Source organism: Anoplopoma fimbria, chromosome 1, assembly GCF_027596085.1.
Source record: "Anoplopoma fimbria isolate UVic2021 breed Golden Eagle Sablefish chromosome 1, Afim_UVic_2022, whole genome shotgun sequence".
In the NCBI taxonomy this organism is placed as follows: Eukaryota; Metazoa; Chordata; class Actinopteri; order Perciformes; family Anoplopomatidae; genus Anoplopoma; species Anoplopoma fimbria.
The window spans coordinates 19563948-19675520 of record NC_072449.1 but is presented as its reverse complement, the minus strand read 5'-3'; the positions used below and the strand labels follow the sequence as shown (position 1 = coordinate 19675520).

Sequence of the window (111573 nt, the reverse complement as noted above, 5' to 3'; positions counted from 1 at the left end):
AGGAAATAAATGTTTTCCTTTAAAACTTACGCCAGGAAATATGATGATATGTAAAATATGAAACAATATAAAGTACTTCAAATTACAATATTGCTTCTTACAATTTTTTATGATATAACATTTGGTTAATCTGCATTCTGAGTACTTTAATTTGTTTACAATTTAGCTATACGTATATGTTTGATAACTGTACTGCACGTCTAGGTAGGGTAAAATGTTTATTGTGTTTACTAATTGAGAATTATTTTTATATTCTTGCATCTCTATGTTTGATTTACTAAAGGATCCAAATACATCTTTCCCCGAAGCGTCATTGTTGTTGCATGTTCTGTGCTATGTTTATAGGCACCTTTGTCAAGCAATGAAGTTGCTCAAATATTTGACAGCATATTCACGAGTATTCTTAACCCTAAGGGCTATATATCAAATCGTGCACACACACTTTTGGAAGATTTCCCTCTTTATTCAGGTATCTCACCAAAAGCTGTGTCCACAAACAGGGTCTAGAAATGAAGAATGAACCAGCAGAAACAAGCAGGGAAATCTTGCTGTGATTTAGATTCAGCTGAAGCACTGATACTTTGTCGGTTGAGTTGCACCAAAGGCTGCATGAAATGTAAACTAGAAGAGAATAAGGCTAATCAAAACAGCGTCTAGAAAACACTGCCAAACCAAATACTTGCACAAAAGACTAATTGGATGACATTTTTTTTCTGAGCTCTTTTTTCAAACAAGCCAATACTAACCAAATCGTCTTTCTCAGTTCAGCTGGCACCCTGAAACTTAACCCTTTCATTGGTGTCTGTGTTTTGTTATTTATTTCGTTATTTATATAGCTTATACTGCTCCTATACTCTGATAGTTCACTTTTAAAGTCATATGTTTAGGCTTTGTCTAAACTTGAAAAATAAAAACATATTTTTGGTTATTAATGGCCAGTGTGCTCATGTAATGCATCTGCTTCTATTTCTGGACACAAACATGCACAATACCTTGAAATAAGGAAGGAAATAACTCCACCAACAGTTCATTCTGATTGAAATTCCGGAGAAACAAGTGAATTTTTTAAAAGATCTTCCCACTGTATTGCTCTTAAATGGCCGTTTGAATACAGTCTGTCAGCGTCTTTCGATGCACCAGCACAGTGGGTGGGACTCTACATCGACCCGAAACAGACTGGGAGGTGCAGAAAGAGAGACAGAAGGGGAAAGTCAGCGGAAGGAAAGCGGATCTTCTTCAGTCTCTCTCGCTCTCTCTTCGCTGTGAGTTCAGTAATGCCGACACGTTACCGGCAGCGGTAGTTTTAAACTCCGTATGTAAATATTTGATAAAGTAGGAGCTGAATCCGCAGAAGAAGAAGGAAGCAGATTAGTAATAATTGAAATGATCCAGTATTGCTTCTCTCCGGATGAGCCAGTGAAAGGTGAGTGATTATTTGTCACTAAAACAATGATAAGAACATTGTTAAGACGTATTCAGCTGTATATATATATATATATTTTTTTTTTAACATGATGCCCCAATGGTGGAATGAAAGAAAGCAACTTTTTTTTCTTGTGTTATTTGTTTCACAGAAAGATTTCAAAACTGTTAAAAGAGAGAGAGAGAAAACAGAGAACCATCGGTCGACGCATCATTATGGGACTTACCACACACCCCTGCCTTCTGTGTTGCCAAATGGTGTCAAGAGCACAGGATCTCCATTTGTTGTTTGGGAATTCCTTATTTATTCCACACTGAGCAGGCATATTTCTTTGCTGGGATTTAAACATGAACAAAAGCATGGTTTCAAACGAATCATGTACCAATACCACCTGCAATGACACTCTCATGGTGAATGAAGATGGCAAGCCAGTGACAAGCATCATCATGTTTTTGTCTGCCGTGGTGGGAAACCTGCTGGCTCTCTTCATCCTCGGGGTGCACCAGAAGGAGCACCGCTCCAGGTCTTCTGTCTTCTGCATCCTGGTTACCGGCCTGGCCCTCACCGACCTGCTGGGCACCTGCCTCCTCAGCCCACCTGTGTTCATCTGCTACGCCCGCAACATGTCCCTGATAAGTATGGGCGGTGCGAGCCTGTGCAAGCTCTTTGGCTTTGCCATGAGTTTCTTCGGCCTGGCGCCCACGCTCATCCTGTGTGCAATGGCCGTGGAGCGCTGCCTGGCCATCAGCCACCCTTACTTTTACTCAGTACACATCCGCCACAGGTTTGCCAAATTCACTCTTTTCTTTATTTACCTCTTTTCTTTGGCCTTCTGTCTGCTGCCATTCAGCGGCTACGGCAAATTCAGACAGTACTGTCCTGGGACGTGGTGCTTTATCGACATGGATGCAACAGGGGATGACCAGGCCAGCTTGGTGCTGGCCTTCTCTCTGTCCTACTCCTCACTCATGGCACTGCTGATCTTTGCTGTGTTTGTGTGCAACGGCTCAGTGATTGTCAGCCTGGTTCAGATGCACCGGAGTCAGATGATGCGGCGCGGCTCGGTCGGGTCGACGGGGAGGAGGAGGAGGCTGAGCCTGGCCTGGTTCGCACAGGGAGAAGAGGAGGTGGACCACCTGGTGCTGCTGGCGCTCATCACCGTCATCTTTGTGGTCTGCTCGCTGCCACTCACTGTGAGTTCCCATTTCACCCTCCCTAAGGGTTTTTGTGTGTCACACAGATCGATACCCACTACCTGTCACTCAGAACCCATTTTGTGGGTTTCAGCTTTTTTTGGAAGAATATATCTATAAATCATGACATATCAGCATGTTACATTTTACAGTTGAAAAGGAAGACAGAGCTGACACCTTGATGTGTAATTATCAACCTTGATGTAGTTATCAAAACATGAACCAAAACTCCTTAGCCAAATCCAAAATAAAAAAGATATATCCTAAAATATAAATAGAGCATAAACACTATTCCCTGACTGGATTTACATCTGCACACTGACGGTAAAGGGTTTCCCACATAAAGAGATTCTCTTAAAACAAATTCCTTCCCATCATTATGTAATCATTATGTACATAGAAAGCTCAGCAGGCATGGCTACCGTTAATGTTTTTGTTGCAGTTGTATGTGTTTACATGCCCTGTTGGTGTCTCCCAAATGGTTGTGCTTTGCTCTGCTGGCGTGCCTGAGGTGTGCCTGAGAGTGCAGCCTTAGCCACATAAGGCATGTGTGTCTACTTAGCTCCATATCTGTCCCTGTTTGAGAGGCATGTGCCAAACCTGACAACCCTGGAGGACTGGTCGGGCCCTGCCTTTCCCAGAGGGCAAAGCTCCTCTGGGAGGAGTCCAAGGTTAACAAGCCTCCCCTCTGTGGGTGCCCTAGAGCATTAGTCAGAGGTACTTAGGAGAGTCAAGTTTGGGAGATAAAAAACAGCTGGAGGATGTGATTAATGTGGGTTTTATTATAAAGGTATCCCTGCTTTCATATATTCATGTTAGCCCTGTTGACAGCGGTGGTCCGATGATCAGATAGTTTACAGGAAGCAGTAAAAAGTGTTCGCCAACTACTCATTGTCTGCAGCTGGATGGTTTGTGGTAACACTTGGCCTGAAAGCTTGACTAACCCACAGTGCATGCAGTCGCATTTGCCCAGAGTTGTGGAAGAGAACGCCCTGGGGAAAGAACAGTGATGACGACACACTTGTCTACACTTTTGAGTCAGACTTTAGGTAACCGAAACCTCAACTTGCACTTTTGGTACATGTTCACCAAGACCTGTGTTTCCTAAATAGTCATCCATTGTTCCACTTTTCTCATCTAAAATTAACCTTTGTTTTCTTAATTGATTTGATTAGTTTACAAACCTATTTTTAGAAGTCAAACGTCTCAACTTAAGACCCTGTTATTAAGTAATTAGTGATTCACGCATCATCTCAGCAGACCTGGGTGTGTGTGCTTGTTTGCTCTTGTGCATGTACATCTTGTGGTGGAGACGAGGGCAATGATGTGCGAGTGCACCTCAGCAGACTTAGCTTGTTTCCAGACGGATGCAGCTTCATGATTAATACCAGTTAGTTTGCCTGAAGCACATGAGATGTTGGCAAAAACGTTTACTGGCCTGAAAATATAGTAAAGTGCATACTTACTACTCTCAGTACTGACACAGTTCAAAAGTTTTATTCCTTCGCATACAGAGTATATAAGCTGCTCTCAGTCACTATTCTCGCATGTGTTAAATTAGTTTTAGTATTCTTTCATGTAACTGAAAATACCTTGGAGGAAGATGATTTCAAGCTCTGAAGAATGGGCTCTGTTTGCATTTTGCCTTCATCAGCAGGGACTGCACAAAGGTAGTTGTGGGTGAGATGGACAACAATTGCTTGAAAATGAATGCTTCTTTTCTAAATGTAAGTTTAGCAGAGGAGGTGAGACATGTTAGAGTCAGAGAACTGAATTATGTTGCAGACTTTGCATTTACAGATCAGGTTGTGAGATCTTGTATTTGCTGAGTTGGACAAAAACTGAGGAGGACCAGCAAGATTTTTCATTATTCAGGAGGCAAGAGTGCACTTGTTCTGGTTGTGATCAGGGAAGTTGTGAAGCCCAGATGTGTGTGAGTATCTCAGAAATTTGTGTTTGGGAGGTGTTGTGTTGGGCTGTCGTCATTCTTAAGAATTTTCTGTTGGCTGTGAATGTTTGTCCCGTTCACTGTTACCTGAATCACACCAGCTTCCCAGGCTTGTCAGTCCACAGACCTGACCTTATGTCGTATATCACTATCACTAATGTAATTGCAGTAGACAGCAGAAAAAGATAAGGTGCCATTAACCAGTAGAACGTGATGAACGTTATCACTGCCACTGTTCTGTGAAAGAACATTTTATTTGTTTGATGTAGTGTGAAACATGAGGTCCGTCATAGTTTGTTCGAGGAAATACTATTGACACACTTAGTGTAATGTAATGCCATATAAAAACATCCATCTCCAGCTGTAGGACGGGATTCAAAGCTTCCCCTCCCAGTGTAGTCAAACACTGTTAGAGCTACATTATGTAAGGTTACACCACCAAATTGACATTAAAATCAACACACATGGAAGCAAAATATAACCTAGTTTGGACGATCCAATGTTCGTGAGATACGCCTTTATTTTGAAATTCCCAAGGCATGTCCATCACTATTTACATCATAGCACCACCTTCCTAAAGGCCCTGTTAAAAAAATAGTAAAATATTGTATTGTATTGTATTGTAGTTGCTTATGTGAGTTGATATAGGTGTAACTGATTGTGTTAAATGGGAACACGATATTGTGAATCTTCTATGATTGCAGGCCCTTAAATGGAATTGAGTCAAACCAATGAAACTTACGATTTAAACCCCAAGTTAATAGTGCTGAAATGGTAAATTTACTAAAAGAAAGTTAGTAATTTATATAGCAAGCACAAATACATAACATTTGCTGGTTTCAGCTTTTCAAATGTGAGAATTTGCAGCTGAATATTGTAAATTAAATATATTTGTGTTTTGGACTGTTAATTTGACAATTCCCGGATGTCTTCTTTTGCTCCTACAGTTTGTGATGGAAATCGTATAGAATTTTTACTGAAAATGTATAGACTAAAACAATGATCAATTAAGGAAAAATAAGGTAATAAAAATGGATTAGCGTTAAAGCTGATCATGCTTAGTTGCTGCTCTATGTTGAATAACTACCCTGTCGATTCATGTGATCCATGTTGGTATTTTGGGTCAGTATTTCATGAGTCTTGTCAGAAGGTTTCCCTCTGAAGGCAAAATCAACTCTCCTCCATTAGGCCTTTCTTTCCTCCTCTTTGTCTTGTCAACTTCAGTTTATAAATGATCAAAGCTGTATCCTGCAGGCGACAGGTACAGACTGATAGCATGACACTCACCAATATCTCCTCCTCCCTGCTGTTTCCATGGGAACTAAAGAGGCTTTCCTGCGTCCATATGCTGCGAGTCAATAACTGGATCAATAGATCGCTGCACTGTGGGGAAATAACAGATCATGAAAAGTCTTTCTAATAAATTGATGTTTGAGGTCCTTTTTATTGTTCAGACCTACAATGAACATATATTTTAACCAAATGGTGAATCAGAAAACAAATCAAATATAAAACTGGAGGCTGCTCTCGTGTATCCTCGCTCATGGCTCCTCGTGGAACCCTCCTCACTCCTCAGAGCAGAAATATTTGCTTCGGGACGGCTGTCAATATTGCGGCGCAGAACAACTTCCGGTTTAAACGAGGAGCGAGGAAATTACAAATAAGATACTTGGGATGAACCCCTTAGTCAGCAGTTTCATATTGAATTGTGGGTGAGGTTTAGATAGAGAGTGCAATAAAGACCTAAACTAAATTTTTACCTCAACGGCTGTTGAAAGTATTCTAAGTAGATCAGGGGAAGAGCCTGAAACCTTCAGCATGAAAATGTATTGCATCAACCATGTGTACATGCATGGACTTTACATTCAAGTCAAAATCAAAAAGACTGTTTTTGATTTAATAACTGGGACTTGCTACTGTGTTAAGTTAACAAATGACTCTCACATTAATCTGAGAATTTCGAGTTGTCCTTCTTAGTCCCAATCCCTCTTTCTCACCCATGTGGTTAACAAATAAAGATTGAACTGTAAAGGAAAAATAAGTCTTGGCAGGTTCACAAGATCACAGTACATTCTGGGATTTGGATAATAAAAAATGGAAATACCAAACCACTTCTCATAGCTCTGAGCAAACTGTACAAGAGGGCTGATTGTCAGGAAGAACATAAACAGCTGCTCTGACACATGTACAGTCACAGGGCATCATACCTCCAGGAATTAGTGTAGCACCTCATAAATCTGGATTGTCTGGCAGACTGGGATGAAGGAAAAGTTTAAAGAGAAAAAAACGTTTTGAAGCAAAATATTTGGTCGTGTTTACCTATTAAAGCACCCTGAGACTAAAGAAGGATTGAGAAACCAGTTAACAGAGCCAGATACAAACTAAATCTGGATGTGAGTCTGCCTTAAAACAACTTAAACATTAGACACATGTTTCGGTTTATTTGCCCGCAGGACTTTAACAATAAACCGTTAGCTAAATCAACCATAGAATAGTTTCAAAACAGCTAGGAGCTCAAAGCCCCAGGTAGGCCCAGTCAAGTCCCAGACTGGAATGTACTCTGAAATATGAAGATTGATATGCTATTGACTCACAACATAAAAACTGGATCCATATTGAGGAAATCAGTGTGGACGGAGAGGGGGAAGTCCCCACATCGAGACTCAAAACTAAAATCCCTGTAATACTTTCCAGAGGTAGTATTGGGTGAGTCTGCTTGTGCATCAGCCCAACATGTGGAAATAATGGGTGAACTATTTGTGACTGCAACATAGTGAACTGTGACCTTTGCATGAGTTTGAGAAATGGGAGTGGTACAGTCAGAGATGTAGAGACACACATGCTGTGACAGAGTCAAGATAAGAGCCAGCTTTGTTTCCCCAAATGTTATTGTGCTTGAGGTGCTCCAGGTGCTGCTGGGAGATGAATCTCATTGTGAGCTGTTCTATAAGGAAAGATGATGCTCTGCAATCAGCAGCTGGCTTTGTGGGCTGAACAATGAGGATTCCCTTTCCTAGTAGATGTAGGCTTAAACCTCCATTCAACATGTACACAACATATGCACACTTCATATACGAGCACACATGTGCTCCTATTACAGCAGTCACAAAGAGGCAGGCTAGCTAATCCTGCCCTTCATATTTCATCCTGGTTTCTTGCTAGTTGTCACGTTTTACTCAGTTTGAGCCACACAGGAGAAAGTGGACAACAAATATAATAAATATCCCAGAGGTAATTAGGTTAAACCCCTTTTCTAATGTGCAGAAGTGTGTGGTTGCTGAAGAACATGGCCTTAGGCTTCAGTTGGATGATAAGAGGTGAGTAAAGACAGATGTGGAGAGTTGATCAGAGATTTTAGTTATAGTTATGAAAAAATATTCATGAGTCACTTCACAAGTTATTTGCTTGACTGACCATGGCGGAATATTTTGCACTGTGATATCTTTAGTGGATATTTTGACTCATTTTCTCCACTTTGACGTCAGTGAAAACAAGCTGTTAGTACTTACATATCGTCCCGTTTTTTAAGTTGACATAGCAAACGTGTTTGCAGACAGTTGCTTGTCTACCCATCCAGCAGTTGCTGCTATAGTTAGCGACATTAGCATTCATTTGAAGTTGTGTTTCTTGCCACCTGGTGAATGTAAGTGTAATATTCACTCTTTTTTTCTAGCTCTGTCCGCAAAGTCAGGTGATAATTCTCTGTTGGTTCGTTACTGTGAGCGACCCCTTTCACATAAAATTAGTAATGTGATTTTATGGTTAATATGAAATATTGATTAAAAGCACTTCAAAGTGTTGATACTACTTTCCTTTTCACAACACAACCTTACTTAACACAATGTTAAAATGAATACTGATACTGTAACCATGAAAAATATCCTGTTTGTGGCTTCATGTGTTCATGCATAAAGCCTTCTTACTCCCTGTCCCTTGAATGATCTCTGTCTACTTCCAGTCAGACTGCTTGCCACATATTTTCATTACTGTGGTACCAAAAGCAGGGGGATATAGAGCTAGAAACTACCATCAAATGCAGCTGTTCCCTCGTCCCGCTGAACTCTCAGTATCCCTTTAAATAATAGGCCCTTGATAGAAAGAAATATGCTGTTTCTAACAGCCCTTAATAAATCCATTCTGTGTTTGTGAATAAATTACATTGTCATTGCATTGAGACTGATTTTTTGATAAATACATGACTGGCCCCAAATATTTCTTTAAACAAAAGCCAATAAATGTTGGCAACAAATGTGAAATTTGCAACAGTGTGGAAACATGTTTTCATAGTTTCTGCTTTGCAGAAGTGTGCGGACGTTCTGCTAATAATAATACCCATTTTTACCCGGTCATGAATGCATTATCATTGGACTTTTTTAACAGTGAGCTGCCACTTTAGCAGTGCCTGTATGTCATGGGGGTCAGTGGAGTGCTGCAAGATGTCTCGGTTAGTCAATTAACAATGCAAGATCTCTTTGAATAAACAGTGCAAAAATACACATTTTCACTAAGTTGTGCGCATCTGTGCAATCTAGTTTTAGGGAATTGAAGAAGACAGATGTAAACACATCCAGATAAGCTAAAAGGGGAATCTGCTCACTTTGTTACCTTGGCTGTGGACACATGTTTTTGATCGTCGTCCTTGATCTTTGAGTATTTCATTAGGTTTTTTTTATCTTTCTGTGCACGATAATGATCCTTGGTCGGTCCAGGTTCTAAAACAGATGGTTTAAATTGTTATGGGAGCACAAAAACACATGAACACATTTTACCATTTCCTGGAGGATGTACTTCTCCAATAGTTTTAGTGCTTTTTAATGCTTAGTTTTAGCAAATGTTCTTAGTTGTGAGCCTAGTTTGCTTCTTCAGGAGAAATATAGTGGTGGGCCCAGAGGAAACCTTCTCCAATCAATAGCTGCCTCCAGACTTAATGTTAATTTAATCATGCTCTACCTGAATAGTGGCCAGGCAGCCGTGGTTGGGGAGTAGGTGTTATTGGAGGGACACATAGGTCTTCCTTTTAAGTTTTAGTTATTTGCTCGACCAAGCTCTTCTTTAATGTCAGGATTAAGATTATTTCTGTACCACAATTCAAGCAAACATAATTTATTAGTTGTGTCATTTTGTAAGCATGAGAGGGAACATTATAGCCTCCAGTTTTCACTCTGATATGACAATGCTGTCAATATTACAGATTAAAAATGGTGAGTGAACACTGAGATGAAATGAAGATGGATGAAAGTACATAAGCTCTGTCTCATTACTTATGTGAAAACAAGAGCAGCATCAATCAGCGAGATTCTTCCTTTGTTATTTTTGGTCTATTTGTCATCATCGTCATAATCTTTGTTATTTTTAAATTTTATGTTTATATGCAGTGTATATATACCACTAAAACCACAATTTCTTTCATATCATTAGCCTCACAGATGAGCTCCTCTTCTGATTTTTTATTTCCCTACTGCCACTGGTTGAGGAAGTCCAAGCTAGAAATGTGTTTTCCTAGAGATTCTGCTCTTGTTTGGATTTTTTGTGCATCAGAAACTTCAATGAAAATGTAGTGTCAAGCATTTACTCAATGGTAGTTGTCTTTGAGAGAGATGGCAACAGAGGGATGACTTCCCTTTGATGCACTAATGAGCAAAGTAGTAGTTTGGTAGGTTAGGAGGTTGCGTGCATCTGTATGTCTTGGCAAAGTTGTTGCCAAGACATACAGAAATTATCAGTAGATCTTTCTCACGCAGCCATTTCCCGTATGTACATACACATTATTTGGTGACCTCCATATTTGCATAAATAGGTTCTTGCCATGCCATGTGTGGCCACGCTTATTTGTCCATCCATCTACACTTTCATTGTTCACACAGCATCGCGTGAAATGTGCTCCACACCCAGGTTTAGAGTTTCTCAACCTCAGGGTTGAGACCTCTTGATGGGTCATTTGATATGCAGGGACTTTTAAATATTGATATGTATCTCTTCCCAGTATATCTGTTATACATATATACATACTATAATTCAACATGGAAACTTCAGAGATATATTTCAGGAGGTGCAGACACATTGAAACAGGAGTTGTGCTTAAAACCCTAGAACACTAACGTCGGGTGATTTTCACCCACGCGATTGTGGTCACGTGATTGTCATTGTGTTGCTGCTGTCTGAGTTGTCCTTGGGTAGCTTCAGGCCATGTCCACATTAACAGATCTTGTCACATTAACAGATCTTAAAACCCCGTTTTCTAATGAAAATGTGTGGATCTCCGTCCAAATGATGTTTTCGCGTCCAGACTTGCTCCCTGAAAACGAATATCACGTGACTATTCACGTACACTGGGCATGCGCGCGCCGGTGTAAACAGGAAGTACATTGGTTGCTTGGTTACAGATAATATGATTACACTACTCTTGATACTCGTCGTGCTTGATACTTAAGAACTTCCTCTAAAATCTTCCTCCATGAACTCAAACAGACACATTTCGTGGAACATTTTTATTTTTCAAGCTTAGTTACAACACTGTAGGTCTAACTCTATCTCTCCCACACAGACAGCAAATTTACTTTAAATGAACAGTTATTAAACGAAGTTTACTAGATTATGGATCCATACATTTGGTCAACACAAGTCCATCAGAAGTCCGTTCCGTAGGCCTGATAAGGCCGCTGGACACGCCGCTAGCTAATCGCTCCAATAACAGCTGATTCCAGCTGAAGTCAAAGAACCGCTAATCACCTCCGGGTTGCCATGGATCACCTGTGTTCTTTTAGAGCCTTTTTATAGGGTCCCCCCATGATAACCTAATTATTGTTAATTAGGTACAGCTGATCTAATCTGCCATTGGTGATGTTTAACAAAATTAAAGCCGGCTTTCATATTTTATTTTTTTGTTCTTAACAAATAAAAAAAAGGTGAGGCGAGATTAAGGGTTTGATGACAAAATTTGTTAACGTGTGGTACAAATCCAGGTCTTTTGTCAACTGCGAAACGGATCCAGATTGGAACCGGCAAACCAAAACCACCCCTGGTGTTAATTTAATAATTACGTCTTTCAGAATGTTAGTACACAGAGAACAATAGGATTCTTGTTTCATACTCAGCCTTGCCGGCAGTTTCAGGAGATGTATTGCCTAATAAAACTTGGCTGAGCCGCAGCAGTGAAATACAACACCCTCACATCCAACAAACCCTAAGTGAGCCGGAATGTGATGATCTTCTGTTGTTGTGCCGAGGGACGTGTGAATTTGGGAAAATGGCGGATATACACTTAAAAAAAAGCCTGATATAACACACTGGAGAATAAGCTTGATTAAGATGACATGAGGTCTCTCATGTCAAGAGAGAAAACACATAAGAATTCACATTTGTGATTTCATGCATACAATTAGATCTTTTTAGTCTATTGGAGACACTGATTAAAGGAAGTATGGAAGTTATTGGGGTTTTCAGTCCAGCCATTAAATATATCAGTCAGTCAGTTTTTTTTTTCAAACAGCGGTCATTTTCTTCGGGGCCGTCTTCCCAAAATGTTGTTGTGTTCCGCAGATAAAACAATTTCTCCCTTCAAAGAGCGTCTGAGCCCTTGGACAACTTGGACAAAACAAATTCAAGATAATTGCAACCAGGAAGCCAGTGGAGATTCTGTGGTTTGTGATTTTAGGTCTCAGTGAACTCTACATGAAATATAGTTGATGGGAATAACCCCCCACCCACTCACCTCTGCTCCCAGAGACTCCCTTGTTGTCCTAAAAATATCTTCAATGAAATTTTTAAATCAAATGTGGAGAAAAAACTTGATGATTAAAGTCAATTTCTATTTGTTTAAACAAACAAAGTTTGATGATGTTGTGTCTTGTAATCTGATGTGGGAATAGTTAAATGTTTGGAAGGATGATGCCATACCACTGTTCCTGCTGCCCATAATTTAGAAACACCAGTACCCCAAAAACAAATGCCCATTGCTTTGAAAATTCAAACTCTCCCTGCAACAAACAGATGCATGTGGCCGATTATAATGTAGAATGATGTCATCGGACCGTCCAAGGTCACATTATTTTTGTATATAATTGAAGTAAGCCTTCATGGCTTTCTTCCAGAAAGGGTCTATTTAAACCCAACAATGATCTTTTCCCAAACCTAACCAAGTAGTTTTGTTTCCCATACCTAACAGGATTTCTGGTAAAAGAAAAAGAAGGTAAAATGACGTCATTCTGTATAATAATGAGACATGTTTTTGTGTTTGTTGAAGGGAGGGTTTTTATTTTCGGAGCAAAGGGCCTTGGAACAACGAGCGCTTGTTTCTGGATAACGTGCTGTTGGACAAATTGGCTTTCCGTCCGATGGGCCAGTTTTTGGACTATTGGGGGTCCTAGAATAAAGGGCGGTCTGAACAATAGGCAGTCCCTGAGAGGACATGGCAATAAAACACATTGTATTTTTATTTATATATATTATATATTATAATCTATTTTTGGTGTCAACCAACCGGTGTAGGAAGTCTGATATGCTCTGATGAATGCCATAATCCAGGCATCCATCATTTCAACTGATACCCAAACCAACAGCCACCCAGCACACAGATGTATGGTTCCCGCTGACTCGTAGAAAAATCTCACTGTTGGATGTTGACAGGGAGGAATGCTGGATACCAACCATCCTGACAGTGAGATCATTTAGAAAAAACAAGCTTTCCCAGGATAATTGCAGACAATAAAAAAAAGCATGCAATAACAGCCTGAGTTTACATGAGCTTACTTACATGTTTCAGCATTTACTTATACATATACTTGTCATTACGGAAGTACTTTGGGGTTGTCCTTAATTCACATTAGAAGCATAAAAGAGGAAACAGAAAATCTGTGGTATACAATATGAGTTGTGAAAGGCTTACACAGTGACTGCAGAACAAAATAAGTTTGTTAGATGTGTATGTATAGTAACATTCAAATCTACACCATTATGCAGCAGGTGGTGTAGCTAAACATTGGCATTGGTGCTGCACACAGCAAGGTCGGTAGTTTAATGCGCAATCTTCCTGTGTTTAACCAGAAACAATGTTGTAATATTGCTGTCATGTCAACTCACATTAGTTAAATTAATCATATCATGTTGTGTTTGTTTTTTGAATCCCAAAACAAAACAAACTTACAGACTGTGTTTGACACATGACCGATTGTTTTGCTGTGGTTTGTTGTCAGTCAGTCTTGGGAAAGTCATAAAACAGCAGGCCGGCAGTACATGTCAAGACTTGTATTTCCTTTTTGTGGTTAATGTGCTGCTGATTATTTGTCCTGTTACAGTCTGTATTCAGTTAGCTTTGCCAAAATGCCAAAGAAAATGATCTGAAATAGAATAATACTGAATAGCAAACAGCGAGTACAGCCACAGTAAAAGTACCAGTCTTATCTTCTAACAACATGTTTATTTTGAATATTAAGTCAATATATTTTACTTATCTATATTTACCAACTGGCCCAACGGATAATGTTATCACATCTCCCAGAACTCTGTAATAAAGCTGTTGTCATAACCAACAGGGATGGATAAACTTACAAAAATAGGATTTCTGTCTTTGAGGAACTGCAGTGAACGCCTGTTGAGTCTCTCGCCTGTTGCAACAGCGACAAGGTTTGGCACATTTTCACTTGAAAATCACATGAAAATCACATGAAATCAGCCACCTCATATTTAAAATCACTTTGTCAAATGTTTTGTTGGATTTTCACAGTTGCTTCCACTTCCTCTTTGGTGTTTCTACTGTGTGTGTGTGTGTTTTTTTTCTTTTTTTGTCAGCAGTTTTGCAACTCCTATAGCTTCTCACTTGTGTATGACAGTTTACTCATCAGAGAGCTCACTTTGACTCTTTTAGTTTAAATTCTTTTTACATTACTTAGACAAAAGAAAGGGTGATACATGTAGATTCTGTAGTAATAAAGGCTGTATCATATATTCATCCTACTTTTTTTTTTACAAACTGAGGAAGAGAAAGATTCATAGAACAACATGCATGATTTATGGCAGAATGAAACTGTGTGCAGGTAAAGCGTTTTGTTATCTTGCACTGTAGTCGCTTTTCCCCCAGATATTTCAGTGTATTGAGTGTCAGGATGGCGCCTGTCCTCTGGAATAGTTTTCTTACTGAAGCCTATTTTACACAATGCTAGTGTAAGGCCTAATGGCTCCAGGTAACTCAATACAGCGTCGGGCACTTTTTAAAGAGGAAACTGACTAATGGATGTTCAGACAGCATAATTCCCCTGATGAAACTCGTCTGAAGACAAACAAAAGCTGACTTTACTGCCTTACATTGCAGCCATTCATTTTTAATTTGATGTTTACTTGCACATTTACATTTATATGACTCCTGTGATTCTTCCTAAGTGAACAGCTTGATACTGAAAACCTTCAATGAGTTTGGGCAGTTAGAGATTAGTTTTCTGTGTTGTAAAAGTAATTAAACAAAGCCTGAGGAGACATTGACATAATGGACAAATTGATTACAAGCACTAGATGCATGTTGAAGCTCTTGCCGGCATACACCCACTCTACCTTCCACTCTGTATCTTTTTCTGCATCTTAGACGACACAAGCCACCTCATCACTAACTTCCTAGCTGTAGATTGTGAAGCAGTGGAATTCCCCTGGTGTAAAAACACCAACGCTGCGTTCAAGATAACTAACGCAGTCAGAATTTCAAACTTCTGACCTTGAGGCGTTCCAGGTGCACAACGCCAAACGTAAACAAAAACCATGGCTGACCGTGACAAATTGTGTGTCTTTGGCAAGTGCACATACTGTTGGACTCTCAGCAGTGTAGTCTCCACATTTGTTGGCATTTTAAATGTTTTCCTGAATGACTTGTGCACAGAGAAGATAGAGTTTTTTTTTAATGTGACCAGCTCCTTATTAACACCGGTGACATATTTTATCACTTTATCAATTTCCATGCAGAACAGGTTTTACAAGGAAAGTATGTATTATTTTGATTAAATACAGACAAATATAGTTTACGTTGCCTTTGAGTTGACGTTTTACCATCTACAATGTCCGCTTTGTTGTGTGCTGTTGTAAGAAACGAAGGCCGTGGGCGGAAATCGAATCAATACCAGTGTTATTGTGAAACCTGGATCGATGCACTTCATTAGACCTCTCTACGTCACAGCATCAAGCAGGAACAAAATTACAAACAGATGAACAGTCAGTGTGTGTTTAATGTTTTTTCAATTTCTGTTGAATTTCTCTGATCTGAACTACTACTTTCACCTCCCTGATAACTAGGCTCAATACTGAAACACTGGTTAGTTTTACACATCTCTTGTAAACTACTGCTGTTTCATACTTATTTGCCTTTTTCCCAGGAATGAGATGAAAACATTGATATAATTTATGCTATGTGTTAAGAACAGGATGTGTGAAGCCTTGTTAAGGCTTTCAGCAAAGGAAAAAACAGTTAGTACGCCTCCCACTGCGGTTCAAGCTTAATAGTTAACATGCTGTACTTTGTTTGTTCAAGCCACACATAAAACAGAAATGTAAATACATCATTATGTGGTTTTAGAACAAGTTACATTCTGTGAAATATTTCCTACGCAACCTCTTGAAGTCTTGTTGCCATGGCAAGGGCGTAGAATTGGTTTAGGAAGACAATTATGCATTGTGAATGCCCTAACTCTAATCGCCTATATTTCCTTGGTAGGTACACAAAATAAAAAAATTTTTTGTGAATGAATCAACCTGAAACAGTTAAAGTGAGGGGGACACATTTAGCTGGTAAAGAGTTGACAAGTTAACCATTAATTAACCTAATAGATAATATGTCAGTGTTGTGATACCAGCGTGTTTCCACGCGCTCCAGGTGGACGAACAAGAAGGCAATGAAGCATGTTCCCCAAAATGTTGAACTACTCTTTTAAAGACTAGTGTAGCACTGTAGCATTTCGCACTTTCTCTGCTGGATCGATGCTGTAAACATGTCCGCTCTTAAAGGCCTGTAATCTCTGCGCTGTCTACTCTCTCATGCCTGTGTAATGATCCTGCAGTGAAACAGGATCAGGAAGAAAGGAGTTGTGAAGAGTCCTCCAGGACCATGAGATGGAAACTAATGGGTCATAGAGTGTAGACATCCATTACGTGGTCTTGTTTCATGAAATAAAAAGCAATCATCAGCCCCAAATAGGATCTTACTATGTGTCTCTGCCAGGATCTTACTATGTACCCATTAACACCAACTGGCTCCAGGTGCTTGAAGATTCTAGGTCATCAAAATATCAGAATACGAAGTAAAAGGAAATATATATTCGGGACAGAAATAGCACTCCATTTCTTTGACATAGAACTTATTAGATTTATAAGTTCAGGAACAAATTGCAAATGAGTTGATAGTGGTGATAGATGAATCTGTTTGCGCATGTACAAAATCCAGTGTACAGGCAACTGTCTGCAAATGTACTGTATGCATCTATATACAGTACATCTGCGAATGTATTTGCTTTTGCTGGATTTATAGGTCTACGAGCACGCTTACAGTATGTTCCTTTCTCATCGACATGATTCACAGACTGATACATTAATATGCTCCTGTTTAAGGAGAGCCTGACACCTCATTAGTTTTGGCCCCACATCTTGTAGTGCTCGGAGAGGACAGCTTGTGATTTGTGGCCCTCTCTGCAGGGCTTCAGGTTCGTCGGGAGGACCATAAGAGGCAGGGTGTCATGCAGCAACAGAAGCAAGGGTGAGGGTGGTCATGTGGAACAGGGAAGATGGCAGAGAGTATGAGGAAGCAGGTCTGTTTGAAATGTTACTGGCAACACCGCATGATGAATAAAGTGTACGATAACTGCGGTTGAGAACGAGAGCCATTTGTCTTTGTGTTGTTAGTGTGTTTTATGCCAGTAGGCCTAAGATTTACTTTTACTTCAACGATTAATTCAAATAACAAATTGTTGCCAACATGACTTCTGTTTTCATGGTCATGCGCCAAGAGAGTTAATGGTGTTGTGATTATTGTGGTAAAAGAGGTTAAGGTCCAATAAGGACATATTTCACTATTATTTCTAAGGCATTTTAAACATGTGTTTGTATCCACTGCCTCCGATATTCTGCCGATATCCTGGCAAATAGATCTGGTTTAGTAAATCACTCGTAGTTACTTAGAACTAAACGCACACACTTAGTTATGGATTCATGAAAAGATAGTGCAACCCAAACCTGGATATATTCATATTCACAGTGATTTTTTTAATTTAATGCTATCATTAATCAGATGAATGCAGTAACTGATGATGAAGGAAAAATTTACTGAAAAAGTGTCTCATTGTGAATTTTTTTTTGTTGGTCTCCAGCAAACGTTAACCTGTGAAAGGAAACGGTGCCACACTGTCTTAACCTGTGTTCATATCAATTCTGACTGACTTCAACTTTTTCCCTTATTTATTAAGTCTTTGCAATCAATGAATTCGCCAGTAACCGGTTGTGCAATTGAAGAAATTTCTCGGAACCTCAAATACTTCTTAAAAAAGTTAAGAACATCTGGTTGTTGTTGTTATGTTCTACGTTGGACCTTTTACATGTACCATTTCTGACACATCTGTTGACGGCACTGTTTTAGGGTGTTGGTTTTAAGTTATTATGTCTTTGAGCTCAATATCTTCTCAGAGGCATCTTGAAATGATTGCTGCTTTTTTGGGGTTTGCAGTCAGCCTCTTCCTCCCTATCTGTATTTCTCAAGGGTGTATCTGTAGATCAATATGTGAGCGACCACATCCGTGTGAGTTTAGCCAGTTAACGAGTGTTGAGAGGGCATAGACAGCCTAGTGTCTGGCCCCTCTGGTTGTCTGGTTTGGCCTCTGCTTCCTCTGGGCCCTCTCACTCTGTCTCTATCATATTAGTTTTCAGTCCAGGCCCTAGCAACCGGGAAACATTAACACCAATGCATACAAACACTCAATCAGCACAGGCCATTAATTAGGCTACTGTTTGTTGGATATTTCATGGAGGAAATGGAGAATTGTTGATAGAGAAGAGGAGTGAGGTGACAAAGATGCTGCCTGGGCCAGCTGCTGCTTCTCTCTCTACCTTTCTGCTGCCTGCTCTTCCCTAAAGGTCAATACAGTTGTGGTTTTGTCATGTAGCATTTTCTGGATCTGTATTTAGGACATTGTGTTTAATTGGTATAAAGAGGGGGATGTTGACGTTTGGTAAAGCCCAGCATAACAAGATGAACCACAGCCCCAACTGACACTGATACTAAACACACAGTCATGTGCTCTCATCTGGGTTTAACAAGTGCCGACAACTCCATTGTGTAATTATGTATTGTCCTGGTGATCTTTAAATGGCAGCTGCATAAACCAAACACACCCAAGACACCAAAGAAAACCTGCTCTGACAAAACCAAGATATGATGCTCATCTTGTCTCGTAATATACAAATACCATTTTACTTAGTACCAAACATGTCAGCTTCTTATTCCTAGTAATAAATCACCAAAATGACTAGCACAAAAAGTGTCAAAGCTACTGTCAAGACAATATTTCTTAGAACACAAATTAATCAGTTACTGGAGAAACACACCAGCAAAATCACAAATGGAGCAATGCAGAAAGGAGACAAATATATATTTTTCAAAGATAGCAGCTGGCTGGTGTTTAACGGAGTTGGAGACCTTTCCTCACCCTCACTGTTGGTGAGGAGAGAGAGCAAGAATGTTGAGACTAAACTACGGATAAAACTGCATGCTGAGTAGCTCCTAGGGAGTGAAGCAGGTCCTTTTTCCCGTAAGGTTTGAGCTCTGCATCGCCAAAATGTGGCTGCAACATAATTGACCGATTGCCCTGCTGGTTTTCATTCTGGTTATCTAATCTGGGACAGAAAACCAGCAGTGGTCTGTATCCTGAGACCTAGACTGACGTCTTGTAGATGATGCAACTCTCTTGTATTTTCTAGGCTTTATATTTGTAACCTATGATCAGTAAAGACTTTGTCTAACTTTTCTCTCTCTTCAGATTGCAGGCTTTATCAACGCCATTCATCCTTTTTGTGGCGATACGGAGAACCTGACAGCCTTCCGCTTCTACGCACTGAACCCCATTGTGGATCCCTGGGTCTTCATCATCTGCCGCAAGTCCGTGTTTCAACACCTTTGCTCTCTGTTGACCTGCCGCTTCAGCAGAAAAGCTGTGAAGACGACGGCACACTGCGCACTGTCTTTACCCCTTGACAATCACATACAGCGCAACCCCCCAGACGTGTCTGTTTCACAGACAAACATGTACTCCAGTATACCTCTGTGACCCAACAGAGCCCCTTTGTAGGGTCGGGTGACTGGAAGCTAGGAGGATTCCATATCTGATAAAAACCTTTGTGGTATTATATTTTAACATTTGCATACAGGATTCCTGCACTCACCATTTTTAAGCACAAAGACTTTGTCAAAAATGTTGGGAAAAAACAATTGCACTAGGTCTTAAACTTCAAAAAACTTCCATTAAACTATTTCAAAGTTGCAGGAAGACTTGTGCCATAAAACAAACAGCACTGTAACTTATTATTAAGGAACACATCAAATTATATCATGACAATGAAAAATATACTGTATAATAAGAATATGTGCACTCGGGTAAAAGCTATTTGGTGTAAACAATATGCATGTGTTTACTCTCTTCTTTTTATCTCAGCCTTTTCTTTCAAACACATCCAGGTAACTCTACAAATGGATGGACCACAGCTACAGATCTATGATGTCCTGCAGGTTGCACTAAACATGAAGATGGCGGTTTATTTCCATGTCATCGCTAATTTACATGTTAATCCATTTCCCCCGACCACAACTGTAATGTATCTGTCATCAGTGACAGGTTAAGTGTGATCCAAAAGAGAGAGAGACCTAATTTATTCAAGTGAGGAGACGTTGCCATTTGGTTTCCGAGGCCAGGTGCCATATAAATATGGATACAAACCATTAGCAGACTTTAATCTTGGGTATCATGTCACAAGAGTAAAATGCTACAGTAATGCTAATGGTTTTTAAGGGTTCACTTTGGCATATATGTCCTTTGAGCTTAATGCATGTTGATGTTTAGCAGGTATCATGCTCAACATCTTGTAGCATGTTTCCTTGTTAGCATTAGATAATTTGAACAACACACAAAGTACAGCTTGGGTTGATGGGAATGTCATCACATTTGCGGGTATTTTGTCATAAACCAAAGTATTGAGTGTGGTTCATGAGTATTTGTTTAGTACCTTTTAAACAAACTTCGACCCACATGCACACCATCCTCTCTTTTCCCCGGCACTAATGCAACTATATCACTTATTATCATATAAATTAAGTCTAAATCTGAAAATGAGTCAGTTCCTTACAAATGTATGTTATATCTTTAGTGAGAGTCACTAATGGTTGTAAAAATTCAAACTGAAAATGTAAAAAATACAACTATAGTACAGTCTATTTACATGTTATTTTATCGAAACATATTTTTCAACAAACTGTTTCATCAAAAGTCTGTCATCACTGAAAATGTGAATAATTCAGTCTTCCCTGACTATAGCCTGCATATATAGTACATACTATAGTCTGTGTTCCACCTGTGTGACATTGTACCTGTGATGGTTTTGGAAATGTGTCTTGCTCCTACCAGAGAGTACTCTGAATCACAGTGCAGCAGCACCTGCACAGACAGCTAGTACTCTGAATATGAACATGTGGTATATGTATTAATATTACAGAATCATACATTTCCGTTTTTTGTGAGGACCCATTATACAAAAATAATCAAATGACCCTATCATTCCTAAAATGCAATGTATTCAAAGTAAAGATGCTAAAATCTGCCCATTTTTGAAGTTTAACTCCAAACTTCTGTCAAGAAATCAGATTGGTTTATAGAATAAAATAAAAGCCTGGACAAAATGTTAGTCTATTCCAAACCACACCTGAGAGCTGAGTTACAAGGGTTAAGAAGGCCACTTTAGTATCGAACTATGAATAATTGCTCCTTCGCTAAAACCAGCCATCTGTTTCTAGTCTGTCAAGCTGTCAGAGCTACGATGGAGCCCACACTGTCACTAACTGCACTCCCTGAATAAATCTTATATATTTTTTGGAAAAAGAAAAAGAGATTTCACTGAAAATCAGAAATGTCTACATTATGGGTTTGAAGGTTATATCCAGGATGCCAAACTGGTTCAGCAGCTGAAGACCGGTTAAAAAGATAAAGATAGAAGCTAAAACCTTTCCAGCTGATAATGTCACTTTATTGCATGAACTCTGCTTCCCTCCTTATCATTCTCAGTGATTTACAAACTACCTATGATGCTTGTCTGTGAATGTCAAACTCTGCTGCAAAATAAAAAGCTCTGTGAAATTTAGTTTAGGTTGTTGTGACTTTAACTGCATTTTAAATGGAGTGTATTTATGCCTTTTCACCATGTTCAATGGTGTGTGTCCTTACAGTTGTGCTGGTTTGGTTTTCTGCAGTGAATTGCAGAGATGGTAATTTGAGTTACTTTATGTTTTATTTTTATTTTTTGGCTGTGTTGCACATAAACTTTTTGCTGTATAATCTTTAAATACTCAGGCATGCATGACCCGAGGCAAGACAGACACGTTGCGTTGTACATTCATCGAAATGAATGAAAAAATACATAAAAGAAAGAAGATATTCTTCATTATATGGTACACATTTTGTTCATGTTAAATAAAATATTGATATAAGAAGATAAAAACACACAACATATGTCTGTGTATGTTCCCAATGAGAAATGTTTATGCTGATTTTAGATGTTTAACAATCCTACTGTTCTTTTTCTCAGTCCTAGTTTTTTGACTGCCATGCCTGTGCATGTTTACTCTGCGTTTACAGTATATGAAATGGATGTAGTGAACAGATAAACAGAAGAAGATTGTGTATAAGTGTAGACAATCATTTGTTTTTGTCTTGTTACGACCCTTAACATCAACTACGGGGGAACATTTATTTGAGATGCACAAGACTGTGGCCATTTGGAGAGATTCTTTTACTGTATGCAACAACTCTAAACGGAGCATCATTAAGTTACATGACAATAAAATGTTCCAGTATATCAAGTTTCAGATGAAAGTAATATTGTCAGAATGAAAGAAAGTCAGTAGGTTATGTAATTGATTGCTGATTTTGGAAAATGCATTTTTAGTCGTATATGTGAAAGTGATATTCAGATGGTTGAGAAAGTTTTTTTTTTTTTAACTGTTATGATTTAACCCGTTAGCAATCAGAGTTCATGACACAGCCTAAGGTTTTGAATTTCAATCTGATTTTGGATTGCTCAAAACTGTAAAATGATGCAAACCACGTGTTCATTTCTAAAATGTGAGCGGTTTACTGATAGTCAGACATGTAACTCAGTGTAACATAAAGCTTTAGTGTTAATACTGATATAAATATTCACATTAGTAACTGCTGGTTTGTGTTGGAAATAAGGATTGCTCCTAACATAAACAATCCTGGAAGAACTGAATGATGACTGATTTAAACAGTCTCATTTTATGTATTAATATAGGTATTCCATATAGCCATCTTCAGAAAATCATGATTTAGTTAAACACTGACCTGAAGTGTCATGTAAAAGTTATAGTTGGAAGAGCAGCAGAGCAGTGGCTGGTGCTGTAGCACCACAGTGTGGTTAATGAGTACACATTTCCAAAACTGGATATGCATTGCTAATAGTTCCTCATCAGGCAACCACTTGTCAGTGACATTATAGTGTCAAAAATATTAATATGAAGTAAATTAAAGCAGTTGCAAAACTTAATTTGCTTTGTAACCACACTTGAGTTGCTCAATAAAAGATCACCCATGGGTTTGAGAGAATAAGAATTCACAAACAAGAGTAATTAGGATGTGGCTCACAATGTGGTTTGTTTTATCGGCAGTTAAGACAGTTGGCTGACTTTTTGCAACACCAATGTAGCGTGGGTTACTTTCCCAGTCTCAGGAAGAATTAACCTCTGGAGTTCATTTTAGTCTTTGTTTAGTACCTTTTAAACAAACTTCGACCCACATGCACACCATCCTCTCTTTTCCCCGGCACTAATGCAACTATATCACTTATTATCATATAAATTAAGTCTAAATCTGTTATATCTTTAGTGAGTCACTAATGGTTTCACCATTTATACACAAAAAAAATACAACTATAGTACAGTCTATTTACATGTTATTTTATCCCAACATGTTTTTCAACAAACTGTTTCATCAAAAGTCTGTCATCACTGAAAATGTGAATAATTCAGTTTTTTTTATTATGGTATACAAACATAAGATACTGCTTAAAGCCCCACTTCAACGGTTTCTCACAGCTTGTCTCTACATGATGACCCCGAGCCAATACAATCACCCCTTTAAAAATAAACGATTGTGTCAGACTTTTGTCACTCTGTGAGAGGAAAACTCAAATCCAGATAGCTAAATCTCATCACAATTGACTGCTCTAAGCTCTACGAGTAGCTCCCTGCCTCAAACAGTTTGATGACGATGGCTTCGTGGGGCCGCAGTTCCAATGTGTCCAGATTTGTCGACCCCAAGCGGTCCAGTCCCGTGTTGGTCACAAAGACTCCAGCTTTGGGCAGGCTCGGGGCCCAGGCGGGATCCAGGGCATGAGGCTCGGGCCCGACGTTGAGCAGAATGAGGAAGTGGACGCAACCCCAGGAGCGCAAGAAGGCCAGGATCGGGGGGGATGAAGGAGAGGGAAGAGTGGAGTTAGAGGAGGAAGAGGAGGAGTTGGTGGAAGAATTGAAGGGGAGGAAAGTGAAACTGCCAAACTGAAGAGCTTCTTCTCTGGCTCTGGAGTGACTGAGGGTGGAGAAGAGAGCTGCAGCTGAACGCTTCTTCTCCTTGTCCTGAGGAAGGGATTGTAGAGAGAAGAGTCAGACAGTAACCTACCAAACTAAGGCGTTGTGCCTTTAACATTATATTAGTTGAATGGACTATGGAAATACTAAAGTATTTCTAGAGGGCGATCCGGTTTTATTGCTCACAGTATAGGTGTCTGATGATTTGTTTGTGTGTCCATGTAACGAGTTGACTTTCAGAGGCACATTCTGTGAGACAGAAAAGCTTTATTTGGTTATGTGAACTTATTGAATAATTTATGGATTCAAAGTCTCTGGCGGGACTTCACCTGTGTTTGGTCGATGTCTTCGTCATACTGGACTGCAGGTGACCCTGGCAGAGTCATCACCAACACCAGGAGTAATTTCTTCAGGTCAACGGATGCTTTACCTTGAACCTGCAGAAAACAGTAAATTATTTCTTACAGTTAATACTGAAACGATAAGTTGATCAACCGAAAATGAATCTGCAACTATTTTAAACATTGGTAGCCCATGCATCTTACTGTCCAGCTGGGCCATATGTCTTCTTCTCCTGTTTGCAGGTGTGTCTCTATGGCATCAGCGACTTCCTTAGCAGACAGGAGGTGTTGTGAAGATGGCAGAATTGACCTCATGACCATATCTACCAGCGTAACATTGTCTTGGCTGAAGGACTTTAGAGGAGGCAGAAAGTCTCTCGTCTGTTTTACCACCACAATCCTGAAGAGACGGGCAAATTTTGAGCTTCATTTTATATTAAAAAATAAACAAAACATCTCTGCACTGCATGTATAACGATACCTTTCCTTGCCCTCACTGCTGAATTCTTTGAAGACACCTTTCCACTCCAGGAGAGTCTGAAATATGTATTAATAGTTTTGAGTTTGTGGGAACTCTGCTTGTTAGAAATCAAAACATGCGTGAGCATCATGTTACCTTTTCTGAATATGCTGCATCTGTGTCGCAGATTGCAAAGCCTGTGGCACCTTGCTCCAGCCAGAACCGAAGTGCATGCTGTGGAAAAGCATCGTCACGTTTTAAGAAGTCCAGCATCACTGAGAACTTAACATGTTTAAGTAGCATGCCCAGAGAATATTTTTTTTTACATGTACTGTGGCTGAGAAGTTTGATGTCTTGTCTGTGTTTCCCGTTACATCCTGAGGTCCCAATAGATCCACTTCACAGACGTCCAACACCACTTTGAGATCTGCAGGCCCAATAAAAAGTCTCATTAAGTCCACCTATGCAGGCTGTTTGGAAAAAAGAAGACCATCACTCACCTGCTTTGATGCTCTCTGCAAGCAGATGCTGGATCTGCGGCAAGGTCCCAAATCTTTCACCAGTTGCATTGAGGTTTAAAGGAGAGGCCTTCCTGTCGAACAGACCCTCCAGGATTAGGGCTCCTATACCCAGGGACCTGAGGTAGGGCAGCTGCTCACACAGCGCTTGAGAGAGATTCAACATTAGTCTTATTCATTTTTCTTTTTTTACTTTTTTTGTCTCAATACATTATGTAGTTGCAATTCATGTTTTGTTCAAATAGTATTTAGTACCTACTTATGTCTAGTTTTTCATGTTTCAAGTTGTATGTAACAGATATATGTAGTTTTCCAAGATTACTTATCAAAGCACAATTGTACTGTAACATCTTTTAGTTGGTGAATTTCCCTGCAGAGGATCAAAACAACAAAATACCAGTTCTCTCTGAATCTCTTCTCTAAAGTTAGTTGCAAGCATGTGGTAGCCAAAAATATTACGCTGCCTACCACAGTGTTGTGAAAGATAAAGTAGCTTTCCGCCCAGAGGAAGGAGTTATCAACTCCTCAATGCGAAGTATGACACACATTGGCATCAGATAAGTATTCTTGGTAATCAAGAAAAGTTAAAAAATGTCTACTATGGTCGGACTGAATGTTAACATACAGTGTCAGCATAGCTCTCTGATTAATATCAGCCAGCTGGTATTCACTGGAAGAACTGGATCTCCACCAATAAACAATCTTTGAGCAAGGCTATGTTACTAACCAGACAACTCAGTGGGCAACTTATCTGGGAGGCCCAGACAGCTCAAAGTGTGTCAACCAGATTGCGCTGTCTAAATTGTAATGTGTTTGAGAAAAGGCATAATTAAATCCGCAGTGTCATCGGACATGATAAGGGCCTTAACATGTCTCAGGATGCGCCTGTGTCAAACACTAACGTTTCAGTTTTGTTCTTACATTTTGCATATTTCTTTAACCAATGCATGTAATCAAATTGCAACACTAAGTCTGGAACTAGTTTGTATTCGAGCATAGAAAACTGCATATATTACATAGATGAGTGGAAAGAGCTGATTAATAGGGGCCCAGTAGCTCATATTTTTGCATTTGTCTCAAAACATTAAGGATCATAAAAGGTCACCATAAAAACTCTTGGCAGCACCATGACGCTTTTCTTTTGATTTTACAAAATGTAAAAAAGTAAACCTTAAGTGGGCCACCAGGAGGAGGAGGAGGAGGGTCACATTTGTATGTTCCTAATAATACCGGTATTCACTCACCATCGATGCCCCCTGACCCGTCGGCTTGCTCCTCCGTGAGCAGTTCAGGCTCCAGCTGGTAGAACAGAGACTTCTGCCACCACTTGAGCGGCGTTTCGACCGGCTTGGGGCTCATGACTATGATGGCGATGGAGATGGCGAGCATGGCCAGCCAGGCCAGCCAGAACAGCACCACCAGGTAACAGCGCGCCTTCCTCCACCCGGGACCCCCGCTGCGACCTCCAGCTCCTCCCTGGTCAGGGGCTGCCACCGCTGGACGGGCTCCGGGTCAGGTTCAGGCTCCGGGATGAGCAGCGGGGCCGCCTCCGAGCCGCCCAGGTTGGCCGCCAGCCCGGGGCCCGCCACGCTGCCGTACCTGGTGTCTCCTGAGTTCAGAGGCATCGTGCCGGGCTGCAGGTGGGTGACATATATTAAGATTAAAAGGGCATCATTTCATTGTGGATAGGCATGCTTACACGGAAGTTTTGTCGGAAGAGTTGGCCAACTGTTGCTGTGCTTAAGTTTTTGATCTATCCATACCTCCTCGGTTTGCTCCATGTTAAACACAGGGGGAAGAAGGGGGTTAAACACAGGGGAGGGTGCCTGTATCAATTCAATTAACTGCTTTGACATGTTAAGATCAGGTGACACGCAGACTTCTGATTGGCCAATAAAAGGACTATCATTTTACAAGCAACCCTGTCACTCGGACTGGTTTGTTTTAGTTTAATCTTATTAGTTTCAGCCAAACATTACAATGCATCAACGGGTCTATCACAGGAATAATAAAAACTTTTCACACACAAAGGGAATTTAAATTACACCAGAAGCCAACCAAAGCATTTTTGTGTCCCAAAGCAAAGCACATACATATATCAAAGAAATAATTTAAAGGCATCAAATGGACCCCTTTACTTCTTATGACACTGTAAAAAACGTTTAATTTTACGTTTAATTTTACTTATATATATATATATATATATATATATATATATATATATATATATATATATAGTAAGTGAACACAGAAAATCATTATATCTCTTATTCTCGCGCTTAATTTGATGGATAATTTATGATTTTTTTCTATATTTATCACATATTCACTGTTATATTTAGCTATACTGTCCTGATCAATAAAAAATATTGCATTGAGACCCTTTAATAGCTATTAGGCTCATGAAACCATCTGAAAACTCAATGCAATGACATTTCTGTTAGTTCCTATGAAAAGCGGACATCTTGAAGATACAAGCTTTACCTGATTTGCTGGTGTAGGAGCCCTCTGGTGGCCATTATATTGTAAAGAGCTGCTTCTAGTATGTCTTTAGAACATAGAAACCGGCCAGGTCAGGTTCAAACCCAGCACCATCCCTTTGTGGGGCAACACAAAGCTCTCTGTCCCACTGTTGCTTATCTAAATATCACCCAAACACAGTCACAGTTTAACTCACATTGTCTGTCTCAGCTTTCCCGACTTTTTCTTCTTATCCACCTCTTCTTCCTCTTATCTTTGTCCACGAGTGTTCCCAGCTGAACAGTGCCGTCCTGAGTTGAATATTTTAGAGTTTCTGACTTGTCAGGAGTTAGGAGGTGAGAAGGACTCTGTCCAATAAAAGCTCTGCTAAGTCAATTCATACAGAGGTGCTGAGCCTCGCCACACCTTCACAACATATTGTGAAGAACACATGACTGCCGAAGAGAGCCCATTAAAGTCCCTCATAGGTAGTCTTGACTTTGACTTTAACCTTTTTATTTTAATTGTTATTTCTTAAGATGGGCTAAGGGAGGAATGGTGGTACGATATATTTGTCTCTTCTATAGTTTTCCATCTGTGTGCTGAATGTCCTACACACTTTTATTTGGGTTTGTATGTTTGAATGGAATGCAGGATTGTTAATTCAAAGCAAGCATCTTCATGTCAAGACATTGCTATAAAATGAGCGAACCAAACTTTATTCTGATATTAGGTTTTCAGACAGGTTTTCAGTGTGTGTGTGTGTGTGTGTGTGCGTGTGTGTGTGTGCGTGTGCGTGTGTGTGTGTGTGTGTGTGTGTGTGTGTGTGTGTGTGTGTGTGTGTGTGTGGCAACTATCTTGATAACCAATTAATCATTGGACTAATTTTTCAAACAGAAAAATTACAAAAAAGCATGGTTCCAAACTACTTAGATTTGAAAATTGGGATTTTCTTTCTTTTTCTATGGTCTAATATCTCAGCGTCTTTGTAAATTGGACCGTTGGTTAGACAAAGCAAACAATTAAAGGACACAACAATGGGCTGTCAAACATTGTGACAGACATTTTCCACTAGTTAGTTGAGAAATTATTAAATATCAAATTGGAGTGCTAAACTACTGTAAATGACCAGAATAAGTGGGACAGATGACTCAAATGTAAAGTGGTAAAATGAAAAATGTATCAAAAACACAGCTCACAGCATAAGCAAATTAAGTTTCCCCTTCATTTTATAGTATCTATCTCTAATTTTAAATGTATAATACTGGGACACACTATACTATTTTTGTGTTCTGTGCAAATAAGTTTCCTGCAAGAGAACAATTATTAAATCACACAGTGACACATCACACATCCTCTCTAAAGAGCCACGTTTAATGAGGTATGTGTGCTAATTCCTGGTAACATCTCATCCTCTTTACCCTTCTATGGCCCTCCACTCCTCCATCTCTTTCTCTAGCTCTCTCCTGCGTTCCTTCTCCTTTTGTGTCTCTCCCTCTGGCTTTCTTCTCTCGTGGCATATATTTATGTTCTTGCTATGACAAGTCATTGCTATCCATATCACCCTTGCTCCTTGACAGCATTGTGCAAACAAATTATTTACTGAGAGATACTGCGTTCCATTGTGAAACTCTCTGATACACATGTGGTCCACGTGTGGAGCACGTACATTAAATACATTCAAGTTGTTTTTTAGAATAGCGCAACATTATTTTAGTTTTTGTGTGATTTGTTTCATTAGAATAGGTCAGATAATTAAATCAACAAAATATAGTTTGTTTACAATATCAGACAATCATTTAAAAATAGCTGCCTTAACCAGAATCTTGTGCAGATAGATCAGTGTCTTCCCAGGCACTATGTGGTTACATATTGATAAATACTACCTCAATAAATTAAAGTATTGTGCATATATTACAAAAAAACAGCTAACACATTGGTTGTTTGATTTAAATTCCACTTTAACTGGCCTGAAAGAAAATGCTCAAAGATAAATATATTACACACAAAGAACTGGTTAGTTTAGTGCACATCTTAAATGTGAAGTTGAGCTGGTCTACATGGAGATGGGGATGCAGGTGATATTTTGTTTCCATGGAAACGGCTTAGTTTGAGTCCTCCTCCGATCCTTCCATGTCCTGAAACGTCACAAGACAGTAAAGTCACCAACATTAAATATCTGCATTGTAGACATTACTTGGTTACTTACAAAGAGCAGAAAGTGCTTTTAAAAATCCAAGTTCATGACTTGCGGTTCATTTTGTTTCAAGAGAAATCATTGAATAAGTTCTTTAGTTTTTACCATTATTGTCATTATTCCTAACAATTATTTTAATTACCAATAATCAGTCAATTATTTTTGCAATAACTCAAAAGACTTGGGCTCATAACAGTTTTAATTAGTTTTTAGTTGTTGTTTACTAGTTTTATGGACAAAATGATTAAACAGTTAACTGAAAAAGCAATAGACAAAATCAATAATGAAAAACTTATTTGGAGCAGCCTTAGAAAATTGGAAATTAGGCACATTATTGGGAGATAACGGCTGATATTGTTTAAATTACCTTCATCTAATTACGTCCAAATGTAACGTCATGTGACTGGTATGTCTTACCATAGGCTCCTGAGATTTGACAGTCATGATGTGTTTCTGATATGAAGAGATTATACAGTCTCGCCTGCAAAGAGGAAAACAGCGTCATTATGTTAGAAAGATTTGTGTTTTGAGTCTCTAAAAAAATTGAATGTGTTCAGTTTGGGGTGGGCGGCACTGACTTGCTGGTGATGCCTCCTCCTGGTGGGAGCCCTGGCATCTCTTCAGCAGCCAGGAATTTGATTACATACAAAAGGTCCGGGTCCTCATCTCTGGACCTCATCAGCTGTATAATTTCTGTGAAGGGAGATTGTCAAAACAGTAGAGTTATAAATAAAGGAGCTAACAGCAGTTTAAAGTGTAGAGGGTTTTGTTTTAGGGGGTTTGATTGACTCACCTTCCACTTTCAAATCAATCTGTTTCTCCAGCTCTGCCTCCTGCTGCAGTGCCTCTTGTGACACCTGGGGGGCACCGGGGAAGCAGACGATGATGATGCTCATGTTATCCAAGCTCCCCTACAGAGGGAGACAGAAATAGCAGAGAAGTTTAATATGAAGCACTACAACTTGAGTTTTAATTAATTAAGTAGTGGTAGTGGTGGAAGGGAACTACAATTTGAAGGAATTTAACAACCATTGGCACTGATTTACTAATTATGATTTTAAATTAACTATAATGAGCATATGAATTACACATTGGGCCTTGTTATACAATATATTTAACTGTGTAAAAAATATACAGAGTTTAGATATGCTCCACCTCAACTAAGTGTTGAATTATGTAACTGCTTCATATTTGTTAAATCAGCTATTTTAATCCAACAATATTACATATAATTATCTTGTACAGGGCCTCTTGCTTGCACAGCGGTTTCTTTTACTTTTGCAAGTCAATTATACTGATAATGCTCTGCAAAAGTTTGAATGCAGTACAGTCCTCCACCACTTGAAATAACTTGAAATAGACCTGTTGACAGGTGAAATAGCAGGTGACAGATTTATGGAGATATATTTTGGGTTTTGCTAACGATATCAATTGCCTATGATGTTACAGTTATGTATTTATAGAGGATAATGATATTGCTGAGTTGCAATCACATAACTTTGGTCTGTGGTGTTAAAAAAAAAATGTACCTGTTTATATGAAGGCCAATTAATAACTGAAAATTGCAGGTCAGAAATGCCAAACTACTACGAATTTACTATGCTGCAGAGTTTTATAACCACCAGCCTGTTGTTAAGACGTCAGAGATACGAGGTGTTAGGCTCAGCGTCTACTGGATCATGCACTGTGCTGTAAGCCTTTTTAGGTGTAAAAAGCAGCAGCCTGTTACGGCCAGGATAAAACCTCTGAGCCGGCGTGTATAAAGACGTAACACTGAGCTGCAACACACTCACATTCAGTCCTAATCCGAGCCATGTGTAGCATCTCTTCCCTCCTATCCCATGTCCCAGAATGCCTTAATACAGCTATTTATAGGGCAGGCTAAGAGCTCATCAGTGTTCGTACATGCAGTTATTAAGAGGTATTAAGAAGACCTTCAGGAGAAGTCTACTTACATAACAAGATCTCCTCATAGAGACCCTGTCCTCAGTGAATTCCAATGAGTTTATACTTCTAGTGTATATGTACATAAGTGTTGGGTAATTTAGTAGATTCAGTTTATTTTCAATTCTATTTTGCAGTCTAATCTCTGACAGATGAGACCCACATGTAGAAAATAAGATTTTATGGTTAATAAGACACTTTGTGGAAACACAATTTATATATATGTCCAAAAAATAATCACAGGGAATTGTATCAATTCAAAAGTAGAGCAGATTGACACAGAGCGTATAATTCACATGAACGTTTGAGACATAAATTGAATGGCTTCGTTCACCCTGCCACCAGCTGTGTCAAAGTTAGGGCTGGTTATTGAACCTCAATACTTGTGATAGTGAGCTTTACCTTTCTTCTTTACAGTTCTTGATTTTAATCCAATTTCAAACCATTTTATTTTAAATTCAGGCAATGTTTATATTGACTCTGGCTTCTTCTATGGCATTTTAATAAGGATATTTGTTCCAAACAGGTGTTTACTTCAACAATCCCACCACAAAATCCATTTAGTTGCTGCTCTGGAGCTTTTCATTATATCATGATTGTAATGGGTTTTGTCAAAATACTGTTTCCCTGATCAATAATGAGCTTGCTTTCTCATATGCGTATACTTGTCAGTAAAGTAAAAAAAAAAGTTTAGTTGCGCTGTTGGCACTGAACCCAGGTATCAAATCCTAAAATGTATTAAAAAGCAACATATAATACCTAACCCTAGTCATGGCCGTGGCAGATCAACTTCTTCCTCTCTTTTTTTTTCATTTCATTTTTTCTTTAAACTCTAACATAATATTCCAATCTGATTACCATTCCGGCTATTCTTCTTTCCTGGAATCTAAATCTGAAGTTTTCATTTTGCCTTTCCTTTTGTGTCATGCACCTTGTTTGTTTACTGTTGTGATGTTGACGTCTCACCTTATACAGACAGAGGTCAATGACTTGGGTGCAAATCTCCCTCAGGTCATCACACACCTGCAGACGGCTGCGCACAAAGGCACACAGTTCCTCATTACCAATGGCGTCCCACACACCGTCACATGCTAGAATTAGGAACTCGTCTGCGGGCGTCCTCTCCAGCTCATACACTTCTGGCTCCGGCGACACTAGCTGCTCTGTCTGCGGCCTCCAGTCCACCTGCTTGAAGTCAAAGTCCCCCAGTGCTCTGGAAACGGCCAGGGAGCCGTTGACTCTCTGCAGGGTCACAGAGCCTCCAGCGTTCTGGATGCGCTCCTTTTCTCTGGGGTTGAACGGCTTGTGGTCCTCCGTGTAGAAGACGACCTGGCCGTTATGGCAGAGCAGGGTGCGCGAGTCCCCACAGTTGATAAAGTAAATGTAGCGTGGTGACATCATGATAGCTGCTGCAGTGGTGCCACTGTGGTCCCAGTTGTCCTGGCAGGCCAGTTTGTGCATGTGGCGATCAATGTCCAAGAAGCCTTCACGGATCCCCTCCTTCACCTGCTCGGGGTCCTCGGTTGCTTTGACCCCACCTGTGGGAAATGAGGGGGAAACATCTGGTTTCAAGATACATTCACACCATACTAGCTCTGCCATGTTGTTTGTTTAGAGGCCAACACACAGCAGAGGAGACATCATCTGTGTGGTTGTGCAATAACATGGGTGACACAACGGTGTAAGCTAAAATTGGCTTTGCTTCAAGAGTGTCCCGGGCCATCATAGTTAACAGTATCAAGAGCTATAGAGCATTTAATGTAATGATGATTTTTGATTTTCTCTCATATGGCTAACTAATCACTTCACAGCGCTAAAAGTATAAATTAACATCTGAATGAAAGTGAAAGCTTTGTTTTGTTTTGATCCCTGAACCTGCTTCTATGAAAAGAAAAATACCACAATATCCAGAATATTGACACCCATTTTTTTGTATGGGATTTTTATTAGCTTTGAGTACTGTTGATAAATTGTAATGTGTTTGATTTATAAATCTGCTGTTCTTATTTAGCTATTTTAATGAAGTTTGTGTTCCTAAAATATGTATATTTATATGCTTAAAACAGTGTCCTCGAAGGATTTGTTTGTGCAAATGTTTTAGGTATCCAGTATAGTTCTTCATTTTGAGTGCAATACATATAAGTCTTGTTTGCAAATTCAGTGTGTTTTCAGTCTATTAGACTTCATTCAAACGTTTGACATGCCAAACTGGTTCTACCTCACGTGACATTTGTTTGGCAGATTCTGAGGTGTAAAGCGCCAACAGTAAGAGCATTAAAACTGTGTGTGAGCAAGAGCTAGATGTCATATTGGAAGTGCATCCCTCCTAAATTAATCAATTGAACTAATGGAATTATGAGATTCATCCAATTAGTCACTAATTGTTCTGTACCTGTTGCCAGGATGTGATCCAGCAGGTTTCTGGAGCAGTACTGTGCCACTGTGGTGCCTGCATGTCCATCAAAAACAGCAAAGTATCCCCAGTCCGTCAGCTCATCTTTCAGCTGGGGCATGCAGGTGTGGGCATCCTCCATCTGAGACCTCCAGCCCTGCATGCTCGCCACAGCGTAGTTCACCCCGGACTGAGAACCCCCCTCTAACACGTGCTTCTCCAAGATGGGACGATCCAGGTAGGGGCTCGGCATTGAGTCGTCGTCATCCAAACTGTCCTCCTCCCCACATTCGGTTTCCTTGGGGCCCCCTTTAAAAAAGAAGGTGACCATCTTTTCTGTCTCTTTGGCCAGCTGGCGGAGGAAGGAGGGTACCTCCACGTTGCTGGCCCGCCTGGCTGTCTTCATCACTCCTCGGAGCCTGTGCTCAAGCTTCTTGCTCGACCTGACAGCAGCCCGGGTCCTCCTGGTGCCCCTCCTCCGGCCCTGTGTTTTCCGCAGCAGGTCCAGCGCAAAGGTTTAGCTGTGGCTCCCCAAGCAGGTAAACAAAAGGTGATTTCAAATAAGAATAATTGTTAAATGAGAAACTTAAAAAACATCCCTTAGCCTGCTGGTAGATAATCCTTCTTCTGTACTTTTATTATTTGACAATAGGACCATCAGATGCCTTCCTCTCTCTGTCTCACTGTTTCTATTTCTATGTCTTCCCTCCTTCTCCTTTTTACCCATCCTGTATCAGCCCTGCTCTTCTATTGGTCTATCTATTTCTGTTGATTTATCCCTCTGCTCTGCCCCCACCTACTGCTTCTTTCCCTCCCTCTGTCTCTGTACTGCTGCTGTGTAATCACCTGGCCTTCAAGGCAACCCAGGTGACCTGTTTCTGTACACAGTATTACATGGATCACTCTATGAGCAAGACATTTTACAACAGTACAGAGGGAACCCATGATCGGTTGCATGTCTGTATTGAGATTTTTATGTCCTGATCCAAGAACTTATCAATCAAAATAACTATATATTTATAATGTGTCTTAGTGAGGGACAATCACAGTAGATTGACTGAACAATACCACACATGTGATTCTGTTTCAGAGGTTTGGATTTTTTTTACTTTATGGCAGAACTCAGGGTATATTGAGTTAAAATATGCACTAATACTTTAATTTCATCTTAATTCTTAATTTTGACCAGTGTTTCCAATGTCAGGAGAACACTTTGAAATGCAACTTTTAAGCCAACGTGGACAAGAATTCCATAAATTGATCAGAATTTTTTTAATATTTGAACACTTTTCCATGATGCTGGGCTATCACTTAGTGAGATTAGTGGGTTTAACCAACTTTTATATATCTTTGGGCTCAACTTCAGTGATTCAAAGATCTTTCAAAATGAGTAAACACAAGGCAATATTAAAAAAATATATTGAAATAGGACTTAAGTTAGTAGATAAAAACATGTCAATATTGAAGAAATAGAATAAAAACAGAATAAAAGGTTACATTGCAGCTAATTCTCCATGTTAAATGATAATCTTTCTATAATTTGAGCCCTACCCTGTCCTGTATGTGACTTGCTGATTCCATTTTGTCACTGCATGACAGCTATGTGTCTTAATCTCATTATCTGCTGTTTATTTGGAGCTCCTGACCTGGTTTACATGAAGGAACGCTTGAGGTTTACCAGCGTTAAGGACTATATGTGATACTTTGTTCTTTACAGCTTTAAGTAGGACTATGTGATTACTATGAGACTATGAGATGTTGGTCTCTACTGGCAATGTTCCAGGTGACGGGCATTTGTTTACCTTTACTTAAACGGGAAGCAGAGTTCCCTGTGAGTGTCTTCATTCAACATGATTCACACAGCAGTTTTGAACATGGTAATACCTCACATCAGTGTCTATCTCACATCACTGGCATGGGTAGGGAAATCTTGCTTCTCAAAAGTCAAACCATGTCTTCCATGAACCTACTAAGTCAATCCACTTTAATTAATTTTTATTTTTCATATAAATGACTTAATAATGTCAGTAATAGAGCAATATCTATCTTAAGCTTGCAAACATTAGCTAACATCAGCTAGGGTTGGTTATCATGAGAAACTAGCAAGATTTTAAAATTAGCAAACCGAAAAACACAGCCCTGTGTTGCCAAGTCTTTTCCAATGAAAATAGTTTTCAGAACTAGCTCCAAAACTTGCTAAATCTAGTAAGAAAGTTGCCAAGTCTACAACACTGAGAATCAGTTCCATCAGAACTTCACTCGGGCGGAATTCAATTATTGGACAGGCTTATTACAGTGTTCAGCCGATTGTTTTTTAATTTATGTCAGAGCATTTGATACATTTTTTGCTGTCAGGATGCATTTAGAATTTCAACCAAACTCTGAAAAATGTTTTTGAAGAATATTACTAACCCTGCCTTTAGCCATATAAAGCTACAGGTCCTACACGATCAAGTAAAGCTTTAGCAGCAAAACCTCTGAATGTATTGAACTGAGCGAAGATGCATGTTAATGATTTGTCTTGCTTTAACCATCTTGTGCTGAATTTGTTATTAATGTCTTTAACGCCAAACCAAAATGAAATGATGTATAAATTATAATTAAAATTCCACACATACACATTTTCCTGCAACTCTTTAATTTGCCACTCTAACCACTCTTTCCATTAATAATGATCAAAACAGTCTGCAGCAGCTTCAGTCACAGCCACACACTGCTGCCCCCTACTGTTCACTATTGCACATGCCTCACTTCCCATTGTAAAAAAAGCTTTTACTGTAATTGAGTCTGTACATTATTTATACTCCAGCTTGTATGATATAATTTAGCTGTGGTTAGCCATTTATTTGTGAAACGCTAATATTTCTTGCATGTGAAATTGGAATATGATATATCTTAATAAAACCTAGTAAAGCTGATAAACCTTACATGCTGGTAAGCTATGAACCTGTCTGGGGCTTTAGCATGTCCTGCCCAATCTTCAAATGATTCCTTCCCTGTGTATGATTTGTATGCTCATGTTATACATTATTAATGACTTGTTACTCCTTCTCTTGCAGCCTGCCCCTATAAGATGCTGAGATGAAATCACATGACCAGGAACAGAGGCACAGATAAGCTATGAATGGGTGAGGACAGCAGACTCGGACAGACGGAGGGACACACTCTTGCTTCTCCTCCTTTTTGCTGTAGCACACATTACTACAGCTGCAGTCCTAAAGATGCAAGAGGAGACGAAGAGAGGATGGTGGAGGGAGGCAGGCAGGCAGGCAGGGCGGGGCTGCTGAGTGACAGCGGGAGGAAAGGAGAGTGAGGAAGCTGCTCAACAGAAGACCAAGAAACAGAGGGAGGAGGAGGAGGAGGAGGAAGAGAGGGAGAGTATATCCACAGGACGTGAGTGCCGGCAGCAGAGGAAGGGGCGGGGGGGGGGGGGGGGGGGCTTCCAGACTGGATGGGCCCAGCGATGCCTTGATGGAGTATGGGCCAGGTTTTAGGATTCTCCCACTGCCGTGAGTCTGCTTTTGTTCTGCTGTTTCCTTCTGTGTGTCCGTGTGGGAGGTCTGCTTATGTTCATCCCACTATGTCATCGTTATATAAATATATATTCCAGTGCAGCATCTTTTCCTGCTAACTGCTGTAAGCATCGTGTTAGCTCAGCTCCCCCTCCCCTCCCTGCCCACTCTCCATTCCTCTCTCCTGCTTTTGATAAACACATGGCTGAATGGATGGATGCAGTGCAGAGGGTGACCAATTCTGTTGTCGTTGCCTCCCATTGATTTGCAGATGTTTAGGTGATTGTGTACGAGAAGGCTATGCAGGCAGGAAGAATAAAATAATTCAAAGTTATTTCTCCCCTTAAAGCCTCTGTTGTTTTTTCATATCTGCTTTTTATTTGTATCTTTTTGTCCCAATATTCACCTGATATTCTCTACAAATACATTCAAGTTGTTTATGATTATTTGCATGTTTTTTTACAGGTGCAAAGAGAATATGCTGCATTCTTTGCTCAGCCTCGGTTGATATTTTAGCTAATGGCATGCTGGCTATCTAATGTAGTGAAGGCCTACATACTGACCTACAGAATGCTACAGTATGAGGAGTGTACGGTTGTCTTCTTCAATCACATAAAGGACAGTTTTCTGCTATAACATAACAAATTTATTTAAAACAAGGTACCGCAGTGTATATCAGGGCCCAAATGTTATTTATCATTTACCGTCAGTACTCCTGCTTTAAATGTTTTGAGATGCATACTAGTAAGATGAATGTGATGTGATGGTGAAGAAATAGGTTTAGAGCTTGTAAAAGCAGCAACAACACATTCATTTTTCTGACATTTTTTTTGCTAGCAGATTTATGCAAAATTATGTCTGTTTTCTTCCAGAGGAATATGGCTCTGTGGCGTCCACACCAGACTCAACGCCTCCATGCACGGATGGTACGAAGCAAACATGTGACACAAATTCTGTCTCACAATACTTACAAAACAAAGAGATCCCTGCTTCCTGAAGCCTTTCTTTTGAACTTAACATAAGAGGAATACATCTCTCACCTCTAAAACACTCACTTGGGTAAACACAGAAGTATTTTTAGAGCATTGTTAAGTTTTGAAAGGAGGGATTTCTATTTTCTTATCAAAGAGGGTTTCATTCACTTTAGATGTCACACATTTTTCCCTGGCTGCTTTCATCTGACATATCTATTTATTAAAAGTTAAATCTCTCTCCTTGTATGCCACTGTACCACACAGTGTTAGCAGCAGCATCTACAATTGATTAAACAGGTGTGACCACATATATATATTACATTTTTGTCTCCATTCAGGCGGAAATGAGGAGTCTGAGACGTGCGAGCTGCAAACAGCCAGGGAGTGGTCTGACGATGAGGAGGAGGGCGATGGAGATCCAGATGATGATGAGTTACTGGCTTCATCCCCGTCCATCTGGGGCACGCCTCGACAGAGCTCCTTAGAGCTGACCTTCTCATACATCGCCATCGCTGAGGCCGAAGCAGTCGGATCCTCAAGACACCTCCGGGACAGACGCAGGGGCAGCTCTCGGGGGAGTCGCACTACTTTTATCCGCACGGACACCCTGGAAACATTATTGGACTCGGCCGATGTAGACTGGGACCCTCAAGCCTTCCTCAGCCGAGAGGACGAATCAGAAAGCAGAGAGCAGGAGAGGGTGGAGGAGAGGACGGCAACCGCAGCTGTGAGCAGTGAGCAGCACAGACCTACTGAGACTATTACAATCCAACCCTTGCCCCAAAGTCTGGATCCAGAAACTCAGGGTGGAGACGCAGAAATGCAAAGTCAGGAGTCTCTGAGAAGTCTGACCCAGATTGCCCAGGATACCCTGTCTTCCCAACATCAGAGCCCCTCACAGATACTTCATGGTGAGAAACAGGAGGAATGTGTGAAGAGGTTGTTTTATTCTGTATGGTGGAATACTTGAAGATGCAGTATCTGGGAATGCTCATGATGGCCCAACACAAAGATGCATTTTTATCATCCACTATAACAAGTGGCAGGTATTCACCTTGTGAATCTTTGTGTGGTCATCATGGCAACATGTGGTCCTGGAAAAAACAACATAGAGGTGGTTTTGAGTAAATTTCCGGGTGTTTATAGTATATGTGAGTCTGTCTGTCTGAAGTCAGATTTTGTCAACGCGATAGTTTTACAACTGTGCAAATCATTCACAGAACTTTACAGGTGTGTAGTTGAGATCAAAATGAAGGCTTAATTGTGAAGATGGGTATGGTCCAGGCACCGGAAGTAGGGCATAGGAAGTGAGGAAGGCAACATTGGCACCCCTACTTTTTGGGCCTGTGCAAAATTGGCGTCACAGCTGGTGTCATCCCATTGCTAGATGGTCTATAGTTGTTCCAAATTTTGCCTAATGTCAAGCCATGATATGCCAGAAGCTGATTATATAGGTTGACTTATGATGATTGTAAATGTCCTTTCTTAAGGGGGACTTGATGTGATGTGGCATGATGACACATGACTACATGGTGAATGGTGGTCTCCATTTGGCAAAGGACCTTGATGCATTTTATGATTTTTCATTGACAAATGCTGTAAATATTTAGGTCTCAAGTCATCAGTATTTTCCTATTCTTAAGTAGCCTGTTCTACACCAGGCAGAACAGACAATGAAACTGTAACAAAGCATGCATAGGAAATGTGATTTTTTTAAATGTATACATGTATAAGCAGTCCTCTTTTGGTTAGTTTCCTATTTAAATTACTCCACAGCCATATCTAGTTTAATAAAATTATAAACCAGCCTTAAACTCTCAGGCTCTTGCAGCGGACATTTAGATAGTTAATAATAACTTAATACTGATTCAATTTTCCAGATTTCTATTTCCTGAAAGTTGTAAATATTGAAAAAGATGAGAAATGGCTTGACCTAAATCTGGAACTTCAACACAAATGTTGCAGTTCAAAAACTGTGGCACACCGTGGCTTCTAAATGTAATTTAGTCAGTAGCATGTACAGCAAGTCAGCGGTGATGACATCACGATAGTGACATCATCTTTTGTTTCCCGGCAGCATCGGCCTCTCCGTCCCCCGAGCCAGAGTCTCCCGTCACCAGGGAAACCATTTCAGTCAAGCTGCTCACATCTGTGCGACCCAGAGGCCCGGCATCCTCGTCGCCAGCTGCCATTGGTCGAAACTCTCAGGAACAGCTGGTCAGCGATCACTGGTTTTCAGCATTTAACCTATTGAAGGACCCGACAGTATGCACTCACATAGCAGGTACAAGATTCACATCTGTATCTTTAAATGTTCTCATTTTTCTGACTGCTGTCTCTCTGCCTTTGTCTTGTTGCTGAGCAAGATCCATTCATCAATACTTTAAATGAGGAGAATATCCTATTTCGCTTTCAGCATGGAGCATCGAGAGAGCCGGCAGACAAAGATAAACGCCCCCCCTTCCAGGAAGTCCTGCCAGTTCATTGAGTCGCCATAGTAACCCTCTCCTGGGATTTCAGGAATTATTGGCTTATTGTGGGGAAGCATTCTTGGCATTGGCTTACTTTTTGGACTCACTCACGCTGATGTCAGAATGTATCACTGTTTGACACACAGAAAAAGAGACAGGTGTATGTGTGTGCAGTTTCTTTATATGCAGTACTGTGGGAGTTTGTTGTGACTTCAGGAGTGTTTGAGACCCACAAAGGAAGAACGAGTGAGCAAGAGATAACATCCTGTCTTCCAGCTTGATGGCATTTTAAGTGGACGGTCAGTTAGAGTGGAGCTCAGTCTTATTTTGGTGGATGTGGGGGTTCAGTAAATCCTCAGGCCGTTGATGAATGTGTTGTCCAGCTGATGACAGAGTTTAGGGTTTCCTGTAAATAAATAGCATACATGATGCATCTATTGGAACATAATATCTCTTCTGGTTTTATTACTTGTTTTGGGGGCTGCATATCAAACCTAAATGCTTTTTTGGCAACTGAAATGTGTTATAGCAACCAGTAATACCAAAAGCTGGCCAATTTTAGAAAGCATCTTATTTTGGTGGCGTTATTGCACAGCTAAATGTATTTTAACATTTAACATGTGAAAAGCTTCTTTTATTAAATGCAGAAAATCTGTTTTGTTGATCAAAATGTAAGGTTTGGAAAGCCATTGGTATCATATCGTCAAACCCAAATTAAATCAGTAGTTAACCAAATATTAATGCCTTAATGTCTAGGTAAACAGATCAAATGAGTAAGTCTTGTGCATATCCACAGATCAAAAGAGGTATAAATTGTCAGCCTGGTTTCTCCAAATTTATCAGCAATTCAAATAATTCATGAATAACACAATGAAACAAAATAGCAATTCTGTTCAAATATCAGGGTATTTGTTGCCAAGCATACAGACCTTCTCTTTGGAGTTTTTTTACAATAAAAAAAGCTTTATTTTCAACAGCATTTACAGTTTTTAACTAGGAAAAGTGAACTCCTCATCAATTTATTATCAGGAGTGGTGACACAGAAAGGTTTGGCTTGGTGACAGAACAGAAAATAAACCCTGGTTCTCCTGTTTCAGGAATTAGATGGCACATGCATATAAGCACAACTCTGCATAACTCTATCAGATATAAAAGGAAATTCTTGAATTTGGTATGCTTCATAATAACTGTTTGCATTAAGGAAGAACATCTAGTGATTTATCAGATTTATTTAGTGCTGTGTGATAGTCGTGAATCATCTCTTTTTGTGTGAAGCTCTTGGAGTCTTGATGGGGTGGGCGGTGCTGCGAACAAGATTATTTTGGGCTGTCAGGCCTTTGGACTGCTGAGCGAGCAGGGGGTGGCCAAAAACAGCTCAGAGGGTTGAGGGGGAGAATAGCCGGACATAGAGAGGGACAGAGAGTGTGAGGGGGAAACACTGGAGCGGCAACCAATATGGCCAGTAAAGGTGAGGACATGAAATGAAAAGAGGATACTTTCAGACACCTGTGTAGTCAATGTTGAGGTATTTGCTTACACTGTTTAGCTGACACTGTTCAGCTTCTGCAAAGAGTCGTGTTTTATTTCAGAGAGAAGGCAGAGGATAGCTTTCGATTTAAGTGTGAAGCGGTGGAAAGTACCACTTCTATTCTTTTGAAGTGGACTGTTAAGCTTTGTGACTTTGGTGTTGCGGTGAGAAGGCAGGACCATCAGGGGACTGAAGGTGAGAATTGAGCGTACTTACCAGCAGAGTCTCTGGAGACGGCAGCATGCATCAGCTAGAGGTGTCTTTGAAATGATGAGCTGTTCAGATGTAGGGTAGTCTCCGTATCAGTAGCCGTCATTTAATTAGCAACAGTTATTCAAATTAGTGTAAACTGGCTAGTCATGGTATGCTTTTGGCAGATAGTAAACGTTGCCAGCTGGGTTCTCTTATGTTTTAGTGTTTCCTTTGAAGAGCTGGCACAAGAAGAGGCTTTTCACACTGCAGTACTACGAGATTTCCTGGAGACATGTGATGGAGCTGATATGAACTCGGTCAAAAAAATTAGATGTTTATGTTTAAATGAGATAAAGTATACATAGACCATGTGATTTATGTTCTCAATGGTTGATTTGCTTTTTGATTGATTGATTTCTGCTGGTTTGGATTGGGTTTTTTTTGTGGTAATTACTTCTTGCTGATTACTAAGTGTATAGGTAATTTGCTGTATTCTTGCATCTGCTGATATGTACATTAATGTTAGCACAACAGGTTTATTTGAGGTAATGTATAAACGCCAATAAAAGGAAACAGAAGGTATGAAACCCCCCATAATGGTACCAATACATAAGTGTTAGGGAATATAAAATGCGTGTTTTCTCCCACAAGTTATAGATGACTGCAGTTTATGAGAGGGATGCACTGATCAGACTATTTCAGTCTCGATACTGATACCTGAGCTTTGGCTATCAGCCAATACCGAGTATTGATCAGATACCAGTGTTAATAAGCTCAGCGCCTCACTGTGTGGAAGAGACTGGGATCATTCTTTTATGTGTAAGGCAACATAGGTTTGACTTAAACATTGCTTTGTAAAACAAAGTGTAACAAGGAATAATACATGGATATAAATTTACTGAATTGTTATTTATTAGAATAATGGTATCACATAAAAGATCAACGTATTGTCACTGATACTTTATCCAGCTATTTGAGTTATTATTGCACCAATATCTGATATCAGTATCCGTACCAATTACTAACTAACTGTTTCCCCCTGTTTCTAGTCTTTACGCTATGCTAAGCTAACCTAGTAACTGTATATTTAGCAAACAGTTATGAGAGTTGCAGCAATCTTCGCATCTTACTCTCTGCAAGAAAGCATATTTACAAAGCTCATGTTTTGAAACATAGCAGGTTCTTCTATGTGCCCTATTTTTTTAGCGTCGATACTGACCATAGATTAGATGCTCTCAGTACTCCAGTGTTGGTTTCTTTCTAATGTTCTTATGAACATCATATGCTACGAAACCTTGTCCCAGAATGACAGCAGCACAAACAAACGCTTTGGACAGGTGTGTGCCAGGGGCGTCATGGGTATTAATTGTGTTCAATGATGCTTATTAATTTCACTGAATGATAAGCACAACAAGCTATGCCTGTCTGACAGTGCTGCACCATTCAACATACCCTTTAATTACACAACACTGAAAAAACACTTTTTGTAATGCAGCATAGTCCTTCATAAAGGTTCATGAGGTTATGTTATGTAAAGCGAAAAATGGGGCAGGTGAAATCACGTATTCCACTGAATATACCGACTCTTGTGAAGCATGACTCTGGACGCCTCGGTCTCCAAGGCAGCTGTTGCCGGGTGACAGAGGAACACCAACAGGGTGTAGAGAGAAAAAGCGCTGCGGATGGCCTGACGTCTGTCAGCAGGTGCTGTGAAAGGCTGCATTTAAACTCTCCTTAACCGCTTGCTTCCCTCTTTCATCTGAGGGCTAAATTTAGCCCCGAGCCAGAGCCTGGCGTCTTCTTTGCTGCAGTGAGTATTCTCTCATGCTCAGTGGTGTATAAAGTACCCAAAAGCCATACTTGAGTAAAAGTAAAGATACCTTACTGGAAAATGACTCCAGTAAAAGTGAAAGTCACCTATTAGAATACTACTTGAGTAAAAGTCTTAAAGTATCTAATATTTACTGTACTTAAGTATCAAAAGTAAGCAAGCTAGGACCACTGATTCGCCGAACCTGCTTGCTTGCAGTCTGTGTTCCACCACAGTCCCCGACGTTGGTCTCATGATTCATTTTTTTTCTAAAGATAGATTTGATTTTGTAGCGAGTAACGAAGGTTTCAGGGGAAATGTATCGGAGTCAAAGTATCAGTTTTCTTTGCAAAATGTAGTGAAGTAAAAGTGAAAGTCAACAGAAATATAAATAGTAAAGTAAAGTACAGATATAAAAAAAAACGACTTAAGTACAGTAACGAAGTATTTCTACTTCGTTACTGTACACCACTGCTCATGCTTGAGGCTGGAAGTCCCTCTCTGCCTCATGCCCACCCTTCCACTTCCCTGGCCTCTCTTCCCCTTCCTATCCCTATGTCAGAAATACAATATCTTCCTGCCGCTCTTCCTCCTCCCCAAAAGAGCTCTTGGTGGGCCTAAGGGCTGGAGGCTGGGTGATGTTGCTGCAGCTCCTCTATTAAAACCAGGAACAATGCAGTTATTTTGGTGGTTGGTAAAGTTCCAACAGTATGTAGATAATTCTCTAGAATGGTAGGGGACGTCTGAATGGCTGCTACATCTAAAACATTTTATATGTTCAAATTCATTAATTCAAAATCAAATGTCTATTCTGTCAGCCACCTTTACGTTTTTTACATCACTATCACTCTCTATTTTCATAACCTTTCTTTTCTCTTCCTCTTCCTTTTCCTCCCTCCACTCACCTTGTCTTTCAGTGATGGACCTGATCTTCTGGAAGGACACGGAGCGAACAGGCATGATCCTGACAGGGTTAGTGGTCGGCCTGCTGTCCCTGTTCCAGCTCAGCATCATCACGGTGCTCTCCACAGCCTCCATGGCTGTCATTTGCTTCACTATCTCAGTGCGCATCTACTATCAAGTCCTCCACATCCTCAACTGGGGCGATGGAGAGCATCCCTTCAAGTGAGATGCTATGCTTTTCTTTTTTTCTTTTAGGAGAGTGGACATTTCTCCAGCTTTTTTTTAAATGTCACACTCAGCCGGATTAACCCCATTCAGTCACAGTGCATAAAGGTTTCCAAAACGGGTATCTGAGTTCATTTGGCCACAAGCTTTTCCACTCCTATCATTTCTACCTTCTTACTTCGATTTAGCTGATTTCCTACTTAATTAAAATTCACATATTGTTTACTATACTCGCGTCCAGTAAATCATATATAATGGCTCCAATTCTGGTTATGAAATGGTGGGGTTTCTATAAGCATGCTTATGTTGAAGTCTTGTAATAAAATGAAACATGCCGAGTCATTGTATGCATCCTTGAATGCAAATATGTGTTTTAATGCAGTTGTTGTGTCTTTTTCTATAACAAATAGACAAATGAAATACTCAGTGATAACCCCTTCCTGTGTATGAAATTATAGCTGCATAGACTAAATTGATTATTAAAGCCTAGTGGTGACCTAGCTAATTGAAAGCTTGGGCCTTTTGACATCTGGAGCCTGACAGGAGTGATAGAAAGGGATTTACATTTGGGCTTCAAGGATTGCAGTCAAAAATATGAATCACAAGAAAGAACAGTACAGAACGGACGACGTTTGTGTTGATCATTAATACTTCTATCTCATACATTTCCTCTTCTTGTTGTCTCCTTTACTCTCAGGTCATACTTGGACATGGACATCAGTTTCAGTGGAGAGGAGGCTGACCTCTACATGCAGAAAGCCATCGTCTTGGCTATGTCTGCTGCTGACTCTCTGAAGGGACTCTTTTTTGTTGGAAACCTCTTGGAGTCCATCAAGGTGAGCTAAGCTAGCAATTTAAGATAATCAGAGCATACAAAGATTTGCTTCACCCCGTCTAGAAAATCTCCCCCTCATTAACCCAGACACCAGTTCCCTCTCTGCATTCTTTTATTTGGCTCCATTTGTCATCTTCCTCCCTCCATCATCCCAGCGCCCTCCATCACTGGCAATGACAGCATCGCCATGGCAACTGTCTATCTCACTATGCTTAGAGTTGATGACTCCTAAATTAGGGCTGACGTAAACTGTGAGCCACAATGACACATTTTTGGTGATCATGTGGTTAGCAATCTGTCCCTTTTGAAATACAAACTTTAAAATTAAAAATGTATTTGAATTGGTACTAACAGCATGAAAGGAGACAGACCTTTCTCATCTATGCTTTTTATCCAGCCTCAGGGTTTGCCTGTCAGTATCACCTGACATCACGTGAAGTATGTAGCCAGTCTTTATACACTGTACGCTTCATTGCTCTGTATCAACGGGATGAACATGTTCGCATTGTTGCATTTTTTTAAACAGTGCAACCCCAAATTGGACAAAAGCATCTGCAAAATGAATGTGTTGCTATTACACACATGCTATTTCCTTATATTACATTTCATTATTGCCAAGTAATATTATGTTAAAAGGAAATGCCAGGAGTATTAAAGGGCAATTTTCACATGTTTTCATACATTCCACATAAAGAATGTTTCCCTTAAGTGAATAGTTAATAGTATGTTTGTGCAAATTAATAAAGTTACATATTTATTTACTGTACACACATTGTGCACAAACCTCATAGAAGGTTTAAAATAATGTTGTATACATTTACAGCAATCATCATGTCAATATTGGTATTAATAGAAACCATATCTCTCCACATAAAAGGTCAGCAAAAGTGTCAAATTTCCAACCAGTGTTCTGTACATTCATTGGTATAGTATGTCAAATACATTTTTTAAAATGGGATCTATTTACTGTAAATGCCATCTCTGTAATAGATAAAGTAATAGATTATAGCTTTCTGGACAGTTCTAAAAAATGGTTGTGTTTAAAGTTTTTTCCCCCTTTTTATATATTTTTAAAAACTAGTTTTCAGTTGACGGTGCAAGTGCAAAAATCTTAAGGGAAAACTTCTTCTATGAAGTGGCTAAAACCTGGCTAAAACAAGAAAACCTGAGAAATCCATGATATATTAAAATACATTTGAAAATCAGGACAGGTGCTACTGATACATGATTTACTGCACATCGTTGTTGCAGTATAGTGAGTAAACCTTACTGGTGGCATTGGAACAAAAAGCGATATATTGTATTTGTATAAGCTTCAGCTGAAATGTCCATATAAATTATATAAAATACCAGCAATCAGTCTCAATCATCCCTCATATAATTGTGGCATTTCAGTAATTAACAGCATCAGTTCGTGACCAGGCGGACTTATCACATTTGTAGTAAACGGTGAGTCAGTTTGAGCTGACTGGGCCCCCTAAGCCCAAGGACCTAAGAGTCTCAACCCTGACCTGGTCGGTATGTGACATGACACACGGGAGGAGCTAAGCAGAGATGCCTGGGATAGCAGGATTCTCTTTCCATCTGAGACAGGGGTGTCCCATATCAGGGCAACATGGATCCCATACACAGCACTGGAAATACAGAGACCCATATTGGGAGTCTCGTACTTAGAGCTCTTTCCTTTTTTCATCCAGGAGAAATTGATTCGGGGGGATTATGTCATACTGCAGCATGATTCACTGCTCTCTGCAGAGATGCACACAGCGTTGTTCAGAGTTAAACTAACTAGCTAACTTCTCTTTCTCTTGGTCTTAGTTCTTGGTTCTGATTTACCTTGTGACGTACCTGGGAGAGCTGTGCAATGGCCTTACTCTGCTCATCATCAGTAAGAAACTGCTCAAAATATTGAATCTATTAACATGCTGAATGGCTGCCAAGTTAACTTCTCTACTTTTCTCTTCTTTATTCTCCAGGTGTGATTGCACTTTTTTCTCTGCCACTTTTCTACAGACAACGCCAGGTATTAACTATCTTAATTAATACTTTATACTTTCACTGTAATAGGTCCTTTGTTTCCATAGCAATGAACATGTGTTTTCCTGTATTTCTGTCATTCACAGGAGCAGGTGGACCTCTTCATTGCAAAAATCCAGGCCAACATTGACAGCGTCAAGGACACGTGAGTATGGCGCCACCTTCTGGCACGATGTTCCCATTAATACAGATATTTTGCTGCTGATGCAGTTAGTGCTCAACGGATGTTAAGAGTCGGTTTCAATACCCACACAACATTTTTCACAACATCATCATAAAAGGAGGATTTTAAATAAATATATAGCAATTGTAGATATGCATTTTAATCAATCAAGCACATATTTCTATTTTGTAAATTGTTTATGCTGTTATCATTTGTTATAAATGTTCTGATTTTATTCAAGCTCATACAATAGTTAATTTGTATTTTTAATAGTGTATGACAGGATATGTTTATATTTGTTATTATTCCGTCTTTAAGTAATTATATACAGCAGCTGATGGTGCTGTAAGGCAGTTTTAAGTGTGCATGGGTAAAAAAGTGTGGCATCAAGTGTCGGTTACTGTTGGATATTTGCTACTACTCGGTGGCACATTAAGAGCACATAAGTGTATTGAACCACAATGCAGGTATTGGGGGCAGTCCCTACATTTGTTGTGCTAACTACTCTTCTATTAATCTTCCACAGCTTTCAAAGACTCGCCCAGGGTGGTGGCCCTCCTCCTGACCCAACTCCCGGTGGCGCGAAACCTAAAACCCAGTAATCATTGATGGACAAGAACTTGAAGAAAAGCTCCCAGAGTTGCAGGCTGTCACTAAGATGTCTTACCCAGCAGAACAGAGCTCCAGAGACTGGGGAAGGGAAGGGAGGTTACTTAAACAGACAATGATGAGGATCACACATTTATACTCTCACTGTATCAAAGTGATGGGGGTTTGGAGGTTGGGGTTTGGGTTATAAGTTAATCAAGGTGTATGACTCCTGGATGAGACTCTTGCTGCTGATGTCAGAAATGGAAAGATTAAACGACACTGATTGTCGTATGTGACCATCCTTGCAAATATTCACTGTTTTTAATATGTAAAAATGACTCAAGAAGTGTCTTAGATGGTTGAGAGCTGTAGTCCAAATGAGGTACCAATACCAGGAATGGGAAGTTCCCTCACAGCTACTCACCTGAGAAAAAAGGGAAGTGAGTTGTTAAGGAGATAAACAGGGGGTCATCATTATTCATGGCAGCATAAAACTGGCAATTAAAGATGCATGTGTCAGCACATGTACATTTTTTTCACGTGCATATTCATTCTCATGACTGTTTCTCTGTGTGTATGCAAGTGTGTGTGTGTGTGTGTGTGTGTGTGTGTGTGCACGCACAAGTGTAATTCCTGACGTATACAGCTTGCTGAAATGAAAATGACAATTACAAGCAATTAAAGTCCCATTTCTTCTTTATTTTCCTGAGCTTTCTGTTTCATCTCACCGGCATTCACGTTCATTCACACGATCGTTTTTTTCTTCTTCTTTTTCCCCCGGTCATGTTTTCTCATGTTTCTTTCTTACACCACTGAGAAGTTGTAACAAAAAATTCAGAGGGATAGAGGTAGAGTACTCTGCTACAATTCAATAATTAGGATGTATAATAGATGAAAGGGAAGCACTTGAGAGGAAGTTGCCCATTGATGTAGCATCCGAAGTACCTAAGGTGTCAGTGTTGATTTTAGGATCTGATGGATTGATGATACAAAATGCGCTCATGTTTCCGACAGATATCCTCTCAGAGCTCTTAATGTGATTTTGTCATGCCTTGTAAAGGAATGTGGGAGTGAAATACAGCAGGTGCCTTTTTCTAACTGCAGGTTATTGTGCATGATCTGATTCACAGTACTTACAACTGCTAACGACAGCTTACACAGTCTTCTCCTCCCAAACAAAACACTTCTCATCACCTGACCATTGCCTTCCTGAGAATGATGTTTTGTATGTGTACAATACTTGTATGATGTGCACCATGACAAGGTATCTTATTCAGAATTGTGAGTAGATGCATTTTAGGAATAATAAAATGAATCAGGATACTCTGCAGCTCCACATTTCTCTTTCTTATGCCTTGATATTGCACAATGTATTTGTGTGCTCCAGTAAACGCGTTGTCATTTTAACATAAATGATCCATAAAATCCAAACAGCCTCAGACATCATGACATCATGTCCTGCTTTGAATTTGACCTACTGTATTTGCTTACACACTGGCTTCCTGTAGCAGTTGTCTCTACTAATACAAACAAAAGTGGTTTGTCTTACATTTCTTCAGCAAAGACAATGGTGATAACAGTAAAATTGCAACGGCACTCATGTCCTTATCTATCCACACAGCCTGGCATATATAAAATAGGTTAATTCTATGATATCCGTCTTCTGAAAGTACTATAGTTAAACAAAATCTAGTGAAATTCACTAATCATTTTAGTAGAACTGTCTCACTGAGTTTGGACTACCAGATGCCCACGTTTTTTTTATGTGGAAGAAAGAATTTACAATCAGGTAATCAGCCATTACATGCATCATAGTAGTACACTGATTATTTTGTATTTTATAAACAGACTTTTTCAGATAGAGAGATGGATTAATAGATGGTCAATATCTTAGAGACTGGTCACAAATAAAATAAAAAAAGACATGATATTATCTAATCAATGGAAAAGACCATGTTATTGGTGCATTGTTTGTTTCTGGCTCAGGTTTCTTAATTCATGTTAATGTACGTATAAGGGCTAATCTCATGTAAAGGTAAAAATGTGGCATGTGCATGTACATGTGAAATGTGTAAACCTTTTGCTTATGGGCCCCTTCATATGTTCACCCTGTCCTGAGAGTTAAGGGCATGTCAGTTTCGCTCAGCTCTTGCAAACAACCACCAGGAGGCGACACAAGTTAAGACATGACTTCAGTCTGATTCAGTGTCCAGTTTGTCTGTCAGATGGAGACAAGGGACCAGGATCACTTCAGCCACTGACAGTTTGAAAAGTTACCCAATCAGAGGGACAGTGACCTTTGATTTTGTCCTTTTCAATACAAATTTCCCTTGATTGAGCTATATTTTTGTCTTTTACTGTGCATTCTCCCAGTAGATAACAGTTTGAGGCCACTGTCTGTTCCTTCTAGGCTCCACTGGCTGCAAATGAAAGTAGGTCAGGTGGTCTGAAATGTCAGTACATCATGTGTCAACCTTTGAATGGACATCAAGGTTGTCCCCAGTCTTCTCAATGGAGAGGACAAGTCTGGACTTGCCCGCACAGGTTATACTCATACTCAATGATCTCATGGCAACCTCACAGTTACTGGTCCAAAAATAAAATTAAGTAAAAAGTATTACATTACATTTACCAGACGCTTTTATCCAAAGCGACTTACAGTCAGTAGTATATTACATATCATTCACCCATTCACACACTGATGACAGGCTACCATGCAAGGTGCCACCATCAGACTCTAACTAACATTCATGCAACATCCAGTCCACACCGATGGCAAGCCTTCGGGAGCAACTTGGGGTTAAGTGTCTTGCCCAAGGACACATCGACTGCCGAAGCCGGGTATCGAACCACCGACCCTCTGATTGGAGAACTCTCCTCTGATTGGAGAACTACCTTGCTCGCCACTACGCCACAGCCGCCCCATATTACCTTATAAAAATGATTTTAAAGAATGAAGAAAAACAAAAAAATGTATGCTGTTTATTTGTCTATTCTAATTTCCCTTGAGAGCACAGTACAAACAGCATCCAAATGTTACACTCTGTTTTATTTCAGACCTCTCTTCTCAACCTTAACCTGTCTGCTCGGCCCTCCGCCGTTGGGAGGTGAAGTGGGAGGGATTAGTCAAATCAATCTGAAGATATAACGCCTTAGACCCGCCCTCGCATCGTAGACTGCAGAGTCCCAGGCTGTGGTCCTGACACAGTGGATTTGGCATCGCGCAGGACAGGAGGACACCTTTTTACGCACGAGTCCCGCACGCGATTTGAAGCAATTTGGCAAACTCGTATTTACAGAGAGGGATCCTTGTTCACATGGTGGGTCCCTTCATCTGCACCTCGAGGAGAGCGCGCTGAAGTGCGAGCTGATTGAATGGTACCCCTACTCAACATGGATTACGGACGGACCATGGCCCCCCCGGTACCCCCGCACAATCCCACACAAACCCGGCCAGGGCAGGGGCAGGAGCGGCTGCTGAAGTGCGTCCTGCTCGGCGACGGGGCGGTGGGCAAAACCAGCCTGGTGGTCAGCTACACTACGAACGGCTACCCGACCAGATACGTCCCTACTGCGTTTGATGACTTCTCAGGTAAACCCAAGATATTGCTATTTCAGTTTCCTTTATTATCTGTTTACATATACAAGGAATATCATCCCTCATATCCCGGATCAGAGATGAGCACAGACCCTGCTGGATTTGCAAAAATGATATATGCTTGTATAACTGAAGTGCATTGAAAATTGCTGTATTGGGGTTGAAGCCAGCGTCCAATTAACATACTTTTTTTTTTTTTTTTTGTTTTTTAATGAAACTGTGGTAACAATTTCCACATTAGAAGTTTGTCTAGTTTTTTCCACCTTCCTTTTTTACTGAACTCATCTTCAACTGTTCATGCTTTGATAGCACCCTTCCATTCTGGTATTTCCCCTATTATCCCATTGTTATGATAGATGTGTTACCTATTATCCGCCTTACATCAGTGTTAATGCACATGAGTTATCCTCCCTGATGTAGCAAGGTTTCCATTTGGCCCGGTTCCACTTTTTCCAACTGACTCACTTGTCCCAGCAAGCTTTGTTTACTGCAAAATAAGAGGACAGAACAAAATACCTGTTTCAAACTGATCAGTGTCGGCATGAATAAAACACACCTGTTGATCACCTTCACAATCACATCTTCAGACTGTCCCTTCTTAGCTTTTCTTCAGAAACTCTTAACACCTAACTCTGTTCTGATGATCACCTATTATGGTCACAGCTGCACACAAGAACATAAACTGACAGTATTGATGAATGGAAAATCCCACATAAACACATGTTATGCCTTTTTACAAATTGAAAGGCATTGTGTCCTGTAAACCTAATTGTAAACTTTTTTTGTCATTTATCTTAGTTAATTATCTGACATTACACTGATGAGCAGTAAAAAATAAACAACTTGGCCAACGCAAATCCCATAAAACACCCGCTGAGAACACACACCACCCTCAGACAAGCGCTGGCTTTACCCTTTACACACAGAACAGAGAGCGTCTCTGGTTCAGGGGTTTTGGATTGCACAACTCTGCCTATTGTTGTCAGCCTTGACCCGTGAGCCCTCTCCTCTATACTGGAATGGGCACATCTGTTGCAGTGGCTCAGAGGCAGAGATTGTCTTTCGCCTCAGCCTGACAGAGGGTGATTGTGCTGCTGGGGCCCTCAATGGTGATGTCATTTCTCAGTGCCCTGGATTCAAAACGTCCTCTTGAAAGCTGACTTATGAGCAGTTACACAATGCCACAGGTGGCAGGGACGCAGAGGAGTGGGAGGCTGGGAGAGGGGACGATAAGAGGGGGTTTTGATCCAGAAAATCAAAGGAGGTATCATATGTCAAGGATTAGGAAATTATTACCCAATGGCGGCTCCCTCTCACTTTCCTTTCATTCTCTCCGCCTGCTCTTTCTCCTTGCTTTTATAATGGTATGATTCCTGTCCTACTACATGAATAGTTCCAGCAAACTCTTTGATCAGGTGGTATGACCGACCACACACTCCAGGCGTATTGTAAATGTTTCCATGTGCCTGCTGCTCTGCATTGTGCTCGCTCTTCTGAAAAGAATAAATGGCCCCATAATGAAACTGTAAGATGACTCATCCACTTTTTTCAATCTGGAAATGAGGCCTATTGAAGACAGTCACCGAACAACCCCCCCATTAGACAACCTTGGAATGGCCTCTGTTAAAACAAAGCAGAGAACAAAGCTCACGGAGTGGTCCGAGCGTCAGTAAAGTGTTATGGTCTCAACAGTAACTGTCAGAGTGGGTGGGCGAGACGGAGCAGGCCGTCTGTGAGCGGGAAGAGCTGAGCAGGGGGTCTTTGTGTTTTCAACTGGCAGGCTTTTGTTTATTCCAGAGAATATTCTGGTGGGTAGTATGTGTGTGAGTGTGTGTCTGAAGTGTCAGGTGTGGGCTTTATGAGCCTACACAGACTTCATTTCATGTTGACAGCTGTGACTTATTATCTCTGTCTGTCTGTTTCTGTGTCCACAGCTGTGGTTCAGGTGGATGGAAACCCGGTGAGACTACAGTTGTGTGACACTGCAGGACAGGTGAGTTTTGGTCACACACAAACACATATTGCATTACACATTTGGAACCCCACGTATGCCCTGCATGCGTCTCAACCTTTGCTACACCCAGATGGCACATTTTATGAAAATTTGGAACAGATATTTGTGTTCCCTTCAGGATTGACTGTAATAACTTAACTTTACATTAAGTGGGATCATCAGGTCAGATACTTTGGTTCATGACCAAATATCTACAAAACTACTGACCCTCCTATCAGCTTCAGCTGTACTTTGCTTTTAGTGCTAATTAGCAAAAGAAAAAATATTGAAAAAGAAATCCGATAGTTTGATAATTTGCAGACATCCTGTTTTTGTGGTCGTCCCAGGTTGCCTTTACTTCACATGGGCCTCTTACCTATTTCGGGTAACTCATCTGTATTGAAATGGGAAAATTCCTAGACTCTGGTGTCAATCTTCATCTGGAATGAAAATAACTCTCCATAGAATAGGTGTTTCTTGTGATGGTGCATTGACAGGGTGCTGAAGGAGAGGGAAAAGCCTGCAGGGTTAGGTTTGAGATGATGATGCCAAAAATACCTTAAATATATTTCTCTCCATCTTTTTGCCGCTAAGGACACCGTGGTGTAGGGCGCTTGCCAGACAAAAGTTACTGACTCATTATTATGTTGGTACTTAAGAACAATCTTGGGAGGAACAGGTTGTGAAAGAGTGTTTTTATTTCCCTGGAGCATGGGTGGTTGTTTCATAATCCGACTCAAAAGAACCCAGCCCTGGGAGCAGCATATTTGACAATCCCAAACGCTGTGAGGGCACTGCCAGTTCTGCACACAATCAAAGACAACTTGGCTGTAAAGTGGAACAAGGTATTTGAACAAGCCCCTAATGCAACCTCACAGCATGTTGCAAGCTGCATGCAAAGTCGTCAGATACCTACTGTTCTTATGCAATTTCATATCAGGGGAGCTTCAGCCAGAAACAGGTTGGGGTGTGCAGAAAAGTGAGAGAGAGAGAGAGAGAGACCAGACAGAAAGAAAGAAACAGTCCAGAGAAAAATGATAACAGCTGCCGCCAAAGCTGATAAACAAAGTTGCTCCTTACTCAGAGATGTTGATGTCTGTATGTTCTGCAGATGGACCTACGTCATCAGATCGTGAAGCACAGCCAAAGCTTGTGTGGGAGTCGATAAGTGTCCACAGTGTAGTTGTTGAGCTCTGCATGTTAACTGTTTGAATTACTGACTGTTTGTGCAGATTGGGTTGTGCTTTAAAACCCGAAGGGAGCCGACACAGGGTGTTGTTTAGGTGAAGAGGGATTAGGAGATGTGTGCTGGAAAGGAGAGGGTTAAGTGAAAGAAGGAGAGGTTTGTGTCCTGTTTCTGCCAACCTTAATCTGTGTACTCAAGGGTGTGGGAGGCCCTTGTTAGTCAAAGCTGTGTGGCTCCAAAGTGTGATTTTTAGGGATTTGCTGTAGATTATATAAATTAGTGGGCAGGGCGTTACTATGTATTAGCACAATATAAACACTATTTGGACAGTTCTTTCACTGATTGATTATGGCACACCTCCCATCCATGTTGTAGTACTGGAGTGTGTTGACCGATTACTGAAGGCGCATTGGTGTGTGGTCAGCCTGGGTGAGAATTGAAGGGAGATAAGTCATCACAAAATAAAGATTTAGAGCTAAATGTTAAGATGAGTGTGCCTGATATTTATAAATCATGGACATCCCCACACTGCTAACTATCTGTTTCTCTCTCCATTAGGATGAGTTTGACAAACTCCGCCACTTCTGCTACAGCCGGACTGACGCCTTGCTGCTCTGCTTCAGCGTGGTCAGCCCGGCATCGTTTCAAAACGTCTGGGAGAAGTGGGTCCCCGAAATCCGCCGCCGCTGCCCCCTTACGCCCGTCCTCCTTGTAGGCACACAGTGCGACCTGCGGCAGGACGTCAAAGTGCTGATCGAGCTGGCGAGGCGGAGGGAGAGGCCTGTGCTAGAGGAGGACGCCAGGGCGCTGTCGGAAAAAATTGGGGCGGTGATGTACGTTGAGTGTTCGGCGCTGACGCAAAAGAATCTGAAGGAGGTGTTTGACGCGGCCATCGCCGTCGGGCTGAGGCAGTCTGACAGGAGAGCGAGGCGGGAGAGGAAGGTCCGCAGCACAGCCGACAAGATGAAGATGCTCTCCAAGTCCTGGTGGAAGAAGTATGTGTGTGTCCAGTAGGAAGTGAGGAGACTCCTGGGACTGATGATGAAACTGGAACTGCTGACCTTTTGGGGGGGACTGGATGTAAGGACTTATTTTACGTTCACCTGGACGACCCCAGCTGTGGTAGCCAGAATAACTTTAATTCGGTGGAGGAGCAGCACAACAGAGGCAAAGTGAGCCTATCGGAGCTGGAGAGTTGTTGCAGAAATCATCTCTGTTGGTGCCCAAAAGTCAGAGACCCCGAGGCTGTAACCAACGTCTGCTCCTCAGAGCCAGTCTGAACTGTTAAATATGACTGTGACCTAGCATTCAACCAAAAAAGATGGAGCTAATAAAGTTTAATGGCACATACCATACTGGACATGTCCAAAGGAAACATAAGCTGACTTGGAAGGGGAGGTTTCCAGACGGTGATGTTATGTACTAAAAGTGTACTCCTCCCATGTGTCTGATTGTATGCCCTTCTCTAACAAAGTATATTATTTTCTATGTTTTACACTGTAATTCCCCAACACTTCTTACACATTTATTTAACTAAAATCAGAACATGAAGTTCATGTAAACTAGCTTCAATCCCCAATCAAAGATGCAATAATTCTACAGTTGAGAGACAAAGCCAATCCTGCACCCTGTTTCCTTAATCAGAAGCAACTCCAGTGACCACACATTTGTCTGGTCAGCAACTCTTTTGGATTTCAATCAAATGTAAATGAGTATAAATTATTTTTAAATCAGATTTTCTTGTGGCGTTCTCTACACCATGTCTGTGCCACATGTTGAAGTGTTGTTACAGCTGTCACACTTTTAGTCCACGACACAGTTAGAGGTCTGTAAGCACCTCACCAATACACACCTTCTACAGTACATTAATGCCATCAAACATTAACAGAGGAAACCTACTGATACCTATTGATGTTGTTTACCCAATCTATTCTGGATAACACACGCCTGTTCTTCAGCTTTACCTGAACTGTTAAAAAAAAAGAACTTTACTGGTTTACAAGGTTGCTGCAATAAATTGGGTGGTGCCGCTGTTAATTGCACTTATCGCACACAGTCCAAACACACCACTGAATTCGCCATGCAATGGCTTTTGGAGCAGTGGTGTGGATTAGATATAGAGCAATTTAACCCATCTGTGGAGATTTAGATGTAGGTTTACTCAGTGTCACTGAAACATAAGTGGCTGATCTGCATGTTCCCTGCACCGCCCACCAGTTCGGATGATCACAGGGTCTCTCTGTTATTGCAGTCGTGGCCTTAAACAGATAATTATTCGTCTTTCTCAGTCAGTAAATTGGAGCGCTTTCCTCTTTCCAAATTATACAGTAAATGAGGTGAAATCACCAAAGAGACTGATTCTATGTTTGCTTCTTATTTTTCAGAAGCCTGTCATTCAGCTCTGTCTATTTATCTGTTCCTTCTGGGCCAATAACTGATCAGCAGCAATACAGAGCAGATGTATGAAATATTGTACGTCATTATGTATGTTACATAGTAATCATTTATGATGTTTGTAATGTCATCAGGATAAATCTGCGTGTACATATATAAGTGACTCAGTCATTGGCTGTGCTGTCCAACTCTAAATGGTACTTACAGTATGAGTGTTTCACTTGGTGTCTGATTTTTGGCCGGAGAGCATTTTGTTGAGCTGAATGAGCAGAACAAAATAAAATGTGAAATATTTAACCTGTTTTCACTGTTGACTCTTCCATGGAGATATGTAATCACGACTGTCACACTGAAGAGAAAATCATGTGATGATAAGAATGAGCAGTGTGTGTAACACGCTTGCTTTCTGAGGTCAAAGGTTATTGGAGTGTGAGTAAGTGTGTTATATATGTTTTGCATGTGCTTCAGCAGGAAATTTCTATTATAGAACATATCCAAAAAGAAAGACCTGGTCGAAAATACAGATGTTTCAAACCAAAATGTAGGTCAGTTGGATATTTGCCAAAAGTGCAAAAAACTTTTACGAGTCTTAAGTGGAAACACACATTGTGAATAAAAGTCATTAAAGGCCATTTTCACACCATTTTGACATGTCATTGCAGAGTAAACACAGGTGTATTTAATTACAGAAATGATGGCCCTTGTCCATCTTGGAGTGCTAGGGCCCTGGTACTGTGCATGCTGGCTCAATGGAATGGCTGTGACACACTTAACAGAACTGAACCATAATACATTTTAGCATAACAACTGAGTTTACCCTACTATGACTTGTGAAAATGGCTTCTGTGAAAATGTATTAGTATAAGGGTGACGTCCACATTCATTCATTATTAAGTGTAGTTTAATTGACATGAGAATGAGCTCATCAATTTTTACACAACTACAATAATTTTGAGGATGGCCAACACTTATTTTAATGTGGTACTTATAAAAGATAAAATATTCACCATATAGTCCACTATAAAGCATTCTCACTATTTTTGTTGTCTTATTAGGAATTATTTTACCCTACATAGTCAGCTCATATTATCCCATAATGACATGTAAAAAGGGACCTACATATGACCTCTAACCATATACAGTGGACAATTGCTGAATGTGTAATAACAAAAGTAGTTTTTAAATTTCGCCATCAGAGTCCCTTTCCTACATAGTGTCTCGTGTATAAGTAAACAATGTCAGCCACAGCCAGTCTCTAAAATTAACTCAAAGCTATATTTTTAAGAGAGTTAAGAGTTAAATGTGACTTCAAAGATTTAGCCTCAGTGGTTTTGCCGGCACCGAGACTTCTAACTATGCAGGATCAGATGATTATAATTGCCTGAAATAGGCTTTTTCCTCCTATTCATAGCTATGTGTCTACACCACAGTGCACAACAATGGGCAGAGAATGACAGTTAGCTGGGTATCTTGTACTTGTTCGGGAGTTCTAATGATAGGGTAGGCGGCTAAAAGAGAGTTTTAGTCGTCTGGCAGACTGCAGATGAGTATGTTGTCCAGCCTCAGAGTGGGTAAAAAGTGGTGCCAAGTGGTCTAATTATGATAGTCTGGATGGCTCCACTTTCTACCAATATTTTATCAAGAAAACCCCAGTGTTGTGTCCTACAGCAGCCATCTTGAGAAACGTCCTGTGATTTGGCATTGTGGCTTGTGTGTTTGACTGTAATATCTACCTGTCTGAAAGTTATTGTCTTTGGTGGGAATATTGAGCTGTCAATCATGAAACTAACAGACAGAAAAGCCCATGGGCCTACATCTCTTGCATTTCACGGTGAGAAACTGTGTATGCTCGAGTGGCTCTCAAGCTAACAAACATTGTTCTGCTCAATATAAATACCAAAACTTAGAGAGCCCGGTTTTAAGAAAAACATAATGTGGAGGTATTTGCAGGACCATGTCAACTTAAAACAAGTTAATGAGCCCACACGACTATGGAAATAACAAAATATCAATTTCATGGTCATAGGTTCACAAGGGCAAAACTGTGTGGCTCAGTCTGATGGCTTCAAGTAGAGCTGCTCAGTTTCTCTCAGAGAAATATTGCGCACAAAGAATGAGAGAAATGACTAGCTTGTTACACTTAGATTTTTGTATGTATTAAACAAACAAGATATAACATGTTAATCCATGAGCTTTAGAGGTGGTTGAAAACAGTTTTATTTGCCTTTATGCTATCACAATTATCACCGCAAGAAAGCAGATAAGCATTTTATTTAAAAATTGTAACTATTCTTTTGAGATAAAGTCTTAAAACTATGACATATACAACAAGCATGTGTTCGGTGCATAATGGTAGAATGTGAACTTTTATTTATGCAATTGAATCCCTCAAATTCCTGGAATTGGTACTGGCTTGTTACTGGTAGCTTTGGCCCTGGACAGACGTCCCTTTTAATAAATGTTGGGTGAGATAACGGTGTGAATGGGTGGCCCAGTCAGCTGTAAAAACTCAGTTGGTCGTTGAACTTTTCAGTCCTGTAAACCCCATTCCTTACATAACTTCTGAGAATCTTTTAGGTAACACGTGAACTCTGACTCCACATGAAAGGGCAGCTCTGTAATCAGTTTTGATGTCTTAAAGTTGGTGAAGGATTTCTCCAGCACCCCCTCTGATGATTGCCAGCATAATGACTGGAGCTCAGCCCATGGGGCGGGATTACTAAGGGACATTAACAATGTCGATCAGGTCTGTGCGGTGGGAAGGGATCCAACCAGTAGACTGTGGTCCACTTTGTACATTGTCTTTAGGATTAACTGTTTCCCAATCTCTTGTAATGCGATGCAATACGTCTGGGGCCATGATTAAAAGACACCCACACGTAGACTTAACCAACGATCGAGTACAGTTCATTATTCTTGACAGAAATCTGCCTTCAAGGTATGTCAAAGACCCCAGTCGCCCTCCCGTAAGAAGCTACTACAGTGACCTGTTCTCACGTTCTCATAATTCACAGTACTACAAGCGTTGAGTTCTTTGTGATTATGACATACAGATTTAATGAGATTTTTCAAACTTTTTTTAACAAGGAACCCCTAACCAGTGCAAAACATTTTTGGTGGACAGTTGACAGTTTACGTAATTCATGATTACATTGAAAATATAAATAAAAAATATAAAATGTGATTCATCAAACTTAAAAGTAAGGGGCCTTACTTATAGGCCCCTTTATTGCCATTTTTCTTCCATCCATCCACCAGAAGCTCTTAGACTTTCCCCCCTCCATCACCTGACTGCCCCACCTATTTACACACCTGTTCCCACTTCTCTCATCTACTCTGCAGTCGCCTGGCCTTCCCCGCCCACCTGCTCACCTGCATCTCGGTCCCTCATCACCCGCTCAGTTCATAACTGCCCATTAATGCCATGCCATGACAAAGATTTTGAGCCACCAGAACTGGATCCGGACCTTAACTTGGATCCAGTACCTGCCCCTGCTTGCCTTTCTATCTGTGCCTGAAAGTAAGTCTATAAACATACAGCATACTGTGAATTAATCACTGAACTGATCCTTAAACTCTTAAATATATCTGAATATGGGTTGTTGGTGGTCTTGTTTGACAACAGTGTGTTACAGTGTGAGACAGGTATTCAGTGTAGTTCTTTACAACTGCACTGTCCTCACCACCTGCATTGTACTGCACCACTTGGAACAGTAAAAAGCACAGAAAAAAATAGAGGTCAAACAGTCATTAATATAAAGTGAATATAGAAACAGAAATCAGCTGCTAAGTGAACAGAGATTATTGGAGAGAGAAATTAATTTCTGTTGGAGTTGATTTATGGATAAAAATATTTTGTCTAAGCTCTCTTTTCATTTCTTCTTAGATCTAAAGCCACAAACCTGCTGTTAGCTAACCCTTCGGTTGCAGGAGTGGCCTGTCTGGCATGCAACAGTATGGCGTTGCTTGCAGGATTATGTTTTAATAAGCTTATATAAACACCCCCCACAGTGTGGTCTCATTAATGGAAGCTAATTGAGTCGCTCTGTCCCGGGGTCAGCAGGGCCTCTTTGAACAGCTCAGTGTTTTGCTATAAAGAGGCCCATCTCTGCCTCCACAACATCTGTCCTGTGGTCTGTGGAACATGTGTCTTATCCTCAGGCAAACTGTTTGGACATGCACATTTTTGTATTTTTTTTTGCATTTGCACATGTACAGTGTATTTATTTAAAGGGGTTTCAACTCTAGCCTCCAGGTTCATTCATATTAAAATGACTAAATGATACCTTCTTGCTCAAGCAAATTCTTTGTAAATCAGTTTAGCTATTTGTCAACCTGACACAGTTCTTTGTCCTTATTTCACTATGGCGTTAGACTCCTAAGTTTCCTTGAGCCTTGCTTGTGTTTTGATCCTTCTGTATGATTTTATATTTAATTAATTTGTTATATTTAGCCATGCTAGCGGCATGGTGACCCGTATCTTGTTTGAGTTTTAACATTGGTAAGGACCACATGAAAAGTCTTTTTTAAATAGGTTTTTGTTGTCATCCATATTGTGTGCAATTATAATGTCATTTTTAAAAGCAAACTTTGGGAATACATTTGAAGTGAACAAAATGGAGGGTTATCCACTTTACCACATGGCCTACTACCTGTAGTCTAAAGACATCCTCTGTCTTTGCTCATACATATTCTCTACTGGACTCTTGTGAGAGGTTAATCAGTAAAGCCATTACAGAAGTAAGCTTCCATCCCCTTCTTTCTTATAACTTAAGATTTGACTGGCTAATGTTTTAGCATACAATACACACTTGCACACTTGCAATTTCCAGGAGTTCATAGTTTGTTGCTTTATTCACAAATGCACACGCCTGTGTTCTTGTCACATGTGACCTTTAACACTATATAGTGTTGTTTAAAGAGGTAAACACAGGAAAATGTAGTGCCATTTCACTAGGTTTATGGTTGAGCAAACGGCTTAAAAGATAATTAACCTGTGTTGAGATGACAGAAGCGGCTCCATATCTGTTCCTTATCAGTAACTCTGCTACATAATGGAAACTTCTCTCCATTGAAGATTATAGTTAATAATTAACTTGAGTTATGTCTGAATTTTCCGTGTTACCTTACGTTAAACATTTTAGATTTATATTGTTTGGTGTTCGGACACTAACCAGATGCTATGTGCTTCTTGATAAAGAGAGCATCTGCTGTTAGCAGAGCGTCTCAAGTTACCTGCACTGTACTTTGTTTTCGGTGTTTATTGCCAAATGGTATCTGGGGCATGAAGAGTAGTCTTTCCCTGACTCTGGGATGTAAAGTTGCTGATGAAACTGGAGCACATGAGTACAGGCTTTAGGGTCTAATTCAATAAGGTTTGGATTTCCAAGAGGAACCACTCTTTTAAGTTTTTCTTCCCTCGGTAGATCATATTTCCTGGTTTGAATCTAACTGTACGTCTGATGTCACTTAGAGTGATTGTGATTGGCTCACAGCTGCAGCCCACTTGGCTGATGTTATCTGATTGGCCTCGAGAGACATACATTGTCCTCTGTGTTGAAATGGTTCATGGGTATAGTGACCTCATTTACTCTGGGACATACGTGAATATTTTCTTCTCCTTTCTTCCTTGTCTCGCTCTCTCCTTTGTTCGTGTTTGTATCTCTTTATCATGTGCTTCCCCTTTCGTTCCTTTGCCTCTATCACTTGCTCTCTATCAGTTTATTTTGTTGGCGTTCCCCCATTCTGTGTTTGATTGCGAACAGCCTGTGGTGCTTTGATCACTCATATGGGAAAGATAAGGATACTGTGTGTGTTTTTGTATCCACATGCACACACACACACACACACACACACACACACACACACACACACACACACACACACACACACACACACACACACACACACACACACACACACACACACACACACACACACACACACACACACACACACACACACACATTTATGCCCTGCTTTCCCTGGCCTTGATGTCGTCCTTTAGTTTACCACTGTTTGGACTGCAAATCCAATAGCCTTCGGTTTGACTGATTTACACAGGACAAAGACACCTCAGATAACATACGGATGAATCACTGGCTTTAATACTGATCACACACCCTGACTGAGTGTTTTCAAACATCCTTTCAGAGTTTGCATTATCAACAAAAGTGCAATTTGATTCCTAGAGTAAAAATATGCCAATGAAATCAGTCCACGGGTTTAGTGGTCACTAATAATGTCAGAGGTGGAAGCTGATTATTTACCCACCCCTGTGACTCATTAGTGGCCTGACCAGCTCAACAGGACTGATGGACCAAAGTGTTCCTTATTGCAAAAGTAAACAGATTGTTTTGTTCCACGCATGCAATGTTGACTTAGCTTGTGGTTGACTCTCCCTCCAAGAAAAATAGACAGCATCAGCTGAAGTGACAAAGTAATCTAGCGGCTGTAGGACTCTCACTCTTGTCCGTCTGGAGCAAAAGAGGAAATAGTGTGACATAATTATGGAGCCACAGGGTCCGCAGAGAGAGGAAGTCAGGTCAATGGATGGTTTAAAAAAAGGTCTGTATTTGACCTCGGGGATCATGGGAAAACAATCAGCGTTTTTTGGGGGGGGCCAGGTTTGTTCCCTTATCTTTACCAGGCAGGTATTTTTAGCCTCTAGACAATGTTGTTGGTCCTATTGTCTTTCAGTCGGTTGATCCCCCATGTTTGTTTATGTTGAACTGTAATAATTTTGGTGATCCCCATGACTTTTCTTCTAGTGCCAATACCTGCAATAGTATTGACATTCCCATCAGCCATACTTTGTGTTTAGTGCTGATTAGTAAAAGATAGCATGCTTAACTAAGATGGTGAGCAAGTCGGACATTATTGCTCAACATAAGGGTCTGCAATTGGGAGCATGTTAGCGATGTGCCCAATGTGAGCATTTAGTTCAAAGCACAGCTTCACAGAGTTGCTCACATGGCTGATCAATACAAATATATATTCCATATTAGATGTTTAATTTAGATTTTTTGGGGGAAATGTTTGTAGTTTAAATGTATTTGTTTACTTATAACAAAAACTTATATTAAATATTGCAGGTTTAGTGGAATCATTTTTCCTTTTTCCAGTTTTCCTTACACTCTTGTTGCATCGTCTTGAAGATATATACTTTCCCTAATTTAAATAGTTTGAGTGCCTGAAGCAGGTAAATGTTGCATTACTTAATTATGAGTTTGAAACTGAACTGAAACAGTTTGAGATGAATAAGTGGATCAGTGTATTAAAGTGACTGCGTGACCTCTTTCTCAGTTCATGGCACTGGATCAACACATATGCTGTCCTGCTTAAACTGAGGAGATGCATCTTGATGGGAAACAGAACCACTCGTGGCTAGGGACTCTCTGTTCTCCTCTCTGCTTGTACTTACTGATGGACACATCAGAAATCTGGATCTGGACCCATAGAGGCTTTAGCTCTGCAAGCCCAGACCAAGCCAGCTGTTGGCAGTTAGGAGGCCAGTTATGTAAGCGTGTCCCTCTCTCCCTGTGAGGCTCAGCTCCTCGCCTCACGCCACGCTGTGCATAAAGCTCTTTATCGGTAACTGAGATAACACCTGCAGAAGCGGTCCACTTCCATGTCCCTGTACAGTGGAGCAATTTTACGGCTGGCTGAAAAAAACAACAGGGTTCAACTTGTAGCTCTGACATACTTTTAGTTCTACACTGCTCTTTTTTTTGCACATTTTGTAACAAGTTCTTTGATTTGTGCTCCAATGCGTGCTCTCTCTCACCCACTTTATCACCCTCACTCTTGGCGGTCTTTCCCTTGTGGTCTTTTGTTTCTTCCACACCCACGCTCACTCCCGTTTCCACCCCTCACCCCGCTTTCTTTCTCTTTCTAGAGTTGCCCTTTATCCCACTTCTGAATATCTGCATTCACTTTCCTAAACGAGTACCAACAACAATGACTTATTCTTCAGGCTCTGGCCAACAGAATGACCTTAACCTTTTCCCCTCTTTGCCCTCTCAGTCACTTTCTTTTATATCTTTTTTTTATATCTTTTCCACTACACCCGCTTAACTTTTTCCTCCTTTTTCCATTATAGTATACTTCATAGACCCTCTCTGTTGTCTTGTACTTCCTCAACACACTCTTCTATAAACCACAAGGGTATTTACCAATCCATCCTACATCACCACCAAGACCACTAACACACACATGCGTACACTCCTGAATCTGCCAGACCAAGTAGTCTTTCATCCCCAACAGTGAGCTCACACTGAGGCTGTGTTTGTCCACTGAAGTCAAAAGCCGAGCTGCCCTCAATGATTGATTACTAAGTAATCCCTCAGTAACAACACAACACATACTAAAATCACTGTTGCAGCGTGCGCTCCAGCGTACATCAGGTAACAAGAACCCAGAGACAGATCACATAATTGGCCTGACGATCATCACTGTCCCCCTCTTTCACCAGAGGATATAAATGCTTCCATTTTTAGTGTTTAATTGCGGAAGCCATTACTGTGATCCACAAAAACACAGCGGCCCTAACTAGAGTCGAACTGTGAGCTGCGACCCTGCGACCTCAGCCCCCGGCTAGCTTTGAAACCTGAGAAAGCAGCCCTAACCTCTGACCTTTTGCCTTCCACCTCCCATGGTAAGAGGAGTCCCCTCTTTCTCCCCCTTTCGGACAGGATGTGACCCATATGAGGGGCTCTGTAGGAGGGCCTTGACCCCAGACACTGTCCAGACTAAGTGTCTGGACCAACATGATCTGAGCAGACAACAAGATGCAAGAGGTTCAGATAAGTGTTAAAATAACAATCAGTATTTTTATCATCACATAGTTTATTTACTATCAATTATGTATCATCGTTTATCATTTATAAATATTTCTGAACGTCTCTTCTATTATCTCAGCCATTGAGATTAATACTGATTACTGATCTCAAGCAAGTGACTGTAAGTAGATTTTTTAATGGAAACAAATGGCTGCCTTGCATGGAGGAGAAATACATTAAGATATACAGAAAAATGGTTACAAGAAGTGTAATTCTTGCTTTAAATTATGGATACTATTTATCCAGCATTGATTCACTAAAGTGACTATGCCAGTTTTGATTTACAATATAATAGAAGAAATGTCTTGATGTAATATTTCTCTCGGTGCTTCTTCTTTGTCCTAGAAACCTTTACACTATTTGTGTATTAAAACATTACCTTTCAACCTTACATTATTGTTTTCCATTCTTTTTTGTGTCCTCTTCCACCCATTCTTCGCCCTTTCCGGTCCACCACTTGACATTATGAATGTATGCAGTCACTTCTAGTAAAGTTTATAAGAGCAAAATCTCTTTGTGATGCCACTGGGTCACAGACATGAATCCACATCATCCATTTGCCTTTATCTCTGTATTTAACTAAGGCTTATTACAGAGTGCATCACTGAAAGGTAGTCAAACCACCATCCAAGCTTCCCTATTCAATTCAGAAAATGGCTTTGATGCTTTTGACTGAGGTGTTTTTGTCCAACTTCTTTTCAGTTTAGACCGTTAATTATTTTCTTTTGTTGGTCGGCAGAGTGTCAGCCAACAAAATATCTGTGAGAGCTGAGTTGTTAAGAACAGGGAGAGGGTTTGGACACGTTGGGATCGGGGTCATGACGTCTGGTGTGTGTCAGCAGCAAAGCTGCTTTCACAACCAGAAGAATGAGAACAAAAGACTCTCTGCAGGATTTCACTGAGTCTAAATACCAACAATTTAATAATAGGATGTGTTGTTCTGATAAATACAGAATTACCAGTTCAGTGGATCTTAATCTGAATCCAGAATCCAGTGAAATCATTAATGATTAAGAGGTGGCTCCTCTGTGTGATTATGAAGCTAGAGGACAGTTGTCTTCCTGCTAGAACTTTCACTAAAAGCTTCATTAGTTACTTTTCAGAACTGGGTTATTTTAACCTTGCGTTCGACTGTGTTTCCACTGTTTCTACATTTCATGTAATGGTCAATATTCAACAATCCACAAGTATGTTGAGTGCAAGATGTGTGGCATTCTCTCTGATGTAAATTCATATATGGTTTATTGTTTACGTTCAGCCTGTTGCTGCCTTTAAAGACATTCGTTCAAGTTGAAGTCTTCTCTGCACTGTGTTTTTCTACCTGCATTGACTGAATTATATTACTCCACACATATAGCTATACAAATCAAACTTATACCGCAGAATTTAACTGTTAAGTGTTAGAATTAACTTTACTTTCATGAGCTACAACATTTAAACGCTGCTTAAGCGGGTAGTCCAGCAATTTAGCATTGCACTTCAATAATTTGTTCACAAGAGACAGAATGGAAAAAGCAGAGATGCTCCAAGTTCCAAATATACTTGAACCTCTCGAAAATGATACAACTAATAACATCTAATCACATGCTGAATACTCCTCTTAGTGGTGTGTAACCAAACCTGTGTAAACGAGAAGTTCCTTTAAATGTTAATGCATTAGTAGTAATAATTCAATATTGTAATATATAATAATATACACTTCTACTGCATAAGATTTACTTTTACTTGAAGTAACTGTTGCTGATTAAACTTAGTTATTCTCACTTGACCTTAAAGTTTGAAGGTACTGCTTCAGCACTAGAATTTTAGTTTCGTTCCCACTGGCTGAAGTTAGTATTCAGAGGTTCATTGTATCAGTCAAGGTTGAACAGAACAGATGGTTGTTAATGGATACATGCTGGCCACTATGGGAATCAAAGTGTGTGTGTGTGTGTGTGTGTGTGTGTGTGTGTGTGTGTGTGTGTGTGTGTGTGTGTGTGTGTGTGTGTGTGTGTGTGTGTGTGTGTGTGTGTGTGTGTGTGTGTGTGTGTGTGTGTGTGTGTGTGTGTGTGTGTGTGTGTGTGTGTGTGTGATCTCTCATATGGGACACTGAGCTGATGGGAGTGAACTATAGAGAGACAAGAAGGGAGGGAGAAGGGAGGAGAGAATCAGATAGAGAAAGTTTTATAAAGGACAGAGGGAGGTAGAGACGGAGCCGAGTAGACATTGAGGGAGTGTAATGTGAGTAAAAATGAGAGGTCGAATCAAAATTGGTGCCAATTTCCCCCGTCTGTGGGAAAAAGAGTCATATGACCGTTGCAGCCAATAGCCAACAGCCAAGTTTTTAAGGTTTTTGTAAAAATGTGGATAATTTCCGAGGACAAAGTGAGGCTTTATTCCTGAGACACAGAGAATGAGAGAGAGAATGAATACCTCTTTGCGGCTGCCTCCTAATTGGTCTAATTACTGTGTAACTTCCTGGTGAATGCAGGCTGATCTGACCTTGGCCTTTGAAATATAGACCCATGGCGTCTCAGAGCTGCCGGCCAAAGGAGGACACGGAGGAACAACCACTCTCTCTGTACGCCAGTGCATGCCTCTGTGTGTGTATGTGTGGGTGTGTGTGTGTGTGTGTGCGTGTGTGTGTGTGTAGATATATGAATGAACATAATGTGTGTGTTCATGGGTGCTTCTATGTTCCTATGTGCTTGCCTGTGTCCCCCGAAGAAAGACTGGGTCATTTGTGGGAGTTTGTGGTGATCCGTCTGACGTAAATCTGGTACACTGACACCGAATCTGTTTCCACGTCCAGTCTGCTGCTGAATATGAATACTACAGAGGGCGGAGCTCTGGATTAGACAGCCAACAGCAATAGTTTGTATCTGTCACTCAATTCCCCACACTGGCTGAGGCTGATGACTGTTGACACTCTGTGCTTGTCCTCTAACTTGTACATTTTCCTGTAGGGAATAAAAACCTCCAAGTTCATGTTGCTCCTCCCTCATATTTTCACCATAGCAGTGTGTGTGTATGATGCACTTTTACAGCATCTTTCTCTGCTGTCACACACAGTAGATGCCTGTCACTTGCTTGAGTGTTAGGGAAATATCCCTCTGGCCAAATGGGTATTACATAACTGCCTTTTTATCAACACAGAATGAACAACTGCTCTGTAATCAGATCATTCGCATTCTTGTAAATCAAAAAATCCATCCATCTTTTCAGTCTTTCTGTCTCTCCTTGATGTTCTGTCTTTCTCTGAATTCAAGTCATTCTGTCTTCTCAGCCAACCAACCAGTATCTTTGTCTCTGTGCTCAGTTGTAGTAAAGTTGAAGAGATGTCATGACTTCTAGTGTATAGACATGAAAATTGCATGATCTTGCCGTTTATGTGAGAGGATTCTCATAGTACATCTTGCTTACTACATTCAACCCTGTCTCCTGTAAATGTTTGCTTTCTTTTTTTTTTTTCATCGATGATTTGAGGGCAAATTTGCTGCCTTGATTATGTTGGGCGGCCAAGTGTTTTTTCCAGTGAAGTAATTGCTAAGCTTTTGTACTACACAAATCATAGGAAGGTAGTCATTGTGTGATGTCTCGTACTTCAAGCCACTGTTGAACCTTTACTTTACCTTAGCCAAGTGATTTGAGTGCTTAAACATAACGCAAAAAAACCCCAACCTAAATCATGCTTTAAAAGGCTCTCTATAATTTGAATATATCCATTTTTTACTGCACTGTAACAAAAAGGTTAACAAGCCTCCTGTCATTGTTTACAGCCTTTCTGTTTGCATAATTATAACGAATTATGGGGTTTGCAGCTCATGCTCATTTCCCTGTTTGCCTTAACAATAGGTTATCCTTCCCCACATACTGCATCTCATATCTCCCCTGTCATTCACTGAGAAAAACACACTTATTCTGTTTATTCCTCCTCTCTCATTTGGAGGTCCAGCCATTCTGTGTCGCTGTCTATAGCCTAAAATTAATGTTTGCCCGGTGACTACGTTGGCCAGCTGCTGCAGATGTCTCAGTGGGCCTATAGATAGAACCACTCTAGACTGGCGGGTCAATCTCCACGCTGAAATCAGCTCATCCCACTACAAACACACACACACACACACACACACACACACACACACACACACACACACACACACACACACACACACACACACACACACACACACACACACACACACACACACACACACTGTAGAAATCAGTCAGGCAGCAAAATGGAAACTACACAAAACACATGCATGAGTGCATGCTAACATGGCCTGATACTTGTTATTTTGTAACTCTACAGTCAAAGTGATGCATAAAATCTATTTTTACACTGTAGCAAATCAAATGCCATAGTAACCTGATTGTTGTCGTTAGTATTATGTTGCCGCTGAGTGAGTTAAAGTTGAGTTGGCGCTCTGTTAGCCATGGAAAACCTGAGTCCAAGTGACACCTGACATCTGTTTAAACAGTGTTGTCATCAGGGTGTCTGTCTGCTGTTCCACCTGGGTATGAATAACAATGTGTCAACCAGACTGGTCCAGAACCTCTTATCTAAAACCATACAAGCTCTGAGCAAGCAGTGGACTGTGGTGAGCCTATAATAGTTTGTGGAACAGAGACCAAAAAAAAACAGGACACTCCTATGTTATTTAAGAAATATACAGTACCAGTCAAAAGTTTGGACACACCTTCTCATTCAACTACTTTGAAGAATCTAAAATATAAAACATATTCTGGTTTATTGAGCATTTGTTTGTTTACCACATAATTCCATATGTGTTCCTTCATAGTTTGGATGTCTTCAATATTAATCTACAATGTGGAAAAAATAAAGAAAAAGAAATAAAGAAAAACCATTGAATGAGAAGGTGTGTCCAAACTTTTGACTGGTACTGTATGTAGGAGGCTATTTATAAAAAATATTATGCTCAGTATGTTCATGTTTTTGAATGGATGTTTTGTTTTTGTTTAATGGAGGTGGGACGCAAAAGCGAGCATTCAGGGCTTTAGGGGTCAGCTGGTGGGAGTGAGCGGCAGGTTGACGAATGACACACAGCGTATCTGTGTCTCTGTCAAAGAGCCTTATTGATGAGTTGTGGAGCGGAGACGCTGATAAACAAGAGGTGCCATTCTCTCATCCCAACATGTCACAGCATGGAAAGTCTGTGTACTGTATGTCCGCCCTAATGCATTACTCTGTTCTTCCATCAACCCCCCCCCTGTTATACAACCCACCCCAAACCCCACTGTTATGTACTATTCATCCACACAAGCGCACACACACACTTCGATGAACAACAGACTGACAGATGCTCCCAACGCACTAACGTTTGCAAACGAAACAACGTACCTTACTAACTGTACGCATTTTGAGCATCTGCACATCATTTAAAATGTGCTCAGTGTTTTATAGTTGAAATGCATTAAAAAGATTTTGCTTAGACATTTAACCAATAACTCGCAGCTGCTTCAGACCCAACTGGCTGAGGAGTAAATCAGACACTAGAAACACCCCGTAACATAAATATAGAAAGATAAACAGACCTGACAAGCTGCTGGATGAGGCCGCTGTGTTATATAAAGCCGACGGCCTATTTAAGACGTGCTGGCTAATGCAAATGACTCATCTCTGAAATTAGACATGCAACCACAGCAACTTGCAGCTAACTACTAAAAAGAATATAGAAAAGAGGTCAGAAAAACAGCATAGTGGGATTTTGTTTGTGTTTCTGGGTTGATGGAAAGTGGGCAGGGCTGGATGAGTGCTGTTTTATTGCCTGTTGATTGACAGGGGCCCCGGGGCTGCAGACAGAGGGTATGACATAACAAGGGGATGTAGAAAAAGTAAATGATGGGCACAATGGAGCAACTGCAGGCAAAACAACCGGAGCTAGGGGAAGAAATTGGGTGTTTAAAGAAAGGAGATAGAGGAGGATACAAGGGGGGAGGGAAGTAGGCGAGTGGGGGCAGGGAGAACAGATAAGGAGTTGGGAGGTGAGATAGAGTTAAAAAAAAAAAGTGTGGAAAGTCGGGTGGAGAGAGTTGAGAAGACGTAGGAGAGCAGTGGGGGAGAGCAGTGATTATAAATCTTCCGTTAGTGAAGCAGATACAGGCTGTAAAAACTTTACCTGGAGTGGATTGCTGTGAAATACACACTTCAGCCTTGTCAGTATCTCCGCAGCATTGACGTCAGAGTCTCTCAGTAAGAGCGAGAAAAGTAAATATCAGGCTGGTTTTGAAAGAGGTTTGTGAGGATTAGGCCTAACAAAGGACACCTGCTCACTATGGCTGCTGCGAAAAGCTGTGAGGCCATTTACTGGACGTAAAACACACACACACACACACACACACACACACACACTCGCTCGGACTCCCTTTGTGGGTTATTATGGTGAAACTAGTGGACTTTGTTCTCCTATGGAACAGAGGGGAGCCCCTTCCAGCAGTATAGATAAGACCAGAAAGGCATGTGTGTCAGTGTGATCATGGGAGCGTATAATAAAAACAGCTCTGGAATGCCTGTACATGGTCCACTTGTTTATTTAAGCCCACTGACCCACACACCAACACACACCTGGGCAACGACAGAGGACGCTCGGGTGTCAACTTGAACTGATTGGTACACCCAACTATCTTTTACCATACAAATTATTACTGTACTGTGTACTGTGTGTGTGTGTGTGTGTGTGTGTGTGTGTGTGTGTGTGTGTGTGTGTGTGTGTGTGTGTGTGTGTGTGTGTGTGTGTGTGTGTGTGTGTGTGTGTGTGTGTGTGTGTAAACATGCCAACCCTAGAGCTAGAGTGACTCTGTGGTGATTTCTGGGGGTCTGAGGTAATCAAGTCAATATTTTATGACCACAGAGTCATGTGACCTAAGACAATGAGAATGAGACTCCAAATAAAGAGGGGGACAGATTCTTGCTGGAGAGACTCTGAGGATTATTTCAGAGATCTGACACCTCGTGGGTCGCTGACACGAATCATCTGATGGTCATCCACCTTTCACACGTGTCCCTTGACTCCCAGAGGAGGAGAGTACAGGCCAGGAGTGCCTATGAGAGGAGAGAGATTACAAAACCATGTTGGGCCATAGAGGGCACATAAGGGGCATGTAACACTGCTGAGAGCAGAACCCCTTTAAGCCCAATCTCCAGGGTTTATCCCACAGCTCAGAGCTTTAAAACCACGTATCAGTCTTCATGCCAAATATCAGATTTTAGGCTATATAGGGCATACATATTACTGAATACATGTTTTATGTTTTGGGCTCTGTGCTCTTATCTGTCTCAGTGTCACAGTGGGAACTGGGTGATGTCATATAACCACTTTCCGGTTGGTTCTTTGAGCTCTTATCACACAATTAGAAAACTTCCAAAGCGGGAAATGAGTTGGGGTGTTTGATATTTACTAAATAATAGCACTATAATATCCCCTATTATTTACATGGCCTTCAGTCTGACTTTTGGCATAAACACTGACATGTGCCTGAATTGAGGCAACAGGCTACTCATTTGCTCTGTCAGTGCACTGTTTGGAAAATAAAGACTTTGTCAGCACCTTCATGTTCGCAAAGTGACCTCCTCTTAAAAGGACAAACACTTTTTGGATTCGTGGAAACACACAAACACAGGGACGTGTTGACGGGTGTCCACACACTAAAGGAGACAGGGAGAGACAGATGCAGTTGTGTTATTTCATATTTGTAGTCAAACAGTGTGCTGGGGGCAGCATGAATCAGCATTGTTGTGGTTATGCTTGGTGACCACCTACAATAGTATCATTTATGCAAGATGTTCTTCACTCAAAATGTTAGTTTCCTGAGATTTGGTTGGCGCTCACGTAAAGACCAGTGCACTCATAATCAATTTGAAACTCAAATTTGTCGACCTACTTGCACCTGATTCTTTAACTCATGTCCATCATTTTCACAGATTTAGCGTGGGAATCCCCTGACAACTGGCTGTCTCTGCTTCAGGCATCTGCCCTGTGCACTATCGTATGTCACACATGAATGCAACACACATAACATATGCACATATGTGAAACAACACACACATACCATGTTCCCCCAGCTGCTGTGGGTCACTTGTTTTTGTCACTGGGACCCGTGTCTTCTGTCGCTTGGGAGAAAACCAGAGCTTGTCTTAGGTTGCACTCCAACATCTGCCACAATCAACACACTCTTTCTCTGTTTCTCCCCCTATAACACACACACACACACACACACATGCACTTTTTCTCAATTTGTCCCATCCAGTGGTCAAAAAAAAGTTAAGGTGGCAAAGAAGTAACCAGGAAAATATGTATGGAAAACATGTCTATGGACACCCAAACATTATATCCTTATAGGATTGTTGAACATCTCATTTTAAAATCATGCTCATTAATATTCTGGTTTTCTACCTTTCTGAGAAGGCTTTCCACAAGATCATGGAGCCTGTCCACAATGATTGGCTCCCATTTAACCACAAAGCATTAGTGGCTGTCATTGGGTTTATGGCTGCAAAATGAATCAGCACCTTACAAAGAACCTTTTAAGCCTTATTTGGATGCAAGGATATACTTATTAGCACAATATAGCAAAACATGAAAGTTTTGATACAAAAAGGAGATACACTGTGAATAAAGACCAGTCTGGGTAAAGGTAAATAACAGAACAGCTAGTACAGTCTGGCATGTTTAAAAAAAAAATCACACAACTATACAGTAATGCAGTCTTTAAAACCTGGAAAAGAAAACACTTATGCCATATTACAATACTGAAAAATCTAAGACTATGTCTAGTCTCATATTACAATATCAATATATTAATATATTGCCCCGCCCTATTTTGTGGGATTATATATAGAAATAACAGTTCAATTCATTCTGTAGGCATGGCTATGAATGGTGTATGAGAACAGCCTGAGCAAAGCGTACTTGAATAGAAGTAAAAAGTGCCTCAAAACTGTCCTTAATTACAGTAATTACTTTCGCAGTGTAGTTGTGAGGATGAAATCTTAGCTCTGATTTGGAGAGTTTACTAGAACAAAGACACAAAGGGCCAAAGCCTTTGTTTAGGGGGATTTTGAGGCTGAGTATATTATATGTACAAGCAGTCCTCATACAAGAAAATCTGAATCAACTGTGCCATAAATATGAGAGAGAAAGATATTAGAAACACGATATCTCTCTACTGTCAGACAGTTCTCCAAAATCCCCCTTGTTTTCTGCAAAGAAAACCCATTCTCTTGATTCCCTAAAACAACCCCCTTTTCACATTTAATTTTCTGAAACCAGATGTGTCGCTCTCGGGGATTCATGTGATATGAGCTATTTAATCTTTTATACAACCATCAATACCTGCGTGTCTAAATGAGATGTTTGTGTGTAATGAAGAGCTCCACCACACATCCTTACATAATCTTCTCTCTGTATCAGTGCCAGGAAATGTAATGTTAATCCACTCAGTGATTTGGTGTAATTAAAGAGCAGTGAGAGCAGCTCAGTTTAATGAGTTATTGCACAGCAGAAACCTTTTTTTTAAGACTTTTTTTTAGAGTTTATAGAAACCACAATTCAAACATCTGTGCTTACTTTAGTATGCAACTGACGAAAGTCTGAAAGATTTCCTCCCCACCTTATCTCTGCATCAATTAATCAACGGCTCATGCTTGCACACACACACACACACACACACACACACACACACACACACACACACACACACACACACACACACACACACACACACACACACACACACACACACACACACACACACACACACACACACACACACACACACACACACACCAGGTCATGTGCTGATATGAATAGCAGCCATTGATGCATTTCCCTTTGAGGCCTGCTCCCAGCATGAGTGCTGTGCTGAGCAGGTAAGTGGTGGGTAAACCGATCTACCCCTGGGCTCTGCCCCACCTCCTACACCCCACCTCCTAACCCAACCACACACACACACACACACACACACACACACACACACACACACACACACACACACACACACACACACACACACACACACACACACACACACACACACACACACACACACACACACACACACACACACACACACACACACACACACACACACTAACACCGCTGCTATTGTTCCCCCCTCCATGTTTTCCCATGTCTCCCTTCTTCCTGGGCCCCTGCACTACCTGCCGGCACATTCCTGCCCTGTCAAATCTCTTTGTGTTCATACTCTTTGTTGCTCTGTTTCCACTGTCACTCTTTCTTTATTACCCTCTTTGCCTGTTCCTCTCTTCCCCTTTGCATGTGTTATCTGTTTTTTTCACAGTCCACCGCTGACCTGCCACACTCAGACAAAACAAATATATGGTTCATGGTCGGGACAATGTGACGGTACCTGTATGCGGGCTCCGAACAAATAAGGTCATTGTGGTGCATCATAAGACCTATATTTTAGCGCTAGAGAGGGTTTGAACAGCTTATAGCTTATTCATCTCATCTGCATTCTCCATGTGCAGCTGTAATAAACCCTTAACTTTAAATCAAAGTAAAACCCTGCAAAAGCTTATTCCCTCTGTGTCATAGAGCTCAATGAATCACACCATTTCACTTTGTGGCATGTTATTCATATAGCCATTCAAATTATTTTTGCATCAATCCTACATACATCATGCTGCTGCTCAATATACTCATTTAAAACCACAATTGTGCATTAACGTGCAGCTGAAACAACTAATACACTTTTTACTTCTATTTGAGTAAGGAAGGGTTTAAGAATTGTTTGAAGAAAATTAACCTGATTAATGTCTGCAGAAACCAATAGGTAACAGCCAGGGTAAGGAAGTCAGAATGTGTTGAGGGACAGACTAACAAATTACCTTGTTTTGGTCTTCATGTTTGTTTACAAAATATAGAATAACACAAGCCTTATGATTTAAATGTCGAAAACCTGTTGGTGGAGGTGTTTGAATGCTTTAGGTCCTTGACTATAAATGTTGTTACTTTAAATTCATGTCACTACATTTCCAAAACAAACATGCCTGAAAATATACGGTAAACAATTTGTTTCCAGATGATAAAGTCAGAAAACACTGATGTCAAGAAAAAGACAAGGTAGTTATTGTTTCTCAAATTTCAGATGCCCCAAAAACATGCTCACAACATTTCCCTCGCAAACAATAATGTCAATTCTGACATTTATCTATTGCTACAGTAATGATGTGTCTGCACGATCTGGCAGCTTTATTGGGGCGCCTTCCTGCCTGAGTGAATGTCCTGGGACTATTATTTGGTTGGTGATAAAGGAGAGATTTACAACCGAGGGACAGATTCAGTCTATCTTCACTCCATCAGTCCTACTCACTCCTGCACTAATGCTATCACTTCACCCTCTAGCACCGACCGTAATTGACTTCAATCAATGAGGTTCTTCATCTCTCAGATTATACAGGGTGGCAAAACCACACAAATTAAGTAAGATCCCGCCCTTAGGCGTGGTTAAAGAGATACAAGCGTCAGGACAAGCATTTTCCCCGGGTTGAGTGTTTACTGTTTCTCCGTTTGTCCTCTGGTCATTTAGTGAAGCACTAAGTGACCCCCCAAAACCCACTCACAAAGTTTAAAGCCCTTTAACCCCTCCTTCACAGTTTTTTTTTTTTCCCATCCTCAACTCCAACCAATCCGACACCACCAAATATGTGTCTCTGATCTTCTTCCCCTTTCACAACCCACTATAGTGCTGTCACCTGAAGTCTAAGCCCCACAACCCTCAGCCGTTCCATCCCCAGGGGGCCCCCTTAGAGCCAGTCTGGGTGGTCCCCCCCTACCCCCAATCCAACCCCCCCTCTGTAGGGTCAGAAGTCAGAGGTGAACCCCAACAGTGTGTGGGAAACGTGCTGTGCCGTGTGCTGGGCTGGGCCACGCAGGGATGAGAGGAAGGAGTTCAGGCTCCCCGTTTCCTCCCTGGACCCCACTATAGCCCCTTAATGGGGCTCCTGGGGTCAGCAGGACAGAAAAACTCAGGCGTGGTGCTGGTGTTGGTTACAGTTTTGATTTATTGGACCAATTTCTTCTCCAAACGTGAGCTTGTTTGGGTTGAGAGGGAGGCAGAGCAGACTGGCTTAGGCAGTGGGGATCAAGAGAGACGCCGTACAGGATGATGTGGGGAGATTGTGTGTACTTGTCTCTGTTCGTGTGCTCATGTGTATAAATGTGTCTGATGACTGTATGTGTGTGGCAACTTAGATCCCTTGCTGAGTGTGCGTTAGCTCGAAGCATTTATTAGTGACTGTCTAGCCAGTGCCGTGTCAAAGGAGCTTAGAGTGATTTATTTGAATGGCTAGAAGGAGCTGGTTATTTTACTGCCAAATTGCTGTGTATTTTAGAAATGGTGGCCTTGATTCTGTTCAGTGGAGGGTAACAAGCCTGGCAGGCAATACCTGGGCTGCACTGGAAAATCTGTGATAATAACCGCTTCGGACAGCTAACAGAGATAATATGATCCCACCTTTTAAAATATTTCTAAAAAACACAAATAGACGGACTCCAGCTGGAGGCAGGCATGTTAGGTTTAAATATCCAACCCAAACTCACTGACACACACGTACCAACACTCAAATCCATTCACGTGTGAATATTATATAAGAATACAACAATAAAGCAGTGGTAGGAAAATAATAAACGTTTTAAGGATAGTGTCTTATTAGGCACTTTGAATATTGATGTAGGGTAATTTTCTGGATTTTTGCCTTTATTCACAGTTTTAATTCTACAGAAAAGAAAACCTTAAATAGATACATACATATTTGAGTAATACTTTGAGATAGTAGTTGTGACAGAGATTGGATGAATGGGTAGGTGGTCCTCTGCCTGGTGTATATTTATACGGTTACTTTCAAGTACTTTACTTTACAATTGCAACATACTGTGCATATTAACAAAGACCTACTTAAACACACATATTTAAAATATGTGTCTTTGAAGTTTAATTAAGATATTATTTATTATAAATATATTATTTAGATAACTACCTGTAATGTTGAAGAGTTTATTGGACTGCAGATCCCAGTGAAAATAGAAACCCTGTGCAGCTCTGTGTTGCGTTAAGCCATTTTTAGATCATTGCTTTGGTTTTCTGGTCCGTTCGGTTGAGTCACTTCAGTTCTGGCATGTTAATTTTTCTGAACAAATAGTAAGAATTAGAAAGCTTACAGCATACTGATGTTAATGCAAACCAACAAACAACATTGGGCCAGGTTTTGCGAACAAATAACATAAGAACTTGATAAGTTGTTGTTATACTAGTATGGGAGTCTACTTACTGCCCTCCAGCAGCTAATAAAACTTCAGAATACTGTCTCTGTATGTAGGTGTGTGTGTGCACACACTCCCTCAACCACACAAGCATACAAGTATACCTATTAACATACCTACTATTGCACAATACATGCCATCATTCTAGATCTATATGTGCTGATAGATTTGTGTTTTGTTTTGCACACACACAAAATACACAAACAAAAGGAGCATTTATGAGGAGTGAAGATCGACTCCTCCCGCCCTCCCAGGCTGTTAACAGGAGAAGCACCCTCCAGTGAAACCTCTCATTTATAGTATTTCATCACTTCGTAAGTGAATATGCATTGTGTTGAGAAGAGCGCTGTGAAATGAGTTGATTGATCAGAAAATATAAAGATCTACTTTTTGCTCTGTTTTGTGGATGATCCATAAAAGTATATAAATAAAAAGATTGCAGTAAACCAGTTGAGTAAAACGGTTGTTCCATAGCGAGAAATGTTCACTTTAATTTTACCTATGAACTAAATATATAAGGGGAGAATGGGACGATTCTGTTAGGCAATTTAGTTTATGTAATCTATACAACCATACAGAAACATATACAAACATAATTGTTTAAGTATTATAAATCTTCATTGTTGTCATTATGACTCATTTTGATTTCTCTAGAAAATAAAAAAAGTAATAGAGGTTAAGAAGCTAGCTTGTGACCTTTTTTAAGGCTCTAAAGGCCGAGATAAATCAAGATAAAACCACGGAGACAAGCACAATCAGTGGAAGCTCAGAGTAAACTTCCTGAGTTTCTCTTCTTTGTTGAAACCCACAACAACAAACACCTTAAAATAGCACAATGTTATTTGAGACTCTTGGCAGCTCTACTCAGTCTTGTGTGCTGTGATGTTTTTGTGGGCTTGAACAATAGTCACCGCCAAAAGAAATAAAATTTCTCCATTACGCTTTCTCGCTGCGTCTTATATCATCATTACTCACTATAAAATTGCTAATAAATGTTATCAATGAAGTGAATTAAATCTTCATCAAAAACATCACACAATACAGACAAGACAGTTTGATTGTGGATGAAGTACATTTAAAAAACTTTTCAAGAACACAGATTTGTAGTTTTAGCTGTTTTTGTGGGAAGTAGGTATGAGATGCGTGTTTGCGAGTGTGACTGAGAGAGAGAGAGGAAGTGACATCATGGAAAGTGAACGCTGTGCAAACAGAGGCTGCAGCCCCCAGGTGGGCTCTATGATTAAGAGATTACAGAGGAAATGAAAGAACTCCACACACACACACACACACACACACACACACACACACACACACACACACACACACACACACACACACACACACACATACACATACACACCTGTGTGCACATGCAATAACTAAGCCAAGCCTTTAGTTTTTTGTATGGATCAGTGTGTCTAGAAGGTAGCGGATGTTAGGTCACAGGGGTTGCCTGTTCTGGCCGGCAGCCACTCGCAGCTCTGAGTCAAGATTGTAGGGAGCTGATTCAGCATGGCTACAGGGAAACAAACCTTAAAATAAGCCTCCTCCTACCTCCATTCATCCACACATCAACAGAAATACCGTATCCACCTCACTTTCCTAAGACTTTGATTTCATTTTTCATCCTTAAATTTCACCTGTGAGCCCCACCCAGATCTGACATTTTCCACCTGAGCGACTTTGATACTTTTGTTGCATCAAGATGACTCAGCTTCATGTGCTCTGTTGCTATTGGTTACATGTGTGGCGATCAAAGAGAAGAGCTTAGAGTTTCCACTGCAATCACAACATCAGAGCGATATTTGGCTTGGCAGCCAATCAATACCACATTTACATAAGAAGCTAATTGTGCTTTCGTTGAAAACTTTTACAGGCGGGCATCTTGGGAGGTACACTCCACATGTCGTCCATATGTTCTCTTATTCTATAATATAAGGTTCAGTCACACTTTAAGCAGAGAAACACCAAAAGGTTCCCATGCAGCTGCTGGACGCGGGAACGTGATCAGCAGCTCTGCACCGCCGAAGCCTCCTGCTGAGAGATCCCAGTGGAGGCTATTTGTTTCTACCTTGAGGGGGGGAGTGGGGAACAGGGAGTGGGTGTTCTGGTGGGTGACCTTTGCCTAAAGGTCGGCTTTTGTCTCAAGTGATGAGCAGATAAATCAGAAATGAAGTGTGTGTGAAACTGATTATACAACTCTGCACAACTTTCATCAACTTTTTTTCCCATAGTGGTGCATTATAACAAGATGCATATTTACACACACACGTGTGTGTGTGTGTGTGTGTGTGTGTGTGTGTGTGTGTGTGTGTGTGTGTGTGTGTGTGTGTGTGTGTGTGTGTGTGTGTGTGTGTGTGTGTGTGTGTGAGACTAAAGAGAACTATTTTCCCAAGTAGATCACAAGGACTCCCGACCCCTCTACTCATCTACAAAACTTTGTCACTTCCACAAAAGATAATCTCTGTGCTCTTTGGGTCCTGTTCAGCCACCATTCAGGCCCCTGGAGGCAAGCCACTCAGACCAGTGTGGCCAGCTAATTTAACTCGAGGCCTCTAAAGGCCTTCTGTTGAACCGGGGTTTAACTCTATTTACTGACAGTCCTTTGAGACAGTCAAGTCAGCCCTGACCCTAAACGAGTCTTTACGGAATTATTCAGAAATGGTGACAGAGAGGCTAAAGACAGAGAGGGCTAAAGCGTGGGGTGGTCAACTATAGCCTTTTAATTAAGTCCAAATGAAAAGTGTGTTGCTAATGGTTGCAGCAGGAACATTAGGCAGAGAGAGAGAGAAAATGAAAAGGTGGTAAAGAGAGGAGGTTCAGCAAACACACAGAGGCACACTCTGATAGGACATAAGGACAGACCAGCTGGACTCCTTCAAACGCAGAGGACAAACGTATCATCACCAGCTCACCACGATAAAGTGCTTTTTATCCTTAGCTGACCTTGGCGAAGTGATCTATGCTATTATATCATTTAGTTTAGACTGTTTCTATTCAATAGACGTACTTCTGTCTTAGTCTGAAGTTTAATTTACTGTTATAAAACAATAAACTTAAGTGTTTGCTTAAATGCTATGTTTGAGTTGAATGATATAAATAATAATTTCAAGTCCAAGCTTTGTTTCGGTTTTCCTGCCCACAACTTTGCTGTTTTGGTTCACTTCTCTTTTTTCTGCAGTCAGACACAGTTAGCAACTAGATGGTAAACAGAGAGGAGTGTGTAATGGCTAAAGAGCCAAATATTTCCCTCAGGAGTTGGCGCTTAAAGAGATGAATATTGGACCCACGTCCATCAGTTGGCAAATAACACTCAAAATGATTGTCAATGTTGTTCCGTAAACAGGATACAACACTGAACAGTCTGCTGTTCTGTAAAATACAGTAGCTGTGTATTTAAAAAGTGCTAAGTGTAATAATAATGGTACTCATAATAATAATAATAATACATTATTGCTATTATACATTAAAGTATATGGACTCGTACTTTGTTGCACTTTGACATCTATTCATCTGATATGTCTACTGACAAGAAGAGAGGAAAAGAGTAACATAAAGAGAACGGCAGTATGAGGCGGGGCTGAGTTTGTGTTTGGAGCTTTTCGAGGGGATGTGGGATGAGAACACAATTAGAGGAGCTTAAGGGAGGGCAGTGGGGGAAGCAGAGCTGCAGGGAGGGGATGAGGGAGAGCCCCACTCACCTGCACGAGCGGTCGGACCAAAGCACAGGTGTTGCACACCTGGACCTCTGGATGTCCCCATTAGCCACCCAACTGAGGTCAATGACCCTCTCTCCTGTTACAAACAGAGAGCGGATTTTGTGAGGTGGAATTAGGACACATTAGCAGGTTCAGGCTGCTGACAGCACCTCTTTTAAGTTCACAGATACATGTATTATACATAGCACAAAATGTAAATTATTCGGTTTCTTTTTTTATACATTTATCATGATGTCTAAAACATAAAATAAAAATTGTGAAAAACACCCATCAAAATGGCCCTGATCCCAAGGTGATTAAAGTTGCATGTGTTGCAATATTCAATTTACAATGATACACATCTATTGAAAGCAGCAGATCCTTACGTTTAAAGTGCTGAAGCCAGCATTACATTTAAATTCTTGCTCGCTAATAATCCATTATTGTTAGATTACATGCTAAATGGATTAAACCTTACTTTTCACCACTACTAACTGTGAACCGTGAACAGTGTAAAGAGAGTAATGCAAGTAAACTTTTTCCAACTTCATGAGACACAGAGAAGATTTTCACAGACATCTCTTTGAATTGTGGATATATGGGAGTTTAGTCAGTGATGTCATCCATCATGGCCTCTGACATCATCCTTAGGGGGCTATTGTTTCCTCTCACTGGCACTCTGCTGCAGGACCAGACAAGGACATGCATGAACTTGTAACAGCACACAATTGAATGCCACAACTTGACGAAGGGCTCCTGTACGCATACATACTTTTTGAATTTGGGCAGATTAATTCCACTGACATAGATTGTACCTCTTGTCCTGGCCTTCATTATATTTCTACCAACTTCAGTTTGGGATCTGTTTGAGCCACATGCATCCACTCAGATGTAAATGACTTCTCCCTTCATGCAGGGATTTGTGTATCATTTGCATCTCATACAAATTATATTGTAACCCACTTTGGCCATATCACATCTGGTGTATTCCCTACGACCTTTAATACATTTTATAACCTTGATGAAAAACAGTTCCAATAGCTAACCATACACTAAAAAGACAACGCAAGTTGCCCTTCGTAAAAAAAAGTGAGAGAATGAAATAATTATGGGATTATATCTATATGGAGAGGAAGCGTTCTCAGGCTTTCTGACAGGTGTGAGAGGAAGGGGATAATAGGGAAGAGTTTGGCAAATGTTTGTGCCTGAGGGAGGGAGATGAGAGCGTGGGAGATAACCTCTGAGATAGGAGAGTTAGTAGTAAAGAAAAGTAGAGAAAACAATTCAGGGAAGAAAAAGACAGATTTAGAAAATAGTAATTAGGCTGTTTATTTTCGTATGTAAGATACTATATTTGTATTCAGGAAATAGAGATGGGTAATGAGGCTTTGTTGGCTCCTCTGCTCACACCATATACTTTAAATAGGAATTGGACGTAGTCATGGTGACGTCTCCCATTGGTTTGTGGACTGCCATGAGTTCGGCGATTTGCCGTTGCCATGCTTTTTTTTGCAACTGGTGAACGCAAGTTACCACATTTGACTGCGGAGGAGTGAGGGAGAGACACCGTATACGGCTCTGATAGTGGCAGCAACCTGTCAATCAAAGTAAGCCCGCCCTAAAGCATACTCCGCTTTATGATCTATTTTACTCTAAAAGGAACGTAACTTACTTAATGAACATCATGCTGTATTGAAGAATACTTGACACTAGCGATTTGGACCATAAACTCATGTTTGCCATGTTTACTATGGTAATAAATAAATTGAGAAGTAGGGTCATTTTCTCATAGACGTCTATACAATCTGACTTCTTTTTGCAACTGGAGGAGTCGCCCCCTGCTGGTCAGCAGAGAGAATGCAATTTTAAGAGACTTCCGCACTGGCTTCACTCGGCAGAACCGGAGGTTGCCGCCTGGCACACACAAACAGACACAATGTAAAGGAAAGAGCCTTTTCTTCCCAGCAAACATCAGCCTTTGTGTACGTGCAGTCTGGCATGTCCCTTGATGTTTTCTGGAGGGGTCTTTTTTCACTTAAGCGTGTGTTGAAAGATGAACTGACAATCACATTAGCAGAATACCCCTAAATTAAGAAATATGAGTTCTTCTGTTTTGCAGTGCTGGAGCTGAGAAGAGAACAGGCACTGACAATCAGCTACAGAAGAAGGGGAGATGTGGCGCCTCTGGCTACTCGTTTACTTTTTACCCCCGGGGACCTGCAAGAAGATCTTCACCGCAGATCTGTATGAATTCCACACATTGTGAATGACATCATGCAAAGATTCCTTAACAAGTTACATCAAGTGAGAGCAGATAAGACCTTCCATATGTCAATATGTGTCATAACATGAGGCAAAGGACTGATTGATTATTGTACAGGGGCCAAGAATTTTACAGAAACACATCAGGGCATGTTGCTGATAGAAATATTATGTGGTAATGTTTTTCCCCGGATTTCAGTAATGACCTTTTTGTTGAAGAGTCCAAGCTTTTACGCAACTGACTGTGAACATGTGAAAATAACAATTTGATGTGAACTTTTGAGGAGAATGCATGTTTGGAACAACAGGAACCTATAGCAGTAACATGCCGAGTAAGACATTGTTGCATTGTCTTCTTTCAGCTTGCATTTACTTTTCTTCATTGTTCCCTTTCCCTCCCCCAGCAAATAATTATCTCACCCCAACTAGAGTCTTCTACATTGTTCTTTTGAGCTTTCATGTCTTATTTGGACGTGAAAAAAAAAGCTTTCTGCAGATATAGAATGAAAATAACAAATATATTTCTACAGAAGCTAAATGGAATGAAGCTACCATTTTTTTTTATTATTTATGACTTTGCTTTTTCTACAAGGACTTGTGAAAATGTAATTTGTGGAAAAGGCCTATTGTTTTAGTCAAGTCTACTTTTAATACGTTACTTTTACCCCCAAAAAACTTCTCCAAGTGAATTCCAAATAAAAAAAATGATTTTTGCAGTGCATAAACAGACTACATGAAACCTTCTTTCTGGATCCAAGCAGCTGACCACAAATAACATTTGGCAGCCCTCCTTTTCTCCTTCAGGCTGTGATGTGTGAAAAGCGGAAGGAGAACAAAATTGGTGGTGTGGAGGTGAAGAGAGGTGAGTTTGAACACTGCCAGTAGAAGATGTATGGAGGAGGCTGCTGGGGTTTAGATAGCAATCTGCCACTGGAGAGGTCAGCAGGATTCTTTCCGGAAACACAGCCGGTCTTCTGATTTTTGACCACAACTCTAACTTAAATGACCTCTTCCTCACTGAAAACTATAATTGTTTAAGAACCTGTTAAACATACATACATTTAGTCTACACAACTATAGCCTCAAAATGACCTTAAAACTAAATCAACACCTCTGTAAAGCTGTTTTAACAAAAACAGAACATAAAACCTTCATTAATGTAGGATTTATTGCAGGGCTTATGTATTGGACTGCATTAGTTTTTAATTAGGTGAACGTAATAAACTGGCAATGTATAGTGCGAATGTCATCAATGTAATTATGCTCACATTTGGATAAACTTTATGTGACTGACTAAAAGGGGTCGTAAATCCTTAGTTCAGGCAGCCAACTCATATGGAATGGATTAACGATGTAAATATGAAATATGAACAGAGTTGATATTTGGTGACTCGTGATACCCCTGTCAGCCCAAGTAACATAAGCTTGTTGAGATAAATTAGTGATCCATAACAACTTTAAAAAGGACGCCTTAATGCAAAGGCTGTGTCGAATATATGTTGCAGCAGGCAGAGTATGTCATGTGTGAATGTAGCAACACAACCGGCCTGCCTGATCTAGTTTGCAGACTTTGGTCCATTAAGTTTTAACCCTGTAGCATCACCTTGGCTTCTAGAGGTGTGGTTGAGATGAGATGCCTGGGTTGTTGCTGTTTTGGGTTTGCTCGGACCCTTGAAGTCATTGATGTTTTCTGCTCCTTTGGAACTTGGTCTCACTTCAGTATCTCTTCATGGCCACCTACAGAGTGAACTTACAAAAAGTGGCTCCAATGAGTCCGTAGTTGTGTTCTGTATTAAATCTGAAAGATATGAATTGATGTTTTCTTGTGTGCAACTGACTAATACTAAGTGGCATTAATCATACAGCAAAAATAGCAACAGGTCTGTGGGCCTCGGGGTGGCTTGTGATGCCTTCATTCTATTTTAGATCATCTCTCTAGAGCACCTTGTCTGCTGTGGCCTTAAAGCAAGTTGCCCTCTAGCATGTGACCTTAACGTCAAAATGACTTATTAAGGGGGAAATGGTTGACTTCTGTGAACAAGGCTTCCACACTAAACCAGGATTGAACTTTTGTCAACAAGTGTCAGAGATACTTTCTGTAAAGAAAAATAAAGAGGAAAAATACTAAACACATAATGAAATGTCAGTTGGAATTTGCTCCATCTCTCCCACAAACCTCAATGATAGGCAGATATGGCAGACGAATGGATGGAAAGTATGATGTGGGCCTGATAAGATAACCATCCAGTGATTGTCTCATTTTCATAGATAAAATGCAGCACAGTTGGCTGTAGTCTATTTATAGCTGACAGCATTACATCTTTCTTGATAATGGAAAGATGAAAGAGACTTGAACTATGAATAGTTAAAAGGAACTCGATATGCCAGACCTTTCTCTGATATGTGTTACCCTCAGTATGACTTGAGGAGATGCTCTCTTATTCTTCCCACTCATTTCAAAGACTGCTGTCCGCATTTGTTATTATGAAGCTCTCATTCTCTTTACTTACATTAATTCAAATAGCCTGGGGTGTCTGCTCAAATGTGTGCCTACCCTACAAGGGTATTTACTCTCTGAGGCAGTGCAGACAGTGAGGTGGGATAGAAACAGAAGCAGACAAACAGTTGCACAAGTGTTACTCTGCAGTGTAGGTATGCACATAAATACGCCCTCTCGGTTTGAATCAGAGCTGAACTGTTCATTCTTCACTCCAACACATAACCGTCTGTCTGAGAGCCTCATTCAGTTTTTGTCAGTTGGGGTTTTAAATCTGTGATTTTTCAAACCTCAGTTGCTGCAGTCACAGTGCCTCTATAGGTGGAAAGCTCAGCTCGAGTTAATGCAGAATTCTTGTACTTGTTTGAACTCATTAATGCATTCACACCTATGGCTATGTTAACACCGAAGTGTGTCTTAATAGCCCTTACCTCATAGATGCCTTTGTGTCTGTATATAAAACAGCATGTCGTCAGGCATCCCTCTGTTTTACTGTATGGCCTGTGACTCATGATGTGACAGACGCCTTTACAGTGATGCCAGTCAACCGCAGAGCCCACCTGTCTCAAGACGGAGGTTCACTCAAATTATCCTCTGGAAAATGACTCATTGTTAGTTGTAAACATTGTGAGCGTTGTTGGGTTTATGTGGGGCTTCCACCATGGTGCTCATCATTAACACATTTGTTTTGATCTTGGATTGAAACTGTCTGGTAGCGACATTAAAGATCCCCCCTCCCTTCAAAGATATTTTCTGCTTTACATGTTTTTCTTAAAGCACTTGCGTCCAGCCGGCCTCTCTGCTGTTAGTCTGAACTATTAGTGACAGAACAGAATAGTCCAAGGTCAAAATCCCCAAACAACCCACACACAGACACACTCACAAGCACCTTGTTTGCCCTGGAGTCCAATCAAATATCTGCCCTGATGATGCCACCTGCAATGGACAAGAGGACAAGAAAGATGTCAAGAGAGGCACAATGGACATTGAGACACCAACAAAGGTAAGCAAAGCACCTAATGGAAGCAAAAGCCTCCCTCTTTTCTTTATGCCGGCTGCACACCTTTGAGGCTAACCTTTCTTGTAGCCCACCTTAGGAAAACATCCGTGCCCCCACACGACGCTGAGCCTTGTGTTTCCTTCTGTCTTTAATCTTAGTGAAAAGAGCTTTTAACAAGGCTGGGGAGGATGAGGGGAACTGCCAAAGCAGAACAAAGGCAGGGAGGAACTGGGAGAGATAGTAGCAGAGTGGAAAGGCTCTGTAATTTATCACCTGTTGCCCTTGGATGGCCCTGTACGTCATGCCCTGGGCTCTGTGTGAGTGTGTGTGTATATGTATGCAGGTATGGAAAAGTGATGAATAAATAAGTAAAGAACAAGAAAGCAGACATTTCTCTAAAACCTCAAGAAAACATTAGTTTGAGCAAATATTACTAGAGGAAAGTAGTCACCTGCTTGCCAAAGACACCATATTGATGCATAGCTCCTGTTACCACTGATTTTGACACTACATGTTTGTGTACGTATTGCTCTTTCTGTGTTTTTTGTGTTTGTTTTTTGTGGCCCAATATATAATTTCACATAGTAGATGTCTAAGTACACTGTAGCATCATAGAGTTGCTTTCAAGAGTTTAAAGAGAAAAAAACATTTTGCTAAATAAATGCAATAAAAAAATAAAAAATAACAACATGAACCAACAATGTCAGATCATGTTGTGTCTGTCATGTTGAGGCTTCAGAATCTAACCAGGTTAGACTACACTAAATAATGACGATCTCAAGTAGTCCCTTTATCTTTGCCTGCCACCTTGTGGCTTGCTGTTGTACCTACAGACATAGAACTACAGACACACAGAATCAATCATGTTTAAATTTAGACTATGAGAGAAATACCCGAATTAAATAATTCTGACTACAGACTGATTGGATTGACATTGAGAATGCCGGTAATTAGGTAAAGTCGGGGAGACTTGTAATACAATAGTATGCTGCCTTTCAGTTCTCCAAGTAAGTAGTAATTTTTCCTATCAGCAGTGAAACATACTTAGAATACTTAAAAATACCCGAATTTAAATGATTTAAAGACGGAACAAAATTTGGTAAAACAGCCTAAAAGTGTTTTTTGCTTTAATATGAAATGAGCGTGAACACAATTGTTTCACACACTGATGAACTAATATGCGAATTTAACGATAAATAATTTTCCAATTTGATCCGATTTTCTACTACATCTGATCTACTGCGGCATTTAAGGGATTTCCGACACGTAGTCAAAACCGGAGACATGTGCGAACCACAACTCATCCGATTGATTTTATCCATAGCAACAAAAAATTAAATAATGTAATCCTATTTTCCGGAAGCTCTTTCAAAATTCCTACACGGCCAACAACACCCGAAGGCATCACAAGACGACGGATGACGTACCACGCTGCTTTGGTTGTGGTCGAAGCAAAGACTCTAGGAAAGGATCAAGGAAACCTCTAGCGTCGTAGATAAACACCCTGAAGAGGTGTGAGCCCAGCGGGTACAGCTGTCACAATACCAAGACAACATTAACAAAGACCCGACTGAGTCCTTGGTACCGCGAGGGTCAACATGTCTGAGACATACGGTAGGTTTGTGCGGGGCGGCGGGCTTAGTACACACGGCTGTGATGAGGCGGACTGACTCTTAGCAATGCTGCTAGCTAGCTTGCTACACGGTTAGCTCATATTAGCTGCAGGCAGGAACCTTACCATGTCTGTGGGATTTGACAGGGATGGTTCACGTTTGTAGCTGATGTTTTCTTCAAAGGGACCAGCGTACTATAGTTGGGGGCTACATGTGTATTAACACAGCTGTCCTTCCATGGCGGAGTGCATTGCTTCCTTAAACGGCATGAGCAAACAGATGGTGATACATTTATCAGGTAAAAGTTGGACAAACTTCAGACACAACGCGTCAGTAGCATGTTGATACATGAGGGGATGTTCTTGCAGACGCTGGGGTAAACCTGATCTGACTGAATCTTAAGCAGCTTGGATAACCTTGCAAGATGCAAGCATGTTGCATTCAGTCTCTCTCTCTCTCTGTGTGTGTGTGTGTGTGTGTTTGTTTTTTAAATAAAGAGGTAGCCTTTAGCCGCAGGGCCTATGAGGAAGTGAGATAGCGATGGCAGCCATCCGTAGCTTACCTGTAGAGCAGCAGCTGTGAGGAGACATTGTTCTCAACCACATCCTGAATCCAAGTAACCGCACCTCAGACAGTCTCCATCACGAGGTAATGCTGACAGGAGACAGGGTAGCATCTGTCTGTGAGTATGGACATCATGACAGACCACCAGTACTACAGACACATAGTCTGTAGTACTGGTGGTCTTATTACTATTCTGCATGAATTCATTCAACATGCCTGATATTGTCACTACCACAGTAGACCTAACACTGTTGACCCAGGGATTTTTTAATCATCCTCTACAGGTGCACTCTCTCTCTCTCTCTCTCTCTCTCTCTCACTCTCACTCTCTCACACACACACACACACACACACACACACACACACACACACACACACACACACACACACACACACACAGACTCTACATCTGTTTCTACATGTACCCTGTCTCCTTCATTCCTTGTATGAAACTTTAGCCCAGTGGGCGGTATTTAGGTAAAAGTGCCAGCGCTAATGGTAGCTGTAATAGCCTTTTATTGATTTCTGTCTCAGACTTCTGTGCCGTCTCCTCTACTGGAGTGCCAGTATTGGAACCGGCAACAAGCAGTAGGAATAGAGTAGGTACATGGGCAGGTTAGATGGGCCCATGGGGAGTTCATCATGTTTCAAGTCATTTGGCGTTTGGTCTGTATGGCACCCCCTTGATTCATTTATATAATGTATAGTTACAGAATGGGGATTTGTATAAGAAAATAATGTGAGCTGTCAGTTTTCAAATATTAATGCAATTATAAGAGTAATTCTGAATTGGACGAATACTACTTTTTGAAAAGCAAAATATACCAACAATGTTGGTGTTATTGGACAATTTCGTTGTTAAGGGACAACTGAGCTAACCTATTTCTATATTCCATATTGCTCTATGTAGGCAAAATGTGAGTAGGTACTGGAGCTGCAACTAATGATCATCCATTTTGGTTATTGATTAATCCATCAATACTCCTTTTGATTAATGGCTTAATAACAGACACACACCAGTGTTGCTTTGCATTAATTTGGGCCTTTGTTACATATTACTTTTTTAATCATATTTTGGTACTTGTTAAATTAAATCTAATCCCTCCAGTTTCCATATTTTCCTTCTGTCGTGTGCATTAAGGCAAAACGTTTATGTAACTTAAAGTTCAGATTCCCTGTGTACTTTGTGCACATCAGACGCTGGGTAGATTTGCGCTTCTCTGTGTTAAATGTTGTCACAGTGTAAGTGAATGCAGCTAACAGCGTTAGTCTGTTCCCCCAAGGGTTATTTAATATTGATGTGTAAAGAACACAATAGCCTGAAAGGCTGCTGTTGAGAGGGCAGTGCTGCCTTCCTCTCTCCCCATTGCCATGACATATTGACAGCTTGATTGTTGTATGCAGATCTCGCATGGGAATACGCAATGTCGGGGTTGACGCTAAAAAGCTGAGGCGAGCTTTTAAAACAGAGCTGTTTGCTTTTGATTCTGTCAGTTCTGTTGTCAGGAGCGTTGACAATGTGTGGTTATAACGCTGACTGCTGTTGAAGAAGGAAACTGTAAGTGCTTGTAGGCTCCCTGCTTTGCTTTAGCAGTTCTGTTTCTGTGAATTTAACCTTTTAGCTTGTGTTGCCAGAGAAAACACCCACCTCAACAAACAAAGGTGCACCATGAACTGAGCTGGCCGTGGTTTGTGTTGTCCCATGAAGGTGGCTCTAAGAGAACTAGCATAATGAGTTTGGATGCCCAATAGGATCTTAAGATCATCTCATCTGTGCCTCTGTTTTTTCTTTCTAAACCACTGTTTCTGTTGACCTTGGGTGGAGCTGAATACTCTCAGGATGTTGACCTTGCTGGTAATCTCAACAGAAGTCACTAATCATTTGCCAGGCCAGCACTTCTCGCTGCAGAGCCAGCGCTTAAACTTGAAGCTAAATTGCCAACTGTTTTTCAAATTCCAACTGAGGCAGGCTCTCGTGAGGAAAGGTGTAGTTTGCAATGGTTATTTTGCTCACACAGTCTGAGTAGTACACCATCACTCTCGGATTTCCTGACATACTTTTACCCCCCCCCCCCTTATGCATTACACACAAACACAGACCCAGTTATGTTTCTCTCTCACACACACCCACACATCATTTCCTTTTATCACCACACTGTTTCACATCCAGTTGGAACTGAAGCACAGCCTACGTATGTAAATGCCCCATACCCTGCACTATCTTTGGTCCCAGCACACAAAGGCTGTCTGTACTGTGTGGATGTCCTTGCATGTCAGGGGTCTGAGTCATTTGGGCTCTGGATCATATGCGTGGGTTGGGTTGTAGGACCACCACTCTTCGCAAAGACAACAACAACATCTGTACAGCCAGCTGGATGTGGTCATACAATCCTTGCTCGAGTCAGTTAACCTAATCCATGTTCAATAACTAGAGCTTTGACTTTGCTCTAATGACATGCGTTATTAAGTGCTGCTGCTTCTTCAAACAGTCATTTACCCGCTCAGACAAACAAGCATATTCAATCAGAATCATAAGCAGCAGGTCATACTGATTACATGTGAAGCTTTGTGATTAACAGGCTAATTTGGGGTTGTTGGATACGGTGCAAGTTGAAGCTCAATAGGATTAAGTGTAAATCTAAGGATTGTCTCTGAGGATGGAAGTGTCAAGAGCAGCAGGTTCAGGTTCTCCCCTGACATTGATTTTGCATTGATCTCTCCCGCATTTCCTCTGCTTGCAGACTTCCTGTTTAAGTTCCTGGTGATTGGCAGCGCTGGGACGGGGAAATCCTGCCTCCTCCACCAATTCATTGAGAACAAGTGTAAGTTTCACCTCAATTAAGCCTAGAAGTCACATCAGTTTGCATAAGAGCAAAAACATAATTATGCTATTACACAGACACACAGAAACGGTCACAATTAGTGTTGTTGATTTAGATTAGTTGTTTCAATCCACACACACACACCGAATAAACCCTTTCACTCTGCTGTGAGGCTACACTCACTTATTCTTCCTCCTGAAAAAGTTGTTCATTGTCCCCCGTGTGCATTCAAACCAAAATGACAGGAGGAATTTTGTGTCCAGATTCCTAACATTCACAGTAGGTAATCATTTATCCAGCAAAATGTAACACATGACATCATTGTTCTCTGGCGAAGGGACCTTACTTAATTTTCCATTTAAATATGAAAGAGCTTAATTTTTGGCTGTGAATGTAGGAGTCTATAAAGCTGTGAAATCAGTCACAATACATATCTGATATCCATCTAGTTAACTCTGACATAGAAGCACTTTATTTGGATTTTAACTCAGACCTTCTATTGTAATCATTTTTTTTTATATACTCTTTTACTTTTGATGTTTTCATGTTGTTTTTTTATATCATGGAAATATAATGTTTTGCCTCAGCTTTCGTTTTATGGTTAAATTAAATTGACTTTAAAGTTACACGTTCTGTATATTGCATCCAGTAAAACACCTAATAAACTAATAATGACTTCAAACATTGAGTTAAATCTACACTTCTCTGACAGTGTCAACAAACATGAACATCATAAGCTTCACAAAGTCAGGATTTATAGCAGGGCTGTGTGCAGTATCCATAATAAACCTGTAATTCAGTGATCCCGTTATAACGACATTTTAACTATCCATTGAACTTTAGAACTGTGACGATGTTAAACAGTAATCTAGTGAGTAAGTAGGCAAGCCAGTAAGCGATTAGCATATCTCATAATTAAAACTTGTAGATAACAGCTGAGGTCTTTAAAAACAAGCACAACACACCAACATATTATAGATCAGAGGTTAGCTTTTAAAGTGTTGTCGCCACTTAAAATACATAATGGCATCACCACAAGAACTGTGCTGAAGTTGTTCTCCTGTGCTATTACCTCATGTCTCTTCCCTTTTTTCATTTCTCTGCGTTCCTGTTGCAGTTAAACAGGACTCCAACCACACCATCGGCGTGGAGTTTGGATCCAGAGTTGTCAATGTTGGAGGAAAGACAGTCAAACTGCAGATCTGGGACACTGCTGGGCAGGAGCGATTCCGGTAACGGCCTACAATGTTTCCTGCTTGGCCTACTTTTTAGATATACACGGTTAACATGAATTACTGAGCACACGTGCTTTGGGCAACAATCCAGCTTCAAACAGATACCCACAGAGGCAAGGGGAGATTCCACTGTCTCTGAGCAGCTACATTAAAGTGACGATAACAGTTAAAAGCACAGGACACTTTCTCGTTCACATTCCTCAGCTAGATTTCACCAGCTGATATTGATCTTGTTTATCTATTATTTTTAACCCAAGATTTTCTGGATTCTCTCCACAGTTCTGTTACACGCAGCTACTACAGAGGAGCAGCTGGAGCGCTCCTCGTCTATGATATCACCAGGTAAAACAATCGCTGCACTCACTGTCCAAATTTATAATACTACATATTTGTGTATCAGAATGAACATTAGTTCAGCATAAATTACCCAGACTTTATCATTTGTGCTTTATGAAATGAAAAAGAATCATTAAAAACTACCAAAGAAAGCGGAAAATGCAACATGGTAGTGAAACAATCACGGCAAAGACATTTTGTAATTTTGCAATTGGACCTGGAATTTAAATTTACTGACCCATGAAGCTTAACTGTAAATAGTATTTCAATTTACTCTCTTTATGTTTATGAGCACCTATATTGTGGTTTTCAGTCTGTCATGGTGTCAAAAAACTTTAGTGTGTCCACCTCCAGCAATTGTGTAATTTAACGACTATGTAACCCACACAGTGCAATGTGAATACCAGAACACACACACACACACAGGCCTGTATTTCATAAGTTTTGTGTAGCGATAGAGGGGGTTATGAAATCATGATTGAGTGAATGCAGTAATGCAGAGGGACCGAAATGTAATACAGTTAGTGTTTGTTGGAATGTATGGGCTTTTGAGGAGGGAGAGATGGAGTGCAGAGTGGCAGGAGCTGTAATATAGAGGCATCCTGTGGATGCAGCAGCAGCAAGCGGGAAAGAAAACGTCCATCACGGAAAGTGTCACCTCAGGGGAAAAAACAGGGAGAGTGGAGGAGAAAACTGCAGGAGGAGGGAGCATGAGGAGAAGGATATGGGGAAACAAGAGAGTTATTGGAGATAGAGACATGTATCACTTCTCACAGGTGAAAAGGTAAGCAGGAAGGTGGAAAGGAAAGTAGACAAAAGAGAGACGGAGAAAATGTGAATCATTGTGGCTGCACATGGAAGTGACATCATTCTTTGGCTGTTTGTGAAAGCAGCTGTTAAACATCATTCTTTTGACCAACACCCTTCTGCTAACCTCACTGGCCTGGCCTCATGTTACCATGGACACCAGGGTCCAGTCTCCATGGAGACCAGTGGCTTCAACCCAAAGAAGTGTCCATAAAAGTTCAGACTGTCTTCCCTGCCTATCAGACTAGTCCAATCCAGTGAGCTAAGGAGGGAAACAGACTAGTTTTAGAGAGCAAACTTTTTTGAGGAACTAGTTACTCAGCAACTTGCTCTAAATAGCATATATTCATGTTACAAAGTTAGTCTTTATTAGTCATTTACACACATTAGAGTAGCTCCCCGTTAACCAACAATAATACAATGGGGGGAGTACAAAGAAAGGCTAAAATCCATCTGGAGATTAGTTTGGTCAGTTCAACATTTATTTATTTTTTAGGAAAAAAAGTCTTAGCGCCAGTGAAAAAACAGTGAAAGATTCTTAAATTAATATTTGGCACACAGTAACCTTTTGACCCACAGGCTTTGTGATTTTATATATATATTATATATATATATATATATATATATATATATATATATATATATATATATATGAGATACTGGTACTTATGATCTGGGTTTTCATATAAACATGTGTTTTGGGTGTTTATATAAAGGAAGAGGCAAACTATTTGAGCAAGAAAAGTAATAAATGCATATTTGAGAAGCTATTTGATAGATTCATTTAATACATTTAAAAGGGAATGTATTATAATACTTTAAAGGCCCACATATACAAGATTTGTATGTGACTTAGACTCTTGAGGTTATGCAGACAGGAAAATCTTTTTGAGCTTAACATGTTACAGAATGATCCTCAACACAAAACAATAAACTAGCCATTATGCTCTACTATGTGTCCACCTGTCCTGTCCTGTCTTACAGTCGGGAGACATACAATGCCCTAACCAACTGGCTGACAGATGCACGGACTCTAGCGAGCCCCAACATCGTTATTATTCTGTGTGGCAACAAGAAAGACCTGGACGCAGACAGAGAGGTGACCTTCCTGGAAGCGTCGCGCTTTGCTCAGGAGAACGGTAACTGACGTTAAATATCTATTATCTTACTTTTCAAGTCTCCGTCTCCTCGCCTTTTATCTGTAATATTTTGTGTGCTTGCTTTTCATAATTTGCCACCCACGCCATCTTTTTTTTTTTTTTTCCCACCTTGAATGTGTGCTTTTTTTTTTTTCTTCACATCCATAGAGCTGATGTTCCTGGAAACCAGTGCTCTGACAGGAGAGAATGTCGAGGAGGGTTTCCTCAAGTGCGCCCGCAACATCCTCAACAAGATAGATTCAGGTACACCGCTCATTTATCACTTCTCTGTGCTTGAATGCATGAAGCCTGTTGATCTGCCTTTTTAGTCTTACTATGTACCGGTCTGTCTTCATCGCTGACATTACTCATTACGGTTCATCTCAAAGGTGAGTTGGACCCGGAGAGGATGGGTTCAGGTATCCAGTATGGAGATGCTTCGTTGAGGCAGCTGCGACAGCCAAGAGGCACCACCACACCGAATAAGCAGCAATGTAATTGCTAGGGATCGGGGCCCCTCCGTCACCTCGGCCCTCAGGCCCACACGGACAGGATGCCCCCTACAGGTCAGTGGCTGCTCATAAACTCAATCTGGTTGGACTTTTAAATAAGAAACTGTTCCTCTCTCTTTTTCCTCAGTATTGATCAGTTATAACTTTCGCGTCTCCTCTCTCTTCTCCAGCTCCAGGTGTTTTTTGGCGTGTGGGACCCTTCTCTCTGCAGTCTCACACACCTTGGATCACCTGGATGAGTGATCATGAAGATCACTGCAACCCCTGACCCCTGACCTCTGGTACTTCTTACCTGAGGGGGTCAGCTTTGTGAACACACTGGGATCAAAAAAGAAGAGGAATCTTCTTTTTAAAGTCTCAGTGACTTACCAGACCAGGCAGAGTCAAGGGTTGTGTGTATGGGCTGCCCTACTGTTGTTTTATCTCTGTGTTTTTCATTCTGGTTTTAGTATCACCTTCATGCTTTCTACGTTTGCACATCATTGTTTGTAAATTATTGTTAAACTATTTTGCGCATCGTCATTGTTCAACCTATCTGGATATGATTAGTTTGGTCAGCGCTTTTGAGTTGTAATATTCATCAAGGCACCTGTTGATATTTTGCTTTTAACTATCCAACTGTACTTTATGTAAATTCAGACATTGATGGTGACTAAGCAAGTTTTTATAAGTCAAATGAAGTCAACCTGTACACATTTTGGTTAAGTATTAATCTAGAATATAGTGATACCAGACACAATATAAATATTTGTCCAGGTTTCTTCAGCTCTTGTCCAGTAATTCTTCCTGATCCAAATGGAAGCAGCTGATTGGTGAGTTTATGCTTTTATGATTTTTTTAAAGTCAAACAGGCCCAAATGTAGAGCCCAGTTCTTTTACCCACTCTAAAATGTGTTACTATTTGGTTTGCATTAGAATGCACTTTTATGACATAGAGTGTTGGCCTTAGTAATATACTTGATATTGTGGATCTACAGTATATTATTCCTAGTCACCATGTCTCTAAACTGTAGGAGGGAATAGTCCAATCACGTCGATCGACAGCCACATAGACAAGCCTGTGGGTCAGGTTTGAAGCACAAAACAGATTTTTATTTTTATTTTACTCCAAAGTCTGTAGATTAACATAATCAGATTTAGCCCATGTGAAAGTCCCAGTGTCTCTGGTCCTATCACAGTGTAAGGTTAAGAAAGGGTCATCAATATTTGCAAAAGTAAGTCTTTGACTGCTCATGCCGCCCCCCCCTCCCCCTGTAAATTTACACTGCACATTCTGTGTTAGGGACGTCACAGGAAACCACAGTTGGTTTTGCCTCAGTACCATGTTTTGGGAAACTTTCTGCCCACTCAGTTCTCTCATAGAGGCTTGACACTGTTATCAACGCGAGGTTGTAAGTGCGCCTTGATGAAAGCAGGAACGCTGTTTTTAGCCTTCCAAGTCGTTTTCACTTCTCTTTGACAAGCAGAGAAACAGCTCAGCTCTGCTACAAACTGTCACCGAGTTTGCCGAGTCATCCCAGACGTTTTCTCCTTAGAACAGACTCGGTGTTGCCCCAGAGAGAAACAGGGAATTTCCACTGTAACATGGTTTCCTTTTCCATGCAGCACTGACGAGGTTGCGGGTAAAAAAAAAACTTAAAAACATCCCGGACTGCTGTTGAGTCAAAGGCACTGCTTCTGTCTGAACCACTGAGAGCAGGTCGTTCTGACCCGGCCAAGAGAAAATCAAAACAAACAAAGCAAATCTTATTTGCCAATGTCTTCTCCCCAGAGTGTTAGCATATGTCCTCCCAGACAAACCATATGCGCTTTAAGCTCCATTGAGCCAGCACACTGAAGGGAAAAAAGACTTGAGTTGTGCAAACACGAGATAGTATAGGATATCAACAGACAGATGGTCAAAGATTTTTTTTTTCCGTTTTCATAAAATACTGCCGTTGTGTGATAGTTTGTCTCCTTCTGCAAGTGCACTTTTACTTTTGAATTTTCATGTTGTGTTTATATGCTGCAACTATAGAATTGTACATTTTATTTTACTTGAACAGTATACTGTAATAAAGATTTTAATTGTATATGTTATCATTTCTTACTAAATAACAACTGAGATATTTTAGCCTATTTCCTGCTGTCTTAGGTTCTGTTTGTTTATTACCCGCTGCTGACGTGGAGGTAGTGATGAAAGTATGTTCACTTCCTGAGCTGTAAGAGGCCGTGGTATCAACAAGTTGTCATTTATAATCAGTTATCGGGACATCTAAATTGTTGACTGCTGTTGAACCAGTCCGCTTGCATTCATCTGTATGTATTTATCGTACAGTTAATCTAAATAGCCATATGATAAGCATCGTTTTCTGACTTCCTGTCTAGATTCAATCATGTGACGAACGAAATCCAACTCAGTTATTGCTTAGTAACGAATGTTATATAATTAACCCCAAATACTACTGTACATTTCAAGTAACCTATGCTGTAAATAAGATTTGTCTATTGAGAGTGAGTGTTGCCCATTGATTGTAATGAATATGCAAATCCCAGTAAACTGCTTGTTTTTCTCAGTACGTCTGCTGGATGTTCGTGTCTTGTCTCTAAGTGACTGCAGATTCCTGTCAAAGAGTTTGGTTTGTTTCCCAAGTGAGTTAAAGTACATCAGATCCTGAATATAGGTAAATCTAACTTCTTTTTTTTTTTTTTTTAACTCTCATGTGAGCAATAACTTACTCCACATCAGGTTTACAGGCAGCTGACTCAGCAGACCCTGAAATTGAACAATAGCGTTCATGTACGTGATTCATTTTCCTCCTCTTTCATTCTTCAGTCGTTTCTCTCAAAGGCAGTCAGAGTGAGGTTATGATGTCAGAGGACTCATAAGATGAAGAGTAAATGCCCTCTGTGTCCAATTGTCTGGATTTATGTTCTGGGGTCGATGGAGCAACGGCTAGAGTGGTTTAATGTAGCTGAAGTGGATATATTGACTGATTTATTGATCCTACACAGGCTGTCAAGATGACCTCATAACCAAAGTGCATCATTTACTGTAGAAGAGCTGATGTGTAACCACTAGATGGTGCTAAAGTATTGGATAGAAAAATATCTCCAGTTCATGTACTGACAGACTATTGCTTGTTTTATTCATAGTCCTGATAAAAGCCGTACTAGTCAAACTGACAACAAATATGTTAAGGGATATTTATTACCAGATTTTTAGGACATTCTCTACATATGTAATGACATATCAGGCAATAATCTCCATAGGAAAATAATATAAATCTAATAAAATGCCCTTTTCAAACAGATTAATCATCGATAAGAAGTAATTGACAGTTGATATGCACGTATCACTTTATCTGTTTATTAGTTTATTTACATATAATGGGACGTATTGATGTGGGTAGTTAAATTGGGGACAGTAATACATACAAACACACATCTTCCATCAACAAACTCACAGGTGGACAAAAAGGGGAAGCAGTACATATTTCACAATTGCCTAATCATTTATATAAAAAAAAAAAATACAAAACAGTAACATTTAAAACCACCTTTATGACTGGATATGGTAAAATTAGAGTATGTCAAGTAATTGTATAAACATTAAAGTCCAGCAAGAGTAAATGAATAAAAGTGGATTTATTTGTCAAAATTCATGAGGTTTGTAGGAGGAATTTAAAAGCCAATTTATTTTACGCAATGGCAAAGGAGTTTATGGATCTAACTCAAGTTAATGCTCCTCAGACCATCGAGTAAGCGAGAACCACTCTTTCTGGAATGCATGTGTTAATTTCACAATATTCAACATACGCAAGATACACTGTATGTACACACCGAACGATGCAAACCCCACAGTACTGCTTTGGGTGAAACATACTTTCTACGTCCAGGTTTTTGTGACTAACAAGCACCATTTAATGTTACGTGTTGCATCAAATCATTTAGATCATTTGAAATGCAATGAAAACAATTACAACATCCAGAGCGCAGCCATCTGAGCCTACATAACCTACACTTTGTATTATCATCAGCCGTGAGGATGTGACCACAGGTTGCCATAACACACCAGTAAAAATGGCACTCATCCTAAGTACACTCCATTCAATTATGAACTTGCCGTGATGGGTCAATTGCTCTGAAGGGCTTTCTAGTTATAGTTTACTTGTATTGTGATCCAGATACAAAATGAGCAAAAGGCGTCTAATAACGCATCACTGGCGAGTTCTTCCTTTACATGGGTTTATAGAAAAGGCTGTTGCAGGCAGTCACTCTTCATACATGGTGCTCGTTAGTAACAGTAGTGCCATTAAATGTAAGTTGAGGCTAATGAAGGGGGGGCAGGAGGTGGGCAGCAGAGAAAAGTGTCACACTGGTGAATCTGCATTAGTGTTTCCACACAGCACTGACATAAATGCAAAGACTAACTGGTTACTTTATGAAATAAATTTGTGCGGCCTCTGGCTTTTGGGGGAAAAAGTGAACAGAATATAAAGTTGATTGTAACTTAGGCGGTGTATGAAATGTTAACATGATGAAATGTTAACACTTTGAAATGTACAGCCTTTTTAATACTGGGGGAATTCAGAAGTATAAGAAATACAGAATAATGCAACATATAGACTGCTGTGACAAACAGGTTAACTGAAGCTCCCTTTCATATATCCATATGTACACATTATTGTGTATTTTCTATTTTTCTAAAAACGACTCCTCCTGAAGTTCTGTGAAGAGTGAAGGCTGCTCCGTAGAGGCAGGAAAATGATTTCCAGAATGACCGGAACAAGGAGTAGGCGAGGTTGGGTACTAGGGCAGCAGGTTGATGGGCAGGTAGGAAGGGCGGTTGTCTGTTTTCTACTCGAGCGACTGGAGCATGAGGAGCTGCTTGAGGACCTTGGTCTGACTGGTCTCCCTGATCTCTCCCGCCAGGAACATCTCGTCCACCACCGTGTACACCTTGAAGTGTAGACACAGGGAATGCGTTAGAGGGGAAAACATTCCCCAACATGGTGATGGCAGGAAATGAGAGCATTCAGGTTGGATTAAAATAGAGTACAAATCCCACAAACCACATGTAGTGTTTTACTGGACCTGATAACCCAAGTGCTGTTATCTTTTCTCCCTACACTTGAAAGGTTTGAGTTTCCTGGAAAATTGGCCTAGACAACGATAAGCCATCACCCTGTGGTCATCAGTACTCTACTCCACCGCTGTGTCATCAAAATGTAGAAATAACTGCTGGATGACGGAGATGAATCACTGCTTTCTTGCTACACATCTGAGAGGAGGAGAAGTGAATGGCTGAGCTTTGTAAAATTGTTTTGTCCTCGGAGCAGCTGTGCATCAGTGGATGAAATTGGAACTACAATGTCCAAAAAGGTTGATTTCTCTTATTTCTGGGTGATACATGTAAAACGTGGGCAGTGCATGGTTTAAGTAATGCATGTGGGCGGCTGTCCAGACACCTTAGGCGATTAGTTAGCGTATTGGCATCAGTTGGGAAGCAGTTTATTATAAAAGTTTGTTGCTAAGCATTTTTCTCTACGAAAAATATATATCCATCCCCCACTTGAAGGATTTATGTGAATCTCATTGTATGGCTGCTTGAGTTGTGAGTATTATATACATTTCCATGACATTGTAATGAAAGGAAGATTTTGGTATCGGCCATTTGTACTAATCTGCTCCTTCTCTCTAATCAAGGTGATTAGAAAATAGTTAGAAAATCTCACAAATCAAATATAATCTTGCGATCTTACCTTGTAGAAGTTGAACACGAGGTCCAATTCACACACGTTGTGGAAATACTCATTCAGCACCTTACAGGAAAGAGGGGAACAGTAAAAAACACAAACCTTTAATATAAATCAGATAGCAGCCAGGAGATAACCAAATAGTCTACGGCACTGCTATGTGAACGAAGAATGGGGAATCTTGGGTAACAACACTAGAGATGGAGAGCAACTTCATTCTCTGCTCAGGAGGACATTCCTCTACTATTTCTTTACATGCCGACTAGTAGTTTGCTGCTATATTAATGTTCAGAATATTAAAAACCGCTCATTTAATGTGATGCATTAGTGTAAAAGTATGATGATAATGTTGTAGCAGCAGAATCCCTTTTACAACTAGAGATGAAGCCGATTTCCACTACAACTACATAAAATAAGCCAAATTAAACTTAATGTGGCTCCCTCCCCGTCTTGTTTACAAATAACTCTTTTTTTAAGCAGTGATATAATGTTTACAATAGCAAACTACTGAGCCTTTGTTAAGAATTTGCTAAAGTAAATGTTGAAACAAGGACCTTGAAGTCCTGCTGTGAGTTTGTATTCCCAAAGAAACATGCACTGTATTCATTTTAAGTCGGTTGTTTCTCCTTGAGAACGGGGGCATGTGCAACAAAAAGCTTAGAAAGTGCAACTTAAGACTGTGCTGAGCATTTCAGAATAGAGTTAGACGCATTCCTTCATAGTCAAACATTACATCAAATGACCTTCACTCATGAGGGCTCTGAATTCAAAACAGTCCATTTGTCTTAGCATAAAACAAATAATAGATCGTACCATAAGCTCACATGTTTCCGTTGGTTTTTATTCGATTTATATAATTGAATATTATTAGAAAAGGAAAAAGCTGTTAACCAGTAATCAAGCAAAGTAAGTGTTAGAACAATATGCACTTGGGCTGCCTAATGCCTCCACTTAATCACCAATATGTGTATAATGTACAATATGTAACAAACAAAGCTAGGTATGCTGATTAAGTCATTGATTAAAATGATCAAATGCTGAGTAAGGCGTTCTATTTCAAACCAGTTGTAGTTATGCAATATCAACTACTTATAAAATAGAGTTCAAAAACATGATTCTGATTTCATTATTTATAGATCTGCTGTTAAGCAACATCTGAAATTATGAGTAACAGAAAATACTGAGAAGCATTTAATTTGCTGTTTTTACTGCAGAAGCACTTTATGGGCCAACTTGAGCAATGACAGGATACAACTGTGCTTAAGGAAGTCATACAGTAGCTGCCACAGACATTTCTTTTCTTTTTTTTTTTTTATCCGACCAAAATGCTTGCACATTACAAAAAAAAATTAGCTCCCAAATGTGATATGACCATAGCCACTTTAGTGTTTGTGCAAAGTATGTGCAGTCTATCAGACTCCGTTTGTAATTAGTGATCCATTTGTTCTTTTATTGCTGGAGGCTTATTTCCAGCATCTCTTGACCTAGCATTTTCTAACCCTGATCAAAGTCAATAATGATACACCCTGAACATAAGAATGCAAATAAACTTTATTCTATTTCTTATTTGTACTGAAAGAGGTGGTTAAACTGTGACTCATTGCAACACTCTGATAATTCCTATTCTGTTGAAGCATAAACTGTTTCTGATATATATATATATATATATATATATATATATATATATATATATATATATATATATATATATATATATATATATATATATATATCACAGTGATTTAGATATTACATTGGACTAAATGTCATTTGACCCGCAATCTGTACTTCCCAAAGAATGCAAGTTTGATATTTGGGAGCTCCAAGACAGCAGAGGGAATATTTTTAAGGAAATCATTAACAGACATTATTCAACACAACCAGCCCTTGAGAAGTAAATCATCATAGTTCACTTACTAAGTGTGTGTGTGTGTATATATATATATATATATATATATATATATATATATATATATATATATATATATATATATATATATATGTTGTGTATGTCAGTTACCTCTACGAAGTTGTGGATCCCCTCGAGGTATGCCAAGTTGTTATCAGTCACGTCCACACAAATACAGAAGTATAGACCAGCATAACGCCGGTAAATGATCTTGAAGTTCCTAAACTGTGGGAAGCAAAAAAGATAAAGCCTCTTAACAACTTGGTCTCTCATATTATGACAACAACAGCAGCTTTGTATAGATGTAAGCTTCCCAGCTTTAAAGGTAAAACACACCCATCTTATTACAGATTACCTTGGAACATAATTCATAGCAAATTGTTTATACATTTTGAAGAATGACCTAAGATTTTTAAGTAGCTAATGGAGAAAGTTAACAATGTGGGACACACGAGTCACCCAATACTTTTACTGTGAAGTCGCCACAATAGGGACTTTTAACGACAGTGGGGTTACAGTCATTGTACTGTGGTCCTCCTTAGTATTTAGACAAATGATCTGGTTCAATTGATCAAAGTAACATATTCGGGTATGTCACAGAACCACCCCCAAAAAATATATAATCATACAACTGTGCATGCATGCATTTGATACTGACTACTAATCCCATACCTCCACAAAGTTGGTGTGCTTGGCATCCCTGACAGTTACCACAGCATGGACCTCCTCGATCAACTTCTGCTTCTCATCATCATCAAACTGCATGTACCATTTGGCCAGTCGTGTCTTCCCTGCTCGGTTCTGGATGAGGATGAAGCGGATCTACGCGAGAATAGAGAGAGAAAAATGAGATTACTACAGAAAAAGTTACTCCACCTCCATATCTGTCAAGTGATTAGACACAGATAATGAAGAGATCAGACATGACTAACGTCAGTGTTGCTTTGTCTGTCACTCGTAAGTGAATACTACCAAGCAATATATCTACATCTGGTTATCTAATACATTAGCAGTATTTATCTAGTTATTAAATCAACTCTACTTGCAGCAGTAGCTTCAGCTAACGTGGGAGCTCACGGTAGCTAAACCACACCCATTTTTTTTGACAACAAGATTGTGCAAGACCTTATTCAAAGTCAAAACGATTGCCCGATTATCTATTTGATCAAAGAGGTAGTCTGTGTCTGTGATCAAACATCGTGACTTCAGATCTGTCTTTAGCCTGCTAAGGTAAGTGAGCTAACTAGCTAGCTAGTTAGCGTTCTCTACCGACTGAATGAAGATGTTATCCAGAGAGAGAAAGCACTGTCCCCATGTGACATAGTTACCATTTTCTCCTAAATATGGACCTGACAGGCTCCAGTAAAGCACGTTCCTGTACAATTATGCGACGATGTTTTTCATAAATACATCAGTTATTCCTTCGACCGCTCGTCCGCTATCTTCCGCAAGCTAACAGGAAGTGAGAAGCCACACTATGTTGCGTTGCATGCTGGGGGAAGTAGTTTAAGTTGCGACATTTAGTGCCACTCGGACGTCATGTGGCACTTCAAGACCCAGCATCCCTCTGTAGTCTCTTCGGTTGAGCCGTGCTTTGGATCACGTGAGAAGATCTATTAAGCAGAAGAATATAGATAAATAGTTTATTATGCGAATTTTAATAAACTGTGATTATAGGTTAGCATGACAGACATTACTATAACTATAACTATAATTATTCTGTCTGTATTTATAAGATTTTTTTTTAGTTATTGTGGATTTTTTATTTTTCTTACTTATTTATTTAAAATACTTGTTTGTTTTTTCTACTATGTCTCTTGTTTGCACTATATCTATGCTGTTGTAATCCTGTAAATTTCCCGCTGCGGGATTAATAAAGTATTATTTTATTTTATCTTATCTTATTATAAAATATTCAATGATACACTCAACATCACTCAATCAGTCCTGTTACTTACGTTTTTAAGGAGACTAAAGGATATTTTAAAATTTAACTCAATACTATTGTCCAGCTTGACATTACCCACATGGAACAGGATTTGTTGTTACCACACCAAATGTTAAAAACATATATATGCCATCTACGTTTTTAAACTTTTATAAATAGTAATTTAGCCATTTCTTTATTATAATGTTTGAGTGTGTGTGTGTGTGTGTGTGTGTGTGTGTGTGTGTGTGTGTGTGTGTGTGTGTGTGTGTGTGTGTGTGTGTGTGTGTGTGTGTGTGTGAGAGAGAGTGAGTGGTTATTTGTACCACATTTGTGACACACTGCACCTCCGAATAACTTTCATACACTTTATAGAATGAAAAAGCAGGCAATACTGGTATGTATTTCCACCTCAGGAGGTAACATCATTTGTGGTTGTTTTCTGCAGACTCAGGGCTTAGAGTTTTGTTTACTTGTCTGGGTTGGCAGCAACTCACTGCAGAACATTGCCCAGACAGCTTGGACAGCTTGCCTCTCTGACCATTCAGGGTTTTTAGGGGGTCAGCGGGGGATGGGAGAACTGGGATTGTCAGGGATTGCACAACTATGAGTAAAGGAATGTGCTTGCCCTTGGGACCCGTACATATTTCAGCTACAGATACAAAGAGGGTTGATAGAGAAACGATGTCAAATGAAAGGGATAACCAACCAGTTTGTTAACGATAAACATGGATTAGTTATTCTGCTGCGTCTATGGGAATAAAACCACAACACGTGGTAAACTTCACATGAAATTTGAATAGCACAGATAACCCTTTTGTGTCATAATTTTACAGTTAAATGAGCAAGTTGTATGATAGGAACCTGTCCATAATAAAAAAAAAAAACAGTGGTAGGAGATAGGGATGTAAAACTTGGGCACATTATTCAACAGAAACTTTGACCCCTGCTAATCTTGCTCCGTGTGATTGGGGTCATGCAAATATAACTGAGAACACAGTGACTAATGTGATTGGACAGAAGTGTGTGGACTTCAACGGTGGACAGTGCACCTTGAACCCTGGCTGACTGTGTATTTAATGGTGGGTCACATTTCAAAGTGTCAAAAGCACACATAGTGCACTTTATGCATTTACATTTTAAAACACATGTAGGAAAAATCTAACTATATAAGTATTCTAAGTACTCTTTACTTACAAATAGTTCTTTTTTATGTTTTGGTTTTGCCATTCAACAGCCCAGAAAGTGGAATATTGTTAACAGCTTTTACCCTGAATGTAACTTCAATGATAATCCTCTGACATGATGTCTGTATTGCTTAAATTATGTAACGCGTGAAATTCAATTTAAAAATCAATAAATTGGGTTTTACATCCCTGTGAATTTTTTTTTTAATCAGACAGAGATTAGATAGGAAGGACTATCTAGGAGGGATGAGGTGAAATTCAAGGAGAACGTCCCAATGCAAGGCAGTAAACATCTGTTGGAGCTGTTGGTAAAGGAAGTTGTCGTGTATAACATTGCAGACATTTCTCCAAGTATGTGGAAGTAGTTACATCGTCTTTTTGAGGAAAAAAAGTACTTAAGCATCTTAGATGTTTCTTATTGTGTAGTGAAATCAAAGGACAGACTTCACAGCCCATCTTGCACCAAGTGGATGACTCCGGTCACAACATTTAAATTATGACTAATCTTTGAGATGATTTATTTTCCCCCAGGAAAAGTGTTAAATATATTTCTGTGCTGCTCAATACGGTTGTAGGTAGGAGTCCTCGGGTGAACGCTTCACAAATCTATTACCAGTTATTTAGCCACCGAACATTAAAATCTAGGAGATGAAAAATGTTTGAGTTTGTACATGGAAACGGGGTTCAGTTGTGAAAGGAAGTGATGTGTGAGACATGGGGCCAAGAGAGCAAATGGACCAAAATAAAGTCAATTATTTACAATCATGATGACATTATGTTCTTTTTTTCTGTAGCTCGGAAACAGTGTTGCAGGTGAACACACTGGAACAAATAATAATGATATCTGATATCAGTGGTGTTGCACATACAATTTTAAATGTTTTTCTTTACTTAAAATTTGTGTGAAAGTGGTGATATTAATGTAGGCCGGAGATAAAAACCCTCAAACATTGTGTACTTATATAATTGTCAGTGTAGACAGAAGTAATACCTTAATGTAAAAATATCCCATATGAGTAAAATGGCATTAGTATCAAAATGTACTTAACGTATCAAGAGTAAATGTACTCATTACAGAATATGGCCCATGT

At 40.3% G+C, this 111573-nt stretch overlaps 7 protein-coding genes across 12 annotated transcripts; 4 read left to right on the top strand and 3 right to left on the bottom strand.

Annotated features, from left to right (window-relative positions):
* The first annotated feature begins 1284 nt into the window (after positions 1–1284).
* On the top strand, positions 1285–22522 carry ptgir (prostaglandin I2 receptor). Its single transcript, XM_054599612.1, has 3 exons — positions 1285–1423; positions 1575–2616; positions 19561–22522. Exons 2-3 carry the CDS (start codon positions 1771–1773, stop codon positions 19846–19848), a joined length of 1134 nt encoding a protein of 377 aa, XP_054455587.1. The 5' UTR covers positions 1285–1423; positions 1575–1770; the 3' UTR covers positions 19849–22522.
* A 1056-nt stretch (positions 22523–23578) lies between these two features.
* On the bottom strand, positions 23579–27559 carry si:dkey-202g17.3 (4F2 cell-surface antigen heavy chain). The gene is given in 11 exon segments (XM_054600585.1): positions 23579–24437; positions 24576–24638; positions 24719–24826; positions 24935–25130; positions 25212–25267; positions 25347–25424; positions 25517–25617; positions 25691–25855; positions 26953–27171; positions 27174–27342; positions 27472–27559. Coding segments are annotated over 11 exon segments (1575 nt in total). The 5' UTR covers positions 27490–27559; the 3' UTR covers positions 23579–24035.
* A 2683-nt stretch (positions 27560–30242) lies between these two features.
* Positions 30243–35110, bottom strand: ppm1na (protein phosphatase, Mg2+/Mn2+ dependent, 1Na (putative)). The gene is made up of 6 exons (XM_054600624.1): positions 34702–35110; positions 33276–33847; positions 31159–31276; positions 30944–31058; positions 30783–30846; positions 30243–30306 (listed from the first exon to the last, which is right to left on the bottom strand). Exons 1-6 carry the CDS (start codon positions 35105–35107, stop codon positions 30274–30276), a joined length of 1308 nt encoding a protein of 435 aa, XP_054456599.1. The 5' UTR covers positions 35108–35110; the 3' UTR covers positions 30243–30273.
* Positions 35111–35155: 45 nt separating this feature from the next.
* rtn2a (reticulon 2a) lies at positions 35156–51140 on the top strand. Of its 3 annotated transcripts, XM_054600598.1 has the most exons (11): positions 35156–35240; positions 37761–37829; positions 39086–39139; positions 39526–40098; positions 41265–41471; positions 46106–46313; positions 47014–47152; positions 48970–49039; positions 49128–49174; positions 49275–49333; positions 49878–51140. In XM_054600598.1, exons 2-11 carry the CDS (start codon positions 37826–37828, stop codon positions 49951–49953), a joined length of 1437 nt encoding a protein of 478 aa, XP_054456573.1. In that variant the 5' UTR covers positions 35156–35240; positions 37761–37825; the 3' UTR covers positions 49954–51140. The 3 variants fall into 3 exon arrangements, with proteins under 3 accessions (XP_054456573.1, XP_054456581.1, XP_054456588.1); XM_054600613.1 differs by lacking the exons at positions 35156–35240; positions 37761–37829; positions 39086–39139; positions 39526–40098; positions 41265–41471 and adding an exon at positions 43048–43126; XM_054600606.1 differs by lacking the exons at positions 46106–46313; positions 47014–47152; positions 48970–49039; ... (1 more) ...; positions 49275–49333; positions 49878–51140 and adding an exon at positions 41604–42096.
* A 2006-nt stretch (positions 51141–53146) lies between these two features.
* rhoub (ras homolog family member Ub) lies at positions 53147–59395 on the top strand. Its single transcript, XM_054602248.1, has 3 exons — positions 53147–53534; positions 55475–55533; positions 57278–59395. Exons 1-3 carry the CDS (start codon positions 53318–53320, stop codon positions 57731–57733), a joined length of 732 nt encoding a protein of 243 aa, XP_054458223.1. The 5' UTR covers positions 53147–53317; the 3' UTR covers positions 57734–59395.
* A 3133-nt stretch (positions 59396–62528) lies between these two features.
* On the top strand, positions 62529–102276 carry rab4b (RAB4B, member RAS oncogene family). Of its 4 annotated transcripts, XM_054601235.1 has the most exons (10): positions 62529–62633; positions 87054–87178; positions 88001–88058; positions 95612–95692; positions 96810–96924; positions 97207–97269; positions 99055–99209; positions 99378–99473; positions 99599–99775; positions 99892–102276. In XM_054601235.1, the coding sequence occupies exons 1-9, from the start codon at positions 62543–62545 to the stop codon at positions 99712–99714; spliced, it is 900 nt and encodes a 299-aa protein (XP_054457210.1). In that variant the 5' UTR covers positions 62529–62542; the 3' UTR covers positions 99715–99775; positions 99892–102276. The 4 variants fall into 4 exon arrangements, with proteins under 4 accessions (XP_054457210.1, XP_054457218.1, XP_054457225.1 ...); XM_054601250.1 differs by lacking the exon at positions 62529–62633 and having other exon boundaries at positions 87096–87238; XM_054601243.1 differs by lacking the exons at positions 87054–87178; positions 88001–88058.
* Positions 102277–103048: 772 nt separating this feature from the next.
* Positions 103049–108836, bottom strand: ap2s1 (adaptor related protein complex 2 subunit sigma 1). Its single transcript, XM_054625808.1, has 5 exons — positions 108697–108836; positions 108041–108190; positions 107480–107593; positions 105466–105525; positions 103049–104662 (listed from the first exon to the last, which is right to left on the bottom strand). The coding sequence occupies exons 1-5, from the start codon at positions 108697–108699 to the stop codon at positions 104561–104563; spliced, it is 429 nt and encodes a 142-aa protein (XP_054481783.1). The 5' UTR covers positions 108700–108836; the 3' UTR covers positions 103049–104560.
* Between the last annotated feature and the right edge of the window lie 2737 nt (positions 108837–111573).

Bases quoted from the DNA above. Each gene is read 5' to 3' on its own strand.
- rtn2a (XM_054600598.1), top strand. The intron at 47,153-48,969 runs GTGAGCTAAGCT...TCTTGGTCTTAG, and splicing joins ACCTCTTGGAGTCCATCAAG to TTCTTGGTTCTGATTTACCT. The intron at 49,334-49,877 runs GTGAGTATGGCG...AATCTTCCACAG, and splicing joins ATTGACAGCGTCAAGGACAC to CTTTCAAAGACTCGCCCAGG.
- rhoub (XM_054602248.1), top strand. From the start codon at position 53,318: ATGGTACCCCTACTCAACATGGATTACGGACGGACCATGGCCCCCCCG. The intron at 53,535-55,474 runs GTAAACCCAAGA...CTGTGTCCACAG, and splicing joins TGCGTTTGATGACTTCTCAG to CTGTGGTTCAGGTGGATGGA. The intron at 55,534-57,277 runs GTGAGTTTTGGT...TCTCTCCATTAG, and splicing joins TGTGTGACACTGCAGGACAG to GATGAGTTTGACAAACTCCG.
- ptgir (XM_054599612.1), top strand. From the start codon at position 1,771: ATGAACAAAAGCATGGTTTCAAACGAATCATGTACCAATACCACCTGC. The intron at 2,617-19,560 runs GTGAGTTCCCAT...CTCTCTCTTCAG, and splicing joins TCTGCTCGCTGCCACTCACT to ATTGCAGGCTTTATCAACGC.
- ppm1na (XM_054600624.1), bottom strand. From the start codon at position 35,107: ATGAAGACAGCCAGGCGGGCCAGCAACGTGGAGGTACCCTCCTTCCTC. The intron at 33,848-34,701 runs GTACAGAACAAT...CATTTCCCACAG, and splicing joins GGATCACATCCTGGCAACAG to GTGGGGTCAAAGCAACCGAG. The intron at 30,847-30,943 runs GTCAGTGCCGCC...TCCTCTTTGCAG, and splicing joins GGAGGAGGCATCACCAGCAA to GCGAGACTGTATAATCTCTT.
- ap2s1 (XM_054625808.1), bottom strand. The intron at 107,594-108,040 runs GTATGGGATTAG...TGCTTCCCACAG, and splicing joins AGCACACCAACTTTGTGGAG to TTTAGGAACTTCAAGATCAT. The intron at 105,526-107,479 runs GTAACTGACATA...CTTTCCTGTAAG, and splicing joins GGATCCACAACTTCGTAGAG to GTGCTGAATGAGTATTTCCA.
- rab4b (XM_054601235.1), top strand. From the start codon at position 62,543: ATGACAAAGATTTTGAGCCACCAGAACTGGATCCGGACCTTAACTTGG. The intron at 97,270-99,054 runs GTAAAACAATCG...CCTGTCTTACAG, and splicing joins CTCGTCTATGATATCACCAG to TCGGGAGACATACAATGCCC. The intron at 99,474-99,598 runs GTACACCGCTCA...TTCATCTCAAAG, and splicing joins CCTCAACAAGATAGATTCAG to GTGAGTTGGACCCGGAGAGG.